Consider the following 144179-nt stretch of genomic DNA (forward strand, 5'->3'; position numbering starts at 1 on the left):
GAAAGCTTTTTCTGACTTCCTCAGGTGGGGTCACATGCTCCATTTTTGTGTTTATCCTTATCCCGGCCACATCAGTCAGGATAGGCTGAGCTATGCTGCAGACCTCAGAGGCCTAAACCAAGATGTTTTCTTTCTCTCTCTCATGACTTGACCATCCAGCATCACCAGCCTTGATCTAGGGCCCAGATGGACCAAGGAGCCTCTGTCTAAAAGAGCAATTTTCAACCTTTTCATCTCATGGTATATATAAACTAATTACTAAAATTCTGCGGCAAAGCAAAAAAAAAAGCAATTTTTTTTCTGATCTGACAAAAAATTGTTATAACTTTGACTCATTCACACAAGATGGCTATTGTTGTATTGGCTGTTGTCATTTTTTAGTTGATAATCTAAGGGAGAAGAGGTCAGTTCCCCTGCCTAAATAGTCAAATATTGCTTGTTTCACTTTTTTTTGTAGTACACAGTTTAAAAATTGCTGCTCTAGAGCATTTCCAGTGATCCTGACAGAGAGTAACAAGAACCACTGTGGAAGGAGACTCAGCATTGACCAGCTAATAAGGTAGAACTTACCCTATCAGCTCACAGTTTATTGTCCCAAAGCAAGTTCCATGGCCAAACTGGACTCTGAAGAGACAGAAAACATAGCCATCCCATAAGGCCCTCCTAGTGGTAAATGTCATCATGTCCATCATGGCTCTCCTTACATTATAACATGATGGCCATTCACTTCTCTGACTTACCCACTCTGAGCTTCTTCAGGCTTTGGTTTTTATCTTCAGCATATTGCCTTGCACAGTACTTGCACCAAGTAGGCACCTGCCTTCTGCAGTTTGAATAGAGAAATAAATGCCTGGATGAAATCTATCCTGACTCCTCTCACCACCTTCTACTGCACAGAGATAGCTCATTGGCATGACTGCTCCAGCCACACAGGCCCTCTTTTGTTCCACAGTCATTCCAGGCTCTCTTTTCTGCACAGGGCCTTTGCACATGCTGCTTCTTTTCCAGAAGCACTCTCCCTGAAATCCAGGTAAACCAGTGATTCCTTCCTTGATCACCTCACTTAAAAGAGTTCTTCAGCCACACCCCTTTCTGCACTCACCTCATGTTTCATTTTCTCCATAGACATTCTCACTGTATTAAATTATGTTGTTGATTTATTTACTTCCTTAGTGTTTGTCTTCCTGCTGATAGTGTGGCTCTCAAGGCAGAGCCCTAGACCATTGTGTTTACTACTATATCCCTCAAACAGGAGTAGTGTTTGGAGTTAGTGAACACTAAATATAGTTTCATTGAGTTAATAAATAATTGAATAAATAAATAAATGTGTAAATATACAATGTATTATCATGGTATGGAGAGCAAACAACCAAAAAAATACTTTTTGCTTACTACAGAAAATAGTACCCAGAAAAAAGTAATGCATGAGCTCAAACTTCCCTGGATTTTTTCTGTAAGATCTTCAACCCAACAAGATAAGCCCTGACACCCTTCTAAAATGTATCATGTATGACAAGGAAAATGATGTTGCAATTAATGTTTATTATTGCCAGCATATTAGTTTGCAATCAAATTTATTACCCAATAGATGTGCTGGTTTTTTTGAGTGACAGGTTGATGTCAGGGCACCAGGGTCTTTGCATAAGCAGGGAGCTCAGAGCTTCTCTACCGTCTTCTACCTTCATGTTCGGGAAGCCACACAGCATTGTAAGAGGCACACAACCACTCGGTCATTCATTTATGAGCCTGATTGAGAATCTGCTGGGCACAGACTATGCCAGGTTCAGCAGTGGTAGGCTGGCAATGAGTGAACATACGTATGCTTTAATTCACTCAATAAACACATTTTTGTCTCTATCATAAATTAACTGTTGTGTTGGGTGGTTAATGAAATGGAAATGGAAATAGAAAACTTGGGCCTGGTGCACTCTAGAATCTCATGGGAGTCCACACAGTTGATAATCCACAGTGGCAGTTCTGACCTCATACTCATAGATACCACCCTCTCCCTGCCTTCTCTTTCCTCATTACTCACTCCAGCATTTCATCCATCAGCAGATGTTGATGGCTCTGCCTCCAACATACACCCAAATTCATCTACTCATCCCTGCTCTGCCTCCCCTGCTTTCATCTCTCACCTGAATATCTGCACCTCCCTCCTCCACTGCTACCCTCTCCCAAACCATTCTGCACACAGCCCCCTGAGTGAGCCTGTGTACAATGGAACAGATTCCTTCCCTATAGCAATTCAAGCAGCAGCTGCACAACTGTTGGCCAAGGATTCTGACTGAGTCAGTCAGTGGAGAGAATGATGACATAAGATGAGGGGGCTCAGCTTTCATGTCCTGGACCCATTTTAGTGAAAATGGAAAGGAAGTCCCCAGGAGTGAGTGACTCAGCTCAGAAATGAATGATGATATGAACTAGACAGACAAAGGTGTCAGGGGCTGGCAGAAGGAGGGAAATAAGCCCAAGCGAGGGGATGGGAAGTTCTACCTCACTGACACACAGGCAATGTGGTGGCTGGCTACATCTGTATTCCCAGGATCCTAAGAATGTAAATCCTAAGACCCCATAATTCTGAGCAGCTGTGAGCCAACATCTTTCTATCATTAAGATCCTCTGAATTCCATTTTCCAACATTCGCTCAATACACCTTTCTGGGTCCCTGGTTTTCAGGCACAATGAATCAGCAGCTTAGATTAACTGCAGCTGATCCTGCACCAGATTACCCTTCTGCTAGTGTAGACAAGGCTAGACAGAAGTATTTGGAAGAAGTTCGTTCACATTTGCTGTGCCGTCTACCTCCCAATTAGACCCCATGTTCCCCTCTGTCCTGAGAAAGAGACAAAAGAAAATGCAGGTGGGGCCCTGCCTATACTAATGAGCCATGTTCATGGCTAAGTTAATGCCAAGTCCCATCCGGTGGCCAGACCATCTCCAGCATGGGGTGAACACACAGACTAATTTATGTGGAATAAAACACATTTTTACATTTTGCTCTGACACCAGGACAGGCATTTTCTCCCCACACACCAAGCCCAATTATCATGCTATGCTCTGCAGCCCTTTCTCTCTATGATCTCTTAACCCTTTGTAGCACCAAGAGGAGCAAACAGCAAGATGGTGCAGAGGGGTCATGGGGCAGGAGGCAGGTGAGGCTAGAGATATGAGCCAGGCAGCTTGATACTAAGAGCTTGGCCCTAGAACCAGAGTGTTTGACCCAGGAAACTGCTTACCCATCCAGTGCCTCAGTGGCCCCCCCCAGTAAAATGGTGGTGAGCACAGGACCTCATAGGGCTGTTGTGCAGGTGAAATGAGTGAATGCAGGTAAATTACATAGGACGGTGGCTGACACACTGTGTTAGCTGCTTCTATTAAGTAGAAGTCAGAGAATGTGGCACTGTCTGTGCCACATGGAGTTATCCAATGAATGATCATAAGCAATTAAATGGTCTTAAGCAGGTGGTGTGCTCAACAGGGAAGATGGGTCTTGTTGATGTGTGGGAGTAACCTGGCAGGAGCAGAAGCCAAAGGGCAACATGTGCTGAGGACAGCAAGTCCTTCACTACGAGAGAGTAAGCTCCATGTGGCCTTGAGCATGGGGAAATGGCAGGTGAAAATGAAATTTTGAATTATGAGGTATCTTAGTTCATTCAGTCTTCTGTAACAAAGTGCCACTGACTGGGTGTCTTATAAACAATAAAAGTGTATTCCTCAAAACTGGAAGGCTGGAAGTCCAAGATCAGGTGTCAGCCTGGTCAAGTTCTGGCGAGGAATCTCTTCATCATTGCAGACTGCCTCTGTGTGTCCTCACATGTCAGAAGGAGAACAAGGGAGTTCTCTGGGGTCCCTTTTATAAGGGCACTGGTGACATTTGGGGGGCCCCACTTTCAGAACCTAATCATCTCCCAAAAGTCCCACCTCCTATTACTGTCATCCTGGGGAATAGGTTTCAACATATGAATTTTGAGGGGACGTAAACATTCAGTCATTACAAAGGAAATCACTAAACATTTCTTGAACAAAGTAAGTCCTTAATTATGCTTCTGTTGCAAGTGTCAGAAATACAGCTCAAAACAGCTAAAGCAAAATATATAGGCTCATGGAATTGAAGCCTCCCATGATAGAGCTAGCTCTAGACTAGATTGGCTTTAGACCACCTAGACTAGGATCAGAGGCTAAATCGATTTCTTCAGGACATGGTGCCCTCTACTGCTTTTCTCTTCTTGACTTCATTCAGCACCAAGTGCTCGCCAACTGGTGACAAGGAGGGCCACCAACAGCTTCAGTCTTGCAGCCTATCAGGTAAGCCATGCCAGGGGGAGGGGGCATTTTAGGCTCAAGGTTCAGTGGCAGAGGTAAGATTCTTTGATCTCTGATTAGTCAGACCTGGTCTTGTGCCTTTTACTTGGGGGAAGGGAGGAAGGAGTTAATGGCTTTAGAGCAGGAAAAGAATAGTTCCCACAGGAAAGCCGAAGGTCAGTGTGGTGGGGCAGGGTGGAGGGGTTAGGTTACATTATTTCCTTGTTGTGGTGGTGGTGCTGCTGCTGATGTGTTTATGTGGTTTTACCAGAAGAAGGAGAATAAATTGCAGGGAGGCAAAAAAAATACATATATCCACACTTTACTTCATTTATTTGTGCTTTTGAAAATAATGTGGATTTGCATGAACAAAGACTAAAGCAGGATATCAAATGTGCAATGCCCCAGCTATCACTGTGTCTCCCTATGTTCATGGCAGACAACAGTCATTCACTGCCAGTCCACCCATCCCTCTTGTTTATTGATCCTAGATGTTGCCAGCAGTCAACCTCAGTAATAACTATTTGCCACCCCTGGACTGGGGCAGAGTCTAATTTTTTCCCTTCTCTTGGGCTCCATAACTCTAATCTTTTTCAACTAGAGATAGATGATGTGAAGAGGGAGCTGATGAACTGTCATGTCTCCACACTGAAGGGGGAAAAAAGAAGAAATGTTCAGAAAACTACAGAGCTAGAGTTTGAACAGTGTCCTGAATGTCACATGGTGTGTGTTCCTTCACCACCAAAACTCAGGAATCAGATTGCTGTGTCCACAGCCCATATTCACCACTTACTGATCTGTGACCTTCGGTAGATTACTCCACATCTGCAGACAAGTTTCTGCATCTGTAAAATGGAGATAGCATCTGCCACCCAGGGATACTGTGAGGACAGAATGGGCAACCGGGCAAAGCTCTTAGCCCAACACATACTTAGTGCTCAGAAATGAGTTATATTTGTCATAGTTAACACACCTTCCCACTGTTTTTATGCTTCCAAGCACTCATCACTTTTTTAAAACACTCAGTTGAGAAAGTGAGAAAATTAAGATAACCAAGTAGTTTAGTGACAACATTATGTAAAACCATCTCCCTGCGGATCCTTCCCAGCTAAACAGAAAACAGCCTTTGCATTTCCAAAAGTAAGTCAGGGAAACTCTGGTCATTGGGGAATGAGGACGCTGGGTAGTCAAATACAAAGAAATCAGAGTTAATTAAATGAGGTACTTTGTTAACTGAGTTACTTTTGGAGCCCACATTACTAAAAGAATTAGGATGTGACAGAAACAGCCAAAAGTGCCAGCAGGCTCCCCACTGCCCACAAAACCAGAGAGCTCAGAACCTGTCCCCAGGCTGTGGTTTTGGTCACTGGACCCTCATGTGGCCTCCATTCTTACCTATCATCCCTGGGCCCCAAGCATATAGCTGTGCCTCTGTGGATTTGGTTGCACCATGTCCCCTCTTGGAGTAACCCAAGCACATCACTTTGCCTTTCTGCACTCTGTCTCTCAACCTCCAAATGGGCAGAATGGCATGTCCTCCTGAGTGTTGGGGGTATGATGAGGAGGTACCTGGAAGAAAGTCTCCCTGCCCAGAAGAGCTCATAAAACTTCAGCAGAGCTTGATGTGGGAATCCAGAAACCTTTGAATCCAACAGTGATGATAAAAGATCAACAACCCCAGGTTGACAAGAGAGTTCTCCACCATCCAAGAAAGCCATGGAAATTCTGTCATAATTACTGACCCTTCTCTGGGCCCTGCTGCTGACAATTCCAGACCACTTGGGATACAAATATAGAGCCTAATTCTAGTAACTTAAGTGATTTTTTTTCTTATTAAACTTTGTTTTCATGGGTCTCAAAATTCTATGACAGATTTCTGGTCATTTCACCAGACTTTACATCAGTTGTAACACTGACTCTCCAGTCAATGTTACCATCATACTGGGTACCATCATACTGGGTTTCAGCAACCAGTCTTCACTTGGCCCACAGGGACAGTACCAATACCACCAATTGTGTCGATATCCTGGAGGGGCAGATACAGGGTCTTGTCAGTTGGACAAGTTGGTGGCAGGATGCAATGCAGAGCTTCCAGCAGCATGGTCCCACTGGCAATGCCTTCTTTAGGGATGACTTTCCAACCATTGAACCAAGGCATGTTAGCCCATGGCTCCAGCATGTTGTCATCATTCCAACCAGAAACTGACACAGATCCTTTTGTGTCCGGATCATAGCCAGTTTCCTTAGTGTAGGTGCTGACTTTAACGATTTACCCATATCCCTTCTGGCTCTGGGGTGGCTCGGTGGAATCCATTTTGTTAGCACCAACAATCAGTTGTTTCACACACAGCGGGTGAACCAGAAGAGCATGTTCACAGGGTCTGCCTCTTCTTAGAGACACCTGCTTTGAACTCATCAACACTAGCAGCCATAATCAGGACAGCATAATTGGCCTGATGTGCCTGTGATCATGATTTTGATAAAGTCTCCATGTCCTGGAACATCAGAGATGGTCACATAATACTTGCTATTCTCAAACTTTCACATCCCAGACCCAGGCATACTTGACGGGTCCCTTCCCCAACTCAGCAGCCTCCTTCTCAATTTTTTTATGGTTATTTTGTTGATCTCACCACATGTATAGATCAGACAGCTAGTAGTGGTTGTCTTGCCTAGATCTACATGTCCAGTGACAGCAATGTTAACATGAGTCTTTCCCTTTCTCATATTGGCTTAAATTGAGCAGTAGTTTTCATAACACCTATGTTCTGGTGGAAAACCTATTGTGAAAAAAGGTGTAACTTAGGAGATTCTATCATTCGTGAGAAGTGAGGAAATTTCAATGTCTGAAACACCTTTTCAAAGAATACATTTGGATACATGGTTATGTGATCACAGCACCAAAAATTACAACCACTGAAAACTTCGAAGGTACCAGGCACTGTTCTAAGTATTTTTATGTATTAAGTCATTTAATTCTCACCCTTTATTTTATAGATGAGTAAACAGGACAATTCCCCCAAGTCCACATAGCTGGTAAGTGGTACATCTCAGGATCTAAACCACTCCATGATAGATGTCCAACACCCACTCTCACCAGTGTTCAACAGAAGTGGGACATTGCTATGCTCTTCTTTTCCTGAATCAGATAATCTCTCTTCTTAAATCAATTCTTGAACTTTTTGGCCATTTATATTATGACCTGCAGCATGTCTAATACCAACAAATGTTCTACAAATCAATACCTGCCTTTATTACATACAATGTGCTTTGATATTTTCCACATATTCTATTTTATATCACTTTTGAACACTGGTTTTCATCTGCTAAACTGAATTCAAGATGCACAAATCAATCATGATTCACAGTTTGAAAACCTCCACTCTAGAATCTAAGTTGTAAAGGGCCAGACCCTCCCAACATAATGAAGTAGGTGCCAGGATGGCCCTCGGGGCTTTGCCTACACTCAGATTTGGGTCTGGTTAAGAACCTTAATATTTAGAAAGTAAGAGGCAAGTACTACAGGTAAACAATGGCACCTGGAACCCTGCCATCCCACATTCCTTACTAGGGTTTCATAGCTAACTTAAGGCTTAACAGCTAGATACCTAGGAACAGTTGCATTTGGATTGCCTAATTACCTTTTACTTTTAGAACATCCCTGCAGTGTCCCATATCTTTCTCACTTAAAGCCTTTGTGGCCCTTCTAAGAAGCCACATTCTCTTCCAAGAATCTGTAGGAGCTCGGCACCAACCAGATGCCAGGAGATGCTGTTTGTTGTGACTTGTGAGCACTGGCTCTGGGCCCAGAGTGCCATTTGCTAGTTGTGTGACACTGGAGCACAATTCTGAATTCCTCTATGTCTTCACCTGTAAAATGGGAACAATAGTTGCATATATATCATGTAGAATTTGGGGAAAATTAAATAAGATAATGCACATAAAGGGCTTCCGCACTGAGCACAATACATATCAGCACGTTATACACTGAAAACACTGGGGTGTGTTGTTGGTGGGGTTGTGCATGGATGCTGCATGGTAGGGTTCCCTGGGCACACTAGATATGTAAAGATTGTCACCAGCTCAGGATGAGACTGGAGGGGACGGACTTGGTTGTATTAAGCCCACCCTTTGTATTCATCATTCTCCAGGGCTCTATGGTAACCATGGCAACCCAGCTTACAGGTTGCCAAGTTCAAAACAATATGTTTCCAAGCAAGAAGTTTTGCTGATATTACCCATCCTGACAAAAAGACAATCAAGGCTCGCAGGTGCCGGCCCGAAGGTGCTGGCCTGAAGGTGCAAGAGTCTCCACTAGTCTCTATTCACACATTTCCCAAAGTAAAGATGTCCAGGCAAAAACAGGGCCATTGTAGTGAATGTCTTGAGTACCACTGACTACACTTACAGTGCAGTCAGTGGAGCCTGAGCCTTAGGGTCTCACAAACTGCGATCCGCCATTGACCCAGGTACTTACTGTGTGACTCTGAGCAGGTAATTTAACCTCTTATGAAGATCACACAGCAAGTATATGTGAAAGCTCAGAGCATACTGCCCAGCACACAGTAGGCCTTCAATAACTTCATGGTGGCCTCTCCAGATGTGGCTTCTCAGGTCTGCTTGGTATCTCTAAATCTGCTTTTGCTTTCTCTGACTCTTTGTCAAGAATATCTCTCATCTCAAGCCTAAAAACACTCAATTTTTCTGCATAAACCACTGTACAAAAATTCATGTACAAAGGTCTTAATCATGACAGCATTCATAATGATAAAAAAATCACAAGAAATATAATATCTAACAATAGAGGGTTGATTAAAGAAAATAAGGTATATTCATAGAATAGAATGTGATGCATCTCTTTAAAATGGTAATACACATTTGTATTTATTGATATAGAATTGATTGTTATATTATAAAATAAAAAGTAGATTATAAAAGAATGTCTAGAGAATGGCCATATTTTATAGATAGGTAAGTAGGTAGGTTGGCAGGTAGTTACATAGATATCAAAATATTAATTGTTGTTGAGTATTTTTTGTTTAGTTTGCTTATCTATGTCTTCCACATTTTTTACCACAAATGTGTTTGCCTTATACAATAAAATATTTCTAACATGATCGTAAGTTAACACTGACATATATTAACTACCATTTTCAAGGTTCAGGTCAAGTTCCATGTTCACCATGGGCTTTCTTGGCTACCTCTGGCTCACAGGGAATTTCCTTTCTCCTCTCCAAATCCTGTGCAGTCTGTTGTGTATTTCTGAAAACACGTACTGTGTCCAACTCTGCCTTGTGCACTCTCCCTGCTGGGGCACACATTCTTAAGGGGCAAAGGTGGCCTCGCTTCGTCCCACAGGCACCTGTCAGTGAACCCATGGCTGAACAAAGTGAGTGAAGGAATACATTCTTCACCTTCAGAATTCTCATGTGATGTGTTCTCCTTTGTGAGGCCTTTCTGGGCCCCAGCTTCTTTTCTCAAGCATTTGTTTGCTGTCCCCACCTAGAACTGGCCAGTCTGAAAGGAGTGTTGTGGACACAGTCCTGGCCCCAATGCTGCGGGTGAGGAAACAGCACACAATAACCCAATCAGGCCATAGTAAAAGGCTCTCCATGTGTCATTCTTTGGTGTAACCTTTAGTTTGAATCAGAGCAGGGAGGGAGAAGGCAGTGTGGATCCAGGAGCCAGTCCATTCCTCTACTTTCACTCTCCAAAGAGCTATACTTTGATAGGTTATTTCAATCTAATATGGTGGCATGATTGTTTGGTGTTCTCCCCATTTCTCCTAACCTTACTTGGGGTTAGGTTGGGGTCTCAGAGCCAACACACTGCAAGGAGATATGAGGTGTGTCCCTTCTGGCTGGTGACCATTGAAAACCAGTGTGGCACTTTCTCCACATCCACAGCCCCACTGCCATGTAAAAGCCTGGTGCTCCAGCTGGCATAGTCATTTGACAAAAAAAACCTGCCTGACCACAGCTGAACTTCATCTGACCCATTCAATGACCTTCATGGCAGTAAGCCAACTGAAATGTTGGGCTTTATTTGTTACTCCAGCCATGCTTAGCTTGTCCTCTTAAACCCCCACCTGTCCTCACTGAATAACTTTCAAAAGAAAGTGACCCTGAATGTCACAAGGTTAAATTTTCAAATCCTACTTATAGCATGATGTGAGGTTTCACCTCACTTGTGAATAGAATAAATACTTGAGTGTAAATATGGAGAAGAAATAAAAGTCTTCTTATCTCCCAGCCCTAAAAGCAGCTGCCTCTAAAAGTCAGGAAAGTCTGGCTTCTAATTAGGCATTTTTCCTGCCCTTGAGTTTAGCAAAGGCAGCCTGAATTCATCACCTCCCAATGATTTCCTCTCATGTGGGGACAACAGCATCAATTAGGCCCTAGGACGAATGTAGGCAAAATTTTGCTCCAGCAAGTATTCAACCTGTCTTGCTTCTAATTGTCCATTTATTTGTCTCACAAACAATGTCAATAGCCCAGATGCCGCTTCCACGGAGCAGTGTCTGCTCCCCCGGGAAGCTGCTGGGGGAAGGAGCTGAGCACATCACGAAGGTTTCCATGGTAATTATGGGCCAACCACCAGAAGGCTCTGCTCAGTGAAATCCCTCACTAGCCACCAGCCAGCTAATTAGGAGAGGTTTTTTAGCACTTGCTCGGGTTCTGGAACATTTATTTCTGGTGGTTCAAGGCTTTGTCCAGACCAAACCAAGTCTCCTTAGACCCAAACCCCAGGGAAAGTCATGGGAGTGAAGGGAGAGCCATTTATTCTGTTGGCCAGTTGTGCAGCAGACATTCAACAGCCTTCTTTCTACATCTGACAAACACCAAGATGAGCTCAAGTCAACCAGCCAGACCAGAGGTGTGGGGGCCACTAAAGAGGCAGAGATCCAGTCATTCCATTCGAGGAAGCTCCAAAAAGTAACTGGAAGTACAGGGGACAAAGCCCTGCCTTTGGGAAGAGACTGCAGTGGGTGTGAGAGCCAGGACAACTAGCAGGGCCAAGATAGTGTTCTGAGGCTCGCAGACCAGCTTCATGCATACGCAACCTGCAAACTCATGTAGGAAGGATATCATGCTTGGTTAAATGCTCTGCTGTCACTATCTTGAAATGTTTAATAATTTTTAAACACAAGTCCTGCATTTTTATTTGTCACAGAACCTCACACCATTATGTAGCGGGTTCTAGGTGCTCAGTTGGACAGGTAGTCTAAGCAGGTAAACTGAGGCAGCAGGCTATAATTTGGAGAAAACCCCTATACAGTCAAGTACCCAAGATATGCCTGCACCACCAGATATTGCATCCATGACACTGTGACAAATCTCAGCCAAGAATTAGGACTAATTCTGGCTCTCTGGCTTGAGAGTCAGAAAGACATGGGTCCAAGACCCAGCTCTGCCAGTCACCCCCTGGGTGTTCTTGGGTACCTAACCTCACCCCTCCATACTTGGTCTCCTCACCTGTGAAACAGAGATTTTAGTTTGTAGCTATTTTATAAGGTTATTGTCAAGATTGTCACATAATTGTTGCTTGATAAATGTTACCTAATACCCTTATTATCATCATTGATAAATTTCTCATTATCATTATAATTTCGTCCTTATACCATGACACAGCCAGCCACTGAGGCTCCTGAGAATTCACTGAAGTGTCCACACCGATGCAGAGGCCTGGTGTCTCCTGCAAAGCGTATCCTGACAAGGCCAGGGAGCTGAAACATTGCCCTTTCTTTCTCAATTCCTCTCTGCAGCAGATTGTCCCCCCACCCCAGCACCTTAGCCCCATGTTTAAACTTTCAGAGTCTATTTGCACACTGTGACTGTACTAAGATAACTGGCCCAAAGGTGAGTGATTTGTTCAAGGTGACTCAGTGAATCAACAACAGAACTATAACCCTGTCTTTGGTCTTCTGCTGGTTTCCACCCCCTCCAAGGTTTTGCATTTTTCTGGTAACATTCCTTCATTTCTGCCAGCCTCAGAAAAGTACTTCTATAAAGATTACTTTATAGAATCTGATCTCTCCTTATAAATTTACTCAAATCCCCCAGGATATAGTTATCTCAGGAAAATCAAGCATTTCCCAGTGCAGGGCTGGTCAGAGCAAGACCCTGGGCTCCACGCCTCAGTTAGCAAATGGGGATGCTTGTTTTAAGCAACAGCAAGCTGGATGAGAGGCTAATTGGGAAACAGAAAGAAAAGGGGAAGCCATTCGAGCATAACCTGGACTCTGCTCATCCTGCCAGAGAATGGCAGGCAGTTAGGGGCGGGGAAGGAGAGAGAGAAAAGGAATAGAGGGGTCCTCACGCTCCTGAAAAGGGACCCTGCTGTGTCCAGCTGTGCCAGTTTCCAAAAGGGCATAGACCCTAGCATCAAATGGAATTGGCTTTGAGATCCCTCCTCTGCCATTTACCAGCTGTGTGACTTTGAGCAGGTTGCTCCCTCTCTGACCATGTTTTCTCACCCATAAAAAGGGTTGTTGTAGTGTTGGAAGAAATAATCCATGTAAAGTGGTTGGCACTCTCACTCAGTAAATGTTCATCCTCCTTCTCCTCCTCATCATTCTCGTCATCTTCATTAGCATTGGCAAAGAGCAGTGGGACTCCTCAGATCTATCCCCAGTCCTCCCTGCAAGGACATTGAAGGGCAACAACAATACTCCTCAGAGCAATAAAAGTAATAACAAGAGGGAGAGAGGCATTAACATTTAGGCAGCCTCACTTTGTTGCTGAGAATGTATTTGGCACTGCCACAGTTATTCCTTGTTTTATGTTCACCCCCATTTACTTGATGAGGAAGCTGAGCTTCCCACAGATGAGGTGACTTGGGGTCCCCAGGAGGTGCACAACAGAGCCCCTGTACATCTGACTCAGAGGCTCAGGCTAGGCCTACTCCAGGCCCAGAGGCAGCAAAGGCAGCCAGGAAAGACCTGAGTCAGCCACCGCTGGGAAGCCTGGTTTCCTCAGACAGGGATGAAAAGGACACGGCTGGGAGAGTGAGTGAACAGTGGCAGGAAAATGAATCAGGAGTAGGGAGGAGCTGCCTGCCATTAATCATCATGAAGAATAGGTCCAAGAGAGCTGCCTTTAGCTCTGCAGTGATTAATGACCTTTTTAATTTCCTTGCACATCATCCCAATTATGCAGGGGCACTGAGGGAGGGCCCCTTGCTGGAAAGGCAGGGAGGTCTTTGTAATACCCTGGAGTAAGGCAGGGGAGGGCTCAGGGAGACCCCAGGTTGTTTCCAAAAGGCATTGGGCCCAGGGGCCAGGGCTCAGAGGAGCTGCAGACCAGGTCCACAATGCCTGGCAGGGTCCAGGGCCTGGGAAATGACACCCGTCCCAGAGTGTTACCTTCCCCTTTACATTAATTTTACTATTTTTTTCTTTTTTTTTCTTTTATAATCCTAATTTGAAGAGACTTACCCCCCCCCCACCGAGTCCAAGCAGCCCCCCCCCCCCCTCTATTTTCCTTCCAATTTCTTTACTCCCCCACCCCCCCCCCCCCCCCCTCCTTTTTCTAATTCCATTCCTCTATTTTTCTATTTTTCTTTTTGGGTTTGTTTTTTATTTGTTTTTTTAAAAAAAAAAAAGAAATAGAATCATTTTCTTACATATGCAACTATATTTCTTTTGTGAGCTTCCATTCCTCCCAAGTGGCAGAATCTTCATCATGTCCCTGAGTTGTGTCTAAGTTCTGGATGTCAAGACATTGGCTGAGGTTCTGGGGAAATAGGCTGCTTGAGACTCTCTGCCAGGCAGCAAGTTCTTTCTGGTTCATCCATCACCTGGTCTGACCCTCAGTTGTCAGTCGTGGAGTCAGCTGCTAAGAAACCTCACCTTCCTGTTCACACCCAACACCTCTGTCTTTGTTGCCATTGAGCACAAAGGAGGGTAAGGATACTGAACAGCAGCTATGTTTGGTCCCAACTACCCTGCTGGACCCCCAGATCCTTCTGAGGACTCGACCTCCAAATGGATGCTCTATTGAGAATCAAGGTTTGGGGACTGCCTCTAAACTGCCATCCTATAGCGTTCCTCCCCTTCTCTGCTTGTCCCAGGCCAGGGCAGGGCACAGTGCATCAGCCACAGCCTCCAGGTCATACAGCCAGTCTTCAAAGTCCTTTCTTCCCCAAAGTTACAGCTTTGTGAGGTCACAAGCCAAGACCAGCACAGTTTTTTTGTTTTTACCCTGAGACATTAAGCACAAAACTAAGCCCCTCTTCCTTCCTTCCAGGAAGGAAGCCCCCCCCTTCCTGCTCCTTTAATAAAGTGCAGGACAGAAAAGAAATAATGGGCAATCCAATGGTTAATGTTTCATAAATAGTATCCTCCCACATGGACAGAATGTTACAGAGAGGCTCAAGGAAGGAGTGAGCACATTATGCAGAAAAATCAATAAAACTATTCACGGAGAGAGCAGTGTTTCTTCATTATTAGAGCACAGGCTCTAAAGTTCCATTCCTGACCCTTACTGACTACTGTGTGACCCTGAGTTTTATTTCTCTGGCCTCAGTGGCCTCACCTGTAAAGTGGGGACAAGTGAACCTGCTGTAGAATGAGCTAGATGATGCATATGGAAGGGTCTTGCTGAGTCCATGTTCTGTACCCATGAAAAGAAGGACAAGGACAGTTTAATTAGTAAGAGAGGAAATGACAGAGAGTGGACAAGAGGATGAGAGAAGGTCACTAAAACTTCGGAATGAAAAACACAGAGAAAAAAAAGTTGAGGTCCCACCCCTCTCTCACATACACACATGTTCATGCACACACACACAAATACATACTGCTGCAGTGGAAATGAATAAATGTGTTTTACTGACTAAACTCAAATTCCTTAGAATGTCCTCCAAGACTTTAAATGACCTAAAGTCACCTCCTTTGCCCACCTCTCTTAGATCCTCTACACACTATATTCTAGCCAAAAAGCTCCTTTCTTTTCCTCTAAGGCAGAGGTTCCCAACCCTGGCTGCACATTAGAATCATCTAGAAAGCATTTAAAATATATAAAATTTCAGGCCTAACCCCAGACTAAGGAAGTCACAATCTGCTGGAGACAGGAAGCAGGGATCAGGAAATCCTAAAGCTCCCAGCTGATTACAATGTTCAGCCAAATTGCAGAGGTGTGGGGAATCACTGCTCTGAAGTCCAAGAGCCTTGTGTCCCCAACTTCTTCCCACCCCTCTGCCTCCTGTAACCCCATCTTCCACATGCTCTTCATTCTCATCTGGCCCATTTCAGTCCAATGGCTCCTCTTTAGCAAAGTCATCCACAAACATCTCATCTGATAGCATCACTTGCTTTATTTCCTTCCTACTACTTATTGCAATATATAATTTTTAACTTATTGATATGTTTATTTATTCTGTTCCTTTCACCAAAATGTTAGTCCCATAATGGCAAGAACTCTGTCTCAATTATTGCCACTATGCACAGCACTTGAGTTCAACTCATAGCTGGGACTGAATAAATACTCAGTGAATGAATGAAAGGTCCTAGACTTTTTAGAGCAGTTCAGTGTAAAACGTGACTTAGTTTACATCACCAGCTCCCCTTGGGTCACACTAAGTGAGGAAGCCTCGAAGACCTGAGCTTTCAGAGAGACATTTCCCACATGACTGTATACTTTTCCATACCTCTCATTATTTCCCCTTAATCTCTAGTGGCCCCCTTCCAGGGACTGACCTTCTAAGCCATCAGCTCAGTGTCCCCACCCTGTACTTCTTGGAAACCACACTCTTCCAAGCAGGGGGGAAAATTTCCTCTCCCAGGGTTTCTACCTTCTTATATCTTGCATACTTTGAAACTCAGTCATGCATTAAGGTCAACTCAAGACTCCCATCTGCTGAACTTGGTAGCTCTAAACCTGGAGAGAGTGTGCTGGATCCAAAGACAAGAGAAGGTTGTGGGAGTTCCAATTCTAACTCCCTCACCAGCAGATTTTCTCCCTAATTCCCTGAGAAGAACTCACCAAAACCAGTGCAATGCAGTGACCATTTTATGTGAGGGAATCAAAATCTCTGTTAGCATAACAAGAACAGACAACAATTGCCCCTTCCTTACTAAGCAAAACCCCCTCATTAGTATCCTGAAGGCCACTCACCTGTGGAAGGACTTACATTATTAATGATACATCATCTGTGCCTCGTTATTTCTCCACCTTCCAGGAAAAAGGGTTGTGGCTTACCCAAATATCTCACTAGTGGCTTCTCAATTCATCCTGTAAATCCAATATAGCTGTCCTTCATGGACTTTCCATGTCCACCCTTTCCCAACATGAGAAACTACTGGCTGCTGGAGAAACTATACTTGGGTGAGACATGTTCTCAGCAGAAACTACTGGCTGCTGCAAAAATAAAGTAATTTTCAGCAACTGAACTGATAGCCATGAAGTCCCTGGCAGACCACCTGGTCCAACATTGGTGCTCAGTTAAAAAAAATTGGTAGCTATTTTTACTGTTGCCGCTGCTTATACTTCTACTACCATATCACTCTTGTCCCCAGCATGCAGCAAAAGACCTAGTTACATTAGTTACTGGGTGAAGGCTTGTTAGATGTATCAGTAAATAAAGGATAAACCTGGGATTTCTCTTAAAATTCTGTTGTAGCTCTCCCTCACATCACACATAGAAACACTGGGTCACTGCTCCAACACCAAGGCATCTCCCTAAACTGTGCTCCTACCTTTGAGCCCCAGCACTTCCCGTTCAGCCTTCTGAGTTCAGGGATGCAAACATCAGTCCCCCTGCCTGGAGGATGTGTACCCAAGCACACAGTCATTAAAAGATGGCTCCAAAATTTATTCACAGAAATCAAATTTGCTGGTGTCGAAAACTAAATGCTGAGTCAGGATTCAATATATCCCAAAAGGGAATCTCTCTCAACATGCCATTTTTTGAGAATAAAAATAATGTACACCAGTATTCTAATTGTACACACACCCATTGAGGATGGAGAATAATCATTCACTTATAGCCTGAGTGAAAAGTAATGGTGTTTACATTGAAATAAGCTCATGGACACAGACATCCTTTTCTGGTTGAATAAATAAGATACAATAAACTTTGAACAAATGCAGAGAGTTGGCCCAAGTCACCCTCAAAAAAAAAGACTTTCCAGCTCCTTATTTTTATTCTGGTTTCCACAGGAAAGTGTGTCAAACCAACAGTGAAAATGACTAATTGTCACTGCTGAGTGGTTACTGTGTACCAGGTACTGTGCCCAAAACATTGTGCTGATTATCTCAATTGCATTAACCTCTTTCTTCTGTTCAGAGAGCTTGAAATGGGCAAGGATCCCCCTAGAAGGAAAATAAAAGCAGGGTTTGAACCTCAGGTTTTCCAGACACCAAGAAGCCATGAGCTGACCTGCTTCTTCAAGTGCAGGGCTGAGTGGGTTTCTCCTATATACAGAAAAGTTATTCATCCAAATCACTGACATAGGAAGGTTCTGGCCACTTATGTCTGGTTCATTGCATTTCATTAGTCATTTCCTCAAATAAGTCTTATCCAGCTATAGTAGTAGGAGAAAAGGAAGAAGAAAAACTACAGTGTAGCCATTTCTTTAAATGGCTCTAGAACTACAAATGAGGTCAAGAACCTCTATACCTCCCCTTTAAGGAAATATTAGTCTTTTGTTGAACAAAAGCTTCTTATAGAAGCAGAATAATATTCAAGATCAAGTTCAGCAAAGATTTAGAAACTCCAAAGAATCAATATTTTTAAGATTTTACCTATCTACTAGGAAATGCATTTCTCATTAATTCAGCAAAGTTGTATTGTTTCCAGCTCCATGTCTACTCTAGGTATTTGGGATTGATCTGTAAGTAAAACACATGATCCCTCCCCCTAGGGGGTTTCACTCCAGAAGCAGGATTTGGACAATAAGAAATAAAAACAAATGAAAATGTATGGTATTATAAAGATGATATGTAATGCAGAATAAAAAACAGGGAATTAAGAGTGCTGGTTCAGAGGGGGCCATACTTGAGCCAATATTTGAAAGAGGTGGGAGAATACATTGTGCAGGTATCTGGGGAAAGTGTTCCAGGTGAAGGAAACAGCAAATGCTCTCTCTCAAAGGAGCTGATATATTTTTTCATTTTCTTTTTAAATTGTTTTATATTTAAGTATATTTTACTGATTATGCTATTATAGTTGTCCCTTTTTTGTCCCCTTTATCCCCCTCCGCCCTGCAACCCCCCGCCCTCCAGCATACCCCTCCCACACTACTTACTTCATGTCTACGGGTCGTACATATGAGTTCTTTGGTTCCTCCATTTCCAATACTATCCTTAAACTTCACCTGTCTATTTTGAGCTTACCAATTATGCTTTTTATTCCCTGTGCCTTTTTTCCCCCATTCTCCTCCTCTTCCTCCCCACTGATAACCCTCCACATGATCTTCATTTCTGTGATTCAGTTCCTGTTCTAGTTCTTTGCTGAGTTTTTGTTTTTTAATTTTAAGGTTTAATTGTTGATAGTTTTAAGTTTATTGCCATTTTACTGTTAATATTTTTATCTTCTTTTTCTTAAGTAAGTCCCTTTAATATTTCATATAATAAGAACTTGGTGATGATGAACTCCTTTAACTTGACCTTGCCTGGGAAGCACTTTATCTGCCCTTCCATTCTAAATGAAAGCTTTGCTGGATAGAGCAATCTTGGATGTAAGTCCTTGCCTTTCATGACTTGGAATGCTTCTTTCCAGCCCCTTCTTGCCTGTAAGGTCTCTTTTGAGAATTCAGCTGATAGTCTAATGGGAACTCCTTTGTAGGTAACTGTCTCCTTTTCTCTTGCTGCTTTTAAGATTCTCTCCTTACCTTTAATTTTGGGTATTGTAATTATGACGTGCCTTCATGTATGCTTCCTTGGATCCAACTTCTTTGGGATTCTGAGCATCCTGGACTTGCATGTCTAGTTCTTCTGTCAGATTAGGAAAGTTTTCACTATTTGTTCAAACAAGTTTTTAATTTCTTGCTTTTAGTGTTCTTCTTGCACCCCTATGATTCAAATATCGGAACATTTAAAGATGTCCTGGAAGTTCCTCAGCCTCTCCTCATTTTTTTGTATTCTTGTTTCTTATTTCTGCTCTGGTTGGATGTTTATTTCTTCCTTCTGCTCCATATCATTTATTTGAATCCCAGTTTCCTTCCCTTCACTGTTGGTTCCCTGTATGTTTTCTTTTATTTCACTTTTTATAGCCTTCACTTTTTCCTTTATTTTGCAAGCATACTCAATCATTTCTGTGAGCATACTGATCACCAGTGTTTAGAACTCTGCAAGTGATAGGTTCTCTATCTCCTCATCAGTTAATTCTTTTTCTGGACTTTTGATCTGTTCCTTCATTTGGGCCATATATCTTTGTCTCAGCACACCTGTTACATTGTAAGTGGCAGAACCTTCGGTATTTTTCAGGGCAGAGAAACCCACTTTGCTGCATTGTGGTGCTGCATGTAGGGAAGAGGTCAGAGAGGGAACAGTGCCACTTACTAGTTTTTTGGCTCCTGCCCAATCTTTGTCACTTCCCTCCCTTCCCACGTGTGGATTTTGCCCTTTCAGGTGTTGATTCCAGGGTGGGTGTGTATGTTCTAGGACCCTGTGGGCCTCTTCAACAGACTCTCCTGTGAGACTTGGGGTTTTCTCCTACCACCACAACCCCCACAATATTTTATAGCCAGAAGTTTTGAGACTTTATTTGCCTGTGGTGAAACCCTAGGTTGCATGATTTGTCTTGCTCCCCAGTTGTTCCTCCTGGCCTATCTATCTGCATGTGAATGTAAAATATCTCGGTCTTCCAGTCACCACCTCACCCACTCCAGACTGTTGCCAGCCATAGCCCTGCTGCTCATTCTCTCCTCCCTCCTACCAGTCTGGGTGAACATTTCTTCTTTAACTCCTTGGTTGTCAGACTTCCATGCAGTTTAATTTTTTGTCAGTTCTGGTTGGTTTTTGTTTTTAAATTGGTTGCTGTTCTTCTTTTGGTTATGCAAGGAAGTGAAGCATATCTACCTATGCCTCCATCTTAGCTGGAACTCCTCAAAGGAGCTGATTTAATTTTTAACTCGCTGTGTTATGCTCTTCCCCACCTGAATGTGAGTTCCAAGAGAGCTGTCTTGCTCAGCTTGAATCCCTCAGTTGTTAATCCTTGCTTAGTACATGTTAGGTATGGTATAAATACCTCATCAGTGAGTGAACTTTCTCTAAATTGTGATGTATTAGGCACATACAAAGGTCAATCCAAATCATGTAATTGTAGAAGAGGTTCTTCTAGGAAGTTAAAGTTCAGAATCATTCTTACTATACTCCCTCAATCTCTTCAATGAAAGAAAACCCAGACCAGTGTCAGGAAGTATATATCAAAAAAAAATGACCTTAAACAATATCTCTGAATGAATGTTAAACACATTATTTTTACTTTTTAATTTTTTAAATATTTTCATTGTTGTTCAGTTACAGTTGACCCCATTTTCCCCCATTGCTCTCCCCTGCCCCATCCAATCCCTGATCCCAAAGACAATCCCCACTCCATTGTCCTTGCCCATAGGTCCTTTCTACATGTTCTCCTTCTTTCCCTCATTGCTCCCCCTTCCCATCTGGTCACTATAAGTTTGTTCTTTATTTCTATGTCTCTGGTTCTTTTTTGCTCATTCATTTGTTTTTAAAGTGATGACAAACACCATTAAACAAGAGAAAGCTAGATCCTAACAAATATTTTCATTGCATTTTTTATTTCGAGATTATTGTACATAGGTACAATGGTAAAATGTAATGCAGAGAGGTCCTTTGTACCATTTATTGACTTTCTGCTACAGTTAACATATTGCAGAACCAATTTCACAACCTGGGTATCAGCAATGGCACAATCCACGTACCTAACAGACTTTGAAATACAGATGGTTCCTTTCTTGCTTCTTATTGCAGTATTTCTCTTGCTAAGGCCTCACTCTGATCTCAGAAGTAGTTATGACCAAGACATTAAGGCATTACAACTTTCAAAAATAACTGCATGTTAAAAAAGATTTTTGAAGTCCATAATACAATTAACTATATGAAAATGTGCACAAATTCATTACTATTCAGAGAAATGCATAATAAAACCACAGCAAGATATTGTATTTTGTCAGGTATAATATGCACCCATGTTTCTGGCCCAAACTTTCAGGAAAAAAATCTTTGGTTTTAGTTTTTTCATCCAATTATTTATTTATTTATATTTAGAAACTTGTGTTTTGTATTATGGTATTTTGCATACAGATATTATAATTGCTTTCTAGAATTAAACTTTTGGACTTCCGCCAAGATGGAGGCATATGTGGATGTGCCGTGCCTTCTCACACAACCAAGATTAGAGAAAACTAAATATTAGCAACAGAAAACACAGCCAGAACACGGAAAATTGAACTTTTAGGAAGTCCGTTAACAACAAATTCTTCAGCCTGACCGGTAAGGGGCGAAACCAGCGGCTGGCGGAGCAGGGTTGCACAGGAGGTCTCGGTCAGACGGACTCAGGCCTGCAGAATCCAAGCCCAGGGTCGGACCTAGTGAGCGACCCAGCGAGCCACCAGGCGAGCGACCGCAGGGGAGACAGCGGGGCAGCGGGGCTGCGTGTTGACTGAGGTCGCGCATTTGTGCGCGGGTGGACAGGCAAGGGAGTGGGCAGTTGGACCAGGCCAGCAGGTCCCCACGGCAAGCGGCAGTGGAGGGCTCCGCCATTTCCCTGCTCTGACCCCACCTCCACGTACAGCGTCATAACCCAGCGACTCTGAGTGGCCTGGCCCAGGTGAACCACCTAAGGCGCTGCTCCTCCGCACCCAGCTGTGAGAAACAGCAGAGGGGGCCGCCATTTCCCCGCTCTGACCACACCCCCACATATAGCGTCACAACCCAGCAACCTGGGAATCCAAGGCGCCGCTTCTCACACTTAAAGGGCCCGGACAGACCAAGAATGGCGCAGGAGGATCTCAGAGCCCCAGAGCCAATAGATCTAAGCGATGAAGAAATAGCAAAACTCACAGACGCACAGTTTAAAACACTGGTGATCAGGATCCTCACAGAACTGGTTGATTATACCACAAATTAGACAAATATATGAAGGCGAAACTAATTGAAATGAATGGAATTGCACAGGACACCAATAGCAATGAAAAGGAAACTGGGACTCAAATCAATGGAGTGGACCAGAAGAAAGCAAATAATGGCCAAACAGAAAAGAGTCAAGAAGCAAGAATTCAAAGAAATGAGGAGAGTCTTAGGAACCTCCAGGACATCTTTAAACGCTCCAACATCCGAATTATAGGGGTACCAGAAGGGGGAAAGGCACAGCCACCAGTGGAAAACTTATTTGAACAAATAATAAAGGAGAATTGCCCCAACCTGGCAAAGGAAATAGACTTCCAGGAAATCCAGGAAGCTCAGAGAGTCCCAAAGAAGTTGGACCCAAGAAGGAACACACCAAGGCACATCATAATTACATTAGCCAAGATTAAAATGAAGGAGAGAATCCTAGAAGCAGCAAGAGCTAAGGGGACAGTCACCTACAAAGGAGTCCCCATCAGACTGTCAGTGGATTTCTCAAAAGAGACCTTACAGGCAAGAAGGGCCTGCAAAGAGGTATTCCAAGTCATGAAATCTAAAGACCTACAACCAAGATTGCTCTATCCAGCAAAACTTTCATTTAAAATGGAAGGACAGATAAAGTGCTTCTCAGATAAGATCAAATTCAAGGAGTTCATCATCACCAAGCCCTTATTATATGAAATGTTAAAGGGACTTATCTAAGAAAAAGAAGTTAAAGAAACATGAACAGTGAAAGGACAACAAACTCACAGTTATTAACAACCACACCTAAAACAAAAACAAACTAAAAGGACAGCTAGATCAGGAGTGGAAACATAGAAATGAAGATCTCAAGGAGGGTTAGCAACAGGGGAGTGGGAGGAGGAGAAGGGGGGAGAAGGTACAGAAAACAAGTAGCATAGACAGTAGATAGAAAATAGATGGGGGGCAAGAATAGCATGGGAAATATAGAATCTAAAGGACTTGAGACACATGGTCATAAACTAAAGGGGGGGTAATGGTGGGGATGGGGGGAAGGGTGGAAGGGAATAAAGGGGGAATAGAACAACTGTAACAGCATAATCAATAAAAAATTTAAAAAATAAAAATAAATAAAAAAAATTTTAAAAAAAGAATTAAACTTTTAACACATAAGCATAGATAAAAAAAGTTAAAAACACTTTTATAAATATGGAATTAGTACTACCCATGTATAATGCACATCTTTATTTTTCCCTCAAAACTCTGGGAAAAACAGTGCTCATTTTTCATCAATCAGAGTAATAAAAGTAAGAAAAAAACAAAATATCCAGTGCTGGTGTGTGTATGGGGAAACAGGTATTTCCACATTCCTGTTAGAAGCTTTCATTGCTCTTTGGGAACTAATCTGGAAATAGCTATTGAAATAAAAACAATGCATCCTTTGATGTGGCTATCTCAATGTAGGATAAGCTATTTTACAGAAATGAAGGTAACTACAAAGACATGATCATGTTTATGTGGCATTTTTGAGCTGTTGAGCATTCACATGCAAACACCTTGAACACACCCTCAAGGTCAACTGGCTGAAGAATAAGTGAAATCATTATGCAAATCCAAACTGAAATATTATGCACCTACTTAAAAAGATGAGTTGATCTAATCATATACCTGCAGGAATTTCTGGTGTGATAAGTAAAATAAAAAAGCAAGCTACAGGATAATGTACATAATATAATTCAAGTTTAGCAAAATGAACCAGAAATATATACATATATATTTGTGTGTGTTTTATGAGATGAAAAATTTGTGGCAAGCTATAAAACAGTCATTGGAGAAAAGTTGGAAGGAGCAAGGGGAGAAATTATTGACTTCTCTAAACACCTTTGCATTTTTGTACAGTTACAACAGGCAAGCAATCTCATTTGAGATTTACAAGAAACCTAGTAAGTAATAGAAAAAGACAAGAAAAGAACAGAAGATCAAAGACAGTTGTCAATCCCAAAGGAGTGATTGTGATGGTGGAATCTCAGCAGTCTCTGTACCTGGGGAGAGGGTGGGAGAAGAGGGGAGACACCACCCACTGGTCTGAGTCTAGGAACCTACTATTGCCTCCTCAAATCCTGCTGCATGAGCTGAAGAAGAGCAGCAAAACCAACCACATGATGACAGGGTCTGAAATGATGCCAAAAGCAAGCTGTTCATTCAATTGGGCACTGGTAACTAACTTCCACAGAAGCAGGTGCTTTTCTGGCAGGCTACAGCACAGGAGCATGAGCTTCCTGAGTGACCTGGGTGCTACCATTGCAAGGAGTGCTTTGATTCTTGGCTCCACCTTAGACTAGGAGAGCAGCATCAAGCTTAAAGCTTCATTCTCTCCAACCCAGGAGAAGCACAGGCCTGCAAACCAGAGAGAAGGAGCATCTCTGAAACACAGCCACAATTTCAGGGAGAGATTACACTCTTGGGGGTCTCAAGGAAGGACATTCTGAGTAGCATCTTGAATAGGAATTAAGGAAGAAGAGCAGAAAACTTCACCTGACCCTTTAGGTGTAAGGCCCTAGAGCAAGGCAGCTTTAAAATTCACCTGCTATAAAACTATGACTGAGCAGAATAATCAAGGCTCTTAAATAATGCCACACCCCAGGATGGGAGAAACAGAGAGTCCAATCAGAAGAGCCTGCCTACAAAGGCAATTAAATTGGATTTATTTCACACTGCAAGTCTGCCCCCAAGAAGTGTGCTCCCAATCAATTCTGCTAAATCAAAAGACATTCTCTCTGAGCAGTTACTTAATTGACACTCACATGGCTCCTATGGGAAAGTCATCTGCTAAGGAAGGAGATACTTAATTTTTACATGCTTCAGTTTCTTCATCTATATAATGGAAATAATAATTGCCCTTACCTCATAGGATTGTTGTAAGAATAAAATGGGTTGATAGTTGGACAGCACTGAGAACTGTATCTAACATATAACGAATGCCCTATAAATTTATGTTATAAAGATTTGATTGCTGATCTCTCTTCTACAATAGTTTGTACAAGGTGAGACACACCTTTGTCTTCTGCACCTGTGGCATAACACCTATAGTAGTATTTAATAATCTCTGATTGTGTGCGCCATGCAAGGCACTCTGCTGTGGGCTGTGCATACGTTACCTCTGTTCATCCTCACACAACCCTGTGAGATAAGGACTATACTCATCTTCATGCTTTTTTTTTTGAGCATCAGAGAATTTGAGTATTTTATTACCAAAGGTTTCCTAGCCAGTGAGGGAAAAAGCTGAGATTCTCACCCCACCTGGCCAAGTCTAGAGGCTCAGGTCTTACCCATCATGCACTGCTGCAGCAGGTGAGCCTGCACGGAGATTTTCACAGCAAGGCACCTTTCAAACAACAATTTCTTTATTCTACCCCACATACATAGTGAATTCAAACCTCAGAAGTGAGCTCAGAAATGTGTATTTTTATTTAAATTTATTGGGGCGACAGTCAGAAATATGTATTTTTGACAACCTCAACTTCTCTATAATTATCCCAATGTTTGACCTTAAGAGCTATCCCCAGACAGGGTGGAGGTTTCTCTTTAACCCACTGGTTAACCTCCCCCAACCCCCAATAAAAACAGATTACCTTGTATAGACTAGACCCTGCCACTGACTTTGGCTATCCAAAGGAAGTTCAAGCCTCTACAACCAAAACATTCTTGAATTCTACATCTTACTTTCAATTAGCGTTTTGGAGTCCCCAAATTTTGAGGTGCCTGGAAAACATTATCTATTCTCCAGCTCTTTCCACGACAGTATGTAGTACCCACAGGAGCCTTAGCCTGCCTCATCTACTCAATGACCTGCAGTTATGAACAATAGAAAGATGAATGTTTCATTCAATAGAAACATTTACTCAATGGGTCTGAGTCATCACAGCCTCAGAAAGTTTGACACATTCATTAATTTTGTTCAACTTTATTTGTTAACCATAAAAACCAATAACTATACAAGTTCTGAAGGCTTTGCCTTTGCATGAAGATGTATTTGTTGAAAAGGACTGCTGAAATGAGGCTTTCCTTCCACACGGGTATCCTTAAAATAATTACACCAAGCAAAGTAAAAGAAGAGCTTGAGATGGAACTGGAAAGCATTATGCTGAGTGAAATAGGCCAGGCATTGAAAGACAAATACCATATGATCTCACCTTTGACAGGAAGCTAAACAATAAAACAAACAAGCAAACAGAATAAAAACAAAGACACTGAAACAGAGAACAAGTGGGCAGTGACCAGAGGGGAGAAGGAAGGGAATTTAAGGGGAAAAATGGGGAGGGATTTTGAGGAACAAGTATGAAAGACACAGGAATGAGGACTTGGGGGGGGGGATGGGAGGGAGGTGGGGAGATGGGGCGGGGGGGGCTGGGATGGGAGAAATAGACAAAAAAAATGTACTTGAAAAATAATTAAATAAAATAAATAAATAAATAAAAGAAGAGCTTGAATATATATTATTCCATAAAAGCTGTATTCATTGAGCACCTGCCATGTGAAAGGCATGCCTCAGGGTCAAACAGGAGACATTGAAACATATGTGGGTTCTGGCCTGAAGAAGTATTCACCTAGGAGGGGACATAGCATAAATAATTATACTACAGGTGGGATATGGAATGTATCATGAGACAGTGAGGTGAGCACTGATGATTTTTGCCCTTCTAGAACCTATTTCCCCTTTCTTTGGGTAACAGCACTCAAGTTATATTTGGCAAAACCGCCCATAATCTACCATAACCTCACGTGTCATGGAAGTGATTGGCCTCACTCTCCAGCTGCAAGGAGGAGCCCATAGTGGGGTTAGCCAATCAGTATATTCCACTCCTCTGTCCACACTGATAGGAATGGACATGTGACTCAGATTGGTCCAATGGGATTCAACCCCTGGATCTTTTTGGAAAAATAGAAGCTTTCTTTCTCCTGAAGTTGCTGAACTGGGGAGATATCATACTGAAGCTGCTAGATACACCCATAGAGAAGAACCTTCCTGAAAGTGAAGGAAACAAAATACAAAAGGGAGAGAACAGATGATATTGCTTAAGCTCCTAAATCCAGCCATGCCTACAGGGTAACAATTATGGGTATGAAGAATTTGGGGCTTTGGTCACTTGGAGTTTACTTAGCTCACTTATAGTTGAGAACCAAATACAGTGAAATATGATTAAAGCATGGCCAAGGCTCAGAGGCTGCATTGAGGTGGGAGATCAGAAAAAAAACAGTTTCCCAGGGCAGTGGCCCCAGAGCAGGGGCAGGATGGAATAGGACTGGGTCTGTGAGATAAAGGCTAAGGGTACAACCACCACTGTGCACAATTTACCATGGACGTGCTGCATCAACCAGCCTTCTGTGGCTCCTGCTCCTCAGAACCATTTTCATCTAGTTATAGCACATCTTCCAGAGAAGATTTCAGCAGTGGAAATTATCTCTCTTTTTCTTCCCTTTGCACCAGGCAACTATTCATACAGTAGGTACTCAATGAGTGCTTCCTAAGTTACAATATCATGTTCTTCAGCAATAAGAAACACTGAATCTCAGAAGACCAGCCCCCAGTTGTTACAGACTATAACTTGGGTCATGATAAAATAAAATAAAAAATCCTACATCTCCAATTTTATTTAGGAAGGCACCGAATCAGCTCTTTCTTATTTCTATAAAAAGTCTTTGAGGGCCCCAAAATGGTGGTGCCAGCAACTTCCCCAGACTACAGTTCTGATGAGCAGTTTTTTGTCCTTAACTCTCTTACCTATTATTCTTATTATCCCTGACACTAAAAGGCATATTCAGGGTCTCTCCAGATTTTTTTGCACTTGGGAACTATCCTGAATAGTTAAATGCTGTGTTCTGTGTGTTCACATGTACATGTGTTTTCCAGTTTAATTTCCTGCTGTCTTATTCAAGCATAAATTTCCAATCAACTCATATAAAGAATCAGGCATAAGTTGGAGCAAATTACATGGAAATTGGGCAGCGACACTGACAAAAATCCAATTCTGGATTACTGAGCAATTAAACACACATGTCAGCAGGGTACACTAAATCCAGATCTGTCTTACCAAATAATAAAATTCACATGCAACATCTATTGGCATGTGGGCTCTCAAGAGCTGGTTTGCAGGCAAGGCTTTGCAGACCTAGACAGAGAGAGGAAATGCAAGAGTAGGAGTTAGGAGCCTTAACCAAACTATTTTTATCCTGACAGAAGCAAATGTTTTCTCACTGAGGAAAGGCCACTCAGTTATGTCCATGCTCATTTGCAGCCAATTAATATCTGTAGGTTCTTGGAATGCCTACCACCACCACTCTCACCAACATTCCACAGAACTTGCTCTGATTTTCCTTAGTTAATACTTCAAAATTATCTGGTTTAATTATTTTCTGGCTGTTCTAAGGGTTCAGGAAACTTGCCTGTCTGATATATCTCTATAGTCCCACAACTAGATTGTGGTATGAGATTTAGGTCCAAGACAAAGTAGGTGTCCAATAACTTTGTGTTAAATGTTTGAATAAATGAGTGACTTATACCATGGAAAGACAACTAGACTTGAAGTTATGTTTAAACCAACTCAAGATGATAATTATGACATTCAATTGCAATGAGTCTTTGGGGGAAGCAAGTGTAAATATCTTGGACAATTTCTTTACTCATGAAATGAAAGGGTTAGATCATATTTGAATATCAGGTGTGCTTCATTTTATAGCACCTCTCTTCATCAACTGAAATCTAATCAAGAATTTTTATATTTGTGGCAGATAAAAGGGGGTGTTTTACTTGAATTATGGAGTAGAAGGAAGACAGGCTCCCCATGGCTCTTAAAAATAAACTAGAAAACTAGAGGGTACCCCACAAGACAATTTTCTAACTACTGGGAAAGATATGAAAATCATAAAATAATGGACATTCTGCTTGCTTAATGATGTGATGATGCTCAGAGCAATGTCAGGAATGGCTTTGGAATAGAAATGGGACTCATGGAGCAGAAGTGAGAAACATAGCCAGGCTTTGGGCTCAGCCACAGCTTTTGGTCCCTGACTCAAAATCTCATGTACTTCCCATCCATCAGTCTACCTACCCAGGCTGAGGACCTGTTGGGGGACATGTGATTATATGCAATAAATGTGTTACACCCAGGAGATGCTTAATAATAATTTCCTGATTTTTTTAGAGAAGATTCAAAATGGAGGTAGAGTAGGTAGAAGCTACAATTCCCTCTTCACAGGACCAAACTGGAATTATAACTAAAATATGGAGCAACCAACCTGAATAAACCAACCAAAGACAAGCTGAAGAGAAGGCTTATAACCAAGGATTTACAAAATAAGCCACCTCAAGACCAGTATAAAGTGCAGAGACATGAAAAGGGCTGGTGCCACTCTCATTGGCAGTGGCTGAGATCCCAGGGGGATATCTCAGCTGTGGTGGATTTCCCCTGAAGAGCATGGAGTCTCAAACCCACACAGGCTGCCCATCCCCTAGCACCAGAGCCAAAAACAGGTACCCACATAATGTATGGCTGTGAAAATCAGCGGAAATTCAGTCTGCCAGGAAGAGAAGGGAATCTTATTTTCTCTTTTCCTAAGAGACACAGGAAGCCTTTTAAAGGGTCAATGCACAAAATCTTGTTAGCTACTATTCACCCTGGGCTCTGGCAATGGGAGGTCAGAGAAGACTAGAGTTTTATGAGGAGAGTCTGGGGTTTGTGGCTCTGGGGAAAGAGCAGAAGGGAAAACTGCCATGGTCCTGTGCTGCATCCCTCTTTCACACCACATGCACCATCTTTCTTGGGTAGATCACTTCCTTCCATGTGGCGTCAGCCTGAGGGGAAAGCAGTATCCCCATTCTCTGGACTCCCTGTAACCTCACCATGCTTGCACAGGGATGTATACGCTTGGGAAGACTCATGGGGTGTCAGTGACTGAGTTGTATGGCTCTGGGCAGGGACTACTATCCCATTCTTCCCTCAAGCCTGACCAGCACTGTCCCTCATGAAAGATCCACCAGCCCCTCTCTCGTGACTTCCGGTGGCCCTGACCTGCTGATCTTAGGACCTCAGCAGAATCTGGGACAGAGTTGTATGGATCTAGAATGGGGGTCATTACTCCCTTACACACCAAGTGGTGCAGCGCTTTCCTTCACACAGCCAAATCTTGGTTGTTTGGGCCTGATAAACCATATTGCCTCACCCTATTTCCCGAGACCCCCCTTTACCACAAAGGTCTTTGGAAACTTGACAGTGAGACAGGTAGACTTTGTATACCCTGGGACTTTTGCTGAGTGGCCTCAGACCCAGCACTGGCACCAAGATTAAACTTGTATCAGTCTGATAAACACCACTCTCTCCTACCTGGTGACTCACTGAAAACCTTTCTCATGCAACTCAAGTCCCATACCACCAGAGGCTCTTTCATTGAGTGAGCCTAACAGGAAATCAGCAAGTGGGAGCAGGCAGATGTAGGCAGAAGCAGAGTTTGGGTTTCCAGGGAATTACGCTGACCTTCGCCTGAGCCCATTGCTGGTAAACCCTAGTCTTGGTGTGCAGCTTGATCTTTCCCATGAAAACCCAGGCAGAAGCATCTATAAACTGTGAATTGCTTTGTGGCTTCAAAGAGGTTGCCTAGGGCCAGTCACAGATAGCATTTGACATTGGGATGCATCAGAGTCCCTCCCAAGAGATCTCAGAACCAACACATCCAGTGGCCAGTATCAGACATTAGAGCTGGATCTAATTAATTTCACAAGTGGCATATCCAAAGAAAGATTTTAACAGGCACCAGACCCTGCTGAGGCAAATCCCACTTCCTTTGGCCAGCACCTGCATAGCAGCTCACACAGCTGTAGTGTGGAAGTTGATCCTCACAGTCAGCCAGCCACAAGGTCAAATATAGGCATGAATGGACCAATAGTAATCAATACTAAATTACAGTGGGAAGGCCCATCACATAACCCACATGAAAGACATTCCTAGAGGACCCAGCTCAAGTGATGAAGGAGAATGCCCCACCGAATCCCACAGGACACGTACTACATTAGGCCACTCTATGAAAATTGGAAGACATAGAAGAGCTACCTAGTACTTAGAGACAAACAAAAAGGCATCCAAAATGGGGAGACAAAGAAACATGACCAAAAATAAAATGGGAGAAATCTAAAGGAAAACAATTAAATTAAATGGAGGCAAGCAATTTATCAGATATAGATTTCAAAAAAAAATGGTTATAAGATTGCTCAAGGAATTTAGTGAAAATGACAAGAACTTACTGAGAACTACAACAGCATGAAAAGAGAAATAGCATTAAAAACAACCAGTCAGAAATGAAAAATGCAATCTCTGAAATAAAGAATACACTGGAAGGAGTAAATAAGATATTGGGTGAAGAAGATCAAATCAGTGATCTGAAGAAAAAAAGAGTAGAAAACATTAGGAAGATAGCAGTGAGATAGGTGGGAGTGGAGTCCACTTCCCCCATATACAAATGAAACACCTAGCTGATTTTCTGAGGATCAGAGTGAACAGCCAACTGTACCCCAGCATATATGAAGATTGGAGACTAAAAATTGTAGAGGACATCAAAAAATCAGATGGTAAGGAGAGTGCTTCAGGACAGTAAGTGCTTCAGGACAGTGTAGGTATGCCCCAGGATTCTTGGGAGAGAGCCAGGTCAACAGTTTCCTCCCCTGCCAAGCCAGGTTTGAGCAGAACCAGGAGGGACCTAGATGCTTGAAGTCACAGGGCATGGGTGGGGGATGAGAATGAAGTGGCAAACACACAGGAGCAGTGTGCACCCACAGAGACTGTGGATGCTGTCTGGGAAGAGTTGGGCAGTGATGGACCCTGACCCCGTGAGTCCCTGGTTTGGTAAGAGGGTTGGGCTGTGTGAGAGGCCAGGAGCTTGTTTGGAGCAGCAGGCTTGAATGGGGGGAATTTTTCAAAAAGAAAAAAGAGGCAATCAGTGGCTGTTTGGGGAATTCTCCTGCAATAGCTGCCCCCACTTTCTGCGCCCATACCCTGGACTGGCCTGATGGCTGTGCTCTGGCTGTGTCAGCAGATGACTCATGGTCATGCCCAAAGCCCTGGGATGGTGCACACCTGAACCCACGGCCCAGCGGCTGACCATCCTGCCCCAGCAGCACAATCTAAGCACTCACTCCCATAGCCCCAGGACCAAGTACGCTTGACTTTTCTGCCCACAGTCACCTTGCACCCAGCCCCTGCACCCCAGGTGCAGCAGCAAAGAAGGCGCTGGCCAGCATCAGCAGCCCCCGCAGAGCCCCTGCCCTACAGGGCCAACTGGATCTCTAAGAGGAAGGCGGAAATGCCCAGCAGAGGAGAGCTTCAGGGCTCAGGGAGTCAACAATCCACAGAAAGACTTAACTCAGTATGGGGAGGGGGGCGGGACGGCGGGGAGGCTGAACTACCCTGAAGAAACTCTGAGAGTCCCTAGCATCTAGGACAGAAAAAAACGAGAAGATGGTGTGTGAGTTGCCCATGATTAGTGCACCTCAAGGACAGTGCAACTAGTGCAACTGAAGGTATAGGCTGGGCACAGAAGGGCACTGGGGGCCCAGCAGTGAACTGAGGAACTGGGCTGGATGGAGGCTGGGCAACTTTGAAGAGTGCAGCTCAGAAAAGAAGGAAAGGGAAACCCATCTCCCCTCAGCCTGCTGAACTGGCTTGGCTGGTTTGAAGGCAGCAGGAGGCTATTTTTTCTTTATTTTTTTAAATTCCTTATTTCTTTCTTTCCTTTATTCTTTTTTTACTCCTTCCTTTTTCTTTTCTTTCCTTTTTTATTACTTCTTTCTTTTCTTTTTTTCCCTTAAATTCCCACAAGTGAGCCAATAAAACCTGGAGCTCTCCAAGGACCACAGTTAGAAACACAGATGGGTCATCCCAACAACTGACATAGAGACAAATTTTACTTTGCTACTCCAAAGAACTTACAAGTTATTGTATATTTGTATTATTATTTTTCATTATTCTTGCATCCTTTATTTTATTAGTATTTTTGTATTTCTTTCTGTTTACTCTTCTTTGCTTGGTTGTTAAATTGCATTGTTTGACTGGTTTCCCTTGTTCTCTCTTTCATAGTGTATTTTTAATTTTCTGCTTCTCACTTCATTTGTGTTCCAATGGCACACCACTCTATGTCCTATACTTCTTATTCATGTTATTCAGATCACATAGATTCTGTCATATGATTCTTGCTCCATTACTATTGTAATAATTGCTCTTCCATACAATTGTAAATATTACACAGCACAACTCCTGTATCTTAACTCACTTCACTGTTTCCTGAACTTTATTACTGTTGTGGTTAATTTTATGCTTTCTCACACTGCACCTATCTTATATCCTTTACTCTCATTTTACCACATAATCTGACCTCCCACAAGCTTACTGCTTTCTAGATTCAACTCACAATTCTTTTCCCCCACCATCACCTAACAAGATCCTTATCTTTTTTCCACCCTTTCTAAAAAGTGACTAGTTGGGTGAAATACCATGTTAAACATTATACATATCCAAAGGATCTGTTATCCTTCCCCTGTGGGTGGTACTTTAGAATAGAACACACTCCTGCTATCTTAAACCACTTTGTCTCTCCCCTCCAACTGATCACAAAAAAGAGTAGGTGGGACCTGTGAACACCAGTATACCTACTGGAAGAGGAAATCCACCAACAAAGGAACACCAACAGATAACAATGGAAGAAGGTGAAGGAGGGAGTGGAAGTCACACTAACCTCCACTCAGGACCAATCTGGAAATAACAATTAAATGGTGGAGAAATTACCCAAAGTGAACAACTGAATGAGAGCAAGAGAGAATCCTCAAAACCTCATACACACAGAAGAACCAGCTTCAACACAACCTGTCCACATCTGCACAACAGAACACAAGAGGTGGTAGATGGAGTGACCCTCAGTTAACCAGCTGGAGGGAAGGACCCACCAAAGAAAGACCCAACAACAATCAAAACCCAAAGACATACGGAGAGCCAACATAAATGACAGCCCAAGACCAGCAAACTAATGAGATCAAGGAGACTGCATCACTGAAACTCACAGGATTTCTACCATAGAAGTTCACACCATAAACCCAGGGAGACAGAACAGATTAAATTTAAGAAACAGGCTAACAAGAAGAGTCTAACAAGCAATGGGAAGACAAAGAAACAAGCCCCAAATGAAAGAAAAGGAGGAAGCCTCAGAAAGAATGCTAAATGAAATAGAGGCGTGTCAACTATCAGATATTGAAATCAAAGCAGTGGCTATCAGGAAGTTCAATGAGCTCACAGGAAATTACCAAAAACAATAGGGAAACTATGATGAACTCACCGCAAACAATATCAACATGAAAAAGAAAATAGAAACTACCAATAAGGGCCAAAATAAAATGAAGAATACAATTTCTAAATTGAAGAACACAGTAGAAGGAATCAAAAATAAGCTAGATGAAGCAGAGGGTCGGATCAGTGAGCTGGAGGACAAGGTATAAAAAAACACCTAGGAAGAGTAAGAAAAAAAAAGAGGTTCAGAAAGAATGAAGAGGGGTAAAGAGAAAGGTAGGAAAACATGAAACATAATAATATCCATATAATAGGGATACCAGAAGGAGAAGAGCAAGGGATAAAAAACCTGTTTGAAAAAGTAATGATGGAAAACTTCTCTAAATTAATGAGAGTAAAAGTCATACAAATCCAGGAAACACAGAGAGTCCCAATCAAGAGGAACCCAAAGAGGCAAACTTCAAGACACATCATCATTAAAATGGCAAAATTCCAAGACAAAGAGAGAATCTTAAAGGCAACAAGAGAGAAATAGGAAGTAACATACAAGGGAGCCCCAGTAAGACTAGCAACTGACTTCACAATGGAAACACTCCAAGCCAGAAGGCAATGGCAAGAAATGTTCCAAGTAATGAAAACCAGAGGCCTGCAACCAAGATTATTCTATCCGGCAAGGCTCTTGATTAAAATGGAAGGCCAAATAAGGAGTTTCCCTGACAAAAGAAGCCTCAAAGAATACACCTCTTCCAAACCATCTCTGCAAGATATGCTAAATGAACTGCTTTAAGAAAACAAAAAAATAAAGAGTGAGAGAGAAAGGAACACAGATACAAAAAATGGCAATGAATAAGAACCTATCAACAATAACCTTAAATGTAAATGGATTAAATGCCTCAATCAAAAGACATAGAATAGCTGAATGGAAAAGAAATCATGACCCACACATATGCTGCCTACAAGAGACCCACCTCAGGACAAAAGATCTACACAGACTAAAAGTGAAAGGCTGGAAACAAATATTCTAAGCAAATGGACAAGAGGAACAAAAAGCCAGGGTAGCAATGCTCATATCAGACAAAAGAGACTTCAAAAAAAAAGAGCAATGAAAAGAGACCCAGAAGGTCACATCATAATACTCAAGGAAAGAATCCATCAAAAAGATATAAACATTGTTAATATATATACACCCAACATAGGAGCACCTAAATATATAAAGAAAATCTTAGAGGAGTTCAAGACAGATATTGACAGCAACACAATTATAGTAAGGGATTTTAACACCCCACTATCAAAAAAGGACAGATCTTCCAAACAAAATATCAACAAAGATATTGTGGCATTAAAAATGCCCTAGATGAAATGGACTTAACTGATATATATACAGCCTTTCATCTGAAAGAAGCAAACTACACACTCTTTTCAAATGCACTTGGAACATTTTCAAAGATATACACATGATAGGACACAAAACAAGCCTCAACAAATTCAAGAAAATTGAAATAATATCAAGCATTTTATCTGCCCACAAGGGACTGGAACTAGAAACCAATCTCAAGGAAAAAAACCCAAAACACTCAAACTCACGGAGATTGAATAGCATACTATTAAACAATGAATGAGTCAAGAATGAGACTAGGTGGAAAATCAAAAAGGGCCCAGAGACATACAAAAATATGCTAAGGATCACTAGCCATCAGACAAATACAAATTAAAACCACAATCAGGTACTACTTCACACCACTCAGAATGTCCATCATTAACAAATCAACCAACAAGTGTTGGAGAAGATGTGGAGAAAAGGGAGCCCTAGTGCACTATTGGTGGGAATGCAGACTGGTGTGGCCACTGTGGAGAACAATATGGAATTTCCTCAGAAAACCAAAAAATGAAACTGCCTTTTGACCCAGAAATTCTACTGCTGGGATTATATCCTAAGAGCCCTGAAACACCAATCCAAAAGAACCTACACACCCCAATGTTCACTGCAATGCAATTTACAATAGCCAAGTGCTGGAAGCAACCTAAGTGCCCACTGTAAATGAGCAGATCAAAAAACTATGGTATATTTACACAATTGAATTCTATGCAGCAAAAAGAAAGAAGGAGCTTCTACCCTTTGCAACAGTATGGATGGAACCAGAGAGCATTATGCTAAGTGAAATAAGCCAGGCAGTGAAAGACAAATACCATATGATCTCACCTTTAATGGGAACATAATCAACAAAATATAAGCAAACAAAATATAACCAGGGACATTAAAATTAACAATCTAACAATAGCCAGAATTGGGGGAGGGGACAATTGGGGGAAGGGTTTTCAGGAACTGGTATAAAGGACACATGGACAAAACTAAGGGGGAAGATGAAAGTAAGGGAGGTAGGTATATTTCACTGGGGTGGGGGGGAGTGGTGGGCAGAAAATGCAGACAGTTGTAATTGCACAACAATAAAATATTTTTTTAAAAAGCAGAAAACATCCAATCAGAGAAGCAAAAGGAAAAAATTAAATGGACCTTTGGGATGCCATGAAACATAACAACGTCTGCATCATAGGAACCCTAGAAGAAAGAAAGAGAAAGAAAGAAAGAAAGAAAGAAAGAAAGAAAGAAAGAAAGAAAGAAGGAAGGAAGGAAGGAAGGAAGGAAGGAAGGAAGGAAGGAAGGAAGGAAGGAAGGAAGGAAGGAAGGAAGGAAGAGAGAAAGGGATTGAGGACCTATTTGAAGAAACAATAACAGAAAACTTCTTAATCCTGGTGGAGGAAAAAGACACACAAGTTCAGGAAGTACAGAGAGTTTCAAACAAGATGAACCCAAAGAAACCTACACCAACACACAACATACCTAAATTGGCAAATGTTAAAAACAGCAAAAGAAACACAGATAGTTACCTACATGGGAGTTCCAATTACACTCTCAGCTGATTTCTCAACAGAAACTTTTCATGCCAGTTTATTAGCATGAAATATTCAAAGTGATGAGAAGCAAGGTAGGACCTACAACCAAGACTACTTTATACAGCAAGGCTCTAATTAAAATTAAAAGTGAAATAAAGAGCTTCCCAGGCAAAGAAAAGCTACAGGAGTTCATCACCACCAAACAAGTAGTACAAGAAATGTTAAAGGGTCTTTAAGAAGGAGGAGGAGGAGGAGGAAAAGGAGCAGGTGGAGGAGAGAGAGCAAAGGAAGGAGAAGGGGAAGAGGAAGAGGAGGAGGAGGAAGAAGAAGAAGGAGGAGGAGGATGACGACAATGAGGAGGAGGAGAAGGAGAAGAGGAAGAAGAGAAAGAGAAGAAAGAAGAAGATGACAGAGGGACATAGTTATAAAGAATAAAATGGCAATAAATACATACCTATCAATAATCACTTTAAATGAAATGATGTACATGTCCCAGTAAAAAGACATAGGCTAACTGAATGGATAAGAAAATAAGACCCTTGCCCTGCCTGGCAGAGCTCAGTGGATTGAGCGTGGCCTGCCAACCAAAGTGTCGCTGGTTCAATTCCCAGTCAGGGCACATGCCTGGGTTGCAGGCCAACTCCCCACTTGGGGGGCACATGAGAGGCAACTGCAGTTTGATGTTTCTCTCCATTCCTTCCTCTCTCTCTAAATATAAATAAAAATAAGATCTTTATAAAAAAAGAAAATAAGACCCATATATATGCTGTCTTCATGAGACCCAACCCAGAATGAAAAATACACACAGACTAAAGATAAGGGAATGGGAAAAGATATTTTATGTAAATGGAAGTGAAAAAAAGCTGGGAAAGAAATACTTACACCTGACAAAATAGACTTTAAAACAAAGACTACATAATTCTGAAAGGATCAATCCAACAAGAGGATATAACCCATGTAAACATTTATGCACCCAAAATAGGAGCACCTGCATATACAAAGCAAGTCTTCAAAGACACAAAGGGAGAGATCAACAGTAATACATTCAGAGTAGGAGATTTTAACACCACATTGACATTAATAGGTAGATCTTCCAGACAAAAAAGTTAATAGGAAACAAGGATTTAAAATGATACACCAGACCAAATGACTTAAATTGATGTCTTCAGAGCATTTCACCCCAAAGTGTCAGAGTATATATTCTTTTTTTAGTGCACAGGGAATATTTTCTAGAATAGACCACATGTTAGGACACAAAACAATCCTCAATAAATTTAAGAAGATTTAGATAATAGTATTATGATCTTTGATCATAATACTATAAAACTAGAAATCAATCACAAGAAAAAACTAAAAACAACACAAAGACATGGAGGCTAAATAACATGTTGCTAAACGATAACATGAGTTAACAACAAGATAAGGAAGAAATTAAGGATACCTTGAAACAAATGACAATGAGAACACAATAGCCCACAACCTATAAGACACTGCAAAAAAGTCCTAAAAGAAAAATTCATAGCATTACAGGCCTACCTCAAATAAACAAACTTTAAACTTAAAGAAACTAAACAAAGAACAACAAACAAAGCCCAAAGTAAATAGAAGAAAGGAAAAAATAAAGATTAGAACAGAAATAAACAAAATAAAGTCCGAAAAAACAATACAAACAAGAGATTCAATGTGGCAGTGGAGAAGATGGGAGTTACTCTAACCTCCTCTCTGGACCAAACAGGAATTAAATAAACTAAATTATAGAAAAATCATCCAAATAACCAAATGTAGACTAGCTGGAGAGAAGCCTTATAACCAAGGACTCACAGAAGTCACATCAAGAATGGTAGAAGTGCGCAGGTGTGGGATGGCTGGCAGGGCTCCCACATATGGCTGCTGAAGTTCCTGAGAGATATGTCAGCTTCAGGAAGTTTCCCCCGAGAAGTGTTTATACCCCACACTTCTCAGGGCAATCCAGGCTCCCAAGCCTAGAGGATCATAATTGGAAAGGCACCCTCATAATAACCAGCCGTGTAAAGCAGCAGGTTTCTGTCTGCCAGAGAGAAGACAGCTAGAGACAAAACCACCCTCTTAAAAGTCCAACACACAAAATTTGTTTGTGGCCACTTAACCTGGGCTCCAACAGAAAGAGGGCAGAGTGGACTAGAGCTGCATCAGGAGATTCTATGGTTAGGGGCTCTGGGGAGAGAGCCAAAGGGTCAGCTGCAAGTTTCCCTGTTCTCAGTTATTCCCTATACTGCAGAAGCCATCTTTCTTGGGCATAGCACTTCACTGCATATGGCATAAGCCTGGGGAGAAGTAATAACCCTGCCCACAGGAATCCCTCTCACCCCATTATGTGGCGTTTAAGTTTTGCTGAGAAATACAGCCAGAGCCTCTTTCACTTACTAAGCCTAAGAGGCAGCCTGCAGGCAAAGACAGATCTCTGGGAAATGTGAGACTTTTGCTCACCCAACCACAGACTCAGTCCTGAATAAAGCCAACTTTTGTGCACAGCTTGTTTCTTTCTGCTATACCCAGGCCCAGAAGAGAGAGCCACAAACTGTGGATTACTGATAATTCCAAACAGGTTGTTCAGGACAAGTCAAAGGCAGCATCTGACTTTGGCTTACACCAGAGTCCCTCAGAAGAGGCCCAGAGCAAACACCCAATGGCCAACTTCAGACAACAACAAAGCAGGATCCAATAAGCTACACAACAGCATATCCACCGGGTGATCTCAGTAGGCCAAACCCTGCTGAGGAAAATTCTGCATCATGTGATTGCCTGCACAGAAGCTTGAAAACTGTCCCAGTTTTAGCTTCACAGGCAGGCAGCCTGTGGGGTTGATCTCATGTACAAACAAGCCAATAGGATTTAAGACTCAATTACAACAGGAAGGCCCACATAACATACACAAGGGATATTTCTAGAGCACCCAGCTCAGGTGTTTAGGGAGACTGTGTCACTAGGTTCCACCAGATACCTACTGCCCAAGACCAGCAGTCATAACATATCTACCTAATATAGAAACAAACACAAAAGAGTACCCAAAATATTGAGGAAAAGAAATAGGACTTAACTGAAAGAACAAGAATTCTACAGAAGTAGAGGTAAAGGAAATGGAGGTAAGCAATTTATCACATATAGAAATCAAAGTAATGATTATAAGGATGCTCAACAACATGAAAGAGAACATAGAAACCAAAATAAAGGACAAATTAGATTAAGAATGCAATATCTGAAATAAAGAGTACATAAGAAAGAATAAACAAAAGGTTAGATAAAGTAGCTGATTGAATCAGCAATTTGGAAGACAAGGTAAAAAAAAAATCACCAAATCAGAGCAGAAAAAATAACAAAATTTAAAAAATAAGGAAGTTTATCAGATGTTTGGGACATCATGAAACATAAAGAAATCCACATCATAGGGATACCAGAAAAAGAAAAAGAGAACAAGGGATCAAGAACCTATTTAAAGAAATAATGATCAAAAACTTCCCTAACCTAGTGAAGGAAAAAGACACAAAGTCCAAGAAGTGCAGAAAGTCACAAAACAAGATGAATCCAACGAGGCCCACACCATTAAATCATAACTAAAATGGCAGAAGTTGAAGATAAGAGGAGAATTTTAAATGCTGAAGAGGAAGGTAGTTAAATACTTACAAGAAACCTCCCATAGAACTGTCAACTGATTTCTCAACAGAAACATTTCAAGCCAGAAAGGATTGGAATGAAATATCCAAAGTGATTTTAAAAAATCAAGGATTTGCAACCAAGATTACATTTATCAGCAATGATATCATGTAAAATTCAGGGACTAGGAAAAACAAAAATCTCCAAGGTTGTGGAATAAATGAAAAAAGGAAATACAGACCAAATGGCAAGTTGGTGGAGGAATAAGTAGAAGCTACACTACCCTCCTCCCAGGACTAATCTGGAATTACAACTAAATTGCACAGAAACCATCCAGAATAAACAAATGAACAATAGCAGGAAAGAAGCCTTATAACCAAGAACAGACAGAAGAAACAGCTTCAGCAAAACGTGACTGGTATGGAGTGCAGAGGAGACAAGAGTGGACTGGTTGGACTACCACAAGTGGCAAATGAAGTGCCAGAGGAATATTTCAGCAGCTGGGGCATTCCTCCTGAGAAATGTGGGGTCTAAACCACAAGATGGGCTACCCAGCCTACAGCACCAGATCCCAAAAAGAACCCAGACAACATCCAGCTGCAAAAAGTGGCAGGATTCTTTCTGTCACAAATGGACAGCTGGAGTCACAGAGAGCCTTTTAAAGAGTCAACACATAAAATTTCATTTGCAGCCACTTAACCTGGGCTCTGGCAAAAGGGGAACTGAGTGGACTAGAGACACTTGAGGAGAGCATGGTGATGGTAGCTTTGGGGAGAGATCTGCAAGAACAGTTGCCAGGATGACAGCGCTGAGTCATCCCCCATACTGTAGAAGCCATCTTGCTCAGACAGACCACTCCCCACCAAGTGGCATCAGCTTGATGGGAAGCAATAGCTCCTCCCACAGGAATTGTTCTGCCCCACTCTTTGGAGTGTAAGCCTGGCTGCTGTTTGTAGAGTGACTAGATTAACAACTGAAGGAGTCAGCCATAGAACGTGGATCTTTGGTAGTCTTGAATTGACCGCCTAAGGCCACATTGGGACACTATCTGACATCACCAGATGCAGACCCAGAAAAAAAACAGTGCACCAACAGACAGCATACAAGATGTGGTGGGTAGAGTGACTCTGAGTCAGCCAGCTGGAGGAGAGACCCCACCAAAGAACAGCTCAACAATAATCAAACCCAATTACAACCAGAGAGCTAAGGGCATCAGTTAAGAAGGTCAGAGAACCTTGGTAGGTAGGAGAACTGTGGGATTTATTGGTGCAGTAAATCCCACAGTTCTCCTACCATACAAGGTGGCACCATAAAGACAAGGAGTCAAAGCACATCAATCTAAGAATCAGAAACAAACAAGAAGAGTACCTAAAATGGGGGGACAAAGAAACAACCTCCAATCAAAAGGAAGGGAGGAATCCCCAGAAAGAGTACTAAATGAAATACAGGCAAGTAAACTATCAGACACCGAGTTCAGAACAATGGTTATAAAGAAGCTCAATGAGCTCAGTGAAAACTACAAAGAACTACAAGGAAGCTACAAGAAACTTACTGTGAACTATATCATCATGAAAAAGGACATGGAAACTATCAATAAGAGACAAGAGGAAATAAAGAATACAATTTCTGAATTGAAGAACACAGTAGAAAGAATCAAAATGGGGCTAAATCAAGCAGAGGATGGAATAAGCAAGCTGGAGGACAAGCTAGAAAAAATTCCCAACAGAGCAAGGAAACAAAAAAAAAAGACTCAAAAACAATGAAGAGGGTTTAAGAAAGTTTCAGGACAATATGAAATATAATAATATCTGTATCATAAGAATACCAGAATGAGAAGAATAGGAGCAAGGCATAGAAAACCTGTTTGTAAACCTAATGACAGAATACTTTTCTAGTTGATGAGAGAAGTCACCCAGGTCCAGGAAGCACAGAGGGTCCCAATCAAAATGAACCTAAAAAGGCCAAGTCTAAGACACATCATAATTAAAATGGGAAGATTTAAAGACAAAGAATCTTAAAGGTGGAAAGAGGAGAAAAGAATCTTAAAAGCAAGGAGGAAAGAGCTAGCAACATAAAAGGAAACCCCCATAAGGCTATCAGCTGATTACTTAACAGAAACACTACAAGCCAGAGGAAATGGCAAGAAATATTCTAAGTAATGAAAAGCAAAGGTCTGCAACCAAGACTACTCTATCCACCAAGGATCTCATCAAAAATGGAAGGCAAAATAAGGAGATTCTCAGACAAAAAAAAAAGGCCATAGGAAAACATCTCCACCAAACCAGCATTTTAAGAGATGCTAATGGGATTGCTTTAAGAAGATGAAGAAAAAGAGAGAAGACAACAACACAGGGGGAAAAAAAGGCAATGAATAAGTAGCTATCAATAATAATCTTAAATGTAAATGGATTAAATGTTTCAGTCAAAAGTCATAAGGTAGCTTAATGGATAAGAAAACTTGACCTATATACATGCTGCCTACAAGAGACCCACCTCATAACAAAAGACTTACACAGACTGAAAGTGAAGGGGTGGAAAAAAAATTCCATGCAAATGAACCTGAAAAAAAAAAAACTAGGGTAGAGGACTTCCACCAAGATGGAGGCGTAGGTAAAAGCACTGCACCTTCTCGCACAACCAAATTTAAAAACAATAAAGGTTTAGCAACAAAAACGCAGCCAAACCACAGAAAATTGAACCACACAGAAGTCTGACAACAATGAACCCTTCAGCCAAACCAGTAAGAGGGGCAGAGCCAGCAGCAGAGCAGGGTCAGGCAGGAAAGATCCACCAGACTGACCCAGGCACGCAACCCCAGTGCGGCAGCAGCAGTGGGTGGATCACAGGTGTGGAAAAGTGGGCGGACCCAGTGAGGGTGCAAGGTGTTGGACCCCCTGAGGGCGCAAGGTGGTGGACCTATTGAGGGCTGATCACGATCACACATTCCCACACAGATAAACCAGTAAAGGAGCTAGCTAGCGGTGAGACATACCGCGCAGGCTCCAGCAGCAGGAAGCAGCAGACAGAACTGCCATTGTCCCTCTCTGACCCCGCCCCCACATACAGTGTCACAAACCAGCAACCTGGGTGGCCCTGCCCTGGTCAACAACTAAGGCTCCACTCCTCATACATAACAGGCACAAACAGATCAAAACATGGCTCATGAACAACTCAGAGCCCCAGAGCTGATAAATCTAAGTGATGAAGAAATAGCCAAACTTTCAGATGCACAGTTCAAAACACTGGTGATCAGGATGCTCACAGAACTGGTTGATTTTAGTCATAAATTAGATGAAAAAATGAAGGCTACACTAAGTGAAATGAAGAAAAATGCACAGGGAACCAATAGTGATGGAAAGGAAACTGGACTCAAATAAATGGAGTGGACAAGAAGAAAGAAACAAACAACCAAACAGAAAAGAATGAAGAAACAAGAATTCAAAAAAGTCAGGAGAGGCTTAAGAACCTCCAGGACATCTTTAAATGTTCCAACATTCGAATCATAGGGGTGCCAGAAGAAGAAGAGGAAGAGCAACAAGTGGAAAAGTTATTTGAACAAATAATAAAGGAGGGCTTCCCCAATCTGGCAAAGGAAATACACTTCCAGGAAATCCAGGAAGCTCAGAGAATTTTAAAGAAGGTAGACCCAAGAAGGAACACACCAAGGCACATCATAATTACATTAGCCAATATTAAAATAAAGGAGAGAATCCTAGAAGCAGCAAGAGATAAGGGGACAGTTACCTACAAAGGAGTTCCCATCAGACTGTCAGTGGATTTCTCAAAAGAGACCTTGCAGGCAAGAAGGGGCTGGAAAGAAGTATTCCAAGTCATGAAACCCAAAGACCTACATCCAAGATTGATCTATCCAGCAAAGCTTTCATTTAGGATGGAAGGGCAGATAAAGTGCTTCCCAGATAAGGTCAAGTTTAAGGAGTTCATCATCACCAACCTCTCATTATATGAAATTATAAAGGGACTTATTTAAGAAAAAAGATGTAAAATATGAACAATATGAATGGTAAAAATACAGCAAACTCACAGTTATTAACAACCACACATAAAATAAAAACAAACTAAAAGGACAGCCTAGAGCAGGAGCAGAACCATAGAAATGGAGATCACATGGAGGGGTAGCAACAGGGAAGTAGGAGGAGAAGAGGCAGGGAGAAGGTACAGAGAATAAGTAGCATAGATGGTGGGGAGAAAATAGACAGGGGGAGGGCAAGAATAGTGTGGGAAATGTAGAAGCTAAAGAACTTATAACACATGGACATGAACTAAAAGGGGGGAATGTGGGTGGGAGCGGGTGCACAGGGTGGAGGGGAATGAAGCAGGAGATGTGGGACAACTGTAATGGCATAATCAATAAAAATATTATTTAAAAAATAGAAACACACACAAAAGAAAAAGAACAATCTAACAATAGTCAGAGGGGAATGGAGAGGAAACAGAGGGGAGAAGGGTTTTCAGGAACTACTATAAAGGACACAGGGACAAAACCAAGGGGGAAGATGAAAGCAAGGGAGGGAGGTGGGTTTGGCTGGGGTGGAGAGAAAATGCAGACAACTGTAATTGAACAAGAATAAAGTAATATTTTTAAAAACAAAAGAACTTATACAAATCAACACCAAAAAAAGCAATCCAACTTAAAAAAAATGGGCAAAGGACATGAATAGACACTTCTCCAAGGAGGACATATAGATAACCCATTCACATAAAAAAATTGCTCAACATTACTAATCATAGAAAGGCAAATTAAAACCACAATGAGGTATGACCTCACACCTATCAGAATTGCTATCATCAATAAATCAAAAAAGCAAGTGTTGGCACAGATGTGGAGAAAGGGAACTCTTGTGCAGTTAGTAGGAATGCAGGCTGGCACATCCACTGTGGAAAACAATATGGAGTTTCCCCAAAATATTAAAAATGGAACTTTCTTGCCCTAGCTGGTGTAGCTCAGTGGATTGAGCTGGGCCTGCGAACCAGACAATCGCGGTTTGATTCCCAGTCAGGGCACATGCCAGGGTTGCAGGCCGGTTCCCTGCAGGCCATTTCCCAGCAGGGGACTCACGAAAGGCAACCATACATTGATGTTTCTCTCCCTCTCTCCTTCCCTTCCCCTCTAAAGATAAATAAATAAAATCTTTTTTTAAAAAAATGGAACTTTCTTATTACCCAGCAGTTTCACCTCTGTGAATACATCTGAAGAAACCCAAAACACTAATTCAAAAGAACTTATGTACACCTACATTCATTACAGTGTTATTTACAATAGCCAAAATTTGGAAACAGCCCAAGTGCCCATGAGTAGATAAATGGATGAAAAATCTGTGGTAGAATTACACAATGGAATATTACTCAGTTATAAAAAAGAAAGAAGGAAAGCTTACCTTTTTCAACAGCATAGATGGACCTGGAGAGTATTATGCTAGGTGAAATAAGCCAGTCAGAAAAAGACTAATACCATATCATTTCATTATATGTGGAATCTAATAAACAAAATCAACAAATGAACAAAATCAACAAACACACAAAATAGAAATAGACTCATAAATACAGAGAACAGACTGACAGTTGTCAGAGGGGAGGGTGGTTGGGGGTTGAGTGAAAAAATATGAAAGGACTAACCAAAAAAATAGTCATAGATAGACAACGATATGGTGATTACAAGAGGGAAAGGGGGTGTGGGGAGGTAGAAGAAGGTCAAGGAGGGAATAAATGGTGATGGAAAAAGACTTGACTTTCATTGGTGAACACACAATATGATATACAGATGATATCTTATAAACTGGTACATTTGAAACCTACATAATTTTATTAATTAATATCACCCCAATAAGTTCATTCAAATGTAAAATTTTAAACAGAATAAAAATAATCATTAAAATATCTACCTACTCACCCAGCCACCTCATCTATCCATATATTCATTTTTTCTCTCATTCATCTTCCCATTTAATCATCCATCTGTCCTCCCAACTGTCTATTAATCTATTTTTCATCTACCTACTCATCCATCCATTAATTCATTTATTAAGTAACAATTTGTGGAGTCTCAAGAACTGGGGCTGTAACTGGATAAGTAAAGCAAAGTTTCTGGCCTTCACCAAGCTTCAGCTCTACAGGTGAAATCAAATGAGAGGAGAGAGATAGGAAGGAGGCGCAGGAAGAGGAGGAGAGGAGGGAGGAAAGGAGTGAATAAGGAAGGAAGGATGAAGAGAAGGGAAGGAGGGAGGGAAAGAGGGAGGGTGGAAGAAGGAATGTCAGCCTTTTTAACTCTTATTGAATTACAATTGTCTCCATTTTCCCACTACCACTTTCCCCCACCGTCACTCCCTCCCCTCTTTGGCTTTGTCCATGGGTCCTTTACACATGTTCCTTGATGACCCTTCCCTCTTTCCCCTGTTATTGCCCTCCCTCCTACCCTCTGGTTACTGTCAGTTTGTTCTTTATATCAATGTCTCTGGTTATATTTTGCTTGCTTATTTGTTTTGTTGATTAGGTTCCACTTACAGAAATGTCAGTTTTTATAAAATGCTATGAAGAAAAATAAATCAGGATAAAGAGTCTGTATTACACAAAGAGGTCAGGAATGGCTTCTCAAAGGAGGTGACTTTCTGAGCAGAAATCTGAAAGAATTAAGAGTATATCCTGAGAATACCTGCAAGAGAAACACACGAGGCAGAAGAAACTGTAAAGGTAGGGATGGGTACTCCGTGATACTTGTCTCCCTTTCCAAGAACAGGGCTTGATATCTTGCAGGGGTGTCCAACCCACAGCCCAGGATGGCTATGAATGTGGCCCTACACAATCATAAATTTACTTAAAATGTTTTTGTGCTCATCTGTTTTCATTAGTGTTTGTGTATCTAATGTGTGGCCCAAAAAAATTTCTTCTTCCAGAATGGCCCAGAGATGCCAAAAGTTTGGACACCCCTGAAAGCATGCTGAGAGTTCATCTGTGAAAAAAGTTTAGAAACTCTTATCTTACCAGGATATCATGGGGATTAAATAAGATCATCACTGCCTGTGTGTGTGGAGTCTGCCAAACCACTTGCTGAATGAGGGGAGATGGGTTTGATTTGGGCTGTACCACATTCCTTAATGAACAAATAGCAGCTGAGCATCCATTATGAGGTTCCTTGGTCAGCCTTCCCCATCATTATGTCATTTAGTCATCCCAGTTACTCGATAAGATGAGCCCGTTGTCACATTCATTTGGCAGACTGGGAAACTGGGACCAAAAAAACTAAGTCTTCATAGGATTCCAGCAGTCTGATGCCAGAGTCCCAGTGTTTAACCACTAGGCACCCTGCCTTACCCAGTCACTTGGCCCAGAGCTGTTAGCATGGAGCCACTAGTCCCAAAGGCAAATTGTTCAAGAGGAACAAGCAAAGTGGTGGAAGATCAGTGATCATCACTTTCTCAGAAGGGTAACTTCTCTGATGCCGCATTAAGAATTGCCCTTTCTCAGGTCCCTTCAAATGACCCCTTTTCAACAGGTTATTCATGATTTTTGAAAACTTGAAACTTCTCACAAGAGATGCAAAGTGGGGAAGCCCAGAAGAGGTACTGAAAGGTGCTACCCCTCAGCCACCCCTGTAGAGGCCCGCAAAACTCCCTCAAACTGGAGGCCCCAGCACTTTCTGACCTCTGAAAGAGCACATGCATCTCTTCTGGAACACTTGCCTTGACCACCACTCCCCCATCTCACACACACACACACACACACACACACACACACACATGCACGCATGCACGCAGGCACACCCCCAACTGGAATAGGTGCCTCTCCTCCATGCTCCCACACCTCAATTCTCTCTCCCCCTCTGTTACGTTGTACTCTATATCATTAGTTTATTTCCCTGTACCAGGGCCTGAAGTCATAGGTATTAAGTGCTTCAGGTCAGGCAGAACTCAGTTCAAGACCCAACTCTATCATTATTAGCTGAAGCAAGTAATTTATCTCATTTTTGTTCTCATTCTTTTCTAATTTGGAAAGTAGGAATAACAGTAGATACCTTATGGGGTTATTATTGTACAATCATTAATGGGTTAATGCTGATAAAGCACAGAACATAGCCCTTAGAACATAGTTAGCATTTAGTAACAACTATTTGCATTATGATTAATCTTTCCAAGAATTCAGTTAGCCAGCTTAGCTTGTTCACTACTCTATGTCCAGAACCTGGCACATTGCCTGACCTATAGTAGATGCCTAATTATTATTTATTGAGTGACTAAATGAGCAAATAAAATGCAAAAAGAAAGGATTGAAGGAGGAACAGAAGAATAACTCATGGCTGTACCCTGGGCAGAGTACTTTAGATACATCATTTCCTATCATCTTCACAGCAGCCTGATGAGAGACAGATTGCATTGTTTTCGATTATACAAAAGAGAGAAACGACTTGCCCAAATTGCTCAGATAAATAACAGAACTTGTTTTTTAATATTTTTTATTTTTCAATTATACTTGACATACAATATAATATTAATTTCATGGGTGCAGCATAATGATTAGACATTTATTTAATTTACAAAGTGATCACCCAATAATTCTAGTACCTATGCGGCACCGTACACAATTATTACAATATTATTGACTATACTCCCTATGCTGTACTTTATATCCTGTGACAACTTTGTAACTGTCAATTTGTACTTCTTGATCCCTTCACCTTTTTCACTAAGTCTGTCACCCCCCCCCCAGTGTGGCAGCCATCAAAATGTTCTTTGTATCTATGAGTCTGTTTCTGTTTTGTTTTTTCATTTATTTTGGTTTTTTATATTACACATGTAAGTGAAATTAATGGTATTTATCTTTCTTTGTCTGACTTATTTCACTTAGCACAATACCCTCTGGCTTATTTTTTAAAATAACTACTAAAGGGTATCCAGAGTTCATAGTAGGAACTCCATCCCTGGCAAAGTATTATCCATGGGCCACAGACCACTAGATTGGAAGGCACACCAGCCAATCAAGAGGACAGAAACTAGTGGTCCATGTCTGATATTTGGCCATTGGATGAGATCACTTGGTTTTCTCAATGTTTCAAAAAGTGTTAGGCTGATATTTACAAATTTGGAGGTCTCTAATACAATCTAGCTTACTAGCTTCTCTTGGAACACACAGAAGCTGTCCAAACTCTGGGCCTGCATTCCTACATGGAAACAATGGGCTGAGACAGGTCCTGTCATATTCTGCAATGTGCCATCATCCCCTAATTTGGCCAACTCACACAATACAGCTTGCTTCGTTGCTCTGTTATCTCTGTGTCTCCTGTTGGAATTTATGTTGGCCACCAAGATCCATCATCCAGTTCACTACCTTTAATCTATAGATGGAATATTGAAGCCCAGGGAGGAGGAGTGGTTTAGCTAAGGCCACACACTGACTGACAGACTCTGGGATTTTAATTCTCCTTGAGCAACATCCTTCCCATGACTGCATCATGAACTTGTGCAGAAAGCACTCCTGGTTCAATATCCTATGCCTTCAAATACCCAAAGATTACAGTGATTGGTACAGAATAGATTTCCAGAAGAAATTCTTGGCATCTCCTCTTAAGGGTATTAGGTTAAAGGAAAAAGAATCACCGCAACTACAGGAGGGAGCAGCTGAGAATAATTAATACCCACAAAATCAGTATATGTTCTCTGCTCCCAAATGGCTCGAAGTCATTCAGATTGCCAGAAAGAAGCCTGGTTTAGTGTTGGAACTTTAGTGACTCTCTGCTGCTAAATAATGAGCATTACTAGCCAACAGTATTTTCACTTCCCTCTAGCAACTTCAAAGTACATCCACTCCTGATGATGCCCAGCACTGGGATGGTTCTGCCTCTGTGATGACAGAGAATGAAGAGGCCAAAGGCTTTCCCTCCAGTGCTCAATCCCATTTCTGATATGGTATGCTTCTAGAGTCTTCAAAGCCCAGCATCTTAGAGTTTAGTGAGACTTAGAATTCTAGAATCACAATTTTGGTAACTCAGAAATCTAGCCACCTAAGAACTACAAGGCACTTTAGAGCCCTTCTAGTAAGTTCCTCCAATAAATGAAGCCATCCTGATCCAGCAAATCCCAAATTGTGAGTGAGCTTCATGGACAAGGTCAGTCAACCTCATAAAGTAGGGGAGGCACAGGCAGTGAGGAAGAGGCAAAAAATGAAGGGAGCTCTCAGGTTTGAGGAAGGGCCTGGTTTCTCGCATGTTCTTGGGAAGTCACCCTACTCCGTATATGTCTACCAGAGTTGTATCTGAAGTGCCAGTTGGCAAGAAGTTTCAAATGTTGGCAACTCCCACAGGGTGTGTACGTGTGTCTGTGCACGTGCATGTGTGTGTGTGACAGTTCCAATGCATGGTGCAATTTCTCGGGTGCAGTCGATCCTTGTATCATACATAAACACCCTCAGATGCAATAATGCTCATATCTGTGAAAGGCTAATAGGAGGGGAAATGATTTGTTCATGCTACTGAGAATAAGTAGAAATTACATACTGTCATCTTAGAGAAAAAGAAACAACAAATAGAATTTGTGAATTGAAAGTCAGTGATTACATTGTTGAGGCCCAGACTACAATAAGCACAAACTTAATTATCTTCAGAGACTCATTTTCCTGGTGCTTTGTTAATACTTAAACTGATGTGTTGAGTGGAGAGAGGGAGCCCTCCCATGTTATCTCTGCTTCCAGATCTATTTGCTGAGGATGCATCTGGGTCTGTGGTCCAAGTTCTCCAGCCTGGGCTGGTTCTGCTTTCTTCTCCAGCTTCAGCCAACATCAGTGTTGTTGCCAGCACCTCCCAAAGCCCATACTATGTCCCACCAACCTCCTCAGAGATCCCCTAATTGGTCTTCACTCACATCTCTGGACTTCAGTGCATGCTATTTCTTCTGCCTGGAATAACTCCATGTACCCACACTTGTTTAAAGTGCTTTTGTACTTGAATCCAGGTCAAATGGAACCATATGTCCATCCCCAAACTGCCAGGCAGAGTTAATCACTATACCTCTTTCTTCCTGGCTTCTTTTGGGGATCTCTCTCATAGCACTTGCCCCACACTATTAGAAGAATATGTTAATCTGTCTGTCACCTGCTCTCAAGTGTGAGCCTCTCTATACTGGAAATAGCTTTTGTCTGTTTATATCCCCAGCATCAAGGCCAGAGTGGAGGCACACACATAAGTGTTCAATAAATGTCTGTTGAATTAATGAATTAATAAATGACTTAATAAAATCTCAGATCCTCATATTAGCTTGCTATTCTACTGAGGAAATGTTCTAATAGAGATGTCAATGTGGCCTATTTTGAAGTTCCTCTTCTAATAATCACATGACCTCACCTCTCTCTTATAAAGCAGGTCTGGACCTGGTCAGAGAAGTATATACGCAGCCTACAGGTAAGGGTGGGGTCCTAAAAGGATCACATTTTAGAAAGTGATTGCAGAGGAGGCTAGACTCTGGGCTGATTTAAGCCCAGAACCAGAAGACCCAGAGCCAAAACTCTGGAAATCTCCACCAAAAGTGTGGCTGTCTTCTTCACCGGCTGCAGGGATCTCCATTCTGGCCAAGCTGCGTGGTTTTTCCCTTTCACCTGGGAAAGAGGGGGTCCACACTCTGCCAAAACCACGTGGCTCCCTCTTTCACCCCACCAACAGGGGGTCCTCACTCTGCTGAAACCGCGTGGCTCTCCCCCAGGCCTTCTCACTCAGGAGCGCAGCCCCTAGTTACATCCTGAGTCCTCAAGCCCTTCTCACTCAGGAGTGCAGACCTTGATTACATCCTCCTGAGTCCCCCTAGTTCCATCCTGAGTCCCTGCTAGTTCCTTCTCCCTCAGGAGTCCAGACCTTGATTACATCCTCCTGAGTCCTACCTAGTTCCTTCCTCCTGGCTCCAAACTTGGCCACTGCTATTTAACATATCTATGAAACCAGTTAAAGGTTATAGATATGTTAAATAACCATTCCTCCGGAGGTTAGCTCCAAAACTGTTGCTATGCAAAATAGCTCTCAATGGCCTGGCTCCATTCTTTCCCTTCCCCCTGGGGGGGGGGCGGTGAGGACATCTTATATGTCTCTCCAATATTTCTATACACTTTGAATTCTGGACACCATTCCAAATCCTTTTTTGGGGGCCCCCCCTGGCTGCACCCTGTATCAGTCTGATAAAAACAGGGCAAAAAGGTGGTGGGCATTGCTATACATGTCCCCAAATCTGCACAGTGTCCCCCAGCAGGGCTATATCTCGAAAGACCAAGAATTCTTCTAGTTACTGCATCCCAAATCCTTCTAGGAATCTGAACTGGCAGTGATGAGAAAGAAGAAGACAATGAGAAAAGGATAGAGGTAATTAAAGAAACAGAGTTTTTGAGATTGCCAGGAAGGACAAAAGGGCAGGGGAATGGGGCAATTGGCATAACAGTTATCAAGCATATCAGTGAGAATGTGTTGAGCTCCAAGCAAAAGAAAACACAATTCTCGGTGACTAAAACAAGTAAAGGCTTGAGTTTCCTTAAAAAGCAAGAAACTTGGTGAGCTCTGAACAGTAGGTGCAGATTCTCAATGACACTGGAACCCTGCTCTTAGATCATTCTGCTCTGCCATCCATGGCACAAGCTCTCACCATATGCTCACAAGGTGGCTGCTGTGCCTCTCGTCATCACAGGTGCATCACAGTCAGAAAGGATAAAAGACCAAGTCAGTTCCTTTTCTTCAAGAAAGCCTATGCTTTTTCAGAAGCCCATCCCAATTGGATTTCATTTAAGTTCCCTTAACAAGGACTGTTTATGTAGCCATCTCAACGTAGAGACAGACTAAGATCAAGATTTCTGCTTACCAGGTTCTTTAGTTGAGAAAGGCATGGGAGAAGGGGAATGGAAATTTGGTATGTGACATACCAAATGTATCCAAGTTTGGGAGGCACAAGTCTCTCCATAGCCCACATCCCCCTCAATAATGAACTTATAGCCAAGTCAAAGTCCCTGGACATGGGATTGGATGAGTTCCTCCTATGTGCCATAACTGCACTAAGAGCTGAGGATGCAGCAATGAATGAAGCATAAAAGGTCACTGTCCTCCTGGACTTTACAGTTCCAGTGCAACAATCAGCAAATTCAAGTCTGTTCCATTATCTGTTTTTGAAAATAAAGTTTTATTGGAAACAGCCATACATATTCATTTACACATTGTCTGTGGCTGCTCTTCCACTGTGACAGCAGAGGAAGGGAAGTTGTAATGACACTGAGTAGTTCACAGAAACAAAAATACTCATTTAGCTCCTGTCTAGTAGAGGATACAGATAATATACAACTGAACACATTAATGGCCAGATCATTCCTGAGTGTGACAGCTCCATAGAGAAGATAGAAAGTGATACAAGGGAGAGTAATGAGGGGAGGGGCTTGCTACTGAAGGTGGTCAGGAGACTGTCTCTTAGAAAGTGTTGTTTTGACTACAAGTAGTATAAGAAGAACCGCCCTGCCCCCCCACCCCAGAGAAGGGTGTTTTGTGGGAGAGCAACCTCAAATAAAAGACCAAAGATTACAAGTGTTGGTGAGTATGTGGACGAAATGTGCACTGCTGGTAGGAATATAAATCGGTGCAGCCACCATGAAAAACAGTATGAAAGTTTCTCAAAAAATTAAAAATAAAACTACCATATGATCCAACAATCCCACCTCTGGGTATTTCTCCAAAGGAAGTAAAATTAGTATCTCAAAGTTATATCTGTACCTGGTATTCATTGCAGTATTATATATAATAGTAAAAACATTGAACAACATAAGGGTCCATCATAGGATGAATGGATAAACAAAATGTGAGCTATATATATAATGGAATATTATTCAGCCATAAAAATGAAATCCCTGCATTTGCAACGACATGGATGAACCCGGAGGACATTATGCTTAGTGACATAAGCCAGGCACAGAAAGTCCAATACTGTAAAAAGGTGAAAGATTTATATGATTTGAAGAGAAACCAGAGTATAAAATACTGTAAAATCTCACTTATATTTGGGATCTAAAAAAAGTCAAGCTCATAGAAGCAGAAGTTGTGAAGGCTGAGAAGAGGGAGAAACAGAAATAAGTTGGTCAAAGGATACAAACTTTCAGTTATAAGATGAATTAGTTCTGGAGATCTAATGTACAATGTGGTGACTATTGTTAAGAACAATATATTTTAAACCTGATATTTGCTAAGAGAGAAGATCGTAAGTGTTACCACACTCACAGTAACTATGTGAGCTCATGGACATGTTAATTTGCTTCATTATGGTGATCATTTCACAATATATCAAATCATCACATTATACTCCTTGAGCATATTGATTTTTACTTGTCAATTATACATCAATAAAGCTGAAAATAAATAAAATGTATTAATTTTCTTTTAATTCTATCAGACAGAAAGGTGTTCCCTGTGTTGTCTCATGACCTGTATGGCGACACAGTGGCTCCTGGATTGAGAGGGAGAGGGCACAAGGTGGGGTCAATTTTTCAGAGCTTTGCAGGGCATGAGAAGAGTTTGGGTTCTATTCTTATTGCAATGAGAAATCCTTGAAGTCAAGAACTGAACTGACCATTGTATCTTCAGTACATTTCTTCAGGGCAAAAAATGAAATAATGTACCCTGGCCAAGTGGCTCAGTTGGTTGGAGCATCATCCCATACTCTAAAATGTTGTGGGTTTGATTCTTGGTCAAGGTGTGTACTAGTTGATGTTTCTCTCTCACATTGATGTTTCTCTCTCCCATTCTCTCTCTCCCCTCAATCCCCTTCTTCTCTTTCTAAAATCAATAAACATATCCTCAGGTGATGATTTAAAAGTACAAATAATGCAATTAAGGAGTGGCAGAGATTGGCTATGCAGAGAATACAGTGATACAATATTTGCAGACTCTCTGGCAATTAGGTGTGGCCAGGTAACTGAGTTTTAACCAATGAAATGTGAGCATAAATAATGTAACCCCAACCAGGCCTGACCCATAAGCACTCACTGCATTACCCTCTGGGCATATGTGAATTCCAAACCACTTTCCAAAGTGGTCAGGTCACAACTTGTAGAAGACTGGAACATTGAAGAGCCACTTGAAGGGGAAGTGCCCACCCATCGGTGATAATCTGAACCACTATACATATTTGGATGTGTTTGTTAGAACATTGCCTTGACTGCAGTAACTGCTGGCTGAGACTAGAGTGACAGTTGTGGGAACCTGACTGCCCAGCAGCCGTGGATATGGCAGCTGGCTTAACATCCTGGGTGAGGGGCAGTGTCTCTTACTCCTTGATCCCTACTCAGGAGCTAACACTGGTCAATGTAGGGAACCATTCCACATGGCATGGTGAATGTAGTCCAGCCCATGACTTGGAGAACTGGTGAGAAGTGAGTCAAGACACAGGACCCAAGCCCACCGATCGGTTTTCCCATGGGTAATCAGGCCTGCATTGTACCTAGTCTGCTTTGAGGCTTGCTTTTTGCTAAAACTCCCTCACCCTGAACTGAGGAAGTGGATGTTTACTGCATATCTTTAAAGTAACTTCCTAAAATCTATGCTAATCCTCCCAAGGATGGAGTGTAACCAGTTTAACCACATTTTCCTTTGCAATTGCAAATATCCTTTTCATTTGTAGTAATTAGAAAATTCCTCTCCTTTGTTATCTGTTAAAGGTAACCACCTAAAGTGAACCTGCACATAGTAAATGAGGACCCAGAAAAGCAATAAAAGCCTGTCCAGGCAGGGGTCGGGCCCTCTCTCACTCAGAGAGTAGCCATGCCATCCCTTTTTCTCCACAGGACTTCTGTAGTGCATGTGAATTTGTTTGTCGCAGCCACAATACATGGACCCCATGGGCCAGTGTCCACATCAGGTCAGTACCTCACTGGCTCTTCCTGGGCTCAACTAACCTTTCTGGAGCCCTGCTGGTCCCCAGCACCTTGGCTCTGTGTTCCTCAGGACTGCCCTGCTCCCCAGAGGCTGGCTGTTCCATTCCAGTTTTCTGGGAAGCTCTACCTTGTGCACAATGATTTGAGTGCTTTAAATCCTTTCATAAAAAATGCATGCTGAATGGAAGGTTTTACATACCAAACAGGCAAGAGATTTAGGGTGACCTGCTTAGTGGTTCAAAAATGTTCCTTCTCTTTTTTTAAATTTTTAATACAATTGTTCTGAAAGAAATCCCCATTGCTTGATATTAACAAATGTAGCCACTGAAGCAGATGCACATATCCCAAAACACCAGGAGAATTAATTACCTGCAGTTAGATCTGGTTCATCCTTTTTCCAAGGCAACACTGCAGAGACAAGACTTCTCTGCAGACAGCTGCCGAGCCTCCACCAGCCTTTTGTTTGCACCAGGGCCTGCTGGGCAATGGGGATGACAAGGAATGTTCCTGGGGAGACCCTGGGCATACCCTTCTGGCCAGATATGTCCAGAAGTGACAGTTATTTTTTAATTTAACTACAATCTAAATCTGAAAGGAATCCAAGAAGTATGAGCCCTAATAGTAAAAACCAATAGCACTTCATATGTGAGTAATGCTCTTCAGTTACAGAAGGGTTCTTCAATCTGTCAGCTCCAAGGCCTTCTGCAGGGGAGTAAAGAAGGCAGCCTCTGAAATTGCTGCCAGAACTGTGGTATTAGCCACACCCACACATGTTTCATGGTAGGACAGAGCTGGGCTGGGCACAGCAGGAAATGGCACTAGAACCTTGGTTGCAATAATATTAGTTATCACTTTTGTGCACTATTAAGTGCTGTTTTCAGCACCGTGAGTCCATTAACTCAGTTAATGTGCCCAACATCCCAATGGTCTCATGATCATCACAATACAGAAGAGGAGACTGGAGAATGGAGAAGCAAGGTGGGACTTTCCCAAGGATGCCTATCAAGGAAGTAGTGGTGCTGGGCTCTGGACTCAAGAAGTCTAGACCCAGAGGCCATAGTCTTAAACTTTATGCTTACTAGAAAAATCACTGTATTTAGAGTTAGCCCAAATTCTGCCATGAGTAAGTTGTTTTAACCTGAGGGAAATGGCTCTGCTTTTGTTAAAATAGCATCCTGCTTTGACTAGCATGGTAGATTGTTACAATCTGTTCATACCTCCGTGTGCCAGGGGCATGATTGTCCCCTCCCACACTGACTCTGAGCGTGGTCCTGTGACATGCTTTGGCCAATATGACCATCATAAATATGATGTGTCATAAAACTAGAAAAGTGCTTGTGCAATTAGAATTTTTCTCTCTTTCTGCATTTGAGAACCCTGTGATCTTAATGTGAATGAGTCTAGACTAGTCTGCTAGATGATAAGACATGCATACAGCACCCCAGGTCATGTGGAGATAACCTCTAGACATGAAAATGAGATAATGCTCTTCATCCAGTCCCAGTCAAGCCACAAGCTGACCCAGAGATTCTCCTTAGTATCCATCCTAGTGCTAGGAATCAAGGGAGTTCTAGAAAATTCTTTTTGAACAACATCTCAAGAGTAGCTATGTGTGGCCACTCTTAGTTGACTCAAGACAGAGACCTGTCCACAGGCCCCTAATTCAGTGGTTCTGAGAAAGAAAAAATACATAGTCCATTGGGAAATGTTTCCATTAGTTTTTTATAATTTTTTAAAACAAAGACAATTTTTATAAAGTTAGATAATTTTTATAAAGTTAGATTTGTTAAAAACTTAAAGGAATGATCATTACTCTGAGAGCATGTCCTCCTCAACTTTTATGTGAAGATGTCTGTTCTATATGAACTAATGAAAATAAATGTTATGTTTCATATTTTAATGGCCTATTCAGCAAATTAAAAATTGATAACATTTTATAGTTTTTAAAGTTAATGGTAATGAATATGGTTACTAACAGGCACTGTCATAAGCACTAAACATATAATAACTAGTAATCTTCAGAACAGTACTTCTGAAGCCAGTACTGTTATTATTTCCCCTTCCAGATGAGCAACATAAGAGCTGAGATGTTAGTGACTTGACAAAGGCCACAGTGATCTGGTTTCAGAGTTGGCATTATTGGCAAGACTGAGAAAACCTGTTCCAGTTCATCCACTCATTCTTTCACGCGTTCATTCAACCAGTGCTCAACCAACCTACAATGTGCCTGGTCCTGTGTTAAGCCTTGGAGATGGCAGAGCAGAGAAGATAGTCTTTCTTCAACTTAATGTGCATGAAGAAAGACACTAACTAATCACTTTAGCTTGGAAAATGGACAAAGACACTACCAGCCCATGGGAATATGGGGTGGACTTTTTAGCGGGAGGATCAAAATAAGTTAAAAGCTCTTCCTTTCAGAGGTTCACTGGAACCAATGCCACTTTTTTGCCTTCATAGGGTCTCTCTTGTTCTCCTTATTGGCATTGGCTTTTCATAAATCTGAAATTTGTGGAGAAACATCCCTCACCAGTTCAAATAAAAACTAAGTCAGGCCAGGAAAAGAGGCCAGGGCAGGCTGCTAAGTCTCCTCCAACATAAGAGTCCATAAAGCTCACACTTAGATAGAATGTGGGGAGGAAAATGTGTCTCCTCCCCACCTTCTACCTCATACCATGTGGAGGGCCAATCCTGGATTGAGTAAAATCCCAGGATCCAGAGTGGACTAGGAAGCCACACCACAGAGGTTTCAAACTTTAGTTGTTCTTTGACTTCACAGGATCACAATCACCTGATTCTAATTCTGTAACCTAAACTCTCTCCCTCTTTTTTTTCTCTCTCTCTCCCTCTGATGTGTGTATTTTTAATATTCTCCCAAGACAGTTCTCAAGAACTCCTAAGTCTGACAGTCAGTGATGTTCATCCCTCTTCTCTCCTGCCTCCCGTCCCCATGTTGTGGGCTCTCTCTTCACCTTTCTGCATGCATGCAACAGTGCCCTCATTTTAAGCTTGGGGTCAGCTGGTGATCACATTGGATTTGGCTTTAGGAGGCAATAGAAACCCTCACATTTCTTTAGAATGAACTACATTCTCTATTATTCCAGCTCTTCCTGAGATCCTTCCATCAGGTCCCCTAAGTGTAAAGTGATGTCTTATTTGCTGTTGGTATTGTTCTTTGTGTGATAACCTCTTAGGAACCTTAAGAAGAGGCAACAGGGTTCCAAGAATGAGAGCCAGACACCTAGCATCCTAGTTGAATTATATCAGAATATACTTCTAACACCAGTTCCCAGGACTTGAGCTGCATGAACTATAGATAGACTGCACCCCTTAGGGAATTAGGAAGCATGTCACCATACTGAAGAGATACAACACTAAAACTGGCAACTCTGGGTCTCTGCCAAGATCTCTCTCATGCTAACATCTAGTGTAGTTCAGCTGATGAAAAGGTTAGATTCCATTTCAAAACTGTGTCCTATACAAGGTCCCTTGAATAAAGGGACCCAACTGGTTAAAGATCCCAAAAGTTGATCTCAACTGGTAGAAGATCTCATTCACTTCTTATACAGTGATAAGTGTATTCCTTTCTAAGGTGATGTGAGGATCACTTTAATCCAACCAGAGTAATGAATTGAAGCCAGATATTTGGAGTACACTATGAAAATCCCTACCTAAGGTTCTTCTTTTTTCTTTTATTTTTTTTATCTTATTCTCATCTGAAAACCTAACTCACTACTAAGCCTTATTCAGGATGGTGGGGTTAGATGACCTAGAGGGTAGGCTAAGACACATAGGGTGAAATATTTTACAAATACAACAAACAGGAGTGAGAGATACTATCATAGAGATAATATGTTTTTATACTGATGAAGCCTCCATGCCCACACTTGTAAAGTAGGGCCAGTGCTACCCAAAGTGTTTAACCTCACTGCTTGGCTCATGACAAGCAACAGATGGCACCCTGCTATTGTGGTTGTGATTGTTGTTAAAGTTTCAGCAGAGTCATCTCAACCCCAAGGGATGAAACAGATAAAAAGGCAAGTTTGGTTTGGACTTTGAAAGTAGAACTTCTAATAAATGGGATAGATTTAAAGAAGCAAGGTTTTATTTTGTAGTTAGAACCAAAACAGTAGGAAAGAAAAATAAAAGGAAAGGCAGATGAGGCTGATCCTAATTGTCTCCAGTGAAGAGCCTCAGCCCTGCATGTGGGAGAGGAAGTCTGGGCCAATCTGAGAGGCAGCTCTTAGTTTTGAAACCCTGGCAGGATCCACATGAATGAATGCCAGAGGGATATTGAAGTGGGACATCAGAAAAATAGAGAAAGATCTCACTGCAGCAGGAAAAACAATGGCCATAGGGAGTGTTTGTGCTCACATCTTAGTAAGGAAGGTTTCCCAAGGCCTGAAAAATTCAAAAGTGAAAAGAAACAAAGTTGGAAGAAGAAGCAAGGGACAGAGAAAATTGCCTTTCAGAAAATCCAAGGAAATATTTACTTGGAAAGTATCACCCAACATTGGCCCCATTTTTGAGATATAAGGACCTGGAGGCCAGGACCTTGGACAGAGCTCACACATAGCTTGGCAATGGGGTACCATGAGTTCAGTGATAGATGGAAATAGAACATTTTAAATATGAAAAAAATGCAACATGGGAAATGGAGGTCAAATGAAAGGTGTGAAATTTGAGGCCTCTCCATTACACATTTCCAATCTTGGCTAAAGTAATAACTAACTAGTTAACACTTACTAAATACAAATTTTCAAGTGCCTGTAAACCCTTCAATAGATTATCTTATTTTACCTTAGTATTCTACACATATCAGGAGAAAAAGAAAACAGCTGGTGAAAATTTTTTCTGAAATTTGAGGAGTATGATGTCATAATCTTTTGATTAGAGATGTGTAATTTGGTATAAGTTGACAAGACCCCAGACAATTTGGACAACTGACCCAAAAGTCCTCAAACTGAAATGTCACTCTCTTTTTTTATTCTCTGCTTTCTGTTTACTGCCTTCAAATAAAAACAAGATTTTTTTATAGTCCATGGCCAGTGATAGCAATCACTTGGAAATTGTAAAAAGCACTTGCAATCTGTCTGAAAATATCTCTTTTTTTTTTTTGGAGGAAGAGGAAGATGCTATTGTACAAGGAAATTTGTGTTCATCCTATGGTCCCAATGGATTTAAAACTTTGGACAGATAAGATATGTGAGAGACATGGATTTTGAAGTGTCTAACTTTAAGAGGCTAAAGGAACAACAGCTTACCAAAGGCAGTCAGGATCTTCTTACATACCAGAGTAAGGCATCTTTGGCTGTAACAAAGCAGAATAAGAAGTTTATGGGGTAGACAAAATGGCTTTGTATATTATTTGCATTTTTATGCTTCCCTGGAAACAGGAATATCTTGGATAAGAATAGATGTATAGTGTTAGCTTTAATGAAGTAAAGAAATATTGAATGCATTTTATATTGCTAATATCCTATAATAATTGGACCATCCTATTGTTTCAAGAATATTATATAATCCTCTCTAGAGAATTACCTGAGCATAATTTGTACAAACCTACTGAACTATTAGTATTACTTTGAAATACAGAGTAGAATCACCTGGGAAATTTATCCAAAATTAAAAAGAAGGAGTTAAAACCTGATTAAATTCTGGGTCTCCATGTGGCTCAGTCTTGACATGAGGTCACATTTATATATTAATAGTTGGCATTCATTTCATGCTTACATTATACAAGGCAGCCTTTTAGTTTTATTCATACATTACCTCATTTATTCCTTACAACAACCCGGTAAGGTAGGCACTGTTAATACTTGATCCAAACTACCTCTCATTTCTTGTCTGAATTACTGTAATAATCTTTGTACTGGTCTCCTGGTGTCACAAATGCCCTCCTAGAATTTTCTGACAATACATCACATAGAGGGATCCACTTAAATCACAAGTCATAGCATGTCCTGCCTCTGCACAGAGCCTTCCGATGGCTCCTGCTTATGTTAAGTGTAAAGGACAAATTCCTTATTTTGGCCTACAAATCCCAATATGATCAAATTTCCCATGAACTTATCTAACCTCAGTCTTAATCCCTCCTCCTTGTTCACCCCACTCCAGCTGCAATGGCCTCCTCATCATTTTGTGAATATGCTCCCACCACAGTGCTATCTGGTTTCCTTCCACTTACCTAGATAGTCACATGGATAACTCACTACCCTCTTCCAATGCATTTGCTAAAATCTCACCTTCTTAATGACGCCAATTCTAATCACTCTATTTTTAATATTTAAATACTCCAGTATTTATCATTGCACTCCACCCACTAGGTTTCCTCACATTCTTTACTTTGCTCTCCTTTAGCATAGTATTTAATTGACAGTTTATTACATTTGTGACTCATGATCTATCTCCACATGTAGGTATGAAATTTCCAAGAGAATAAGGACTTAGGTTTGCTTTATTTAGTGGTGTATCCTAAGCACCTAAAACAGTGCCTGGCACATAAATTATAGTCAATAATCATTTGTAGAAAGAAAGAACTAACTCCATTTTAAAATGGAGGAAACTGTGGAACTATGGCATAGAATGATCCAAGATAAAAAATTATTCCAGTCCAAGGTCAAAATGTAGTCATATCCACAGAACCAGTGCATTATCCCCTCAAATAAAGATGATCCATTAAACAAAATGTTAGTGAAAGGTGATTTCACACACACACACAAAAGCTTCTTCACTCCATAATCTATCTGCATAGATTGCTGTATTTTCTCCCTCTTACATATGGATCTATGTCTTGCATATCAAAAATCAATATCAAAACACTTAGTAGGTTAGGGAGGTAGGCTATGAATACCACTAAATTTTTAAATTTTGTTCCTTTTAAACTTAATATTTAAAAGCCGTTCACATTTGCTTGCTCATATGCTGACTCAGTAGGTCTAGGATGAGGATCTTCAGTACACCTCTGGTTAAGAGATAGGAGGTGGTCTCTTAATCTATTCCATGTCTTTGTTGAGTGGGCCTTAATTGAATTAATGAACTGATAATGTTTAGAGACTTCTTGAGACAAATTTACAAAGTGCATGAACACTCATCTCATTGACACATTTTCAGAGTCACTTGTAAGACTAGAGAAGAACCCTACAAAAGAGCAGGGGAAATGGCTCTGGGACTCCACCAGTCTCCTCCCCTAAGGGATAGCAACACACCTGGCTGACTGCAGCCTGGTTAATAAGACCATACTTTTTATAGAAGGAGAATAAAATGTGGGTAGAAATTTCCAGCTCTCCTTTCAATCCTATTCCAAAAGTCAGAAAGAGTTGATATGTGAATCAAAGGTCCACTTGGATCACAGTCCAAAAGTGTAGAGTGTTGAATTAAACATTCTTTCTTCCAATGAGAGTTGTTTCTAGAATCTGACCTTCCACTCTGGTTTGCTTCTCTGTCTTATCAACATGTTCATCTACTGCTGTTTCTTGGAGGAAGAAACCCATCTCCCTATAAACTTTAGAAAGTCAAGCAGGAAGCAGATAAGGATTGAGAGCAAAGGCTGCCCAGAAATCAGAAGACATTTCCCTGGTCCCCCAATTTGAGGAGATGGTTCACCATTTTGCTGGGCTCTCTCGGGTCTATGAAGACCAGAATAGCCAGTAATGACCACGTAGAGTTCAACATATCCACATGACTCATCAGAAGGGCCTGGGGATCTGCCCATCTGGAAGCTCTCCTTCATCACTCTTGACCAATTCTGACCAGGAAAGGGCCCATGAGAGTAGCTTTACCTGTGAGGTGGGATTCATCAGTTTTGTGGTCACAGGTCTGAGAGCTTTGTACCCATAGAGGTCCTGAGCACCAAATACTTAGTCATGGTCTGTCTCACCCACACAAACATACAAGCCTGAGACTTCTGAACCCATATGAACTAGGGGAAACCACACACACACAGCCTTCACTGGCCTCTTCTTCCTACAAGGACACAATTACCATGCTACTGGGCATCCATGGAGCTTCTAATCTAGATTGCACTGTAACTCTAGGACAGGATACTTGCCACCAGCCTGACATTAAAAATCTCCTGGTGTGGTTTTCACTCCCAGGACCCACCCCTCTGAATATTGGCACCTACATGGATAGTCAAACCAAGAATCAGATTTCTTTCCACTCATTCCTACAACACCCCTACTGCTGGCTCCTACCATCTACCACTTTTACAGCTCAGCAGTGAAATCTGAGACTACTCAGATAAAGATACACAATTTACACAGATAGAATAATTTTCCCAGAAACTTGCAAATCACTTGTTTCTGACCCCTCTAGTCCTCACTCTTCTCTTCATCCCAGGAGCTGGAATCATCAGGCAGCCCAGATGGAAGGTTTCTCCTACATAGCACAGCCTTGCACGGGCAGGCTGACACAATATCTTCAAACATTTTTAATTGCCCTGTCAAACTGACAATTATGGAACTAATTATTGAGAAGACAATACCAGATACACTGACTGAATTGAGCGTCAACTGAGTTTTTATGTAATTATGTGATTTAATGAATTGAGGGCTGCAGTAATGGACGATTGCTGGTTAATTAGGAACTCCCTTTATGCTAATAATGCCATTTATTTTCAACTCACGGTTTTTATTTTCAGTGTCTCGTGCATTGGACACATCTTCCTCTGACACCAGCATGCTGAGTGCTTTTCAGAGGGTTTGGCTGCCAATTGTGCTATTTATAGGAAGCAGATTTTTTTCCATTTACTGACTGAAGGACTCCAACCAGCTCCTATTATATTACAAGCATCTGATTGTAGACCTAGATTTTAATTATCCTGCTGTTGGGTGAGGTCCCTGTGTCTTCCTTCTCCTGAGATCTGACAGAGAGAAAAGTAAGGGAATATGGCAAATGGTCTTCCAGGTACCCACCATCAAGGTCAGCTTATGCAAAGGTGCAGAAACCTTCTTTTGTGCTTATTCTTATCCACCAGTCCCTCTTCATCTCCATGGATGGCTTTCCTAATGCATTATATCAGCAGTCCCCAACTTTTCTGGCACCAGGGACCAATTTTGGACCAGGTGGAGGGGAGATGAATGCATTACATTCAAGCTCACTTCCTGCTGTGCAGCCTAGTTCCTAACAGGCCTGGACTGGTACAGGTCCACAGCCTGGAAATTGGGGGTTCCTGCATTACATAACTAGAAACCACAGTGGAAAGCACTTGTCCTCAACCAGGGCAATGTTGTCCACCAGGGGACACTTGATGTTGCCCAGAGGCATTTTTGGTTGGCACAGCTGGCATCTAGTGGGTAGAGGCCAGGGCTGCTTCTCAACATCCTGCAGTGCATAGGACAGTCCCCTGCAAAATAGAATTATCTTGCCCAATATGTCAACAGAGCTGAGATTGAGAAACCCTATAGCCTGGAGTATCAGCCTTCAAGAGGCAAGTGGATTTTTGCCATTCCAGCTTCACAGAGGAAAACAAATATTTCGCAGAATCTAAAACATGATAGAACTGTCAAAATTACGGGAAGTCAACTACATAACTTGTGAAACATGAGTCACAGTTATGTTTGTTCTGCAACAGTGTGAAAGCATGGAGTTTTTTTTCTCTTTATGAAAATAGAAAAGTGATGAGCATTCTCTCCTGGAAGAAGCCAGGGTCCTTGCCTTGCTCCTTGGTCTCCAAACACCCATCAACTCAGACTTGCCTGTGACAGTTATTTATGGTCTGAAGTAAAAAGAAAATAAAGGAAAATTTGTTCAGATTTCTATAATGCTAAATTCAGCCAATTTCTCATTTTAAGATTGCATCTTTCCTACTTTTCAAGGATACATCTTGCATTTTTGCTTGGCCAGCATCTTTTCTTTTTCTCACTTTTAAAAAATTATCCCTTACTCATTTTTCAGCATTGGGTGGTGCTATACTTACTCTTACAATCCATGGTGGGCATTTGATCTAGATCTTGCCTGATTTACCATGTAGGCATGAGAGACTCAGGCATCAAACCAGGACTTTGGGTGAGGTAACTGTATCCTACTCTGGTCTGCTGGGGTGTTATGTGGGAGGATAAAACCCTGGGGCATACTGAAGACATCTTTGCCACCACAAGGATGAAATTTGCTCAACATATGCAGTCAGCACAAGGAAGGTAAAGAAGGAGGATACAGAGGAGAAGAAAGAGGAGGAGAAAGGAGACAATTACATGTATTCTATTCTATATATCATATTACATCACATTGTTTGGGATCCTGGTTCCATTTCTTACAACCTGATAATTGCCCAGCTTTTCAGTGTCAGAGATGAATACATTTCCTTCTGTTTGAGTGTCACCTCTTCATTCTCCTCCTTTGGCATATCCGCAGCCAAGCCCTTAAATGCCTTGTTCCTCAGGATTCCATTGAGGGTCCTATTCCTTCTTTACCCTGCCCCTTCCTCAGTGAGATCCTGTCCCCACCTCCTTCCTCTGTTACCATGCATGTGTTGAGGGTTCTCCATGTCACATCTCTGCCCAGATATCACCACCACCTACTAGACATCTCCAGCTGAAAACCCTACCAGCACCATGAAGCCCACCTGTGGACAACTGCATTCCTCACATCCCTCCACCTTTTCTTCCCCGCAATCCATGTCGCTTGGGTAACACTGGCATCTGCCAAGGACTCAGGTCAGAAAATAAGTGCTGTCCTCCCTCAAATATTTCTTACTTCTCCTCTATGATGTCTTATCTTTGCCCTTATCTCCCTCACCTTTATCACCCCCTCACCTTTCCCACTCTTCTACATATTCTGCTCTTCACTGAGACCAAACATGCACCCACTCCCCTATGATTCCTGCTCTGCTCAGAAGGCCGTCTTATCCCCTTCTCTTTGAAGCTTTTCTAGATTCTTCAAATGGACTGGGTGCTCCTCCATATACTTCTAACACATATCACTTTTAATATCAGTAATAAATTGCTTACTTTGATCATTGCTAGTTACTAAGCTTCCTTACATAAATTATCTTTAATGCTCATGACATATCTTCACAGGAAGACATTGTCATACCCATTCTATAGATGAGGAAAACAAAATTACAGAGCTTGAGTCAGTTGCTCAAATTTGGCAGCTAGAAAGAAACAGGGCTGGGGTCTGATCCAGGCAGTTCTAGCCACAAATTGTTTGTATCGACCACAATACCATGCTGCTGTTCAGCCTCCCAAGTTGTAAAATCAAAGGATGGAGTCTGTAACTTTCATCTGTATCCCCACCAGCCAGGAATACCACACATTGGGTGTCAATGAATGCTGGATTTAATTAATGAAAGAATAAAATTCTATTCCTCTCACTAAACGTAGGTTTTTGTTTGCTTTTCTTTCTGTTTTTCTTCTGCAATAGGCAGGGTTGGGTCATAGTCAATTTTCAGATTCTGTGACACTATAGTTCTAACAAATACTATCCAGCTAATAACTTCCAGAAACAAGTGACTCATCTGTTTCTGCCCTTGTATCAGTCATTTTCTACCTAAAAAGAGCTTGATCATGTGTCAATCATTGTCCAAAGAGGGATGCCAAGTGAATGAAGCTTTTAGCAATCACTTTCTCTGCCATTACTCTTTCCACCTCAAAAGTCTCAATCAATGAAACAAATGATATTCATTCCTATCACTTGGTCCGCCTCCTCCCAATGCTCTCTACTACTTAAAAAGAAAGGCACAGAGTAGAAAAAAAACTGATATCAATAAGAAAAGCTAGAAAAAAAATGATGTTTACCAGCTGATCGGCACTTTCTACTTTCCTAACACTGGATTCAAAGCAGATATAACTACCTGGACTTAGACCAGGAAAGAGAATTCTTGCATGGTTTGCACCTTTGCAGAATTTCATGGCAACAAAACCAGCTGGAATGAGGGCAACAATTGTGATGTATATAATGTCAATGATCTTGTGGAGTCCAGATAAACAAAGCACAGGGACTTCAGCAGCACAGGCTCATGGGAAGTGGAGATGGCTGTGGTGGATGAAATGGGGAACTCCAGAGACAGGGTGTTTGTTCCTGGTGCTCCCTCAAAGGACAAACACTCATGATCTAATAGAGACAATCCAAAGTTCCCTGCTGTCTTGGGTTATAGCCTGGCTGACATCAAAATCCAAAATTGTCCACAGTATTTAGTGGATAAACACAACAGGAGCCCAGGTGGCAGTTAAAGCCTTTGTAGGAGGATCACAATTTCTGTGCATTTATAGGGCAACATCAGCAAATGGCTAAGAGGATGGGAAACAGAGTTCCATACCCTAAGTAGAACAGGCCAGCAAAATAAGGAGAGAATATTAGAACCAAAGTCAATGGGATGGAAGAACAGGGTAGCAAGCCAGGTCCAGGGGAAAGTGAACAGACGAGCAGGGAAAATGAGGCAGAGGCTGCACAGCAGGGGCCATAAAGACGGGGCAAGGGCAGCAAGCTCCAGTGACCATGGAGACCTAGATGTAAGCTGAGAAAGCCAGACAGGCCGGTAGACACTGGTGGCCTGGAATGATAGATTCCAAGCAGCTCTAACTCAGCTCCAGCCCATAGTTACCAACTGGTACATAGCCCCATTTCCAGGTCTTCCCATTTTTCAAGAGAAGCCGGAAACCCAGAGTTTGTCTGAAAATTTCACACATTTGAAATACTGGCTACAGTTTCACATATATTTGAGACCCTTTGCAAATTGTTTCATATATTTTGAAACCTGACAAAACTGTCCAGAGGCTAAATATGAGCCCATAGGCTGACTGAGACTTCAGCAAGTGCTTCTGAGAGCTCCCAGAGAATGTCAGCTATGAGTGACAGCACTAACGTCAGAGGCAACACCTGCTGGTAACTCATATTCTGATGTTAAGGGGAATTGTACAGAGGGGGCATCCTCCAGGGGAACTCTTTAGCAACTTCAAAGATATGAGTATAGAGGGGCAAGGCTCTCACGGAATCCAAGCCCACAATCAAAGTTAAGAGAAAGGATAATGTATGCAAAATCATAGCAAGAGAACTTGCTCATAATTGACACTCAAAAATAAATATCTGTAGCAGGTTCTTAAGGGCTCCACATATACCTGCTCACCACTGGTACCTCTTGCCATCAGTCCACTGATGAGCAGCCCTTCACCAATAGCTGAGGTGTGGACAGCTGCCCCAGATCTTTTGCCCTTCTGCTGAGGTGACTGAAACACTCTCCACACTGCCTCCCACAGTTCTCTGCTGCATTCCAGCCCAAAGTGGCTTCAGAAATTGTCTCCTTGCTGAAGCACCTTTACTGACTCACTCCTTCAGCCCATTTTACTGTCACTGCTTCCCAGAGTCACCTCCCAAATAAATTTTGTTCACCCACATCTTTGTCTTCACACTGATAAAAAAGTAGACCTTGAAAGTTTCATCATAAAAAAATTGAAACTATGTGAGTTAATGGATGTCAACTAAACTTATTATAGTAATTATTTTACAATATAATCATACATTAAATCATTATGTACACCCTGGACTAATATAATGTTACATGTCAGTTATATATCAATAAAACTGAAAACAATAAAATAAAACTAAACAATAAAGATTATGTACCAGGAACTTCAGATAATAGATCTATGTAGTAGAAACCATGTGAAATCTGACACAGTACTTTAGTACATAAGATAAAAGTAGACCTACTTAGATCAAAAGGATGTCTGAATACTCCTTGGGGAACAGGTGAAAACATCACTGAATGAGAAGGGACATGAGGACTGTCATGTCCCACAAGCAACGTGACCTACAAAGATTGTCTCCCTCTGTTTTGGTTTTTCCCTTCTTTCTCTCCCTCTGCCTCATGAAAAGGTACTAATTATTGCTACTCATCATGAGACCCATTTCAACTCCTTCCTTTGCCATTTAGTATCTGTGTGACTTGGGAGAAGTCTCTTTTTTTATTAGTAATTACTTTTTCAAAATATATTTTATGTTATTACAGCTGTCCCATTTTTTTCTCCCCTATACTCCCCTCTGCCCTGCACCCCCCTCCCTCCAGCATTCCCCCACTTCAGTTCATGTCCCTAGGTCATAAATATAAGTTATTTGGCTTCTCCATTTCCTGTACTATTCTTAACATGCCCCTGTCTATTTTGTGTCTATCATATTTCCTTCTTATTCCCTGTGCCATTTTCCCCATTATCCTTCTCCCCTTCACCACAGATAACCATCCATGTGACCTCCATTTCTGTGATTCTGTTTCTTTTGTAGTTGTTTGCTTAGTTTGTATTTGTGTTTATTTTCATTTTGTTTTGTTTTTACGTTCAGTTGTTGATAGTTGTGAGTTTGCTGTCACTTTAACTGTTCATAGTTTTGATCTTCTTCTTACCTAAGTCCCTTTAACATTTCATATGATAAGGGCTTGGTGATGATGAACTCCTTTAACTTGACCTTATCTGAGAAGCACTTTAACTGCCCTTCCATTCTAAATGATAGCTTTGCTAGATAGAATAATCTTGAATATAGGACTTCCACCAAGATGGAGGCATAGGTGGATATGCCGTACCTTCTCACACAACCAAGTTTAGAGACAACTAAATATTAGCAACAGAAAACACAGCCAGAACACAGAAAATTGAACTTTTCGGAAGTCTGTTAACAACAAATTCTTCAGCCTGACTGGTAAGGGGCGAAACCAGCAGCTGGTGGAGCGGGGTTGCACAGGAAAACTCAGTCAGACGGACTCAGGCGCGCGGAATCCAGGCGCGCGGAATCTATGCGCGCGGAATTCAGGCGCAGGGTTGGACCTAGTGAGCAACCGAGCGAGCGACCAAGCGAGCGACCGCGAGGGAAACAGCGAGGGAGCAGAGCTGCGGGTTGACTGTGGTCGAGCATTTGTGCACGCATAGACAAGCGAGGGAGTGGGCAATTGGACCGGAACCCAGCGGGTCCCTGCGGCAAGCGGCAGCTGAGGGTGCTGCCATTTCCCTGCTCTGACCCCACCTCCACATACAGCGTCACAACCCAGCGACCTGGGAGTCCAAGGCTCCGCTCCTCACACTTAAAGGGCACGAACAGACCAAAAATGGCTCAAGAAGATCTCAAAGCCCCAGAACCTATAAATCTAAGCGATGAAGAAATAGCAAAACTCTCAGACGCACAGTTTAAAACACTGGAGATCAGGATCCTCACAGAACTGGTTGATTATAGCCACAAATTAGACAAATATATGAAGGTGAAACTAATTGAAATGAATGGAATTGCACAGGACACCAATAGCAATGAAAAGGAAACTGGGACTCAAATCAATGGAGTGGACCAGAAGAAAGCAAATAATGGCCAAACAGAAAAGAGTCAAGAAGCAAGAATTCAAAGAAATGAGGAGAGTCTTAGGAACCTCCAGGACATCTTTAAACGCTCCAACATCCGAATTATAGGGGTACCAGAAGGGGGAAAGGCACAGCCACCAGTGGAAAACTTATTTGAACAAATAATAAAGGAGAATTGCCCCAATCTGGCAAAGGAAATAGATTCCAGGAAATCCAGGAAGCTCAGAGAGTCCCAAAGAAGTTGGACCCAAGAAGGAACACACCAAGGCACATCATAATTACATTAGCCAAAATTAAAATGAAGGAGAGAATCCTAGAAGCAGCAAGAGCTAAGGGGACAGTCAGCTACAAAGGAGTCCCCATCAGACTGTCAGCGGATTTCTCAAAAGAGACCTTACAGGCAAGAAGGGGCTGGAAAGAGGTATTCTAAGTCATGAAATCCAAAGACCTACAACCAAGATTGCTCTATCCAGCAAAACTTTCATTTAGAATGGAAGGACAGATAAAGTGCTTCTCAGATAAGATCAAATTCAAGGAGTTCATCATCACCAAGCCCTTATTATATGAAATGTTAAAGGCACTTATCTAAGAAAAAGAAGATAAAGAAACATGAACAGTGAAAGGACAACAAACTCACAGTTATTAACAACCACACCTGAAACAAAAGCAAACTAAAAGGACAGCTAGATCAGGAGTGGAAACATAGAAATGAAGATCTCAAGGAGGGTTAGCAACAGGGGAGTGGGAGGAGGAGAAAGGGGGAGAAGATACAGAAAATAAATAGCATAGACAGTAGATAGAAAATAGATGTGGGGGGCAAGAATAGCATGGGAAATATAGAATCTAAAGGACTTGAGACACATGGTCATAAACTAAAGGGGGGGTGATGGTGGTGACAGGGGTTAGGGTGGAGGGGAATGAAGGGGGGAATAGAACAACTGTAACAGCATAATCAATAAAAAAATTTTTAAAAAAAGAATAATCTTGAATATAGGTCCTTGCTTTTCATGACTTTAAATATTTCTTTCCAGCCCCTTCTTGCCCATAAATTTTCTTTTGAGAATTCAGCTGATAGTCTAAAGGGAGCTCTTTTGTAGGTGACTGTCACCTTTTCCCTAGCTGTTTTTAAGATTCTCTCCTTATCTTTAATCTTCGGTGACATAATTATGATGTGCCTTGGTGTGTGCCTCCTTGGGTCCAACTTCTTTGGGACTCTCTGTGCTTCCTGGACTTCCTGGAAGTCTATTTCCTTTGCCAGATTCCCTTCACTATTTTTTCAAATAAGTTTTCAATTCCTTGCTCTTCCTCTACTCCTTCTGGCACCGCTGTGATTCTGATGGAATGGTTAAAGTTGTCCTGGAGGTTCCTCAGCCTCTCCTCATTTTTTTTGTATTCTTGTTTCTTCATTATGTTCTGGTTGAATGTTTATTTCTTCCTTCTAGTCCAAACCATCGATCTGAGTCCTGGTTTGCTTCCCTTCATTCTCCATTCCCTGTCCATTTTCCTTTATTTCACTTTACATAGCTTTCACTTCTTCCTCTATTTTGTGACCATACTCAACCATTTCTGTGAGCATCTTGATTATCTGTTTTGAACTATGCATCTGATGAGTTGGCTATCTCTTTGTTGCTTAGTTCCATTTTTGGAGCTTTGATATGTTCTTTCATGTGGCCCATATTTTTTTTTTCTCAGAGCACCTGTTAGTAGTAAGGGGTGGAGGTTTAGGTATTCCCCAGGGCCAGGCAACCCAGGTCACTACTTGTGCTGCTGTACATGAGGGAGGAATATGAGAGGAAACAATGTCACTTGTTCAGTTCTAGTCCAGCTTTCAGTCACTTCCCCCACTACCCACAAGTAAATTGGGCTCTTCTGGTGCTGATTCCCAGGTGGATGGGTTTGTGTATGCCCTAGAACCCTGTGGGTCTCTCCAGTGAACTCTCCTGTGAGGCTGAGAGTTTCTACCATTGCTGCAAACAACACAGGTTTTTATAGTCAGAGATTTTGAGGTTTCATTTTCCTGAGCTGGAACCCTGGGTTGCATGGTCCATCTTGCTCTCCAGCTGTTACTCTCAGTTTATCCTCACGCAAATGTGGGAGGACCCAGTCTGTCAGCCACTGCCTTGTCACAAGTGCTTTGCTCCACAACTGCCTGTCTCCACCCCTCCTCCTGCGATGAATGTTTCTTCTTTGAGTCCCTGGTTGTTGGACTTCCACACAGTTTGAGTTTCTGGCAGTTCTGGTTATTTTTGTTTTTAAATTTGATGTTGTCCTTCTTTTTGTTGTGCAAGAAGAAAAAATGTATCTACCTATGCCTCCATCTTAACTGGAAGTCTGCGAAGTCTCTTAACTTCTAGCCTCTAGCCTCAGTGTTCTCACTGTAAAGTGGGTACCTTGTCCTGGGTTGTCTTGTGGATCACAGAAGGTGAGGACTTCAACATGGAACAGGGGCAAATCACAACCAGAATAACTCACTTTTTATGGATTTATACAAGATTTTGTTTGAAAAAGAGCAACTTGCTAAAAATATATGAACACAAATAAAGTTATGTTTGTACAGGTGGGAAATAACACATTTCAGTTGAGCCTGGAGACAGTGACTTTTTTGAGGATGAAAGAATATGTTTTTCTTTCCCCAACCCCCACCCTCTTCTGATCCATTCTCTACGTTTCTTTGTCCTGCTCCATATCTAAGGAAGCATACCCTGTAGACTAGCTCACCAGCTCCTTTGCCCTCTGACTTCCAGTTGGGTCTGGCCCATGGAGGCCTCTGGAGGGCAAGAGGAGGGCAAAGTAGAGATTAGTGTGCTCCTTCTCCTCTTCTGCCCTAACCATGGCAACTGCAGCTCCTACAGCAGGGCTCCACCTTTACTCCATACCTCTCTGGGTTGATTACTGCATTCCCTCATCTATGTCTTCAAGAATAGGAGGTTAAGGGCTTCTCACTGCAGCAGGACCCTGGTTTCCTCAATGTCCCTACTATTCCCAACTCTGGCTGACCTTGCTTTTAAAGTTCCTTCATTCTCCTCTCTGCGTTTCCCCCACATCAAACTATGTTTTCTACTGAACCCTATCTGATCCTTTAAAATGAGGCGAGATCCTTCTCCTTCAGAAGAAAGAAATCTGATTGTTAGGAGAAGTAAACTTATTCAGATTATATTGCATACCTGGTAACGTCTCATAACCTCACTGAGTATCAATTTTTGCATTTTCAAAATGGCCATAAATATCTCATTTCTATTGCTCACAAAGGAGGAAATTGAACATCCCTGGAAACACCCCCAATTTAAAAGACATATTCTTACAAGAAAGGAATTTAAGCTGCCAATGCATGATATTCTGTGCAAACTCAAGTCTTCATGGGTTATCTCCCTGCCAAGTTCTGAGGCCAGAGAAAGGAGAGAAATAATTTGTACCTTTTTAAAAGAGAATATTTGAGACTCTGAAGCTCTTTAATTCTTCATTGTGGAGGAAAATTTGAGCCCTAAATTATTTATTGTATTTTAAATTTACTGACAGAAGCAGTTTTCAAAACTTTGCTGTTCCTTTTAAAACAATTAACCTACTTAAAAGTTTTAAATCTTTTAAACTATTTCTTACTAAATGGTAAAGTGAGGGGAAACAGTGTTCATTAAAACAGGCTCTCCAGAACCGAGAAGAATTCACACCTCTCCTTTCCTCCAGGATCCTTGTGAGCAGGGGTGGAATAGAGATTTATCCTGGTTTTGACCTCTTTGCTGGGTTAATCTTATCCAGAGCTGGTTGGTAGTGAGGAGCAGAATGCCATTTTATGGGGGTCAGTGCAAAGAACTAAGACTCCTGAGCCCTGAGTTCCAGGTGAAGCAACCCTACTAATGGTGAATAGAAAACCCAACACAAACCAGCAAATTGAAGAAGACAACTGATTGTTTCATACACCCAGAATGTCCAGGGGTAGGGCTGGCTTTAAGAATCCATTCAGTGCATACAAGTCCTGAATTACAGTGACTGCATCAGATGTGTGCACATGACCCAAACAGAGAGAATGAGATGGGATGCACCTTTTTCTTGGAACTGGCTAAAGATATTTGCTTTCTCCTACTGGGACTCTTGTGGGGATAGGAGTACAAGTTTTATTCACAGGTCATAGTTACCTTCTTTCTATCTCTCAGCCCTCTTTCCTCTGGAAAGATCACACTGTCCTACAAGGTGTCCTCTCCAAATCACAAGATGTCAACTTTGTAGAGCTTTGTGTTTGTGTTGACTTTGTATAGCCTCCACTTTGTGTGGGCTTTGGGAAAATGGAGTGTTTCCTTAACATAATGAAGACCCTCTGAAGGGGTATCAGGTTTGAATTTTAGTCCACCACAAGACTTATGTGCAATAAATATTTTCCAATAATCAAATTAGATCAGACTCCAACCCCTTTCCTCAAAAGAAACTCAGTCTCACTTATCACTGGGGCTCCTTACCCAGTTCCCTAAAGGACTGTACAAAGGTCCCATTGTTGTTGGTGGAAATGATGTTCTTTCGCAGAGTCACAAGATAGCATTCCAGTGACCCACACATGGGAGGCTGTGGTGTGGTGAGATTTATTTGAGTGTAAATAGAGGGCTTCCCCCAGATTTCTAACATCTCCCCCAGCCCCACACTTAGTTCATGTCCATGGCTCATACATATAAGTTATTTGGCTTCTCAATTTCCTGTACTATTCTTAACATGCCCCTGTCTATTTTCTACCTACCATTTATGCTTCTTATTCCCTGTATCATTTCCCCCATCCCACTGTGAAAAAAGTTCAGCCTTGTCTTCATAAGGCCTGAAAACAGAGCCAGTGTCCAGACATTTTGCACCATTGGGTCAGTCCATGTCCATCCTCATCCAGCTAGTTTAGCTTTTCTTCTCACCTGTGCCCAGGACCATGCTTGGAGATGGGCCCCAGGCAACTGCTAGGTACACAAGGTCGATATGGAGAGAGAATGCATGAACAGGGCCAGCTGGTATTACCAGTGAAAGAGGGGGAGAGAGAGAGAGAGAGAGAGAGAGAGAGAGAGAGAATCTTTGCTAACCTTGGGTTATATCAAACTAACCAATCAATTTCTCAATCTTTCACAGGCTTCTGCTGGTTTCTTCTGCTAAAGTTCAGGGATACTCAACCTTTTGGTGTCTCTGGACCACACTGTAAGAAGAAAAGTTGTCTTGGGTCACATATTAAATACAAGAACACTAATGAAAACAAAAAAATCATTTAAAAATAGATTTTATTATGTTATTACAGTTGTACCATTTTTTCTCCCATTTATTCCCCTCCATGCTGCACACCCCCCATCCTACCAGCATTCCCTCCCAACTTAGTTCATGTTCATGGGTCATACATAAGTTATTTGGCTCTCCATTTCCCATATTATTCTTAACATCCCCTTGTCTATTTTGTATCTACCATTTTTGCTTTTTTTATTTTTCAATTTTAATTGTTATTCAAGTACAGTTTTCTGCCTTTTACTCTCATCCCAGACCACCCACTCAGTACTCTCCACATTCCTTCCATTTCCATCCCCCTTGTTTTTGTCCATGTATCCTTTATACTTGTTCCTGCAAACCCTTCCTCTTTTCCCCTGAAATTCCCTCCCACCTCCCCTCTGGTTACTGTCAGCCTGTTTTCAATTTCAGTGTCTTTGGTTATATTTTGCTTGCTTGTTTGTTTGTTTTGTTAAGTTCCTGTTAAAGGTGAGATCATATGATATTTGTCTTTCATGGTCTGGCTTATTTTGCTTACTTAGTGTAATGCTTTCCAGTTCCATCCATGCTGTTCCAAAGGGTAGGAGCTCCTTCTTTCTGCTGCATAGAATTCCATTCGGTAAATGTACCATAGTTTTTTGATCCATTCATTTACTGATGGGCTCCCACTTTTCATTCTTATTCCCTGCACCATTTCCCCCATTATCCTTCTCCCCTTCACCACAGATAACCATCCATGTGACCTCCATTTCTGTGATTCTGTTTCTTTTGTAGTTGTTTGCTTAGTTTGTATTTGTGTTTATTTTCATTTTGTTTTGTTTTTAGGTTAAGTTGTTGATAGTTGCGAGTTTGCTGTCATTTTTTTAAATTTTAATAAATTTTATTTAGTTACTTTTCAAGTACATTTTTTAATCTATTTCTCGCATCCCACCCCCCCCCCGGCTCCATCTCCCCCCTCCCTCCCATTTCCTCCCCCCTAGTCCTCATCTCTGTGTCTTTCATACTTGTTCCTCAAAATCCCTCCCCCTTTTTCCCCTTAAATTCCCTTCCCTCTCCCCTCTGGTCGCTGCCCACTTGTTCTCTATTTCAGTGTCTTTGTTTTTATTCTGTTTGCTTGTTTGTTTTATTCTTTAGCTTCCTGTCAAAGGTGAGATCATATGGTATTTGTCCTTCAATGCCTGGCCTATTTCACTCAGCATAATGCTTTCCAGTTCCATCCATGTTGTTGCAAAAGGTAGTAGCTCCTTCTTTCTCTCTGCTGCATAGAATTCCATTGTGTATATGTACCACAATTTTTTTATCTATTCGTTTACTGATGGGCACCTAGGTTGCTTCCAACTCTTGGCTATTGTAAATTGTGCTGCTATGAACATTGGGGTGCATAGGTTCTTTGAAATTGATGTTTTAGGATTCTTGGGGTATAAACCTAGCAGTGGAATTGCTGGGTCAAAAGGCAGGTCGATTTTTATTTTTCTGAGAAAATTCCATACTGTTTTCCATAATGGTTGTACCAGTCTGCAATCCCACCAACAGTGAACTAAGGACCCCTTTTCCCCACACCCTCTCCAACATTTGTTATTTGTTGCTTTGTCTATTATAGCCATCCTGACTGATGTAAAGTGGTATCTCATTGTGGTTTTAATTTGCATCTCTCTGATAGCTAACGATATTGAGCATCTCCTCATGTGTCTCTGGATATTCTGTATGTCCTCTTTAGAGAAGTGTCTGTTCAAGTCCTTTTTCCATTTTTTAATTGGGTTCGATGTCTTCCTAGAGTGGAGTTGTGTAAGTTCTTTGTATATTTTGGAGATTAAACCTTTGTCTGAGGTATCATTGGCAAATATGTTTTCCCATAGGGTTGGTTATCTTTTTAATTTAATACTGTTTTCTTTAGCCATGCAGAAGCTTTTTATTTTGATGAGATCCCATTTGTTTATTCTTTCCTTTATATTCCTTGCTCTAGGGGACATATCCGTAAAAATGTTGCTGCATGGAATATCTGAGATTTTCTTGCCAATGTTCTCCTCTAGGACTTTAATGGCGTCATGGCTTATATTTAAGTCTTTTATCCACCTTGAATTTATTGTGGCGTATGGTGTAAGTTGGTGCTCAAGTTTCATGTTTTTGCACGTAGCTGTCCAGTTCTCCCAACACCATTTGTTGAAGAGGCTATCTTTACTCCATTTTATGTTACTGCCCCCTTTGTCAAATATTAATTGACTGTAGAGAGTTGGGTTGATTTCTGGGCTCTCCGTTCTGTTCCATTGGTCTATGTGCCTGTTTTTATGCCAGTACCAGGCTGTTTTGATTACAGTGGCTTTGTAATACAGTTTGATATTAGGTATTGTGATCCCTCCTACTTTGTTCTTCTTTCACAAAAGAGCAGCTGCTATTCGGGCTCATTTATGATTCCATATAAATTTTTGAAGTGTTTGTTCTATGTCTGTGAAATACGCCATTGGTAGTTTTATAGGTATTGCATTGAATCTGTATATTGCTTTGGGTAGTATGGACATTTTGATAATGTTAATTCTTCCAATCCATGAACAAGGCATATGTTTCCATTTGTTTGTGTCTTCCCTGATCTCTTTTTTCAGTGCTGTGTAGTAGTTTTCTGCGTACAGGTCTTTTACCTCCTTGGTTAGGTTTATTCCCAGATATTTTATTTTTCTTTTTGCTATATCGAATGGGATTTTTTCCTTGATTTCTGCTTCTGTTGATTCATTGTTTATACAAAAATGCCTTTGATTTCTGGATAGTGACTTTGTAACCCGCTGTTTTGCCAAATTCATTAATTAGTTTGAGCAGTTTTTGGGTAGAGTCTATAGGATTTTCCATGTACACTATGATGTCATCTGCAAACAGTGACAGTTTGTTTCCTCCTTTCCTATTTGGATGCCTTTTATTTCCTTTTCCTGCCTGATCACTGTGGCCAAAACTTCTAATACTATATTGAATAGAAGTGGTGAAAGTGAACATCCTTGTCTTGTTCCTGATCTTAGTGGAAAAGCTTTCGGTTTTTGCCCATTGAGTATGATATTGGCTGTAGGTCTCTCATAAATGGCCTTTATTATATTGAGGAATGCTCCCTCTATTCCCACTTTGCTGAGTGTTTTATCATAAATGGGTGCTGTACCTTATCAAAAGCTTTTTCCACGTCTATTGGTATGATCATGTGGTTTTTGTCTTTGCTTTTGTTTATGTGATGAATTACATTTACTGTTTTGCGAATGTTGAAACATCCTTGCATCCCTGGGATGAATCCCACTTGGTCGTGGTGTATAATCTTTTGGATATATTGTTGGATGCGATTTGCCAATATTTTGTTGAGGATTTTAGCAACTATGTTCATCAGTGATATTGGCCTGAAGTTTTCTTTCTTTGTTGTATCTCTATCTGGTTTTGAAATTAGGATGATGCTGGCTTCATAAAAGGAGTTTGGGAGTTTTCCATCCTTTTAGATTTTTTGGAATAGTCTGTGAAGAATGGGGGTTAGCTCTTCCTTAAATGCTTTGTAGAATTCTCCTGTGAACCCATCTGGTCTGGGGCTTTTGTGTGATGGGAGTTTTTTTATTAGTGCTTCAATTTCTTTTGCTGTTATTGGTCTATTCAGGTGTTCTACTTCTTTTTTGTTGAGTTTTGGGAGATTATATTTTTCTAGAAATGTGTCCATTTCCCCTAGGTTCTCAAATTTCTTGGCATACAATTCTTCATAGTAATTTCTTACAATCCTTTCTATTTCTGTGGTATCACTTGTAATCTCTCCTCTTTCATTTCTGATTGTGTTTATTTGTGTCTGTTACCTTCTTTTCTTGATGAGCCTGCTTAAAGGCTTGTCTATTTTGTTTATCTTTTCAAAGAACCAACTCCTGGATTCATTGATCTTTAGAATTGTACTTTTAGTCTCTATGTCATTTAGTTCTGCTCTGATCTTAGTTATTTCCTTCCTTCTACTTCCTTTGGGCTGTTTTTGTTGTTGTTCCTCGAGTTCTTGCAGGGGTAGAGTAAAGTTGTTTGTTTGAAATGTTTCTGTTTTCTTTAGGTAGGCCTGTATTGCTATAAACTTCCCTCTCAGGACTGCCTTCGCTGTGTCCCATAAGTTTTGGGTTGTTGTGAGATCGTTTTCATTTGTTTCCAGAAACTTTTTGATTTCTTCCCTAATTTCATTCTTGACCCATTCGTTGTTTAATAGCATACCATTCAGTCTCCATGATTTTGGGTGTTTTGGACTTTTTCCTTTGGGGTTGGTTTCCAGTTTCAGTCCCTTGTGGTCAGAGAAAATGCTTGGTATGATTTCAATATTCTTGAATTTGTTGAGGCTTGTTTTGTGTCCTATCATGTGGTCTATCTTTGAGAATGTTCCATGTGCATTTGAAAAGAATGTGTATTTAGCTTCTTTGGGGTGAAGAGCTCTGTATATATCAGTTAGGTCCATTTCATCAAGGGTGTTGTTTATTGCCACAATGTCTTTGTTGATATTTTGTTTGGAAGATCTGTCCATTTTTGATAGTGGGGTGTGAAAATCCCCCACTATAATTGTGTTGCTGTCTATGTCTTTCTTGAAGTTCTCTAAGATTTTCTTTATATGTTTGTGTGCTCCTATGTTGGGTGCATATATATTTATGATGTTAATGTCTTCTTGGTGGATTCTTCCCTTAAGTATTATGAAGTGACCTTCTCGGTCACTCTTTATGGCTTTTTTTTTTTTGAAGTCTATTTTGTCTGATATGAGAATTGCTACCCCAGCTTTTTTTTTCTTGTCCATTTGCTTGGAAAATTTGTTTCCAGCCTTTCACTTTTAGTCTGTGATGGTCTTTTGTCCTGAGGTGGGTCTCTTGTAGGCAGCATATGTGTGGGTCATACTTTCTTATCCATGACGCTATTCTGTGTCTTTTGATTGGAGCATTTAATCCATTTACATTTAAGGTTATTATTGATAGGTACTTATGCATTGCCATTTTTGTACCTGTGTTCCTCTCTATCTGTCTCTTTTCTTTCCTTTCCTTAAAGCAGACCTTTTAGTATTTCTTGCAGGACTGGTTTGGTGGCAGCAAATTCTTTTAGACTTCTTTTGTCTTGGAAGCTCTTTATTTGGCCTTGTATCTTGATTGAGAGCCTTGCTGGGTAAAGTAGCCTTGGTTGTAGGCCTCTGTTTCTCATTACTTGCAATATTTCTTGCCATTCTCTTCTTGCTTGGAGTGTTTCCATTGAGAAGTCAGTGGCTGAGGACTTCCGCCAAGATGGAGGCATAGGTGGATGTGCCGTGCCTTCTCACACAACCAAGATTAGAGAAAACTAAATATTAGCAACAGAAAACACAGCCAGAACACGGAAAATTGAACTTTTGGGAAGTCCGTTAACAACAAATTCTTCAGCCTGACCAGTAAGGGGCGAAACCAGCGGCTGGCGGAGCAGGGTTGCACAGGAGGACTCGGCCAGACGGACTCAGGCCCACGGAATCCAGGCGCAGGGTCAGACCTAGTGAGCGACCGAGCGAGCGACCAGGCGAGCGACCGCGGGGGAGACAGCGGGGCAGCGGGACTGCGTGTTGACTGAGGTCGCGCATTTGTGCACGGGTGGACAGGCAAGGGTGGGCGGTTGGACCTGGCCAGCAGGTCCCCACAGCAAGCAGCAGTGGAGGGCGCCGCCATTTCCCTGCTCTGACCCCACCTCCACATAAAGCATCATAACCCAGCCACTCTGAGCGGCCCAGCCCAGGTGAACCACCTAAGGCACTGCTCCTCCGCACCCAGCTGTGAGAAGGGGCAGAGGGGGTTGCCATTTCCCTGCTCTGGCCATGCCCCCACATACAGCGTCACAACCCAGCGACCTGGGAATCCAAGGCGCCGCTCCTCACACTTAAAGGGCACAAACAGACCAAGAATGGCGCAGGAGGATCTCAGAGCCCCAGAGCCAATAGATCTAAGCGATGAAGAAATAGCAAAACTCACAGACGCACAGTTTAAAACATTGGTGATCAGGATCCTCACAGAACTGGTTGATTATACCGACAAATTAGACAAATATATAAAGGTGAAACTAATTGAAATGAATGGAATTGCACAGGACACCAATAGCAATGAAAAGGAAACTGGGACTCAAATCAATGGAGTGGACCAGAAGAAAGCAAATAATGGCCAAACAGAAAAGAGTCAAGAAGCAAGAATTCAAAGAAATGAGGAGAGTCTTAGGAACCTCCAGGACATCTTTAAACGCTCCAACATCCGAATTATAGGGGTACCAGAAGGGGGAAAGGCACAGCCACCAGTGGAAAACTTATTTGAACAAATAATAAAGGAGAATTGCCCCAATCTGGCAAAGGAAATAGACTTCCAGGAAATCCAGGAAGCTCAGAGAGCCCCAAAGAAGTTGGACTCAAGAAGGAACACACCAAGGCACATCATCATTACATTAGCCAAAATTAAAATGAAGGAGAGAATCCTAGAAGCAGCAAGAGCTAAGGGGACAGTCCCCTACAAAGGAGTCCCCATCAGACTGTCAGCGGATTTCTCAAAAGAGACCTTACAGGCAAGAAGGGGCTGGAAAGAGGTATTCCAAGTCATGAAATCTAAAGACCTACAACCAAGATTGCTCTATCCAGCAAAACTTTCATTTAGAATGGAAGGACAGATAAAGTGCTTCTCAGATAAGACCAAATTCAAGGAGTTCATCATCACCAAGCCCTTATTATATGAAATGTTAAAGGGACTTACCTAAGAAAAAGAAGTTAAGGAAACATGAACAGTGAAAGGACAACAAACTCACAGTTATTAACAACCACACCTAAAACAAAAGCAAACTAAAAGGACAGCTAGATCAGGAGTGGAAACATAGAAATGAAGATCTCAAGGAGGGTTAGCAACAGGGGAGTGGGAGGAGGAGAAGGGGGGAGAAGGTACAGAAAATAAGTAGCATAGACAGTAGATAGAAAATAGATGGGGGGAGGCAAGAATAGCATGGGAAATATAGAATCTAAAGGACTTGAGACACATGGTCATAAACTAAAGGGGGGGTAATGGTGGGGATGGGGGGTAGGGTGGAGGGGAATAAAGGGGGAATAGAACAACTGTAACAGCAGAATCAATAAAAAAATAAAAATTAAAAAAAAAGTATCAAAAAAAAAAAAGAAGTCAGTGGCTAACCTTATTGGGACTCCCTTGTATGTTATTTCTTTTTTCTCCCTTGCTGCCTTTAAGATTCTCTCTTTGTCTTGGAATTTTGCCATTTTAATGATGATGTGTCTTGAAGTGGGCCTCTTTGGGTTCCTCTTGCATGGGACTCTGTGTGATTCCTGGATTTATGTGACTTTTTCTTTTATCAAATTAGGGAAATTTTCTCTCATTACTCTTTCAAATGTGTTTTCTATCCCTTGTTCTTCTTCTTCTCCTTCTGGTATTCCTATTATTTGGATATTATTACGTTTCATATTGTCTTGCATTTCTCTTAATCTCTCTTCATTCTTTCTGAGCCTCTTTTCCCTTTCCTGTTCTTTCTGTGAGATGCTTTCTACTTTGTCCTCCAATTCACTAATCCGATCTTCTGTTTCATCTACCCTGTTTTTAATGATTTCCACTGTGTTTTTTAATTCAGAAATTGTATTCTTCATTTCCTCTTTGCCCTTGCTAATAATTTCCATTTCCTTTTTCATGTTGATATAGTTCACAGTGAGATCATTGTAACTCCCCTGTAGTTTCTGGTAGCTGATTGTGAGCTCTGTGAACTTCCTGATAACCAGTGCTTTGAATTCAGTATCTGATAGTTGACTTGCCTCTATTTCATCCAACATTCCTTCTGAGGATTCCTCCTTTCCTTTCATTTGGGGATTGTTTCTTTGTCTTCCCATTTTTTGTGAGACTCTTCTTGTTAGCCTCAGCTTCTTAGATTAATCTGTTTTGACACCCTGGGTTTATGATGTGAACTTTCATGGTGGAATGCCTGTGAATTTCAGTGGCGAAGCCTCTTTTCATTATGCAGTTGTTCTCTGCTTCCACCTACTCAAATATGCAGCAACTTTTGGCTTCTCTCCTACAACAATGTGCAATTTGTCTCTCTGACTCTACTATTGGGAGGCCTCTTCTATGGGTCCAGCTCTGGTCTTTTCATATTTGCAAGTTGATTGTGACTCCTGTGGGTAAAAGAAAGAAATGATAAGGAAATAAATAAAAGGAAGAAAGAAAAAAATGGTAGGGGAATGGAAGAAAGAGCAATAAGTTTAGAAAGAAAAGAAGAAGAAATAAAACGGAAAATCCGGGAAAAGAGGACAAAAGTATGGAAAGATGAAACAGTAATAAAATTTAAAAGAAATAACAGATTACTTTAAAAAAGCAAAAAGATAAAGAAAAGGAATGGAGAAGGAAGAAAGGTAAAAAAAAAAGAAAGAATAAAAATAAAATAAAGTAAAAAAAAAACAAAAAACGCACAACAAAAATAATCTCTCAAAAACTACCTCAGAAAAGGGAATGTCACTTGTTGGCTTCAAACTAGCCGAACCAGTTTTTCTGGTTGCAGTTGGCTGAGGGTTGATTGTTGTGATTTTTTCAGCCAGCCCCTCTCAGGATCCAGACACTTGGCGCCTCTCCCCCAGCTCCCTACAATGGGGAACTAGGACTTCCTCACAGCCCTCCCCTCCCAGGGGTTACCGCCATAGGCTGGTTTGCTGTGTTTGCAGGCACCTGCACCGGCTTAGTTGCCTGGTTCCCTCGGGATTGAGCACAGGCCTGCCCCCGTTCAGTTGTGAAGCCCCAGGCCCTCTGCCCAATCCTGGGCTCGCTGCCAAGCTGGGTGTGAAGCAGACCAGGCTGCCATGTCTACTGGATTCAGAGCCCCAGGCTGCACCTCTGAGTTCTCTTGGGCTGGCAACCACAGAGTCCTTGGTTGGGGCCCTTTGTCCTCCACACCCTCTCCGCAAACTCTATCAAACAAGTCTCTCCTGGCACCCCACCTTGCTTGGCCAGAAAGGGAGGGGATTGAGGGTCTCAGCTCTTTTCCCAGGACCCCTCAGCACCCGGGGCTTCCAGATAGTCTGAGGGGGGTGGACTGGAAGCTGGGAGCCGATCTGAGGACTGGGCTCCGACCTAGAAACTCTGTGTGCACGTCATGGCACGCTGCGTGGTGTGTATCCCTTCTGCTCCTGTGTTTGTCTGGGTCCCCTGGCCAACCTCTGCCAAAAAAAACCTAGGGATGGAGCAGCACCACGTCAGGCGCTGGACTCAGAACTGTGTGCAGGCTGAAATCTCCTCTGCTCCCCTCTAGTTGGGTCTCTTGGCAGGTCCGGGCCCAAAAATCCTAGGGAGGGAGCTTTCCCGGTGCTGAACATTGGCCTAGACGCCCTCAGGCACTTGCCCAGACACACTGCGTGTGGAGCGACTAGTTCCCCAAATTGCGCACAGGCTGAAATTTCTTCCACACCTCTTTGCCTAGGCCACTTGGCCTGCCCGGTGGCAAAATCCCAGGGAGGGAGCCGTCCAGGCGCTGAACGCTGTCCCAGGCGCTGTTAGGCACTCTCCCAAACACAGTTCCCACCAGGTGCCGGACCTCCAAACTATGCACAGGCTAAAATCATCTCTGCTCCCCTCTGGTTGGGCCACTTGGCAGGCCCCCGGCCCAAAAATCCTAGGGAGGGAGCCCTCTGGGCGCTGAAGGCTGTCCCATGCGCCATTGGGCTCTCGCCACTGGGCGCTGGTTCCCCTACCCTGCACCGGCTGTTTCACCCTGCTCCATCCCAGAGACTACTGTACTGCTGCTGTCTCCCTACCGTCTGGTTCCTCCGTGACTGATGAGGTTTCTGGTCTCTTTTGTGTGTGTGTGTGTGTGTGTGTGTGTGTGTTGGCTGTTGTCATTCTTTTTTTTTAATTTAATTTTTTTATTGATTATGCTGTTACAGTTGTTCTATTCCCCCTTTCATTCCCCTCCACCCTAACCCCCCATCCCCACCATTACCCCCCCTTTAGTTTATGACCATGTGTCTCAAGTCCTTTAGATTCTATACTTCCCATGCTATTCTTTCCCCCCTTCTATTTTCTATCTACTGTCTATGCTACTTATTTTCTGTACCTTCTCCCCCCTTCTCCTCCTCCCACTCCCCTGTTGCTAACCCTCCTTGAGATATTCATTTCTATGTTTCCACTCCTGATCTAGCTGTCCTTTTAGTTTGCTGGTCTCTTATTTTCATATATGCTTGGCAACTGCTGGCTTGCTGGCCTCACCTCCTCCGATCGGATAGGTTTCTCTCTCTTTTGTACTAGGAACTGGTATCTGCTCCGTCCTAGTCCACCGCCATCTTGAAAACCAACCTGCTGTCATTTTAACTCTTCATAGTTTTGATCTTCTTCTTCTTAGCTAAATCCCTTTAACATTTCATATGATAAGGGCTTGGTGATGATGAACTCCTTTAACGTGACCTTATCTGAGAAGCACTTTATCTGCCCTTCCATTCTAAATGATAGCTTTGCTAGATAGAATAATCTTGAATATAGGTCCTTGCTTTTCATGACTTTAAATATTTCTTTCCAGTCCCTTCTTGCCCATAAATTTTCTTTTGAGAATTCAGCTGATAGTCTAAAGGGAGCTCTTTTGTAGGTGACTGTCACCTTTTCCCTAGCTGTTTTTAAGATTCTCTCCTTATCTTTAATCTTCGGTGACATAATTATGATGTGCCTTGGTGTGTGCCTCCTTGGGTCCAACTTCTTTGGGACTCTCTGAGCTTCCTGGATTTCCTGGAAGTCTATTTCCTTTGCCAGATTCCCTTCATTATTTTTTCAAATAAGTTTTCAATTCCTTGCTCTTCCTCTACTCCTTCTGGCACCGCTGTGATTCTGATGGAATGGTTAAAGTTGTCCTGGAAGTTCCTCAGCCTCTCCTCATTTTTTTGTATTCTTGTTTCTTCATTATGTTCTGGTTGAATGTTTATTTCTTCCTTCTAGTCCAAACCATCGATCTGAGTCCTGGTTTGCTTCTCTTCATTCTCCATTCCCTGTCCATTTTCCTTTATTTCACTTTACATAGCCTTCATTTTTCTTCCTCTATTTTGTGACCATACTCAACCATTTCTGTGAGCATCTTGATTATCTGTTTTGAACTATGCATCTGATGGGTTGGCTATCTCTTTGTTGCTTAGTTCCATTTTTGGAGCTTTGATATGTTCTTTCATGTGGCCCATATTTTTTTTTTCTCAGAGCACCTGTTAGTAGTAAGGGGTGGAGGTTTAGGTATTCCCCAGGGCCAGGCAACCCAGGTCACTACTTGTGCTGCTGTACATGAGGGAGGAATATGAGAGGAAACAATGTCACTTGTTCAGTTCTAGGCCAGCTTTCAGTCACTTTCCCCACTACCCACTAGTAAATTGGGCTCTTCTGGTGCTGATTCCCAGGTGGATGGGTTTGTGTATGCCCATCCTGTGGGTCTCTCCAGTGAACTCTCCTGTGAGGCTGAGAGTTTCTACCATTGCTGCAAACCCCACAGGTTTTTATAGTCAGAGATTTTGAGGTTTCATTTTCCTGAGCTGGAACCCTGGGTTGCATGGTCTGTCTTGCTCTCCAGCTGTTACTCTCAGTTTATCCTCACGCAAATGTGGGAGGACCCAGTCTGTCAGCCACTGCCTTGTCACAAGTGCTTTGCTCCACAACTGCCTGTCTCCACCCCTCCTCCTGTGATGAATGTTTCTTTTTTGAGTCCTTGGTTGTTGGACTTCCACACAGTTTGAGTTTCTGGCAGTTCTGGTTATTTTTGTTTTTAAATTTGATGTTGTCCTTCTTTTTGTTTTACAAGGAGATAAAGTATATCTACCTATGCTTCCATCTTGGCCAGAAGTTGTCATAATTTTTTTTATTTTTTAGTTGTTTTCAATTACAATTTTCCCTATTTATCTCCTTATACTCTCCTGCCTTACCCACCTGCAACCTCCCACAGTCAATCCTTTCCCACCCCTGTTGTCTTTGTTCATGGGTCCTTTATAATGTTCCTTGACTTGACCTTTTCTCTCCTTTACCTGGTTATTGTCACTCCCCCTCACCTTTGGTCAATGTCAGTTTTAAGTAAATTTACAGTTTTGCGTTGGGCTGCATTTATAGTCATCCTGGGCCACTTGTGGCCTGTGAACCACAGGCTGGACACCCCTGAAACAATCCATTATCTAGATCTCCCAGGGTTCTGTGTCACTTATCCAATCTGATCTTCTTCCAGGCTAGACTCCACCCCTTTTGGTCACCATCTTAGTTCTTATTGTGCATGCCTCAAAGTGGAAGCATCTCCCCCAGTACCATCTTGATGTCTACTGGGCATGTACCCAGCAGAGGAATCTCTCTTGTATTGTTCTACCCCTCTCCCCAGTAATCTTCTGGGAACAGATCAGTGGTTCCCTGGGGAGTGGTGAAGCCATAGCTTTCTAGTGAAGCAGGTCCAATATTGGATTTAGCTTCCCAGTTTATTAGGCTTTTTAATGTCTGATTCTCTTTCCCTTTTTTGTTAACATTTAGCTACCTACATTAATGCCAGGAGGCTTACACAGTCCAGTCTACTGTGCCATACATGTCACCTGACATCAGGACCAGCTATATAATTTGTGCAGAATCTAAACATGGTGTCCCAGGTTCAAAAATTATTTAAAAATTTAAGAAGGTGACAGAAAAGTGTTACACCAAGCACAGGGCTGTTTCCAGTAGTGCACAGGTCACATGCCCACAAGGCTGGCCTTGCCTAATATACATTATCTTAGCAATTCTCTATGGTCCTGTGAAGCTGTACATTTATGTTTCCTCCCTAACTTTTGGCATGATATCATTTCCAAGGCCAATTCCTTAGATGTACCATTTGGCCATTCACCTCCTAAGCCAGACACTTCCTAAGAACACTGTAAGAAATCTGATGTAGCAGAACCCCAAAACCTACCTCATGCATATCTTTTGAGAATGTTCTCCCAATTCAGCTTTTCCTGTCTCTACATGCTCAGCATGTCTCTACATCCCTACAGGGATGCTCAGCATCCCTGCATCTTCTAACTCCTCCCTTGGGCACAAGAAGCCCCAGGTTGTTAAGGCTCAGTGAAGACCCCACTTGCACATCAATTTGAGGAGAAGGGAGGCAGATAGTTTTCATTTTTTTCTTTAACAGCAGCAAAAAATAAAACACATAGTACGAACGCAATACATTATCTTGTAGGGGAGTGACATGGTCAGATTTATGTTCTATAAAGATCTCTCTGGCCACAATGTAGAAAATAGATTTTGTAGGAGGGAGAGAGGGGGATCAAGAGAGAATGTGGAAATACCAAGTAGGAAGCTATTTCAGAGTCCAAAAAAGAAATAATAATGGCCTGGAGTGTCAATACAAATAAAAGGAAATGAATATATCTAAAAGATATTTAGAAGATTGTCACAGATACCAACAACCACCCACTCAAGTACCCACTCTCTTTATTACTAATAAAAATCAAAAATATTTCTTGGTTGTCAAGGATTTTGCTTAAAATATTCACTTCCCAATCTTCCTTGCCTATTAGAGTGACCATGTAATTCAGTCATGACTAAAGGAACATAAGACACTGAGTGAGATTCCTGGATGTTTGAAAAGGAAAAAAGACTTAACTAGTTTCAGTTTTTGCTTTTTCCATAATGTCTTTTCTTTTGTCCTGCTTGGAATATGAGTGTTATTCCAGGATGTATAGAGGTGTTTTGGGGATCATGAGATAATAAGTATACTGCCAAATACCATATGCTAGGTAGAGAGGAAAGATCGAGAGAGCCTGAGACACTGATGATATCATAGAGCTGTTGAACTTGGAGTAACCCTCCAGATATCTTTTACTTGAGAAAAATAAACTTCCTCTCTGGTCCATGAGATTGAGTTTTCAACTTCAAAAATGTAGGTCCTAATTAATCCAGATATAGACCCAGCAAGATTAGGATGAACTGTGACAGGAGAGTTCAAAAGTAAGCAGAAGTACCCCTGGCCAAACCCACTGTAGAATTTTTAACCATAAAGCAATGTTAAGCCCATGCGAAGCTCAATGAACTTGTAATGTTTAACAGGGAGAAATGTATTTAGGTCACTAGCTTATATCCTCCAATAGCAGGAGGACCCTCCTCCTCTTTGGGCAAAGAAGGGATTATGATTTAAAGCCCTGGGAAAGAAAATGGATTTACTAGAAAGTCCCAGGGCCACATTTTACTAGCTTAGAGCACAGAGTTTGAAGTCATAAATATCCAGATTCTAACCCTAGGTTCCTCATATATATGCTAGTTGTGTGACCCTGTCACTTCACCACTCTAGCCTCAATTTCTTCATCTGTAAAATGGAGCTTGTGATAGTGACACTTCACAGCATTGTCTTAAAAATTATAAGAACTCATTCACATAAAGTAACTAGCTGAATCTTTGGCACATAAAGTTCTCAAAAAAACATGTTTCCTTCCTCCACTTCTTCTTCTATCCACTAGCTTCCTTCTTTCCAGATCGCTCTTCTCCTCACCTACCATTAAAGACTGAATTAAGGTAGAGCTCAAATGCTTCTAGGAATGAAAATGTTCTTGGCCCTGGTTGGTGTAGCTCAGTGGATTGAGCACAGGCCTGCAAACCGAAGGATCGAGGTTCGATTCCCAGTCAGGGCACATGCCTGGATTGCAGGCAAGTCCCCAGCAGGTGACTCACGAGAGGCAAACATACATTAATGTTTCTCTCCTTCTCTCCTTCCCCTCTAAAGATAAATAAATAAAATATTTTTTAAAAAAAGAAAATGTTCTCACTTCATTTTACAAAGAAAGAAGACTCCAACTATTACAATGGGGACTAGGACCAGGTCTCCTGCTGTCTAGCCTCACTTTCTTTCTGCCTGCTGATGCTGTGGTCATGTATAATCTCCCCACTGAATGGTAAGAAAGCTGGGCTCAGGAGCAGAAGCTGAGACAGGACACAGGCATGCTGACAGGCCCTGAAACTATCTGCTGGGCTCTAGTCCTATGGGAGGCTGTAAACCTTGAACTCATTGTATATTTTTGAGTGCTGATTATGCACCACAATTACCAGAGACTATTGACCACCCACAAAATTCATTCTTCTTTCCTCTTATGCACCAAGTATACTATAATTTCCAGGCTACCTTGCAGTTGGTGTGGCCACACAGAAGTTAGTCAATGAAATGAGAGCAACATGTCATGAACCAAGTCAGGGTCTGGTCCATAAAGCCTCCTGTACTTGCTTTTCCATCCTTTGTTCCTTTTCTGATGGATGCTTAGACATAAGACCTAGGGGAAAAAAAGAGCCACAAGAGAGAAATAGTCTGAGCTTCTGAATGATTCTATGCAGAAAAGCTGTCCTGCTAATCTGAACACTCAATCAGGACTATTACATAAGTGCAAAGTACAAATCTAATGTGCTGGTCCATGACATGTTTGGGTCCATCTGCCACTACAGTGAAGCCTAGTCCACCTAACAACTCATATGCCAAAGCCTGTGAAAAATAAGCTGAAAACAGGAACATGCAAAGGGAAATTCTACTTTGGAGACTTTTTATCTTTAACTTTTATGATCTTGACCTCATTTCTTCACTACTTTAAAAAATTGGTAATACTTGTATAAAGTCAAAATATCAGGATTGCAAGTCTATATGCAGTAAAAACTGAGCTTCCTTTCTATCACCTACCCCACGTCCCCAGTCTCCCTTCCCAGAAACAATCACAATTATGTTCTTGGGTGTTCTCTTAGAACTTTCCCACATCTACACAAATGCACAATATAGATTCCCCCATTTTCTTTGCCTGATAGATGTATTAGATTATATATATGCTTATCTTATTCATCATCACTATAACCGTGGATTTTAATGATCATCCTGCTTTAGCACATTAAGAACTTTTAAACGAATACACTATAGTTCATTATAAGGATATAGTGTACTGGTCATTATTTTTAACAAGTTTCCTATAAATATATACTTGTGTTGGCATATTTAGCTAATTTTTCAATATTTTGACATTACAAACAACGTTGAAGTAGATATTCTGGCACATACACTTTTGCATTCAAGTCCTTTCAAGAAGTTCCTGGGCCAAATCTTCTGAGTTTCATTTAAAAAATTTTTTTTTGGTTTATAACTGGCATCAATGAACTTTACATAATTGAAGTATATACACTGATGTGTGACATATGTACACACTTGTAAAACAAAGACCCAAATCAAGACAATAAACATACTTAACACTTCCAATGGTTTTCTCTGTCTCTTTGTAATCCCAATGTAATCACACTGATTCCCCAAAACCACTATTTGTTCTCTGTGACTATAGACTAACATGTATTTTTAGTAGTTTTCTGAAAGTGGAGTTATGTAGTATGTACTCTTTTTGCCTGCCTTCTTTCACTCAACATAATTATTTTTACATTCACCTGGATTGTTGTATGTATCCATAGCTCATTCCTTTTTGTTGCCCAGTAGTATTCCATGGAGGGTCTAAACTAAACTACAATTTGTTTATCCATTCATCTCATGACAGACATCTGGGTTTTTCCTGGTTTATGGCTATAAAAAAATAGATGTGTTTAAGTGCTCATGTAAAAACCTTTGCATGGGCATAGGCTTACTAGGAAATACATAGGAATGAAAAGACTGAGTGGTAAGGGAGGTTTAACTTTGAGGAGTCTGCCAAACTGTTTTCCAAAGTAGTTGTACCATTTAATTCCCACCAGCAGTGTCTGACAATTCAGATTGCTCTATATCCTCACCAATATTTGGTGTGATAAGTCTTTTTAAATGTAGGCATTTGATCCCCTCCCCACCCCCCACCAGTGACCAAGGGTATGCACTTTTTCATGTGCTGATTTGCCATCTGTCGTCTTTGCTAACATGTGTGCTCATTATTATGGGACTGCTTCTTTTCTTATTTTTCAATTGAGAGCCTTTCATGTTTGTTCCAGCTCAAGTCCCTTTCAGATATATATATAAATATAAATATATATTTATAATACTTATAAATATTTCCTCCCTGTAAGCGGCTTATCTTCTTATTCTCTTTTTTTTTAAATTTAATTATTGTTTGAGTACATTATTCCGTCTTTTACTCCCATCCCAGCCCACCCACCTCTGCTCCCCACCTCCCTCCCATTTCCATCCCCCTTAGTTGTTGCCCATGTGTCCTTTATACTAGTTCCTGTAAATCCTTCCCCTTTTCCCCCTAAAATTCCCTCCCCTCTCCCCTCTGGTCCCTGTCCTCCTGTTCTCTATTTTAGTGTCTTTGTTTTTATTTTGCTTGCTTGTTTGTTTTGTTGTTTAGCTTCCTGTTAAAGGTGAGATCATATGGTATTTATATTTGAACACCTGGCTTACTTCACTCAGCATAATGCTCTCCAATTCCATCCATGCTGTTGCAAAGGGTAGTAGCTCCTTCTTTCTCTCTGCTGCATAGAATTCCATTGTGTACATGTACCACAGTTTTTTTATCCATTCATTTACTGATGGGCACCTAGATTGCTTCCAGCTATTGGCTATTGTAAATTGTGCTGCTACAAACATTGTGGTGTATAGGTTCTTTTGGATTGGTGTTTCAGGGTTCTTAGGATATAACCCCAGCAGTAGAATTGCTGGGTCAAAAGGCAGGTCCATTTTTAGTTTTCTGAGAAAATTCCATACTGTTTTCCATAATGGTTGTACCAGTCTGCAATCCCACCAACAGTGAACTAAGGACCCCTTTTCCCCACAACCTCTCCAACATTTGTTGTTTGTTGCTTTGTTTATGATAGCCATCCTGACTGGTGTAAAGTGGTATCTCATTGTGGTTTTAATTTCCATCTCTCTGATAGCTAGCGATATTGAGCATCTTTTCATGTGTCTCTGGATCCTCTGTATGTCCTCCTTGGAGAAGTGTCTGTTCAAGTCCTTTTCCCATTTTTTAATTGGGTTAGTTGTCTTCTTAGAGTGAAGTCATGTAAGTTCTCTTAACAATGGCTTTCAAAGAGCAGATGTTCAAATATTTATGAAGTTCTATTATTGATTTTTTTAAGGATAGGGTTTTTGGTGTCCTACCTAAGAAAGAGTGCCTCATCCAGAATAATAAATGTTCTTCTATGTCTTCTTTAAGAAGTTTTATGATTTTAGGTTTTACACTTAAGGGTATAAGGTCCATTTTGAGCTAATTTTTATATAAGGCATATGCTATATATTGAAATTCATTTTCTGTAGTGGATATCCAATTGTTCCATCACCATTTGTTGAAAAGATAAACATTCTTTCACTGAACTGCTGTTCAAAATTCAATTAACTACATGTGAGCTGAAGTACTTCTAAACTCTCCATTCCATTTTATTGACCTATTTGTCTATCTTCATGTCAACACCACATCATCTTGATTGCTGCTGCTGCTTTGTGATAACCATTGGAATCAAATAGTGTAAATCCTCTAACTTTGTTCTTCTTTTTCAAAATAATTTTGACTAGTGTAGGTCATTTGCAGTTCCATATAAATTTTAGAATCAGCTTAACTACTTCTATTAAAAATAAACCAACTTGCTGGAATTCAACTTGGATTGCATTGAATCTATTATAAGTCAATTTGGAGAGAACTGACATGTTAGAAATATTGAGTCTTTGGATCCTCAAACACAATAGAGCTCTCCATTTATTTAAATTTTCAATTTCTCTCAGTAAGGTTTTATACTTTTCAATGTACAGGTCTTTTTAAATCTCTTGTCAGAGTTATCTCTAAGCATTTCATATTTTTATACTATGATGCATCTTTTTTAAATTTCTATTTCTAATTGTTTCATTGTAAGTACATAGAAATACATTGGTTTTGAGCATTCACCTTGTATCACCATGTACTATTTCTCAAAGCTTTAAAATTCCAGGAGATTTTCAAGATCGACTTTCATGTGGTCTAGAATAGAGTTTTACATTTCCCTTTTAAGGTTGGATGTCTTTTATTTCATTTTCTTGCCATATTCCACTGACTAGAATCCCAAAAGCAATGCTGAAAGGTGGGAATATGCTGAAAGGTGTAGGGATTGCCCTACATTTGCCCTTATTTTAAGGGGAAAAAAATCAGTCTTTTACTAGTAAGCGTAATGTTAGCTATAGGTTTTTATTGATGCTCTTTATCAGTTCCCTTCTATTCCTGGGAGTATTTCAAAGGAATGGATCTTGGATTTTTTAATATCCTTATAAATATTCTTGGGGCGTGTTCTGGGATGCAGTAAAGTTACTTGAAAACAATGTGACCCTTTTAAGTTTTGTTTTGAACTTTTTTTAGGCAGAACTACTAAGTTCTCCTGAGTGTTCTATCCAGTGCTCTATGATTATGAGGTTTCCCCCTGGCTAGGAACTCCCTCCAGGGGCACTGACCTCTGCTCAGCCCTGTCTGTCCTAGTCAGCCCATGTGGCTTTAAGGAGTCCTCTCCTATACATACACACTCTGAGGGCCTTCTGTCTCATCCTGTAAACTTTGGGCAAAGTCTGCACCCTAAGGATAGGGCAAGAAGCACCTGGAGGACAAGCAGGTAGAAAGAACAGAAAACTCAGCATGCTCTGGTCAGGTGAGAGTCAATAAACATGAAACAACTCATCTCTTGCAGGAAAGAGAACAGAAGAGTGGTTTTCAGGGATGGGAAGGAGTGAGTGGAAGCATGGGGAAGGAGGCTGGGTTCTAGGAGGTACTAACATTACACATAAAAGAAAACGCAAGTGTCAAGGCTCTGAAGGGCTCTGACAGATGATCAATAGCCCTGCTAAGATGAGAGCAGCAATGCCTCCTTGCCAAAGGCTACAGGGATGGATGGCCTGAGGAGACTGAAAGGGGGTCGAGTAGAAAGAATGTCAGCCCTGGCTGGTGTAGCTCAGTGGATTGAGCACGGACCTGTGAAGCAAAGGGTCACTGGTTCAATTCCCAGTCAGGGCACATGTCTGGGTTGCAGGCCAGGTCCCCAGTAGGGGACACATGAGAGGCAACCACACATTGATGTTTCTCTCTCTCTCTTTTCCCCCCTCTCTCCTCTCTCTAAAAATAAATAAATAAAATATTTTTTTAAAAAGAAAGACAGAATATCACATGCTGGCTGGAAAGTTGAGAATCATTGCCTGATGTTTGAGACTGGCTAAAACCCTGTAGTTTCTGCTTGCCCAACATCCAGCCCTCCAAATCTTCTGGAAATACCATTCTGATTTTCCTTTAGGGCCCCCTTCCCCACTCTTCATACATGTACCTGTAGAAATTGACCCATTTCCAGGCTCCATTAGATCCAAATCAGGAGCTTTTGTGGAAACTATAAGAAAATACACATTCTGTTTTTACAGAGGTTGCCAAGTTTGTGGAATATAAATCAGACATTGTATACACCTGGCTTGGCACTCTGTAATGGGAGTGTCCCTGTTGCTGACAACACACAAAGGAAAGCAGAGGCAAAGGACAGAGGCAGGTTCCTAAAGATATTTTGGAACACCTGGATCCAGCCATACCAGAATGTAGAGAACCCCCTAAGTGCTTTATTTTTGTGAGCCAATGAATTTTCCTCTTCAAATTAAATATGTTTAACTCTTACAATTAGAGGCTGATTTGGGCATAATTCTAATGTGTATCTCTCATACTCAATCCTTGAGTAAGGAACTGCTTACTCCACTTTCTTCCCCTCAAGTTTTCAGGACGAATTAGCTCTCTCTTAAAGGTGGCCAGCATGCGAAGGAGTCTTATCTACTCAGACCAGCTCATGCCTGAGGACTCAAGAGAGCACATGTTCCTGGGTCTTGGTCATCTACTCCCTGGGGACACTTCAAGGGCTGTTCCCATTGCTCTGCCTACAAATATTTTTAATATAGTTGTCTATATTTAAAAATGAAAAATTTTCACATGAAAATCCAAATGTCTGATTTTCCTTGAATAAAAAGAACTGGAAAATTGGTTCCCAATATCTTCATAGAAGTTTGGAGAGCTTCTTCTATACAAGCCTTGTGCTCTCCATCTTGCCACACTGCTCACCATTCCCTGTTGTCTTACACCCCACCCCACTTCACTCACTTTTCTTACCTTCCTGGCATCTGCATGGACTTGAGCCCATGAGACTTTTATAATGAGAGCTCTGAGCCCAGGTCTCAGAGGGCCATGAGCAACACATGTAAGAGGCAAAAGGCAGGAAAGACCACCCTCTGTTCTGTGCAGTCTACAGGCCAGGCATGGTGCTCAGTACAGGCAACATGATCTGAAGGCAGAGTCTCTGCTCACAATTGGTGTGGAAGAGACATACCTACACCCAGCATTTCATTTAATAAGTATGAGAGATACACGTTAGAATTACATCCAAATCAGCCCCTACTTGTAAGAGTTAAACATATTTAATTTGAAAAGGAAAATTCTTTGGCTCACTAAAATAAAACATTTAGGGGGTTCTACATTCAGATATGGCTGGATCCAGGTGTTCAAAAAAAATGTGTAAACCCAGCATTTCACCATTTCCTACTTAAGTGTACAAAATGACAGAGCAAAGCTACCTCATGCCCCAAGACAAGACTTCCAGAGAGAAACCTGAAGTCTGCTACAAATATGAGCATGGTATTTCTAGAAACCCTCATGTTTTCACTCTAAAATTAGTGTAATTTTGCAGTCTATTTCTTAATATTTTAAAAAATATTTCATAAAATTGAGCCCCTAGCAAAGTGAGCCTTATTAATATTGAAACTTCCTGTGTTCTGCTGACTCAGGGAGGTGAATACATCTCATATGTACCCCATTATGAGAGAAGACAGTGAGTGCAGTAGGTATCATGGAAACTGTGAGCCCAAGACTCTCCTGCTTTAGGACACTCACACTGGCTTCAAGGATCTTCCCTACCCTGATTCCTCCATGGTCACTTTCATCCCCTTCAAATTCTCAAACAAGTATCATCTCAGTGAAGCTCATCAGAACTGCCCCCTAGGTTGCAATTTCTCTGCTACCCTCATAAATCTCTTTTCTGACTCTATTTTTTCCATGGGAGTCATCACTTTCTATCACATCATATAATGTTCTTGTGTTTTATGTCTACTGTTTATTCACCCATGGAAAGTAAGCTCCACAAGAGCAGATGTTTATGTGACTGCCAAATAGAAGCTGGCAGATAGTAGTTGCTCAGTAAGTATTTGTTAAATGAATGATGAATGAATGAATAACATGGGTAATATGTCCTCTCCCATGGGTTCCTCTAGCAGATTTGATGACAGTGCTATAGATTTGCTTTGTTGAAAGAACTAAAATATGAAAAAAAAACTAAAATACTAACTGCATTAGTGATTTTGAAGCCAAAACACTGAAGAGACCATAAAAAGCAAGGTAGAAGTTCACTCTGTTCTTCATCATCTGAATATTTTGGAGGCTAAGACTCATCTACCCACAGTCCCCATTCCTTCTCCCATTGGTACTGCCCAGGTCCAGGCTACCTTGTCTCACTCCTGGGCCACTGTGTAGTCCCTGGAATGCATCCATCATCTGTCCTTGCCTGTCCTCCAGTTCTTTCCCCAACTAAGGCTGGAGACAGAACAGGCAGCATTTTCTGAATTAGAACAGGTATCCCCTCGAGGGTTGTAGCCCACAGGCCCAGGACTGGGTGACTGGACAAATGTTGATGTTGTATGATCCCCTCTGAGCAGAAGCAGGGTGCCCAGCCTCATGCAATTCACAGCTTGCACAACGGTCACGTGGCAGCCCTGTGAAGTTTTCTCCAATAATTTAGATGTGCAATAGATGTCATAGTACTTTCTTTGTCTAAAATCAAATTAAATAAGACTTTTACCTGCCCATCCCCCAAACTGGAGGAAAGTTCCACCTTGGTATTACTGAGGCTTTCCTTTCACGATCTGAACAGATTCATGGAGATTCTTATGAAGTAAAAGGGCAAATCCTTTAGAAGGCATCTACGTGCCTACATTTGTGTCAGGCCACGCAGGGCGCAAGAAACATAAGATAAGAAAAGTTCTCAGAAAAATCAGGGAACCAGAACCACCGGCCACAGGACAGCATGGGCTGCACCATGAGGCTGGAAGAAGGGCCTGCGCCATTTTTCAGGGCACCGAGTTCATTCTCAAATCTATGCAGAGCCAGCCATTTGATCATCCATCCATCTATTCCAGTCATTCATCACCACGCCCCACACCATTCTAGACCCAGGGGCTACATTGCTAAAGAAAACAGACACAGCCCCTGCTCTCAGGGAGAGCATACAAGTCAGCAAGGAAACAGGTAATAAGAAAACAACACATGGATATATAATTACAAATGGTGATAAAAGCTTACAAGGACAAACAGCATCCTATGCCAGAGAATAAACAGAGAGGTTAGAACAGCCTTACTGAGGTGACAGGTGAGCTGGCACTTGAGATGTGGCAAGAAGCAAGCTGTCCAAGGGTGCATAGGAAGCCTAGGAGGTATTTAGGCAGCCAGACAGGGTCCTGGGGAAAGAAGGTGTTTGTGTATGTCTGCATTTTTATAGGGATCGGGACCACAGCCAGGTATTACATTCTCAAAGTAAATCTCGAGCCCCACACCCTTTAAGAACCACACACCTCATACACCTTTATTCCCTACATGTTCGCTAGGGTAGGCCCATAGCACTCAGGGAATTCTAGGACCCAAATCTCAGAGACACAGTGCTCTTTCTGTGACACGCATTTTCTCAAGTTTCTCCTCATTCCTCTCTGCTTATTTCTCCTCCTTCCCACTCCCTGTCTTCATGCCTGCAGACACAGACAGACACACTGCAGGGCCCTGAGCAGGTACAACATAACTTGAAATGCCAGAGCAACAAGGCAGCAGGACTGCAAGATAGAGATGCAGCTTATAAACTGTCTCTTCACCCAGGCAGGTGCCTGTGAAATGTTTGACAGCCCAGAAGATGTATCAGCAGCATTGCTCAGGCCATACTTTCAGAGCAGAATTGAAGCCTTCCTTTCCAAGAACAGTGTCATAGATCAACCTTCACACACAGCCCAGTCACCCACCACCCCCACCTTCCTCTGGGCTCTGCTGGGCTCTGTTTTGGGCTGGAGTGAATGGGAAGGCCCTGGCCCTAAACAGTGAGCCTGAGGAAGACCTGGGGCAGAGGAGGTGTGCCTGCACAAAATCCGTGGGAGACATAGCTCAGCAAGAAATTCAACCCAAGCTTCTCTGGTTTCTTGAGATAAAATTAAATAATCATTTTAATAAAATACTTATTGAAACATTACACAGACCTCACACGTGTTCTTTTCCCCATGCTAGAAACTCTGCTAAATAATCTACATGCACTTTCTCTTTTAATTCTCACTCTACCTCAGGAGACAGCATTGTTAGCCCAGTTTAGAGATGAACACACTCAGGTCAGAGAGGTCAAGAAGCTGAGGTATGACAGAGTGAGGTCAGCTAGGTTTTCCAAAAAGAAGATGATGAGGCCAAGTTGAGGTACAAGCAGTTTGTTGGAATGACACCTGTGAGAGGAGAGGGGCAGAGGTCAGCCAAGCCTTAAGGAGGCTTTGGCTGACCAGCAGCATGAGCTCCTCATAGGTTGTCTCCCAGCAGCATGAGCTCCACAGCAAAGGTTGCTGTCAGAGGAGTTCTGTGCAGGGAAGAAATTGATAGGCTCTGGTCCCATAGCCTTGCTCAGCTAGGAGCTGTCCCAGAACAATACTTCCCATCAAAATTTAAAGCAAACCCTGAAAGAGCTATCAGCTAACCACACTGCTCACAGCCAGCTCTTTCTTGAAGGGGGTTCTGAGCAGGATTAACTCCCATTTACCTTCAGGACCAGAGGCTAACTGCTAGGCTAACCTGTGTCATCTACCTAGAATGCAGAGCCAGAAGAGCAGAAGGGACTTCTGAGTACATGCTGTCCACCTCCCTCACAGCAGAAATGGACCAGGGAAGTTAAATAATTGGCCCAAAGTCACACAGCAAACTAGCAGTGCTCTGTCTTCTTACTTAGAGGCAGGACATGTTCTAGATTTTGGAGCTGTCTTCCTCTGTGGTTGCCCTAGAACAGGGATCCCCATAGCTGTAGTGCTGTGGTTTGGAAGAGTGTCCCTCTGACTCTTGCCCTAACCTCACATGCTCACAGGGACCCTCTGTCCTGAGAAGGTGAATATTAGGCAGAACAAAGTTTCCCCATACCCCACATTGCAGTTGATACTTTTATGCAGTAGATGCTAAGATGCTGCACAAGCCAGTGGAGGCATACCGAAAAGGGTAGTGGGAGTCGGGGAGAATTTCCTGGAGTGGGAAATGCTCTATCTGTGGTCCAGCTTTGACTTGCCTCTCCAACTTCAGGCTGTACCATCTCTCCTTTGCTCCATGAGCTCAGCTACTCTGGCTTCCTTTCCACTATGTGAGTGTGCCATGATTCCTCCTGCCCCAGGGCCTTTGCACATGCTTTGCACATTCTTACCACCTAGAATGTTCTTCCATCCTCTGTATCCCTTTCACCTGAAAGGGTCTCAGAAAAATCATCAAAATATTGCCTGAGATTCTTCTGACACCACGTTATAATGATCTCCAAATTGTGTATAAGATTAACAAGTTTGAGCTGTAAGTGAAGTAACAATAACACTTCCATTGGTTTCTAAGAAAACAATTGCATATCTTTGGTGGGGAAGGAGTGGTTGAAGGTCTCTTTAGTGAGAGTGCCTCTTAGCTTCAACATTGTACTTGCTCACTTTGCTGATGTATGGATATAGAAAGGAAAGGAGGGTGGAAGGAAGGGGTGGAGTCATGGAAATTTCTGGTTCACATGGTCTTCTGTCTTTATCATTCATGTCCTAATACTGCAGTGAAGACTTGTCTATTTTGGCCACTTGAGGTTGGAAATATCTGAAGAGCTTTATTTTTGTTATCCTCACCTGAGGATATGTTTATTGACTTGAGAGAGAGAGGAAGTGGCATAAAGAGAGAGAGAGAGATGCGCAAAAGAAACATTGATCAATTGTTTGACATGCCCTGACCAGGGATTGAACCCACAACCCAGATATGTGTTCTCACTGGAAATCAAACCCGCAATTTTTTGGTGTATGGGACAATGCACCAACCAATTGAGAAACCTAGCTAGGACTTGGAGAGCTATTTAAAGATACAAACGCTCAGACTTCCAGCCAAGATGGAGGCATAGGTGGAAACACTACCTCCTCACACAACCAAATCTGAGGACAACAAATATTTAGAAACAAAAACACAACCAGAAGAGACAGAAAATTGAACTGTACTGAAGTCCGACAACAACAAACCATTCATCCAGACTGGTAAGAGGGGCTGAGTCAGCGGCTGGAAGAGAGGGGTCATGGTAGGAAAAGTGGTAGCTGCTGGACCAACCCAGGCGTGCAGGTGGTGGTTGGCAGATCCCAGGCATGGGGTGGCAATGGGCAGACCCAATGAAGGTGCAAGGCTGGTGGCTGACCATGGTCACACATTCATGCTCAGATAAACCAGGTGAAAAAATGGACAGTGAGACAGAACATGCAACACAGGGTCCCAGCACTGGGAATTAAAACCTAAAATCACCGACTGAAAAAACTTTTGGGGGTTGAGGTGCCAAGAGAGGCTCCCAGCCTTATAGGAGAGTTCGTTGGAGAGACCCACAGGGTCCTAGAACATACACTAGCCCACCCGCCCGGGAACCACCACGAGAAGGGCCCAATTTGCTTGTGGGAAGTGGCAGAGGGGACTGAAATCTGAGAGAGAGCAGAACAAATGCCATTGCTTTCTCTCTGACCCTGTCCCCAGTCACAACCTAGGGACTGAGTAGACCCACCCTGGTGAACACCTAAGCTTTCACCCCTCATTCATAACAGGCCAAAACAGACCAAAACATTATGGCTCAAGCAGAAGAACAACTGAAAGCCCCAGAGCCAATACTTCTAAGCAACCAAGGGATAGTCAACCTATCAGATGCACAGTTCAAAACACTGGTGATCAGGATACTCACAGAACTGGTTGATTTTAGTCACAAATTAGATGAAAAACATGAAGGCTAAACTAAGTGAAATGAATGGAAATGCACAGGGAAACAATAGTGATAGAAAGGAAACTGGGACTCAAATCAATGGAGTGGACTAGAAGGAAGAAAGAAACAAACAAACAAACAGAAAAGAATTAAAAAACAAGAATTCAAAAAAAATGAGGAGAAGCTTGGAAACCTCCAGGACATCTTTAAATGCTCCAACATCCGAATTATAGGGGTACCAGAGGGGAAGAGGAAGAGCAACAAGTGGAAAAGTTATTTGAACAAATAATAAAAGAGAACTTCCCCAATCTGGCAAAGGAAATACACTTCCAGGAAATCCAGGAAGCTCAGAGAGTACCAAAGAAGTTCGGCCTTTTGGCTAAGATCAAGTAGAAGACTGTCAGTGGATTTCTCAAAGGAGACCTCACAGGCAAGAAGGGACTAGAAAGAAGTATTCCAATTCATGAAATCCAAAGACATATTGCTCTATCCAGCAAAGCTTTCATTTAGAATGGAAGGACAGATAAAGTGCTTCCCAGATAAGGTCAAGTTTAAGAAGTTCATCATCACCAAGCCCTTATTATATGAAATGTTAAAGGGACTTATCTAAGAAAAAAGATTTAAAATATGAGCAATATGAACAGTAAAAAGACAGCAAACTCACAGTTATTAACAACCACACCTAAAACAAAAGCAAACTAAGAGGACAGTTAGATGAGGAGCAGAACCGTAGAAATGATCACATGGAGGGCTAGCAACAGAGGAGTGGGAGAAGAATGGGAGGAGAAGGTACAGAGAATAAGTAGCATAGATGGTAGGTAGAAAATAAACAGCAGAGAGAGCAAGAATAGTATGGAAAATGTAGAAGCTAAAGAACTTGTGACACATGGACATGAACTAAAGGGGGGAATGGTGGGAGGAGGTGTGAAGGGTGGAGGGGAAATGGGACAACTGTAATAGCATAATCAATAAAGTATATTTTAAAAAAAGATACAAACATCCAAATCTCACCCCTGGACATTCATTTACCTGCCGTGGCTGAGCCAGGCCTGGAACATGATCAGGTATATCTAAAAGCTCTGAGGGTGGGGCTTTCCAGGGATACCTCGCCCTAGACAGTGAGCTAGTTCTATGCTCCATGCAGGCACAGATGAAGAGCCAAAGCCTTGTGTTGGTTTCTTCCTGCTCTCACAGACCCCAAAACTGAAGTTTGGTGGAAAGAACTAGAGACTGGAAACTTGAGAACTGGGCTAGGAGCCTCCCAGTTCTGAGTCTTAGTCTTTTTATCAGCAGGAGATTTCTTTCTCCCCTTCCTAAACCTCACCCACCATGTTGACCATTCTCTTATCAAGAGCAAATCACCATTTGCTAGTGATTACCCTGGATGCTTGGCCATTGTCTTCCTTTCTCCTTTGGCCAGCAAAGCTGGGTCTTCCCTTATCCTGTCTAATGTTTCATCCTCACACCTGAACTCTGTCAGAGCAGGTGCTCAATAAATACTTGTTGAAAGAATGCTTGAAATTTTATGAAGTGTGTAGAATGCTTTACATAGAGCAAACACTCAGCCTAAGACAAGCCCATAAAGGCCAGAGAATGTTCAGTACTCCCTTACTGCCCTGCCGCAGGTTCTGTGGTTCTGCTGACACATACAAAAGCAGCCACAGAGAGCACATAAGCAGATGGGTGTGGCTGTTTTCCAGTAAAACTTTATTTACAAAACTGGGCTGTGGCCCAGGTGTGGCCCTCTAGTCCCAGTCTGAGGCCCCTTAGGAAAGCTCTTAGACAAAACACAGGTTATAGTCCAGAAGCCAGAATCTCCAGAATGGTTGTGCCATGGTTAGGGTTTCTGAAACAGCCTGAGGTGGTGGACTCTAAACATTAACTAGTGACACATACACCTCACTGTTGTGCGGGACTTTGGCCCACAACCTGGCTTTCTCCCGACTTTACGAAGAGCAATGGAAGTGGGCCCAGTGCTGATCACTGATGCGTCAGGGAAAGGGAGCCTGCACATTTAATTAAATGTTATTCAAGAAATAAAATTCAGGCCCTCAGCTGACAATGTGGAATATTAAAACATCAATTTCCTGAAGGAAACCTGCATTAATGAAATTCTCCAAATGAATGGAAGGGGAGAAAAGCATATTAATCCCAGCTGCTAATGTCTACCCCGTCAACCCAGAGTGACATCTTGATCAACAAAAGCTAATGATACTGGTTTAGTGAGAGAAGGTATACAGGCTCTGCTGAGTCCTCTCGGGTCCAGAGGCAGCCAGACCCATGGAAAGAAGACCCTTCCCTCCCTGAGGCCTTAGAACGAGATACAGCCGTAACAAGCCACAACAGCATGGCCAACAGTGCAAATAACTGATGGGCATCAAACAGGGAGGTCTGTAGTGGGGTGTCACAGTGCTCTGCTCTTGGTCCTGTCCCAGGCAACTTTTCATTAGTGACTTGGGAAAGTATAAGGGGAGATATTGACCTCATTTGCTAATAAGCTGAAGCTGGAGTTCAGTTAATTTATGTAAGATACCTGAAATCCTTAGAACAAACAAACCCTATCGAATGTTTCCCTTCCTTGTCTAACTCTTCAGTGCCCTTCTCACCCCAGAAACCAGTGTGAATAAAGTCTATTTACTCAATTGAACGCCATCTTCATTGTTTTTGCCATTCTTTTGTCCCCTGTTCTATTAACTTAACATTATCTCATTATCTCAAATAACAGATAACAATTCATTATCTCAAAAATATACAGAGCCCAGCAGAAATAATGCCCCTTTTTTTATTACAAAATGTATTATCATAAAATCATAGCATGTAATTCCGTAACATAACAATGTCATACTCAAGCCCACCATGTGACATTTTGGGTGAAATGTTCAAATTAAAACTATAAATTATTACACTCATATTATTACACTACCAACCACATTCAGGTAGGCATTATTTCTACTGGACCTCATATTTCAAAGGACACTTGAGATCACTACTGCGTATGAAGAACTGGAGTCACTCATCTCTAGCAAAAAGTAGCTGTGAAGACAAATACACTGAAAACTAAACCTTGTTATTGTTGCTAAATGTCATTGCAAGATAATGCCTAAGAGATTTGTCTAAGGTTTGCTCTCTGTCGGTCAGAGATGAGTGACTGTGAGGGAGGTGTTAAGAACATACTGGACCTACTGAGATATACGTATCACACTCAGGGCTATTCAGTGATATTGAGCATCATGTCTAAACAGTGCCACTACCTGTGCCCCAAGTCAGCCCAAATCTCTTTCTGTTGCTTAGACTTCAAGTCCTGTAACTGATACGTTGTCTTGGTTATCGATCCTCCCCATGTCCCTGGACCTGCCTCTTCTGTTTCCAAATGCCTCAGAGTCCCAGGCTTCACTCTGGGACATGAAATAAAGCAAGGCTCAGCTCCCAGGGTAGCCAGAGGTGTTTCTTGATTCAACTGGAATTGGCCAGGAACCCAGGCAGGGCTGGTCACTTTCTGACACATTAGGTTGTTTCTTCCCAAAGCAGTGGTTGCACACAGTAGGTGTCCAGTCTACAGGTGTTAGGTGATGACAGCCTAAATACAACACTGTGCTCCTCTGCAACACAGCCAAAGATGCCTGCTGGTGTTGGGGGAGAAAGTCTCTGTGTTTTCCCATCTGGTTTTGCACTCAGGGACTGGAAATGTTCCCGAGTTATGGGAACGAATGTCCGTCTCTATTATATGTGGGATGCATCTGCTTTGGGGACATTTGATTGAATGTCCAATCGTTGCTATTAGTCTTCATTGAATACTAAGTATAAATAGGGGGAACCAGGAAAGATGACCAGATTGTGAAAAATCTCCCACATTTATTCTTGCAGTGCTGTTAAATCCATTTCTGATTAAAATAATTCATCACTTATCCATAGCAAGCAGTACTGGATGGTTATCCACACGTGAATCTGTCTTAGAAATAGGCACCAACTTAAAGTGATTTTTAATAAAAATACATTATTTTTAGCTAGCAATCTGGTTCCAAGGGTGGGTTGCTGACAAAGGGAAGGGAGCTATTCTGTGAGTCAGTGAATATTTTCCAGAAAATAAATGAAGGAGAAAACAGGAGAGGCAGCTAGCTACCCAGGTGACACAAATGCCTGGTGCTACCTTTGCTTCATGTTTCATTTTTCTTAATTTTTGGTGAGGAACAGGTGCAGGTGGAGCTGTTGTTTTGTTTTTAATGAAGTTAATCAACAGCTCCTGACAACTCAGGCTGGGTCTGTACTTTCCATGAAGGTGTCATGACTTGCAGACGTATCTGAGAAAGAACACAGAATGTGCTTATACTCAAAAGACCCTCGGGGTGGCATCCAAGGCCCCTCACAACCCACCACTCCCTGCTGCCCAGGTCCCACAAACCTGTGCTTCTGCTGCATTAAAGTGTCATCTTTCTCCATCAGGTATAGTCTGTTCTCTTCAAAATAAAAGGAGAAAGATAGGAAAACATATTCATATATGCTAGCATTGGCATCAAGCAAGTCTGAAAGGCTGCTTGGGAGAGGAAACAAGTGACTACATGGAGGGACAGGGAAGAGGTTAGGATGGGGAAGGAGGGGTATATTCATTTATAAACCTTTTTTTGTCTTCAGATTTTCAAACTATGTGAATGCATCTCCAATTCAGAAATAAAAGGGAAAGAAGACAGGAGGGAACTAGGGAGAGATAAAAACAGACAACAAAATGTATTGTGGAGAGGACTGATCACACTTTAATTTTTTGCATCATCATCATTTAGTGGCATCTTGCCCTGCAGACTGTGCTCTGGACCAACAAATTCTGCCTTGTTGAGTTTTTCCTTGCCTAGACCCAGTGCCCAGTAGGAGCTCAAAGATGATCTGTTGAATGAATGAGTGAATGCCCTAGAGGTTCATGCAATGCATTGTTGGGACATGGAGGGCAGGTGCCAATTCCTTGGAAAGAGGTGCTGAATGAGTCTAACCTCAAGGATCATGTGGCATTGAGTATGAATGTTGGAGATGAAGATGCTACATCCCAGCAGAAGGAACTGAACAAAGGCAGAGAGACTTGGCAAAGACTAAAATGTTTCAGAGGCTCCGAGTGTAAGAGTGTGGGTGCTTTCTTCAGTCCTCTGAAAACACACTTAATTATCTGAATTTTGAGCACAGCACTGAGTCTGAAATAGGACCGTTGGCAGCCGTGGCTTGCACATGGAAGCGAGGGGCAGTGTCTGCACCTGTCAGGAGCAAACACCCCTCCTAGTCCCTCTCCTGTCCAGACAAGATCCCTGGACCTGCAGCCATGACCTTGAGTATCTGCTTCCCATGGGATGAAGACTGTCAGTGTCTGCAAAGCAGACAGACATGCTAAATTCATGGCACTCTCCAGTGACTGGGCAAGCAACGCGCCCTTTCCTGGGTCTGACAGATCCCTGAGCGGCTCATCGACCAGTGTGCCTCCCCTCATGCACTGTGATTAGCTGGGGTGCGGTGACAGCTGGCTGACATTAATTATCTGCGAGTTAGAGGCATCTGAGAACACAAACAGAGGGCTGTCAGCAGAGCGAAGCGGCATCATTATTGCTCCTGTGCTTTGCAGCTGGGACCATGATGGGGGACACAGCCTTTCAGGTTCAAGGAGGATGGGCAAGGCCAGCAGCCCTGCCCAGCAGACTCCAGGGTTGCCCACAAGCAAACCTTTGGGTTAACTTACAAAACCATCAGGACCCCAGTGATAAACAATGTATTCCACACCGCCCTGCACCAAAGCTCATCCATCACCACCTCCTGACAGTTTTACCTCCTAAATAGTTCTCATGTTTACCCACTTCACACTCCACCCATGCCAGTCTGTCCCTTAGCCCTAAAATTTCCCCATACCCTGTCTTCCCCTCTAGTCATACCCACTCTCGCTCCTCTCTGCCCCAAGCAGCCAGAGGAGGCCTTCAGAGTCCAAGTCAGGACTGGTTGATACTCTGCTCAGAACCCACCACCATCTTTGCAAGTCTAGTTGTGGCCCTGCTATACCCTCCAACTTCAGCTTCATCCAGCTCTCCCCTGCACACCCATCACATCCACTCTCAACCAGTTTCCACAGCCTCTCTCCATGCAGCTTTTGCACATGCTATTCCCTGTAACTGAAATGCTCTCCCCTCTTCCCCCCACACCCCAAGGTTCCTTAAATGTCCTGTCATGTGGCCCTTCCCCTACAATGCTTCCCTCAACCCCAAATTTCAACAAGGTCCTTTGTCTCACAAGGAGGCAGTAAAGTAAAGAGGCCAAAGACATAGAAGCTGGGGTCGAACAGGCTAGGTTCAAACCCCAGTCCAAAAAGTGAGTGGCTGTGTGACTCTAGACAAGGGACTCAACCTCTCTGAGCTTCAGTTTTCTCATCTATAAATGGAGGTGATAATTATATCCATCCCAAAGGGTTGCTTCAGGACTAAACGAGTTAATAGAGGTAACAGGCACTTGGAGCACAGCCTGGCCCATGAGTGTTACACAGACATCAGCTGTTGCTGTTTATACACAGCGTCCAGCAAAGTAACACCTCCTTGGGTGTGGTTGGTAGGGTAATAATATGGGTGTAGTGATTTACAGTTTTAATTTGAACATTTCACCTAAAATGTCACATGGTGGTCTTGAGTGTGATATTGTTACGTTACAGAATTACATGCTATGATTTTTGTAATAAAAAATTTTGTAATAAAAGAGGGAGCATTACTTGTGCCACATACTGTATTTCTCATCTCTCTGTAATCATATTTTTAGTGGGATAATTTGATTAATTCTATCTTCAATACATACTGGACCAGGATTTCTTGACTTCAGCACTACCGACAGTTTGGGGTAGCTAGCTTTGTTGGGGGCTGTCCTGTGTATTCTGGGTGCTTAGCAGCCTTCCTTCCACAACCCAAGGCATCTCCGGTTGTGGACCAGTGTCCCCTAGGGGCAAAGTCATCCTGGAGGAGAACCCTCCTTTAGTCTCTGTGGGAGCAGGGGGTCTCCATCGCCATTTTCACCCGGAACCCAGCATAGTGCCTGGCCCGAGATAGGTGGTGATTTCAGTATGTATGGAATGAATGAATGAATGAATGAATGATATAAGGATCTTAGGAGATATGAAGAGAGGTCTGGGATCAAGCCCTGCCTCCACTAGTCCTAGAGATGATCTAGGGCACGTCTCTCCACAGCTCTGAGCCTCAGTGTCCTCATCTCTGAAATGGGGGTGGTGACAATGATTGGGATGTCTATGCCATCATAGGGCATGTTATAAGGCACAGATGAATGAATGGAGATGACATGCTTTATAAACTATCACATGTTATACAGATGAACAGAGTGGTCATCAGCCCCCCTAAAACTGATTGAGTGGCTTTCCCTGACATGGCAGCAGCCTGCCTTGTCTGGCACCATCTGGGCTGTGATGGGCATGGGCACATAATGTATGTTGTACCTAAGGGAGATAATATATCCCTTCATCTCCCTCTTAATGTTGCTGTAAATTTGTCTTATAGGGGAGATGATGAAGATACAGCGTGCATGGTGATGAAGGAGTCAGACCGATCGGACCGCACACCTGCCACAAGGGCAGTTTCCCTGTCACTGTTTCATTATGGATGGCGTGCTGGGTGGATTGTGGTGTCAGGTGCATTTTGAATTATGGCAAGCCCAGGGCACTTAATTACATTGTTTCTAATAAGGAGAGGAGCCATGTGGTAGCAGGAGCGAGCTGTGCTCCAGAGTTTTGACCACCCAGCTTCAAACCCTGGCTGTAGTGCCCCTTGCTGTGTGAGCTGGGGCATGCCCCCTGCCCTCTCTGGACCCCAGCTGCTGAAAGGGAACAGTGACAGGTGTCATAGCACAGTAAAATATGTGAAAATGACATCCATTTAGAGAAGGGGCAGGCTGGCTGAGAAAGCAGGATAATGCTGTCCCCAGTAAATTCCAGTCTGTCAGATGTGCTGACAGGATTTCTTTGCAGGAAATGAACCCGCTCATTCAACCTGGAAACTCAGTGATTTGGTTTCTGAAATGAAGCAAGGAATACTCTTTAACTTTCCTCTGGCTCATTAGGACTGGCATGGCCAAGTGGGTCAGACATGGAGCCCAGTGCAAGAAACTGGGGGTCTGGCTAAGGCAGCTTGGCCTCCCTGTTCATATCCCCAAAATATGAACTAGAAATGGGGAGCACATTGCCTCAGATGGTTGTTGCTATGGTCATATGGAAGAACTGAGACCATATGTATCGACTGCTTAGTCAGCGACATGGAAGGCACTGCACCAGTGAGGACAGGCTGCACTGTGTGTGAAGTCTCTTCCATCCCAGGAACGGACTGATGTTTCCTGTCCTCCTGGTCAAGCCCTCAGCCCCTCCCCTATAGAACAAGATAGAAAACTGGCAAGCACACCCTAAATTAAATTGGGGGATTCTCTCAAAAATCTCAAACTCCCTAATATTTTACCCATCCATATCCACGAGTTTCTTATCATTCAATTTCAGCACCTGATTGTGCCTAGAATTCAAGACCTTTCAGGGATGTCCAGCCTTTTGGTGCCTCTGGGTCACACCGGAAGAAGAGTTGTCCTGGGCCACACATAAAATACACAAACACTAGTGAAAACTGATGAGCACAAAAAAAGTTTTAAGTACATTTACCATTTTGTGTTGGGTTGCATCCATAGCCATCCTGGGCCACATGTGGCCTGCGGGCGGTGGGTTGGACACCCCTGCAACTGGAGATCCTAGAGACCAGTGCTAAAAACTGGGCTTCCAGATGCCAAAGTCACCTCACTGGAGACCAGATCCCCAAGGGTCCTGCACTTACTGCCCTCACTGGCTTGAGGCCATCTCTCTTGAGCTTCAGCTTCAGGCAGCCTTTATACTTAACCAGCAAATCCCCAACCAAACGGGACACATGCCCCTCCCTGGGCCTGCCTTTTCCCAACAATAAAAGGAGCTGCTCAGCTGGAAGAATTCCTAAAATGGTAGTTAAGCTCTAAAACACCATGATTTAAGCCTTTTTTGAGTTCTTTCTCTGTGGCTGGCCATTCACCAGGAGGACTAAAGTCTCACACTTTCATGAGATTAACACTTGATTAGAGATAGTGAGAAAATGCTTAAAGAGGGGCATCTTTGTGCAGACTGAGAGCCTGACATGGCAGGCTCCAGGTAGGCCACAAGTGCACAAAGGATCCACTTTGACAGGCACTCCCAGGTAGACTCTTATTTATGCTCCTGTGCTGGGAACAGAAAGTCAGTGGAAACTAGTTATCGAGTGAGAGCCTGGCGCCTGGAGTCAGACAGACCTGGGTTCAGATTGCCAGTTATTAACTGTGCTATCCTATCTCCTGCCCTGTCTATTTCCTGCCCTGTTGTGGACACTGGGTTCCTGTGATAGAGGATAATAATGGTACCTACCCCATGAGGTGCCCTAAAGACCAGCTTAGAGGACACAATTAAAGTGCTTTAGCCCAGGGCCTGGCACAATGCTGGTGCAAAAGCCTGGTAATAGTAACTACTCACAGAACAAGGCACCCTTGTGTTTCAAACTCTAGCACATCGCAATCAACCAGAGAGCTTGTTAAAAATAGATCACTGGCACCCTGGCTAGTGTGGCTCAGTGGATTGAGCACAGGCCTGTGAAGCAAAGGGTCGCAGGTTCGATTCCCAGTTGGGGCACATGCCTGGGTTGCAGGCCAGGTCCCCAGTAGGGAACACATGAGAGGCAACCACACATTGATGTTTCTCTCTCACTCTTTCTCCTTCCCTTCCCCTCTTTCTAAAAAATAAACAAGTAAAATATATTTTTTAAATAGATCACTGGCAATGATCTCACCAGGAAAAAGAAACTGTAGTTATGTCAGGTGATGAAGGTATTAGCCAATACTCTGGCGGTAATCATTTCTGCAACATATAAATGTGTCAAATCCACACAGTGTACACCTTAAATTTACACAATGTCAACAGAGCTGGGGAGAAATACATAGCTGGGGGCAGGGAGGTGGGTGTGGCTAAGAAAAGGTAACTGGGGACACTTCAGTGTGGGAATTCTTCCATATCTCAACTGGGGTGATGGACACACAACCTACACACACAATAAAACTGTACAGAACTAAATTCACACGACATACACACACAAATAAATCCATGTGAACCTGGGCAAATCTGAGTAAATCAGCGAATGGTATCGGTGTCAGTGTCCTGTTGTGATATTATTGTACAGTTTTGCCTAATGTTACTACTGGGGAAAAACTGAGAAAAGTGTACAGAAGATTTCTCTGTATCATTTCTTAAAACTGTATATGAATCTAGAGTCATCCTAAAACAAAAAAGACATCCGAGTTCCACTTCTACACTTAGTAGGTCTAATGTAGTAGAACTTGTGTTTTTTATCATATTACTTTTATCCCAGTTTTATTGACATATACAGAACATATGAGGGGGAACCCAAAAGAAATGGAATTTATTTATAAAAATTGCATATTTATTCTTACATGGTTAAACTTCAGTCACCTTCAAAGTACTCTTCATTTGATGCAATGCACCTATCAAGACATTTCCCCTTGCTCAAAACATGTTTTCGAAGTCATTAATTTGACGATTTCTAGTGTCTCTACCATCTTTATCTTCCCCTCTTCCACACAGGTAAAATGTGTCCCTTTGACGACTTTTTTCAACAGGGGAAACAAAATCACTCAGGATGAGACTGGGTGAATAGGGAGGGTAGGGCATGGGGGTCATGCCATTTTTTGGTCAAAAACTGCTGAACACTCAGCGTGGTGTAGGCAGGTGTACTCATAAACCACCCATCATGAAATGGGAAAACTCACTGAAGGTCTTCAAAAAAAAAATTCACTGAAGCCAAACACAGCCTCTCATAAAAACGCCAGCAGGTACATTGATACAGATGGGTTCCTGGAACACTCACCTAGTGGGGGAAGCCTGTACTACAAAGGGCCCACCCTCCAGGAGATAATTCCGGTTTTGGGGGGGCCTCCCTCATAATTTTAAGGTGTACAATGTGATGACTTCATGTACCTCTATACTGTGACATAATTAACATAATAAGGTTAGTAAACACATCTATTACCTTACATAGTTAATTTTCATATGTGGTGAGAAAATTTAAGGTCCATCATCTTAGTAATTGTCAAGTACATGATACAGTGCTATTAACCATATTACCATGCTGTTCCTCATACCCCAGAAGTTGCGACTGGAAGCTTGTGCCCTTGACCATTATTTCTATCCCCTGCCCCTTAGCTTGAAAACACCCAATCTACTCTCTGTTTCTATAAGTTTGTTTTGTTTTTAGATTTTATATATAACTGAAATCATACAATATTTGTCTTTCTCTGTCTGACTTATTTCACTGAACATAATGTTCTCAAGGTCCATCTACATTGTCACAAATGGCAGAATTTACTTCTGTTTAATGGCCAAATAATACTCCATTGTATATATATGCACCTCATTTTCTTTATCCATTCATTTATTGATGAGAATTTGCATTTCTAACAATTCCCAGGTGGCACTGCTGATACTAGTCATCTGAATACCAGGCTTGGAGCACCACTGAGTTAGAAAAAAGGCTAAACTGCTTTATCGAAGAGTCCCCAGAGGAGCTGAAAGGAGACAGAAATTTTAAATTCACATGAGAGTTCCCAACTGTAAAATCCAGGTTGGGAAGAAAATCAACTCCATAAGTTCCTGCAAGGATCTGGGTTCTGCCATCTGTGGTCTTAGCAGCCCTTCACCTGTGCAGGTAGACTTGGTCACTGCCATGTCCACCTTCCAACCCTGAGAAAGAGGGAAGAGAGGAATTCCAGGGCAAGCAATTTCTTTGGAAGCATATAAGGAAACAGTTGCCCTAGTCACTCCCACTCATGCTGCATCAATTGAGCCACATCACAGAAGCCGCTTCCTCATTGTTTCGTGGTAAGAAATGCAGTCAGTAGATGCACAACTTGTTTCCAGGAATAGGGGAGAAAAGACCTTGGCAGCCAGACTGCAGTGTGCCACTGTCACCTTGACCAAGAAAGGGCAGGAACAGGGAAGACACATCTGAGATGTGCCTCTATTTAGGAACATCACAAATGTAGAAGCAAGAGCCCAGGACAGGGAAGAGGGCTGAGAGAGCAGGAATACAAGGTCTGTCCAGATAAAGTTCAGCCATTATTAATATAATAAGAATGGTTTGACCAACATCTGGCAGCCAAGGACAGTAGACTGGAATGTGCATGTGCGAACAATGACGACTTCACTGTACTAGTGAGTGGGGGTGGTAGATGCTGTTGAGTGAGCATGTGTACTGGCTGGCAGTCACATTCAAAATGACTGAGCAAGAAGAGCAGTGAATCTGCATCATATTTTGCATTAAGCTTGAACGTTCCTCCAAAGAAACCATTCAGGTGACTCAGAAGGCTGCAGTTGTGGGCAACTGGTGATTGGGCAGTGAAGCTGTGGGCAACAGCTTCATCACAACAACACACCCACTCATGCACCATGTCTCGTACAGTTTTTCCACAAAACATCAAATCATGTAGAGGGGCTTGATTTAGCCCCCCTACAAGCCAGATGTGGCACCCTGTGACTTCTGGCTTTTCCCAAAACTAAAATCAGCTTTGAAAGGGAAGAAAGCTCAGGCCATCTACGAGATTCAGGAAAATACAACAGGGCAGGTGATGGCAATTGGGAGAACTGTGTGAGGTCCCAAGGTGCCTACTTTGAAGGGGACTGAGGCATCATTGTCCTACGTACAATGTTTCTTGTATCTTGTATCTTCTTCAACGAATGTCTCTATTTTTCATAGTACATGGCTGGATACCTTCTGGACAGACCTAGTGTTCCAGCACTTTATACACACACACACACACACACACACACACACACACACACACCCTTTGTTACTTTGTTATTGTCCTATTTCCCATTCGACCTACAAAGAATAACCTAAACAAGAAAACAGCCAGAGGGTGGGTTTCTGTTCCACCTCCTCCCTGCCAGTGCCTGGTCCCTTTGCCATCTAGAACCAGGTCTAGGGAAACAGGGTCACTCAACAGCATCAGTAAAGACTCCTGGGCTCCAGGTTCTGGGCAGGGACCACAACCACTGCAGCTCCGCTCTGCAGCCCCCTCAAGCCAGTAGCTTGAAGAACAATCAGAACTTTGCCTGGAGCCCAGTGGCCCCACTGTCTGCTATGCAATGACTTCCACCGTGCCATTTGTATCGCAAGTGTTGATGAAATGTCTCACACACTGAATGTGTTGAGGTCATTAAACTTTGTGGAGAAATGGCTTCAGGTGTTTCCTCAGAATTTATCACCAGCCAAGCCACCAGAGCTGCGCACAATTACAAGGAGCCCAGAGCAGCTCATGGGCAATGGGCCTGTTTTATTTCCCCTTGGGGATTTTTAGCTCACGTTGCCAAATTCCCTTATGTTGGATTTTGTGACAAATGTCTTAATTAAAGTGAGAGTGATAGAAGTGGTAGCTCCATGTCTCTCTGAAGTGAAAGATACAAGGTGATTCACACAGATATAAATGGACCACTGTGGCCTGTTGGAAATCATGGGAAAAACTAGGTATTAGTGATGATAACTGAGATTCTGCACCCAATTTCTTCCAATGTGTGGGTCCTCCCAAGCAGGGTTCTTTCAACAATGCCTGCCTAGAGACAGCATCAGTCCCCCAGATTAAGGCCTCGGTCCTACAAGACTGTCTCCTACCCCAACTTCAGACACCAATTGCAAATCCAGATTGTCACATTGACTTCTGACCCCTCAGCTATAGATCTGAAGTTCCCACCATCCCCAACTTCAGTTCATTTAATTTGCTAGACCTACTCACAGAACTCAAAGAAACAGTTTATTTAATAGGTTACCAGTTTATTCTGAAAGGATATAACTCAGGAACAGCCAGATGGTAGAGGTGTAGGGCCAGGTATGGGGAAAGGGCTTGGAGCTTCTATGCCCTCCCTGAGTACACCATTCTCCCAACACCTCCCTTCATTCACCAACATGGAAGCTCTCAGAACTGGGTCCTTTTGGATTTTTATGGAGGTTTTACTATATGTGCATGATTGATTAAGCCATCAGCCCTTGCTGATGGGACTCAACCCCCTGAGATTTGAGGGTGGGACTGAAAGTTCCAATACTCTAATCACCTGGTTGGCTCCCCTGGCAAACAGCCCACATCCTTAGGGGCTGTCCAAAAGTCATTTCATTAACATAAAAAAAAACTTTATTATTCTTAGCAGAGAGAATTACAAAGGTTTTAGGAGCTCTGTGCCAGGAATGGAGGTGAAGACCAAATATATATTATTATAAATCATAGCATCACAATGATGGTGGTGATGATGAGGATGAAGATGATGACATCAACCATTATAACACTTATGGGTTACATACTGTGCACCAGTCCCTTTATATTGATTGCACCCCATGATATATGCACTATCACTGTAAGTGATAGTCTGTGAAACAACTGTGACTCAGAAGTTAAAATGTTTGCCAGCCTCATACAGCTGGTAGGTGGTGGTATCTAAACTTTAATCCAGAGCCCAGTCTTCCTCGACACATCAAGTAGAACAAGCCAGTATCCAGTGCTAAAATCTAACCTGCAGAGGGATTTTGTTTGACCCACAGAGTACTTTAAATGTTTTGAATTGGTTGCCAATACATGAATATAAGATTTGGGTTGTTTTTTTATATTACTAAAAGCATCCCAGTTTCTGGCTTCTGAAAAATTCAGAACATCTGACATCACCACGGCCACAATTCCCACAGGTAACTATTGTTCATCTTGCATTTCTCTTGTTAAGTCATTGGCTGGCCTCACAGCACTTCCCTTTCCAACCTTACTGTTTCTACAAAGGACACTGCAGGCCACTGGTCAGCCCCTGGCTATTAGGTACTACTGAGTGACCTCCTTCTGGCTTGAGGGTGGAGACTGGCTTTGGAACCTCGCTCACCTTCCATCTCTCTGAGAAGGCCTGACAGGAGTCCAAGCAGTGGGTCCAAAAACAGCCATGGCATTTTCCTTAAAAAGCATGACAGGGACTTAGATCAAAAGACAGAATTGCTTTGGGAGGGGCAGGTCCTGCACGCTCCAAGCTGAGTCTGCTGGGAGTAAACAACCCGCCTGGTAGGAACATGATCAATGCCAGCTCAGTGATCCCCCCAGAAACTGTGAAATTGCATAGAAGATTTGATCAAAGTCCCCGTCAGCTGCCAGGCTGTAATGACTTCTGTGATTTTTCTTAACTGGATTTTAATTTCTATGTTTATTATTTGGGGACTGATGGATCCGAGAAATGCCTCAGCCTCTGGATTCTACTCTCATTCTCTCTGGTGAAGCACTTTAAAAAACTTGGAAAAACTCAATTGCAAAAGAAAAGCATTTGGCTCTCAGGGTTTCATGTTTTGTTCCCACTCCCCAGGCTTGAAGACAGCTCAGGAACTTAATTAAAATCAATGGAGAAAAAAATTGAATACATCACAACATAAACATCTCTGAAAGTCTATATCACAGTGCAGCAGCACCAAAGTGAGAAAAGACCTCCTCTTATCTCCCTCCCTCTGGAGAGGAGAAAAATTAAAATTATCTCAGAGCAGTCTCTCTCTCTCTCTCTGAAAGCAGGAATATAAAGGAGACATATCGAGAGAGAGAGAGAGGCCATGGGTATGGATTTGCCCCTCACTCAAAAGAGAGGTCAGCACTAAACAGAAAAGACCCTATTTATTACTAAATGGTGCACATGACATTTAACTTCCTTGAGCAACCCTACAAAGTCATTGTGCTTAAGCCTCATTTTCCAAATGCATTGAAGTAATTTTCCCTTCATTGACCTGAGCTTCAAGTAGTTCCTAATGCCCATCATTTACCTGGAACTCAGCAAGTTGTCCTTCCCAAAATAGCCCAGCGAGTCTCCCCAGGACTCATGGACAAACCATTTCTTCATCTGAATCACACCCAGAAGGGGCCAAAGAGAACTCCACAGGACAAGCTGCCTGACTCCTGCCTTTCACCATAATTACTCTTGGCTACTCTGTCCCCAGGGAAATTGAGCTCATTCCTTACAGAACCAGAGGAGGAAATTCCCCTCCAGCCCTGAAAATGCACTAAAGTTTCTGACACCCCTCCCTCTCCATGGAGCAGTTCTTACTAGAAACTACTCTGAATCCACTTCGAATCCTTTGGGCTCAAGGTGGATCTCATCCTTGGGATGTTCACACCCTCCCAAGATTGAACTATCAATGCATCTGAAAATGAGTGATGGGTCCTCTCCTTTTTTTCCTTTCTCTTTTTCTCCATCCTCCCCAAAGTTCTGCCTTCTTGCCTCCCAAAGCATATAACCCTCCCACCCAGTGGGAGGGTACAAAGCTTGTGTTTATTAAACATTAATTCCTTGCTTTTGTTTCTTTTTTCTGTTATGCTTGGGCCCTGGGATGGTGGAGGTCACTGGCCAGCTCTACTCTTCTTCTGGAGCTGTTCAACCTGGAAAGACCATGCTTAAACAGGGCTCAGAGCAGGCAGTACAATGATAGAGCTACAAATACCACAGGACCCCAGAAAAGGGCTTCCTCAGCCTCTTATGAACCACTCTCCACATGAAAGCATGCCCTTGCTACACACTCAGCTACAAAGCACCAGACACAGACAGTTTACTTTTTCAAGCCTTCACATATGGAATGAGTAGTCAATCACCCATGTGTCCCTTTCCTGCTTGACAGCCAGCAGCCTGAGGACAGGGTATACTCCACAGAGGAGATGCTACTTTGCTTAGGTCTTACTGGTTAGAAGGAAAGACCAATGGGAGAGGGGAACTCAGATGAAACATGAACATAAAAGGTGTTTCTGGTATTGGATGGTCACATGTGTATTAGTGCCCCAATAAAGCTATGTAACAAGTGACCTCAGACTCAGTGGCTTATGGCAAAAGCATTTATCCTCATGCTCATGAATGTTCAAGGCCCAGACTTAAAGGGTTGCACCACCTTCTCAGAGCAGATGAGCCTTGGCCTCTTGCAGCCCTGTCCCAGAACAGGCACTCTGACACTCCCACCCCCTTCCAGACCGAGCCCCAAACTGGAGGGGGCAGGAAATGTGCTCTACCTCTCTGCTGGGAAGAACTCAAGTCATGAGGCAGCAAGCTTCATACATTCATAGTTCAGTCCTGGAAAGGTGTGAGCATTGCAAAAATGACTCCATCCTTCACATCAGGAATGGGATGAGGAAGAAGGAGACTCAGAGTTGGTAACTTCGTTTTTATTTGTGCAAGGAGCAGAAATGTGTGACAACATGGCAGGGAGAGTGCATTTGAGGGGGATGCTGAGTTCCATGTTGAATTGTTGAATGTGTATAGTGCCCACAACACACCCAAGTAAAAAGGTCTGGCCCCCACTGGCTCAACAGTCTGTGCCTCAAAAGAACGGTCTGAGCAGAAATGTGGGAGCATCAGGGTAAAGACTGAAGCCAAAGCTCTGAGGGATGGAAAGGGTAGAACAGGGAGAGTGTGGGGGGGCCGACTGGCTAGTCCATTTGCCTCATTTGTAGCCATGTGACCCAGCTCTGGGCAATAAAATGAATGGAAATCTTCCCAGGAAGGCTGTTAAAGGTTTTTGTTCTATCAGTAAAAGGAGAGATGCACAGAGAGAGGTGTTGGTGTTACTCCTTGTCACCAACCCTGACTTAAACACAATGGGACACTTGTTGCCACAGCCCTTTATTACTGTGAGATTAACAAGCACAAGGAAGAAAAATATAACAAGCTAAACATGCTAAGGGTTAAGTGTGGAAAGAGCCTGGGTCCTTAATGACATCACCAGCCAACCCTGAGTCATCCAGAGATTATCTCAGGGGAACAGTGAATGTCCTTACAGTTTAAACCACTGTTACTCAAGAATCTGTCATTCTCAGCTGGATGTGCTCCTCACTGACTCAAGGGCTATCTAATGGGTAGGCAGAAAGCAGGAGTCAGTAAACCATAATAAAAAGAGACAAATATCTTGGAATGTAGAGAAAACATCAAAATGTAATCAGAGCTCAATTCTGCAGGGAATTTCATTAAGATAATGCACAAAAATTATCCACTGAATTTCACAAGTGGAAGACCACGGCCATAGATTTAAAATTTGTGTCTCCCCAAAATCCATATATTGAAATCCTAACCACCAACATAATGGTATTAGAAGTCAGGACCTTTGGGAGGTGATGTGGTCAGAAGGGTGGAGCCCGGTGGATGGGATCAGCCTTGAGCGCAGAGAGCCTGGAGTGTTCCTTGGCCCCTTCTGCCCTGTGGGGACATAGTGAGATGATGATCTATGATTGAGAAATCCTCACCAAACACTGAATCTGCTGGCACCTTGATCTTAGACTTTTTAGCTTCCAGAAACTATGAGAAATAAAATTTTGTTGTTTATAAGCTGCTCAAACTATTGGTATTCTGTTATAGCAGCCTGAACTGACTCAGATAACCACTAATGTCCTTAAAGACAGTAGTGTTTGGGGGGTATGTGAGAAATGGGGTGAAAGGTGACCGACCAGTAATGAGAAATGCATTGGACATTCACCTTCTTGCTGCCCTTTGGGTGGGACCTCCATCTGTGACTCCAGATGAGGTCCCAACCCAGAACTGGCCGTGTAGCCCAGCCAAACCCCCTAACTACAGCCATTAGTTCAGAACTTGGCATGGGCCCAACTTGGGCTAATCAAAGTGAAATCTGGGCCTTGTGTTAGGGAATAGGAAGAGAGACTCTCAATTTTTAATTGTTATGTATTTAATTTAGGAAAGATTGTTACAGTATCAGGGGAGGAAAAGAAGATATATTGTTCCTCATAAAAATGAGGTAAAATATAAAGCACAAACTGCCTCTATTATGTTGAAATACTGCCATTCTGGGATTAACATCCCTTGCATCAGCTTGGTATTGCAGGTGCTTTCCTTTGCACTAGATTTGAATTTGGAAAAATGCGAAGATCATCTTGCAGGCAGAGATTCCACAAATGGATGCAACCCAGAAAGGCAAGAAGGAGGGGAGATCTTGAAACATTATGTAAGTACCTGAATCAAATTGTACCTAAAGCTGGGAAATATTCTAGACCTCAGTGAAAAATTCTCTTACCAATCATACCAGTCTGAAATAAAGTTTCTGCCACTTGTGTAGAAAAATTTCTAATCAAAAGACTGAAACAAAGTGGAGAATGTGGGGATCAGTGACTGTCCCTTTTCCTCTAATGCTGGCACCAGCAGGCACTGATTAAATCCTGCCCCCAGCCCTCTCACAGGATTACCCTTTTAGCCACCACCATCACTCTGTCAGTAGCTGTCCTTTCTGCCTTATGCAATGGGAAAGGCAGGCAAAGGCTGTTAGCTCTTTCTACTTCCTGTCTGAATACCCTGGGATCGCATGCTTCTCTCCTCCAGCTGGAGAAGATGAGCCACCCACCTGAGACAGCACTTCCTGGTTGTGTTTGCTTTTGTTCTCCCTCACCTCCAGCAAGATGCTATGATTATTCCTAAAAAGTACATCCAAGAGAAGGCACTGATTTTAGAGTAACCGGCAGTCTCTGTGCTATGATTCAGTCCTGCCAGGATTATCCATGTGTGGCCAGAGTTTTTTGCCAAGAACTCCTAACAATGCCCTGAATCACAGTGGGATAGAGGCTGCCACTGGGGGCTAAGTGACTGAGCTGTGCAAATTTGGAGGTCACAAGGCATAAAGCCAGCAGAGTGATACAGTCATAGAGACTCTTGGTACATCACTGGCACTCCACTCATCACCCTGCTCAGGAGGAGGGGAGGGCCAGGAACATGCAGACACCCTGATGTGAGGACCTTCTGAAATGCCCAGTGACCTGGCCCAACTGAGATGAGCCTGGAGAAGCACAGTCTGATCTGTTTTTAGTTTAGCAAGGGGGATCAAAGACACCAGGTATGGACTAGATTGGTGGTGTCTATGTCTGTCATGATGTGATTTGGAACTAGGAGACTACTCTGAGAGTAAATATCCAACATTAAACCTAGGCAGGGTCAGGGAGGGTGGGGCTGAGAAAAATACCCAAACCTAAAGTAATAACCTCAAATTTAAATGATTCCAGGACTAAAGCAAGAAAAATAACTGGAGGAACCATGCTGGAACTAGGTCTTGGGGAAAAGAAGAACTCATGTCCTGTCAAGATAAGCATCTGCTGTCCAAGTCAGACCACACGGCAATAAAAGGTATTGTTGTCCAGTTTTTCTAAAGAAGCCAAAAATCTGTAGCATTTTTTAAGTGGAGTCATTTTTAAGTGGATTCATTCAAAACTGGCTACTAGTTCTATTCATTGTTTTCTCTTTTTCAAAAATAAGTGGACTTTGAATTTCTGGTTGGACATGTAAGGAATTTAGAAATTGCCACTCAATCTTAACAACAATAAAAAAATTTGAACAAATTGAAAAATCACAACTCTTCTTGGATTCTTTGGAAGGGAAAACTGCTCTTCCAAAACTGGAGAGACAGACAGACAGGCACAGAGAATCACAACTTACCAGAGTAAAAACCCATGAACAACAATTTCCATGCGCCTCTGTGAGGGTCAGTGCACGGAGGGAGGTCTGAACTGTAGCCGACACTCTGTCAGCTAGCTCCATGCAGACAAATCTGAGATAAAAATTCCAGGAGACCCACCTACTTCTGGAGAAAAATCCTCTCACTCTTTCTTCACAGAGAAGAAAAAGGAGTCATTTTGAAATATAACACAACATTCTGTTTCTTAAAGAGGCCTGCCTTTACTTCCCCCAAGATGGAGGTTTAAGGTGGATGTGCCTTGCCTCCTCTCACAACCAAGCTTAAGGACAACTAAATATTAGCATCAGAAAACACAACCAGAACATGGAAAACTGAACTTTTCGGAAGTCCGCAAACAACAAATTCTTCGGCCCGACCGGTAAGGGGCGAAACCGGCGGCGGGTGAGGAGTTACAATGGAGAACTCGATCGACCCGGGCGCGGGCGCGGAATCCAGACACGCGACATTCGCGCGGGTTCCAAACCCAGGATTGGACCTAGTGAGCAGCCCACCGGGTGAGCGACTACGGAGGAGTCAGCGGGGAGGCGGTGGTAGCGAGTTGACTGTGGGTGCCCGGATACGTGCGGGTGAGGGAGTGAGCGGTGGGACCAGCTGCGGCGGCGGTGGCCACGGCGGCGGCAGCGGCGGCGCCATTTTCCCCGCTCTGACCACGCCCCCACATACAGCGTCACAACCCAGCGACCTGGGACTCCAAGGCGCCACTTCTCTCACTTAAAGGGCCAGAACAGACCAAAAATGTCGCAGGGGGACCTCAAAGTCCCGGAGATAAATCTAAGTGACGAAGAAATAGCAAATCTCTCAGACGCACAGTTTAAAACACTGGTCGTCAGCTTCCTCACAGATTTGGTGGACTATAGCCACAAATTAGAGAAACATATGAAGGCTAAATTAAGGGAAATGAATGGAATTCCACAGGAAACCCATAGAGATGAAAAAAAAAACTGGGACTCAACTCAATGGAGTGAACCAGAAGGAAGAAAAAATGATCAATCAGAAAGGAATGAAGAAATAAGAATTCAGAAAAATGAGGAGAAGCTTAGGAACTTCCAGGACATCTATAAACGCTCCAATATCCGAATTATAGGGGGACCAGAAGGGGGAAAGACACAACCACCAGTGGAAAAACTATTTGAACAAATAATAAAAGAAAATTTCCCCAATCTGGCAAAGGAAACAGACTTCCAAGAAATCCAAGAAGCCCAGAGAGTACCAAAAAAGTTGGATTCAAGAAGAAACACACCAAGGCATATAATAATTACATTAGCCAAAATTAAAACAAAGGAGAGAATCCTGGAAGCAGCAAGAGCTAAGGGGACAATCACCTACAAAGGAGTCCCCATCAGGCTGTCAGCAGATTTCTCAAAAGAGACCTTACAGGCAAGAAGGGGCTGGAAAGAAATATTCCAAGTCATGAAAACTAAAGACCTACAACCAAGATTGCTCTACCCAGCAAAACTTTCATTTAGAACGGAAGGACAGATAAGGTGCTTCTCAGATAAGACCAAATTCAAGGAGTTCATCATCACCAAGCCCTTATTATATGAAATGTTAAAGGGACTTATCTAAGAAAAAGAAGTTAAAGAAACATGAACAGTGAAAGGACAACAAGCTCACAGTTATTAACAACCACACCTAAAACGAAAGCAAACTAAAAGGACAGCTAGATCAGGAGTGGAAACATAGAAATGAAGATCTCAAGGAGGGTTAGCAACAGGGGTGTAGGAGGAGGAGAAGGGGGGGAGAAGGTACAGAAAATAAGTAGCATAGACAGTAGATAGAAAATAGATGGGGGGGCAAGAATAGTATGGGAAATACAGAACCTAAAGGACTTGAGACACATGGACATAAGCTAAAGGGGGGGTAATGGGGGGGTTGGGGGGGCAGGGTGGAGGGGAATGAAGGGGGGAATAGAACAACTGTAACAGCATAAACAATTCAAAAAAAATAAATAAATTTATTTAATAAAAAAAAAAAAAAGAGGCCTGCCTTTTAGAGAAATTATTTTTCCAGAGTTGAATCTGCTGGGGCCTTTCCAGAACCTAAACTGCCTGGGGAGGGAAAACACCCAAATGCAGCCCCTTCTGATCATCTTATTCCACTTAAGGGGGAAGAACATTGAGAAGCACTGATGAGGTTCATGGTCCAGGAGCACAGGCTCAGCTAAAGACTGAGACCCAATACAGGACTACAGATGCTTCCCCAGCCTCTACACCTAGGGCCATGCTATGAAAGGTTTATTTACTTCACTTCCTTTCACCCAATATATCATATCCACCTTCCAAAAAAAATCACAATGCATACTAAAAGGCAAAAACCACAGTTTGAAGAGGCAAAATAAACATCAAAACCAAAGGCTGACAGGTTAGGAATATCATAATTATCCTAAAACCATTATGGAAAACAGTATTGAATTTCCTAAGAAAACTAAAAATGGACCTGCCTTATGACCCAGCAATTCCACTACTAGGATTATATCCTAAGAACCCTAAACACCAATTCAAAAGAACCTATGCACCCCAATGTTCATAGCAGCACAATTTATGACAGCCAAGAGTTGGAAGCAACCTAGGTGCCTGTCAGTAAATGAATGGATCAAAAAATTATGGTACATATATACAATGGAATTCTATGCAGCAGAATGAAAGAAGGAGCTCTGACCCTTTGCAACAGCTTGGATGGAACTGGAAAGCATTATGCTGAGTGAATAAGCCAGGCGGTGAAAGACAAATACCATATAATCTCACCTTTAACAACAGGAAGCTAAACAACAAAACAAACAAGCAAGCAAAATAAAAACAATGACACTGAAATAGAGAACAGGGGGACAGCAACTGGACGGGAGAGGGGAGGGAATTTCAGGGGAAAAAGGGGAAGGATTTACAGGAACTAGTATAAAGGACACATGGACAACTAAGGGGGGTGTAAATGGAAGGGAGGTGGGGGGCATGGGGGGGCTGGGATGGGAGTAAAAGACAGAATACTGTAGTTGAAAAATAATTAAATTTAAAAAAAGAAAAAAAGAATGATCAGACCAGCAATTTTTTCTAAACCATGATTACTAAGCTAGGTTTCTTCTTAATGGAAAGAAAAACAGATGATATAAAAGAACAGATAGATAATGTAGGCAGAGAAATAGGAATTCTAAGGAGGAATAAAAATGCTAAAGATCGAAAACATCACAACATAAATAAAGAATGCCTTCTATGGTCTCATTAGGAGACTAGACACAACTGAGAAAAGACTCTCTGGGCTTGAAGTTAGAACAAATAGAAACTTCCAGGATGGAAGTTCTCTCCAAGATGGAGGTGTAGGTAGAAACCCTTTGCTTTCTCGCACAACAAAAAGGAGGATAACAACCAATCTAAAAACAATAAACAACCAGAACTGCCAGAAAATCAAACTGCATGGACTCCGACAACCAAGGAACTGAAGAAACAGTCAACCAGACTAACCAGACCAACCAGACCAGTAGGAGGGAGACCGAGCAGGCAGGCGGCCAGAGAGAACCTGCAGCAAGGCAGTGGACCCCACTGGGGCAGGGATGGCTGAAAGGACCCGCAGTGAGGAGGTGGGCCTTGAGGGTGGGGCTTACTGAATGGGAAACTGAGACTCAGAGCTTACTATGGACTACAGCAGTTGCCATGGTGGGAGAAACTCCCAGTCTCACACAACAGTTTGTTGAAAAGTGGGGCTAGAGCTGAGCAAGCGAGCTGCATTGTTCCCTCTCTGGCCCCTTCCCCACAAACAGCACAGCAGCAAAGGGGGTTGCCCTGGCCTGGTAAATACATGAGGCCCCACTCTCTTACCACTTAACAGGTGTGCTGAGACAAAAAAATATACCTCAAATAAAAGAACGGAGCTAAACTCCAGAAAAAGACCAAAGCAATCAGGAGATAGCCAACCTATCTGATGGAGAGTTCAAAGCCCTGGTAATCAAAATGCTCACAGAACTGACTGAGCTTGGTCACAAAATGAAAGAACAAATGAAGGATACCCAAAATGAAATAAGCAAAATATTCAGGGAACCAACCAATTCAGTGACAGGAAGGAAACCAGGACTCGAATCAATGATTTGGAACAAAAGGAAGAAATAAACATCCAACCAAAACAGAATGAAGAAATAAGAATTCAAAAAAAATGAAGAGGCTTGGGAACCTCTTGGACAACTCTAAACATTCAATATCCAAATTATAGGGGTTCCAGGAAGAGAGGAACAACAGCAAGAAATTGAAAACTTATTTGAACAAATAATGAAGAAAAACCTCCCTAATCTGATAAAGGAAACAGACTTCCAGGAAGTCCAGGAAACCCAGAGAGTCCCAAAGAAGTTGAACCCAAAGAGGAACACATCAAGGCATATCATCATGAAATTACCCAAGATTAAAGATAAAGAGAGAATCTTAAAAGCAGCAAGAGGAAAGGAGAGAGTTTCTTACCAAGGAGTTCCCATAAGATTATCACCTGATTTCTCTAAGGAAATCTTACAGGCAAGAAGGAGCTGTAAAGAAGTATTTGAATTCATGAAAGGCAAGGACCTACATCCAAGATTACCCTATCCAGCAAAACTTTCATTTAGAATGGAAGGGCAGATAAAGTGCTTTCCAGATAAGGTCAAGCTAAAGGAGTTCATCATCATGAGGACCTTATTATATGAAATGTTAAAGAGACTTATCTAAGAAATTGAAGAAGATCAAAAATACAAACAGTACTATAACAGTAAAATACAAACAGTAATAAGAAGAAACCTCACAACTATCAAAACTGAACCTAAAAAAATGAAAACAAAAACCAAGCAAACAACTAGAACAGGAACAGAATCAGAGAAATGGACATCATCTGGAAGGTTTTCAGTGGGGAGGGAGCAGGGAGGAATAGTGGGGAAAGGTACAGGGAATAAGAAGCATAATTAGCAGGCATAAAATAGATGGGGAGAGGTTAAGAATGGTGTAAGAAACAGAAAATTCAAAGAACTTATATGTACAACCTATGGACAAGAACTAAGGAGGGGGAATGCAGGAGGGTTGGGGGTGCACGGCAGAGGGGGGATAGAGGGGGAAAAATCGGGAAAACTGTAATAGCATAATAAATAAAATATACTTTAAAATAATAATAATAAAGGAAAAGCAAAGAGGAAAAAAGACAAAAAATAACAAAATATCCAAGGACTGTGGACAATTTCAAAAGATGTACCATACTAGAAAAAGAGGAAAGAGATGAAGGAGCAGAAGTAATATTTTAAGCAATGACTGACAATTTCTCAAATTAATGTCAGACACCAAACCACAGATCCAGGAAGCTTAGACAACACCAAGTTGGATAAGTGCCAAAAAAATTAAAAATAAAAACATGTATACCTAGTTATGTCATATTCACACTTAGGAAATTAAAAATAAATAAAATCTGAAATATCCAAAGAAAAACTAATTTACCTAATGAGAAGGAAAGATAATAATTACTTTTGACTTCTCAGAAACCATGTAAGCAAGAAGAGGGTTAAGTAAAATTAAGTGCTGTGTGGGAAACCCAGCAACTTAGACTCAGTACTCTGCAAAATGATTGTTCAAAAGTGAAAGAGAAATAGCCCTGGCTGGTGTGGCAACATGCATTGAGCACCAGCCTGGGAATCTAAATGTTGCTGGTTCGATTCCCATTCTGGGTACACTCCTAGATTTCAAGCCAGGTTCCTGGTTGTGGGCATATAAAGAGTGAACCTATTGATGTTTCTCTCTCTCTATTTCTCCCTCCCTTGCCCTTACTCTAAAAATAAATAAATAAAATATTTTTTAAAAGTGAAAGAGAAATAAAGATGTTCTCAGACAAACAAAAATCAGGAAAAAAATGTTGCCAGTAGTCTTGCTTTGCAAGAAATCTTAAAAGTTCTTCAGAGAAGCCTGGTATAGCTCAGTGGATTGAGCATGGGCCTGCGAACCAGACAATCATGGTTCGATTCCCAGTCAGGGCACATACCGGGGTTGCAGGCTGGTTCCCTACAGGCCAGTTCCCAGCAGGGGACGCATGAAAGGCAACCATACTTTGATGCTTCTCTCCCTCTCTCCTTCCCTTCCCCTGTAAAGATAAATAACTAAAATCTTAAAAAAAAAAAAACAATACACACTTAAAAAAAATAGTTCTTCAGAGAAAAGGAACATCATATAAGTCAGAAACTGAGATCTATGTAAAAAAAGGAAGAGCATCAGAGAATAAAAGCAAAAAAAATACTTTCTTAATTGATCTAACAAGTAATAGCTTATTCAAAATAATAGCAAAATGTATTTGATTATGCACACTTATATATACATATGCTTATGTGTATTTAGGTATAAGTGAGATGAATGACAGCAATAACATAGTGGGTGGGAGAAAGAAATTAGGATAGCTGTTTTTTACAAGGCATTTGCACCATTTATGAGCACCATTTATGGAGTAGTATAGTGTTAATTGAAAATGCACTTGGTTTAGTTGTATATTGCAAATTCCAGGGGAACTACTTTAAAAAAAGATTTTTAAAAAGCACGATATGTTAAGAAAGGAAAGAAAATGGCATTATATAAAATCTTCCATTGAAACTACAAAAGGCGAGGGGATTAAAGATGGCAGCAAGGTAGGAGGGAGCAGATTCCACTTCTCCCTACACATGGGAGAAAAACCTGGCTGATCTACGGAGGAACAGAGCAAACAGCCAACAGTACCTCAGCATATATGAAAATAAGAGACCAAAAATTGTAGAGGACATTGAAAAACCAGACTGTAAGGAGAGTGCTTCAGGACAGTAAGGTCCCTGAAACCAGCACGGGGACCAGGGCCACTGCAGCCCCAGGCCCAGCACCTGCCAGGTCTGCCACAGGGTTCTTGGGAGAGAGCCAGGTCCAGGGCTCCCTCTCCTGCCAAACAAGGACTGAGCAGCAAGCACAGAGAGAGACCTGGTTCCTTGAAGTCACAGAGAGGGGAATAAGGATTAAGTGGCAAACACACAGAGGCTCTGAGCACCCACAGAGTCTGTGGACACTGGCTGGGGACAGTTGAGAGTTGAACCAGGATGGACCCTGACCCAGATAGTCCCTGGTCTGGTTGGAGAATTGAGCTGTGAGAGAGGCTAGGCCTCTGTGTAGAGTAGCAGGCTTGAGTAGGAGGAATTTCTCAAAAAGAAAAAGTGAAAAAAGAGATACTCTTTGGGGAATTCTCCTGCAGCAGCCACCTCGGCCTTCTCCCCACCCACCTGCACAGCACTCCTGAGGTGCTTCGGAAGGCCATGACACACTCCCATATCCCTGGGAAAAGCCTGCACCTGAACCTTAGGGACCAGAGGCAGCCTGGCCAAGCACACTCGCCCACAATCCAGGAAGAGTGCACTCAGTGCTCAGCAGAAGGCCCCTGAGCCCATGCCCAAAGTCCTGGGGAGAGGCACCTGGTGCTCACACTCAGCCTTGGGGGGGAAAGTGCACGCTGGAACCTGTGACACCTGAGGGACCAGAGCATGCTGAGGAGCTGGGCTAGAGGCTGACTGAGTGCAGATCAGGAAGAAAGAAAAGCAAAAACAATCATACCCCTCAGCCTGCTGCAGCTAGGAGGACTAGCAAAACTGGTTTGGCCAGTTTGAAGCCTAAAAGAGGTTTTTCTTTTTTTAAGTAATTCTTTCTTTTTTTTGTTTTTTTATCTTTCAACTCCTTTTTTCTCTCTTTCCCTCTTTCATGCTTTATTGCTTCTTTATTTATTTCCTACTTTATCTCTTCTTCCTTCCTTATTTATTTTTTAAATTCCCACAAATGAGACAAAAAAAACGGAACTGGGAAAAGACCAGAGTTCGACCCAAAGAGGGGGCATTCTAACAGATTAGACAGTGAGACAAATTTGACTTTGCTATTGCAAAGAAACTGCAAGGTACTACATATTTATATTATTCTCTTTTCATTATTCTCAGCTATTTTATTTTTATTTTTTTATTAAATTAAAGCCTATTTAATTAATAAGAATAAAGCAACATTGGTTTGTTCATTGTGACATATGACATGTTACTTCAACATATTAATAACAGGAGAAACTAAGCATGCAGTATACAGGAGCTCTCTGTACTATCTTCAAAATAATTCTTTTCTTTAAAATTAATTTTATTTAGTTATTTTTCAAGTACAGTTTTTTGTTTATTTCTCCCATCCCAGCCCCCCCCCCCCCGCACTGTGCTCCCCACCTCCCTCCCATTTCCACCCTCCTTAGTTCTCCTCCCTCTGTCCTTCATATTTGTTCCTCCAAATCCCTCCCCCTTTTTCCCCTTAAATTCCCTTCCCTCTCCCCTCCTGTCACTGTCCCCTGGTTCTCTATTTCAGTGAATTTGTTCTTTTTTTTCTGCTTGCTTGTTTTGTTGTTTAGCTTCCTGTTAAAGGTGAGAATATATGGTAGTTGTCTTTCAACACCTGACCTATTTCACTCAGCATAATGCTTTCCGGTTCCATCCATGTTGTTGCAAGTAGCTCCTTTTTTTCTCTCTGCTGCATAGAATTCCATTGTGTATATGTACCACTATTTTTTTACCCATTCATTTACCGATGAGCACCTAGGTTGCTTCCAACTCTTGGCTATTGTAAATTGTGCTGCTATGAACACTGGGGTGCATAGGTTCTTTGAAACTGATGTTTTAGGGTTCTTAGGATAGAATCCTAGCAGTGGAATTGCTGGGTCAAAGGCAGGTTGATTTTAATTTTTCTGAGAAAATTCCATACTGTTTTCCATAATGGTTGTACCAGTCTGCAATCCCACCAACAGTGAACTAAGGACCCCTTTTCCCCACAACCTCTCCAACATTTGTTGTTTGTTGCTTTGTTTATGATAGCCATCCTGACTGGTATAAAGTGGTATCTCATTGTGGTTTTAATTTGCATCTCTCTGATAGCTAACAATATTGAGCATCTTTTCACATGTCTCTGGATTCTCTGTATGTCCTCCTTGGAGAAGTGTTTGTTCAAGTCCTTTTCCCATTTTTTAATTGGGTTAGATGTCTTCTTAGAGTGAAGTCGTGTAAGTTCTTTGTATATTTTGGAGATTAAACCTTTGTCTGAGGTATCATTGGCAAATATGTTTTCCCATACAGTTGGTTGTCTTGCTAATTTAATACTGTTTTCTTTAGCCACACAGAAGCTTTTTATTTTGATGAGATCCCATTTGTTTATTCTTTCCTTTATATTCCTTGCTCTAGGGGACATATCAATAAAAATGTTGCTATGTGAAATATCTGACATTTCCTTGCCAATGTGCTCCTCTAGGACTTTAATTGTGTCACGGCTTATATTTAAGTCTTTTATCCACCTTGAATTTATTTTGGTGTATGGTGTAAGTCGGTGCTCAAGTTTCATTTTTTCTGCATGTAGCTATTCAGTTCTCCCAACACCATTTGTTGAAGAGGCTATTTTTACTCCATCTTATGTTACTGCACCCTTTGTTGAATATTAGTTGACTTTAGAGGCTTGGGTTTATTTCTGGGCTCTCTGTTCTCTTCCATTGGTCTCTGTGCCTGTTTTTATGCCAGTACCAGGCTGTTTTGATTACAGTGGCCTTGTAATACAGTTTGATATCAGGTATTGTGATCCCTCCTACTTTGTTCTTCTTTCTCAGAATTGCAGCTGCTATTTAGGTTGTTTATGGTTCCATACAAATTTTTGAAGTGTTTGTTTCATGTCTGTGAAATATGCCATTGGTACTTTAATAGGTATTGCATTGAATCTGTATATTGCTTTGGGTAGTATGGACATTTTGATGATGTTAATTCTTCCAATCCATGAACATGGTACATGTTTCCATTTGTTTGTGTCTTTCTTGATTTCCTTCTTCAGTGCTGTGTAGTTTTCTGCATTATACATCTTTTACCTTCGTGGTTAGGTTTATTCCGAGATATTTTATTTTTCTTTTTGCTATATCAAATGGGATTTTTTTTCTTGATTTCTGCTTCTGCTGATTCATTGTTAGTATCCAAAAATGCCTTTGATTTCTGAATATTGACTTTGTAATCTGCTGTTTTGCCAAATTCATTAATTAGTTCCAACAGTTTTTTGGTAGAGTATATAGGATTTTCCATGTACACTATCACATTATGTGCAAACAGTGACAGTTTTGTTTCCTCCTTTTCTATTTGGATGCCTTTTATTTCCTTTTCTTCCCTGATGGCTGTGGCCAAAACTTCCAAAACTATATTGAATATAAGTGGTGAAAGTGGACATCCTTGTTTTGTTCCTGATCTCAGTGGAAAAGCTTTTAATTTTTGCTCATTGAGTATGATGTTGGCTGTAGGTCTCTCATATATGGCCTTTATTATATTGAGGAATGCTTCCTCTGCTGAGTGTGTTTATCATAAATGGGTGTTTTACCTTATCAAAAGCTTTTTCCACATCTACTGATGTGATCATGTGTTTTTTGTCTTTCTTTTGTTTATGTGATGTATTACATTTACTGATTTCTGAATGTTGAGCCATCCTTGCATCCCTGGGATGAATCCCACTTGGTCATGGTGTATGATCTTTTTGATATGTTGTTGAATGCAGTTTACCAATATTTAGTTGAGGATTTTAGAGTCTATGTTCATGAGCAATATTGGCCTGAAGTTCTCTTTCTTTGTTGTGTCTCTGTCTGGTTTTGGAATTAGCATGATGCTGGCTTCATAAAAAGAATTTGGGAGGTTTCCATCCTTCTGGATTTTTTGGAATAGTCTATGAAGAATAGGGGTTAGCTCTTCCTTAAATGCTGTGTAGAATTCTTCTGTGAAAACATCTGGCCCAGGGCTTTTGTGTGATGGGAGTTTTTTTATTACTGCTTCAATTTCTTTTGCTGTTATTGGTGTGTTCAGATTTTCTGTTTCTTTTTCATTGAGTTTTGGAAGATTATATTTTTCTAGAAATGTGTCCATTTCCCCTAGGTTCTCAAATTTCTTGGTGTACAGTTCTTCATAGTAATTTCTTACAATCCCTTCTATTTCTGTGGTATCAGTTGTAATCTCTCCTCTTTCATTTCTGATTGTGTTTATTTGTGTCCATTCCCTTCTCTTCTTGATGAGCCTACTTAAAGGATTGTCTATTTTGTTTATCTTTTCAAAGAACCAACTCCTGGATTCATTGATCCTTAGAATTGTGCTTTTAGTCTCTATGTCATTTAGTTCTGCTCTGATCTTAGTTATTTCCTTCCTTCTACTTGCTCTGGGCTGTCTTTGTTGTTGTTGCTTGAGCTCTTGCAGGTGTAGGGTTAGGTTGTTTGTTTGAAATGTTTCTATCTTCTTCAGTTAGGCCTGTATTGCTATAAACTTCCCTCTCAGGACGGCCTTCACTGTGTCCCATAAGTTTTTGGGTGTTGTGAGTTCATTTTCATTTGTTTCCAGAAACTTTTTGATTTCCTTCCTAATTTCATTCTTGACCCATTCCTTGCTTAATAGCATACCATTCAGTTTCCATGATTTTGGGTGCTTTGTGTTTTTTCCTTTGGGGTTGGTTTCCACTTTCAGTCCCTTGTGGTCAGAGAAAATGATTGGTATGATTTCAATTTTCATGAATTTTGAGGCTCATTTTGTGTCCTATCATGTGGTCTAGCTTTCAAAATGTTCCATGTGGGACTTCCGCCAAGATGGAGGCATAGGTGGATGTGCCGTGCCTTCTCACACAACCAAGATTAGAGAAAACTAAATATTAGCAACAGAAAACACAGCCAGAACACGGAAAATTGAACTTTTCAGAAGTCCGTTAACAACAAATTCTTCAGCCTGACCGGTAAGGGGCGAAACCAGCGGCTGGCGGAGCAGGGTTGCACAGGAGGTCTTGGTCAGCCGGACTCAGGCCGGCGGAATCCAGGCGCAGGGTCAGACCTAGTGAGCGACCCAGCGAGCAACCAGGCGAGCGACCGCGGGGGGAGACAGCCGGCCCGGGACTGCGTGTTGACTGAGGTCGCCCATTTGTGCGAGGGTGGACAGGCGAGGGAGTGGGTGGTTGGACTGGGCCGGCAGGTCCCCACGGCAAGCAGCAGTGGAGGGCACCACCATTTCCCTGCTCTGACCCCACCTCCACATACAGCATCATAACCCAGCGACTCTGAGTGGCCCGGCCCAGGTGAACCACCTAAGGCACTGCTCCTCTGCACCCAGCTGTGAGAAGCGGCAGAGGGGTCGCCATTTCCCCTGCTCTGGCCACGCCCCCACATACAGTGTCACAAACCAGCAACCTGGGAATCCAAGGCACCACTTCTCACACTTAAAGGGCCCGAACAGACCAAGAATGGCGCAGGAGGATCTCAGAGCCCCAGAGCCAATAAATCTAAGCGATGAAGAAATAGCAAAACTCACAGACGCACAGTTTAAAACATTGGTGATCAGGATCCTCACAGAACTGGTTGATTATACCCACAAATTAGACAAATATATGAAGGCGAAACTAATTGAAATGAATGGAATTGCACAGGACACCAATAGCAATGAAAAGGAAACTGGGACTCAAATCAATGGAGTGGACCAGAAGAAAGCAAATAATGGCCAAACAGAAAAGAGTCAAGAAGCAAGAATTCAAAGAAATGAGGAGAGTCTTAGGAACCTCCAGGACATCTTTAAACGCTCCAACATCCGAATTATAGGGGGTACCAGAAGGGGGGAAAGGCTCAGCCACCAGTGGAAAATTTATTTGAACAAATAATAAAGGAGAATTTCCCCAATCTGGCAAAGGAAATAGACTTCCAGGAAATCCAGGAAGCTCAGAGAGTCCCAAAGAAGTTGGACCCAAGAAGGAACACACCAAGGCACATCATCATTACATTAGCCAAGATTAAAATGAAGGAGAGAATCCTAGAAGCAGCAAGAGCTAAGGGGACAGTCACCTACAAAGGAGTCCCCATCAGACTGTCAGAGGATTTCTCAAAAGAGACCTTACAGGTAAGAAGGGGCTGGAAAGAGGTATTCCAAGTCATGAAATCTAAAGACCTACTACCAAGATTGCTCTATCCAGCAAAACTTTCATTTAAAATGGAAGGACAGATAAGGTGCTTCTCAGATAAGATCAAATTCAAGGAGTTCATCATCACCAAGCCCTTACTATATGAAATGTTAAAGGGACTTATCTAAGAAAAAGAAGCTAAAGAAACATGAACAGTGAAAGGACAACAAACTCACAGTTATTAACAACCACACCTAAAACGAAAGCAAACTAAAAGGACAGCTAGATCAGGAGTGGAAACATAGAAATGAAGATCTCAAGAAGGGTTAGCAACAGGGGAGTGGGAGGAGGAGAAGGGGGGAGAAGGTACAGAAAATAGACAGAAGATAGAAAATAGATGGGGGGGCAAGAATAGCATGGGAAATATAGAATCTAAAGGACTTGAGACACATGGTCATAAACTAAAGGGGGGGTGATGGTGGGGATGGGGGGTAGGGTGGAGGGGAATAAAGGGGGAATAGAACAACTGTAACAGCATAATCAATAAAAAAAGAAAGAAAAAAATGTTCCATGTGCATTTGAAAAGAATGTGTATTTAGCTTCTTTGGGATGAAGGGCTCTATACATATCAGTTAAGTCCATTTCCTCTAGGGTGTTGTTGAATGCTGCAATATCTTTATTGATCTTTTGTTTGGAAGATCTGTCCATTTTTGATAGTGGGGTGTTAAAATCCCCTGTTATAATTGTGTTGCTGTCAATATCTTTCTTGAAGTTCTCTACGATTTTCTTGATATATTTGGTTGCCCCTATGTTTGGTGCATATATGTTTACGATGTTAATGCCTTCTTGGTGGATTCTTCTCTTGAGTATTATGAATTGACCTTCTGGGTCTCTCTTTATGGCCCTTTTTTTGAAGTCTGTTTTGTCTGATATGAGAACTGCTACCCCAGCTTTTTTTTCTTGTCCGTTTGCTTGGAAAACTTGTTTCCAGCCTTTCACTTTTAGTCTGTGATGGTCTTTTGTCCTGAGGTGGGTCTCTTGTAGGCAGCATATGTGAGGGTCATGCTTTCTTATCCTTTCACCTATTTTGTGTCTTTTAATTGAAGCGCTTAATCCATTTACATTTAAGGTTATTATTGATAGGTACTTATTCATTGCCATTTTGTTCCTGTGTTCCTCTCTGTCTCCCCCTTTTCCTTTCTTTCCTTAAAGCAGTCCTTTTAGTGTTTCTTGTAGGACTGGTTTGGTGTAGGCATGTTCTTTTAGACTTCTTTTGTCTTGGAAGCTCTTTATTTGGCCTTCTATCTTGATTGAGAGCCTTGCTGGGTAAAGTAGCCTTGGTTGTAGGCCTCTGTTCTCTCATTACTTGCAATATTTCTTGCCATTCTCTTCTTGCTTGGAGTGTTTCCATTGAGAAGTCAGCGGCTAACCTTATTGGGATTCCCTTGTATGTTACTTCTTTTTTCTCCCTTGCTGCCTTTAAGATTCTCTCTTTGTCTTGGAATTTTGCCATTTTAATGATGATGTGTGTTGAAGTGGGCCTCTGAGGGTTCTTCTTGATTGAGACTTCCCATGATTCCTGGATTTGTGTGACTTTTTCTCTCATCAAATTAGGGAAATTTTCTCTCATTACTCTTTCAAATACATTTTCTATCCCTTGTTCTTCTTCTTCTCCTTCTGATATTCCTATTGTTCAGATATTATTATGTTTCATATTGTCTTGCATTTCTCTCAATCCCTCTTCATTCTTACTGAGCCTCTTTTCATTTTCTTGCTCTTTCTGTGACATGCTTTCTACTTTGTCCTCCAACTCGCTAATCTGATGCTCTGCCTTGTCTATTCTACTCTCCGCTGTATTCTTCAATTTGAAAATTGTATTCTTCTTTTTCTCTTGTCCCTTGCTGATAGTTTCTATTTCCTTTTTCCTATTGATATAGTTTGCAGTGAAATCATTGTAGCTCTCCTGTAGTTTCTGGTAGCTCATTGTGAGCTCTTTGAACTTCGTGATAACCAGTGCTTTGAATTCACTATCTGATAGTTGATTAGCCTCTATTTCATCTAACATTCTTTCTGAAGCCTCTGCTTTTTCTATCATTTGGGGATTGTTTCTTTGTCTTCCCATTGTTTGAGACACTTCTTATTAGCCTCAGCTTCTAAAATTGATCTGTTCTGACTCCATGGGTTTATGTTGTGAACCTCTATGGTATAATACCTGTGAATTTCAGTGGTGCAGACTCCTTCAGGTATCTTGATGTTCCAGGTTGCCACCTACTCCTTTTATAGTGTATGTGTAATTGGTTGTAGTAGGAGGCAAAATGGTTTATGACAGCAGAAGAGTATTTTATGATATTTACAGTCACAGCCAGTAGAGAGGAGATAGGCGATCTTTAGGCTATATATAGTGTTAACCATATTCTTCAGCCCAACTTGCCACTTTTACAAGAGGATGGACAAAAGATAAGCCTCTTGTTGGGGAGGGAAGACTTGTTAGTTGGAACTAGAAAGCAGTGAAGTTTCTGATGGTCAGATTTTGAGGTAAGGTGAGTGTAAGGGACAGTACATAGGTATAGTGTGTGAGAAAATAGAGTTAATCACTACAGTGATAGAATTCAGGGACCTATACAATGGGCTAAGATCTGGGAGATGTGTTGTGAAGTATTTACTGTTGTATAGATCAGCTATTATTTACACTAATATTAGAGCAGCACTCATATAACAAACTCTATGTGATCTGTCTGAGTAGGGGGTATAGAGCTTTAGGTAGTGTGCTAAAGGAAAATAAGTGGTGTGGAGTTAAGAGGATTAGCAAAGCACTATGGAGGAAAGGACATGGGTAGCCTGTCTAATAATACAATATAACTACTCAAGACTGAGAAGCCTATATAGAAAGAGGAGGAACACAGAGATATTATTAAAAAATAAAAGAAGTGAGAATAATGAAAAAAACATGCAACACCTGGTGGCTTCTCTGCTATAGGAAGGTGAAATTTGTCTCTACTGTTGAGATGCCCCCTCTTTGGGTCCCATTCTGGTCCTTTCACAGTTCCTAGTTGTTTGTGTCTCTTGTGGGTAAAAGGAAATGAAGCAACAAATGAACAATCAAACAAAAAGGCAGGAGAAGGGAGGCAAAAGCGATGAATTTAAGAGGAAAGGAAGAAGGACTAAAGCAGGGAAGAGGAAAGGAAGGACTAAAACAGGGAAAAAGAAAGGAGAGGAACCAAGTATAGAAAGATAAAGCAGTGATAAAATTAAGATATATAAGATTACTAAACAAACGCACAAAAAAGTTACTAAAATAAGAAAAAAAAAGAAAAAACTCCAAAACAAACAAACAACAACAAAAAATAACAGCAACAACAACAGAGAAACCCTTCCCTTGTTGGTTTCAAACTGTCCAGACCAGTTTTTCTGGTTGCAGCAGGATCTCTCTGTGGGCTGGGATGCAGGCACAAGTGCGCCCACCAGCCAGGCTACCAGATTGGGGTGTGGGCACCCGCACACTTGCCAAGCTGCTTGGGTCCCACAGGTTCTGGTAGGGTCCTTCCCAGTCCTGTGGCGGGACTCAACCACTTCTGTGCCTGTGCACATCGGCCAGTTGAAACCAGCAAGGTGCTTCCCAGTCCTGTGGCGGGGACCCAGAAGCCTCCACTTATCCCTTGGCTCGCTGCAAGGCTGGGCGGGAAGCAAGCCAAGCTGGCAGGGAAACACCTCAGTCCACTTTCAAAAAAAAAAAAAAACTCTCAAGACAGCCTGCCTCTCAGTCCAACCCAATCCCCAGCAAGACCCGTGAGGCCAATGCATCTCTCAGTTCTTCCAGGGTTGCGATCACAGAGTCTGTAGTTGAACAGGGCCTGTGTCTTTGTAACGCTCTCTGATAACGCAAGCCAGCAAGCAGACAAGTCTCTGCCCAGTGTTGTCCAGTTTTGCTTGTACGAGGAGTGGGGGATCTGCTAGCCCACGCTGGTGGCCACTGTGGCTGCTGGGTGCCCAGGCTCCTGTGGCAAACGGCTCTGGTGTTGGTCTCAGGCCCATGGCTCAGGTCCCTGGCCATAGAGGCAGCACTGGGGCCACCTGGCCAGGGGCGCTGGCCCCCACCGCCGTTTTGTCTTTACTACGGTCCCCAAGACCCCACTGGCATGCCGCTGTCTGATGTTTCAGCATCCCTCACAATCTCTGGTCTTTTAATTTCACAAATACCGGATAACCACTGGATTACTGCGCTGCTTCTCTATAGATCTGCCAGGATTTTCACCCACGAGTATGGGAGCTAGAATCTGCTCCATCCTACTCCGTCACCATCTTCCCAGCACCCCCTCACCTATTTTATTTTATTAGTATTTTTGTATTCTTCTTCCTTCTGTTTAGTCTTCTTTGCTTGGCTCGTTATATTCTATCATTTGACAGGTTTCCCTGTTCTCTCTTTCACTGTGTATTGCTAATTTACTGTCCTTTGCATCACTTGTGTTCCTTTTGCACAGTACGCAAAGTCCTATACCCCCTATTATTATCCACATCACAGAGATTCTGTCATATGATTGCTGCTCTAATACTATTGTAAATAACAGCTGTTCCATACAATTGTAAATACTTCACAACATCCCTCCTGGATCTTAGCCCACTTCACAGTTTCTTGAACTCTATTACTGTAGTGGTTAACTCTATTCCCTCACACACTACAACTATTTACTGTCCTTTACTCTCACCTTACCTCAGAATCTGTGGGAGCACAAGTTCACTGCTTTCTAGATCCAACTCACAATCCTTCCCTCTCCAACAAGAGTCCTATCTTCTTTTCATCCTTTCTTAAAAGTGGCTAGTTGGGTGGAAGATCACGGTTAACACTATACATAGCCAAAGGATCTCCTATCTCTTCTCTACTGGCTGCTAATGTAAATATCACAGAATACTCTCTTGCGGTCTTAAACCATTTTGCCTTCCCCTCCAACTGACCATGAAAAAAGAACAGGTGGAAGTGGTGAACACCAGAATACCGACTGGAAAAGGAAATCCAACAACAAAAGAATCACCAACAGATAACAACAGAAGAAGGTGAAGCAGGAAGTAGAAACCACACAAACCTCAATTCAGGACCTATCTAGAAATACAACTAAATAGTGGAGAAACTACCAAGTACAAACAACTGAACAAGAGCAAAAGAGAATCCTAAAAACTTTGTACACATGGAAGACCTAGCTTCAACACAATCTGCCCTCACCAGCACAACAAAATACAAGAGGTGGTGGACAGAGTGACCCTCAGTTAACCAGATGGTGGGAAGGACCCACCAAAGAAATACCCAACAACAATCAAAATCCAAAAACAAACACAGAGCAAACTTAAATGACAGCCCAAGACCAGTGAGCTCAGGAGATCAAGGAGACTGATCTCAGAATACCACCGAATCTCAGAGGTATTCTACCATAAAATTTCACACCATAAACCCAGGGATACAACAGCTTAATTTAAGAAGCTGAGGCTAACAAGAAGAGTCTCACAAACAATGGGAACACAAAGCAACAATCCCCCCAAAAAAGGAAAGGAGGAAGCCTCAGAAAGAATGCTAAATGAAACAGAGACAAGTCAACTATTGGATATTAAGTTCAAAGCAATGGTTATCAGGAAGCTCCATGAGCTCACAGTAAATTACCAGAAACTAAAGGGAAACTATAATGAACTCACTGCAAATTATAGCAACATGAAAAAGGAAATAGAAACTATGGACAAGGGCCAAAAGAAAATGAAGAATACAATTTCTGAATTGAAGAACACAGTAGAAGGAATTGAAAGCAGGCTACATGAAGCAGAGTCGTGTCAGTGAGCTGGCAGAGAAGATAGCCAAAAAAAAAAAAAAAAAAAAGCAAGAAGAGAAACAAGGACTCAGAAAGACTAAAGAAGTGTTAAGGAAAGTGCAGGATGATGTGAAATGCAAAAATACCTGTATAATAGATATACCAGAAGGAGCAAAACAAAAGCAAGGGATATAAAACCTGTTTGAAAAAGTCATGATGAAAAACCTCCCTAATTTGATGAGAGAAAAATCCGTACAAATCCAGGAAACACAGAGAGTCCCAATCACGAGGAACCCAAAGAGGCCCACTTCAAGACACATCATAATTAAAATGGCAAAATTCCAAGACAAAGACAGAATATTAAAGGCAGCAAGGGAGAAACAGAAAGTAACATACAAGGAACCCCAATAAGGTTAGCAGCTGACTTCTCAATGAAAATGCTCCAAGTAAGAAGAGAAC

This window comes from Artibeus jamaicensis, unplaced genomic scaffold (assembly GCF_021234435.1).
Source record: "Artibeus jamaicensis isolate MK-2021 breed Jamaican fruit bat unplaced genomic scaffold, CSHL_Jam_final contig_700, whole genome shotgun sequence".
Taxonomy (NCBI): domain Eukaryota; kingdom Metazoa; phylum Chordata; class Mammalia; order Chiroptera; family Phyllostomidae; genus Artibeus; species Artibeus jamaicensis.